The sequence below is a fragment of the Cupressus sempervirens genome, chromosome 4 (assembly GCF_028749045.1).
Source record: "Cupressus sempervirens isolate cs-2001-9-10 chromosome 4, ASM2874904v1, whole genome shotgun sequence".
Lineage (NCBI taxonomy): Eukaryota > Viridiplantae > Streptophyta > Pinopsida > Cupressales > Cupressaceae > Cupressus > Cupressus sempervirens.
The window spans coordinates 735,800,688-735,944,866 of NC_143121.1; the positions used below are offsets into that span (position 1 = coordinate 735,800,688).

Here is a 144,179-nt window from a genome sequence, read left to right on the forward strand (position 1 = left end):
ACACTCTTTTCCTAGTAACTAATTTGAGTCTCATCCAAGGAAGTTCCAGTCCCAACACTACTACTTCTATTATGGTGATGTTCAATTGGAAGCTTGAGCTTATAAAACCTAGAAGCATGATAAAATTGAATTATATCATTACCTTCTTCTAACCAAACACATAGATGTAAACTGATATAAAATAGCAAAATTTTGAATGTTATAATGGTAAATGAAATTGTGTTACAAATCAATGGACTTGAAAAGATAGTAAAGAAGTAAAACCTAGAAGTCAATTTCAAATTCCACCTATCTGGATGGAAGAATGGTAACCTCATTTCAGGGCTGAATTATAATTCCAAAATTTGAATTTCACTTTAACAGTTTAGACACAAATGACAAGTTTGACAAAATAAATTTACTACTATCCTAATTCTAATCCAATTCCATGAAACGAAAATGCCCTAGGAAATTTGGGGAAAATAGGGAAGGAGGTCCTAGTTGGATGATTTTAGGAAATTTGTAGGAGGAGGGAAACTTGTGCGGCTCACAAATTTGCACCAATACACCTTAGGAATATTAATCAAGTAGGAATATATTATTCTCCCTTTTAATTTCCCCATCCCTCTCTCTATCTCTGACATGAAAAGGAAATTAGAAAAGGAATTCCAAATTTGAGTGTGTATGAATAATTTCTTTCTATTTTAGTAAGTTGGTAATGATAAATCATTTTTGTAAGATTTTTCATTTTCTTTTAGAAGGCCATAAGGAATTTGTTTATGTTTTAGGTTAGAGAATGTGATGAATTGGTTTCCTAGGATTATGGGTAACTTTATAGTCCCAATATGGAAATTTAATTCCTCACATTTCTTATATATTTTTAGTGTTCTAAAATAAAAGTGTAGGCATATTACACACATCAATAGGGAGACTATACATATTCATAGATATACACTTCATATACAAAACATTATGTGTTTTCTAGTTGATCTAGCCTATTAACATTTCTTGAACAAAATTGTAGCTTTATGTCATGAAAACCTAGCAATAGAATACACAAGTATAGATTTAGGTCATGAAAGCACATAAAGAGGAATACGAAGTGTAATACTACTTTAAAAATGAGTATTTTTAGAAAGTTGAACACACATGTGACAATATTGAACCAAAGCATAATGATACTAAATGAAAACATAGCAATATGACATAGATGCTCAATAATAATGAACATATGAACAATTATAATGAACAAATCCATGTCATTAGTGTTAACATTATCAAATGTGTGAAATTTGAAGTCCAAATTTGATTTTAGTGTTAGGATAAAACATAAAATGAACATTTAAGTATATTTTTCTTATACTTTAGGTTACATTTTATGTTATACATCATGTACCTTTTGAGATAGGTTTTAGCCTCATAGGATTTAAACTAGATTTTTTCTTTTGTATTTTTAAAGAAATTTCAGCCTTAGTCAGATTTCAAGAATAGAAAATTCAGCATGACATTGTATATATTGTGACTTTGTATTTGGACTACAAGTATTTTACTCTCTTGATGTGCTACTCATTCCATTATTTATTAACAAAGTGTTTGAGATATATTTGTTGCAAGTTATTGCTTATGTAATGATTCAAGATTTAGTGGATAGACATAGGGGTATGGGCCCCTAGAAATATGCCCTAAAATAGTTTTCCTTCATGACTAATTGATTTGGATTTTTTTTTTAAAACTATTTTGGTCACTAGAGGCTTATGGATTTTTTGGCTCATTAGAAAAGAAAGCTTCTCATTTTGTTGTAATTTTATGATACTATTTCATATGAATATGGTTTGATGTATGAGTTAGAATTTGGGACTAGGGGTATGTGACCCTACACTATTGTTCCCTAAACTCTTTATAAATTTTGGTTTCTTTTTGTGAGTAGTGAAGAAACCCTGGGTGAGTGGCTCACCATAGGTGTTGGGCCCCATAAGTGGTTGTTGGGGGGTCTTATGCATGTTGGCTTTTGTGAGTTTTGGAATCAAGAGGATAAATTATTAAAGTCAATTTATTATGGGGGTTTGGGTTTCCACATTTCTAAATAAGATAATAAGGATGTATTATTGGTACTCAAAGAGAGGATATTCTATGTGGAAGAATGGCCATTGGCTTGAGGATTGATCCCAATACTACAAGATAGTACATATCATGTTGGAGTACTTTAGGAGAACACATTGTGTATGGGAGAATTGTATTTGGCTCAGGGGGTTGATCCCAACACTATAGGGATGTATGATGACACTCACCTAGATGTAGTTGAAGCCCTTACTCTTTCTTTCACTTTTGGATGTCCATTTACATTATGAATTTTAGTCTTCCTTATGCTTTCTGTGGCTTGATATTATCTTGTACATTGATTTTAAGATATAATCCTTAGCACCTATGTGTATCATGATCTTATCTCCTATCTTGAGGTAGTGGACCATTTATGGCTCCACACAGTAGGATGGTAAAAGATTTTTGAGGTACTTTTTGAGGTTTATAGATGGCTTTAAACATGGATCCTTGCTAAGCACATGCTGAAGATTATTTCTTAATGTCTATATGTTGTGTTTCCTTGGAATAAATCTCTGTAATGCTTTTCTTATGTATATGTATCTTGAAAGATATGTAAACAGGTAAAGGCTATTCATAGGAGAAATGAAGGGATACATGAACATATTGTATTATTCAAAAGATGAATAAAGTAATAAATATGATGACATTGTATATTCCTTGTATTCAAATGATAGTAATGATAATATATATGATGAATAAAAGAACCATGTGCCCTTCAAAATGTTATCAAATGAATGATCAAAGTAATTATTGAATATAATATGAATAGGTAAAGATGTAGAGTTAATGGTTTAAAATTGTTTAGTGTATCTTTAATGCAAGTTAGGTAAATACACTTGATTTATAAAGCTTAGGACATTAGCTCCTAATTTAGGAATGGTAAAAGTAATAAAATGAGGGTGTATAAATATTGTTTTGGATTTATAAGCAAATTCTTAGGATAAACTATCTAAGTGTTTATTATCATACCCTAACTTCTGTAAGAATGAATGTTAATTAACTCGATTAGAAGTGGTTAAGTCAAACTTGATATCTAAGAATAGAGAGTTACACAATGAAATGGATATTGGGATAAATATGCTATCAAGTAAGAAACCATAAGTAGACATAAACTAATAGATAACTTAAGTAGTGAAATGTTAAAAGGATATTAAATGAGAAACAATTAAGAAATACTTGTTGAGTTGGTTGGATGAGTAAACATAACTCTTGAATTTGGAAACTAAGAAATGTGATTAATAACAATGTTAGGGAAAATTCTAGGACTCTTGCATATAGAGTTAGATAAGAAAATCAAGAAAATTGGTTCAAAATAAAAATAAAAATTATCCACTAAACTTAGTAGCTTTTAGTCTTGTCCTTCCAAGTTCCCTAGCTAGACATTACAAATGTGGTCTCCACCTTTCAACTAGGAGAACCATGAGTAGAGTGAGTAGTAATATCCTTCTCACCTATAGGCCCACGAAAAAAATTCTAATATTTAACATTAGAAACCATAGTGTTATTAAGGCCAGAGATATAAATAACAATTACATGCAAATATAACCAATGTAAAAAATGGAATAAAGCAAATAGAATAGAAAAAAAGGCACAAATATTTAATGTGGTTCACCCAATCCTTGCGCTATGTTAACAAAAACTAAGTATAATATCATTATTATCCAATAATTTCAACCTAATTAGAATATGCAACCCCTTCTAACTCAATAATGCTATAGGACGTACTAAATCATCATCTATTATAAATCCCTAAACCTAAGACATTTTATATAGGATTGTATTGCTTACAAAATTAGGGCTAGAATAGTCAAATCTAATAGAAAAATAAACTCTCAATTTCATTTTACAATAGTAAATTAATTTTTGGCTTTGGGGGCATTGCTCCTTAACCCTGCCTTCTATTGCAAAATGGAGCACACCTAGGGCATGACCACAAGACCATTCCTTGGGCATTTTACTTTAATGTCCCCACTACCACTTTATTAATTAGGGAAAATTATTTAACTAATGTTGTTGTATTGATAATTTCTATATATAAATTATTTCTACTAATTTGTAAATATTGACCATGCCAAGCATTTCACTCAAATGATGATGTCTTGTATTTCTTAGTCCCCCTTAGTAAAGGATTGATTTCTCATGCAATATATATCTTGTTTCACAAAAGGTTGTATCTATTAGAATTATTAATATATTATACTTATTATTTAATAAATTATTCAAATTATTATTGACTTACATTGTGATTATTGTGTTAATTTATGAAAAATCTTATTTTATTCTTGTGATAACATAATCTTGGAATTACAAATGGGAAACGTATACTTCTTTGGGTGGGGGGGGAGGGGGTGGTGACGAGACCCAATTATGTCCTATTCTATATCACCTTTTATACCCTTTCATACACCTTCCTAACCATTTCTACATTCCATTTCCTTTCCATTTCAATATTATTTCATGATTTTTACGTTGCATATGATTCAATATATAAGACATAATTAATATAGTTTTAGGATTAAAATATGGAAAATAATTATTGATTGTCTTTATTAGTAAACATTGTTATTTGATGCCTTGGAGAATATAATTTGCAACAAGTATATCTATCAATTAATTGTTATTGCTATCACATTGAAGTTGAAAGAGCTAATTAAGGAGAGCCTATAATGTATGTGCCAATTGTTTGGAAAAAATCAAAATCAGTTGGAGCCATTTTTAATATGCGTCCACTTTACAACAGTTAGTTTTGCGTTTCAATTTGTGAGCCAATGAGGACGAATCTGGAAAATCGAAGACATGGGTTTTGTTCAGAATGGCCCCAATTAAGTTTCCATGCAGAAAAATATTCAAAAATAGAAGGAAAGGAAAGATAGAAGTGGTTTTCTCTAGGCAGCATTTTTTGGTTTATTGTTGCGGCCAGGATTACATGTACACCAGTATTTTGTTGGTCATAGGCCAAAATAAGTTATTTTGTTTTACACTATTTTAGATATTTGTTGTAGCCATGGTTTATAAATAAGTTTATAATATCAGCCTAGGGAGAGGAGAGCATATTTATAGCATATTTATATATTTTAAAAAAAAAAACTTCTGCACATAGATCTTCCTGTAGCAGAATTCTATGTAAATTCTTTGTTATATATGGATGAATAAAATATCATTTTTTTGATTGAAGAAGCGTAGAGGATCATCTATTTCCATCACTTGGCATACTAAGGAGATAGGATCCACTTCTTAGAATGACTGCTGATTTGTTTTAGATTAGAGTGTGTTTTATTTTATATATGTTTTGATTTGATTTCTTATATAAAATTCTTATATTAGCTTACTTGTTTTAATTCATGTTATTGTAATTGATTATTGATTCATGTATTGTTTAAGATATAACTGTGAATTCAAATTTCTATGGTTTCTTATTTATTTTATGCAATATTAAATTCTAGATTAAATTTTACATGTTATCATGCCTTCTAGTTTTTAGAATTGTTTTATTTTAGATTTAAATGTTTAATTCATGTCGCAGGAAGTGATAGTTCCTATCGCTAGTTATGTTTTGATTTATTGTAGGTTTCAGCTTAGCTCCTATCACTAGTTTTGTTATGATTTGTTGTAGGCTTCCTTCCACATGTTCTTAGTTGCATCCATCCCCACTTGGCATGCTATCTTCATCCCTTGAGCATATAGCTACTATACCTTTCACAAGTTTATGACCGAAGATTGATATTTAAATGTGAGATGAATTGGCTCTTAATCTTATTGTTTATCCTTAATATTTGTATCACAATTTTGCCCAACATTTTGGTGCCTTTTCTGGGGAAAGGTATTAAAGGTGTGAAATCATAGGAAGCCAAGTTAGTAATAGTGCACCTTTGGGAGTGTATGATCAAGTGTCAACCTTGGTTAGTCCGATACCATAGGTTTGCATTATAGTAAATCATTTAGGTGCATTGTTTTTTTTAACGTTGCAAATAGGGTTTAGAAGTTAGATATATTATTTATGTTATAATCTTTTTTTGTGAGTAATTGGTAAAGAAAGGGAAATTTGAAGAAAAATGTTTTAAATGATGCATTTTCAAGGTAGTCCAAACACATCAAATTTGGAAACAAGAATTGGTGAACGAATTACATCAACCAAAGGTGATGCTTTTACACACTCTCTACCTAATGAATGCAAGTTAAATGATCTTGATCTTCCATTGTCACAGGTATGTCCAATTATTATTTCTATGTCTGAACAAGAGGATATAATTGATGAATTTTTAGAACAATACAACTTTGAGAATGGCATATTAACCATTCATTGTTCTATTTGTTACAAGCAAGGTGATAAATGCATATGCACAAACAACAAAGAACACATGGTGAATGAAGTACAAGATCTTTGTGAACCTCACCACTCTAAGGATGTAAGTGAACATGTCTTCCTTGTAACTGGTGAACAATTTCATACACCAAATCAAGAAGATCAAGGTATGGATTACTCTATTACATTAGAAAGAAACAATATTTCTTCAAAACATAATTTTCCACCTGGTGTGAACAATGAATATAATCATGCATTCTCACAACAACCTATTTATGCATCTTATATTCTACCATCTCCATTATTCCCATCCTACTCATTTCCACCTACTATATATCCAATACAACGTTTTCAATTATCCTTATTCCATTCATTTCACCCACCATCTACCCTAGCATATCCACCAATGGAATTCACAAGTCCTAATAAAACATCACATAATAAGGTGGATCAATCTACATACGGTGCTAAGATCTTACTGATATTTTTTCATATGTATGAAATCAATGAAATGGATAAAGAATGTGATTTTAGTTTCAAAGAAGAAGAGGAAAATATTTACCAATTTAAAAATCATCAATTTAGTTCTTCTTATCTACTTCTTAAATCACAAAATTTTGAAATATTTCACACACATAAGGAAACAAACCATTATGATTTCATCATTGGAAATGTATTTATTTGTGTTGGAATCAATCATGCACTACAAGTTGATTTAATAATCATTCCAGAGTTGTGTGTGATGAAAAATGATAACTTACAAGATCTATTCTCTAAAAATGTTTTAATATACAAATACATAGATCTTGGGAGGACTATGATAAAAATGCATATTCCTCACACACTTATTGTTTTAGGTCCAGCTGATTAAACAAAACTTGATGGATTTGAATGCATTAATGACCAAATAACATGTGTTGCAAATGGATGTTCATTATTCTTAATTGTTGATTCTTTATATTATCCTAAGATGACTAAATACACTATGGATGGTTCATTCATTTAACAAGAACCAAGGTATTAATATTTATATATTTCTCATTCTTGGTTGTTGTATCTTAAGATGATCATTCATAAATAATAGGTGATGAATCACTTTCTTGATTCTTTGGATGGTTTGAATGCTCATGAGACATCAAGAAAGAATCCATAGAAATACTAAAACTTAAAGATATTCTTAAATTTTCCTACTTAAAATTTCATTGATGTTCTTATGACCTTTTAGAATGAAGTTAAGTTGGGGGGAATCCCTCCAACTTTGTGATTCTTGGATGATTTTCAATCAAGCTTCATTGATTGTTTTGTTGGTCCTCGACATGTGACATATCAACAACTCAAGGCATGTGTTCTAGTGTTAATTAGAATTTCTATTATATGAACACGGGATTTTATCCATTCTCTCAAGTATCTATTCATGTTAATAACTCTACCTATCATTAGTGAAAATGCATTACTCACTTAATGGTGGGGTTGTTAACTAGATAAAAATTACTTTACTATTCTTGATATGCTTGGTTTTTGAGAATATGATTACAGGTCTCTTGTTGTGGTGACATGATCTTAGTACCATTACTAGTTGATGATGCTTTTCTACACAAGCATTTCATAACACACTTTGTTGGCTTTGTTAACATTGTGTGGACTTGCTCACTATCGGTGCATCTCAGTTTTACTTGTGGTTTACTATTGGAGATCACAAGAAGATTGTGGTATAAGGTGTTCCTCACCTTGAGATAAAATTAATTTTCTTTGATGATTTATCACATGGAGGAAAATGTGCAACTTGGTCTATAAGATTCATGATTCATTTTGAGCTACACATCCAGAAAAACTTTGAAGACATTGTAGATCATCATAGTCCTTCCTCAAGTTGTGTCTCCTCCTCTTTGAATTTTTATGGACACATTGGAGACTATCATTGGTATTTCACTCTGTACTCCTCTCTTTGGTAATGAAGGTGTGTCACTCATAAATTTGCATTTTTCTACAATGGATATTTCACAGACTTCAAAAGCATAGGGTTTCATATCTTCATGTGATGTCATCCTATAATATCATAGAGAAATGTGAGTAGCACCATCACTACGGGTGATTCTCTTACCTCAGTGTGCTCGTGTGTTCCAAAGTTATCGAAGAATATTTTAGATTCATTGTTGTGAGATACATGGATCAAGGTTGATCTATGAAGTGTTTTAGTATTCTCAAGTTTGTGGAGATTATTCATAGTCATCATTCCAAGTTCATTATGCAATCAAGATTCAACAAAGCCTTTTTCCTAGTCATGGACAAAACTTAAGTTTTGGATGGTATCATTTTCCATCATCCATATCCCAATTTCTTGTTCTTTGGTCATTCTATGTAGTTATTAAAAGAGAAAGAAAAAAAAAGCAATAATAGATCCAACAATGAAAACCTTTGGGCGTTGTTGGCCAGTTAATATTTGAAAACCAATTTTTGGTGGATATTAAGTGCAAAATAAATTCTTAGTGGTGAAAACTATTTTTACAATGCCATTAAGCGGTGAGTGATTGAAAACTGGCTTGCCAGCGGTCACTTGTCGTTATCAAAAATTGAAAAAATGAAAATTTTAAATTTAAAAAAGAAAAAGAAAAAGAAAAAAATGAAAAAATAATTTTACAAAAATGACAAAAGAAAATGCAATAATTGGTGTTCTTATTTTTCTACTAATCATTCTTTTTAGGAACACTCATTGGCTTTAGTGGTTCTTTCATTCTTGGCACCTCCTATCACTTACTCTTGTAGCTTAGTGTGATCCTCAAATCTTTGATTGCCTATAGTATGTGTTATACATTCAGTTGAGGTACTATGGACAATAGATTCAACTCCTTTCAGTGTGATCTATAATGTTTCCATTAGATGACAATGGCTACTGGAGTTGCAGTCTCAGTCATAATCGTGGTTCCTCCTAATAGGTTACTCTTTAGTGCCTTCATTCAGATGGTGATCTTTTGTGGTGCTATTTCTCTTGGTAGAGTTCTTGGTTACTTGTTCGCACTTCATAGTTGCTACAATCCTTTACTTTTGGACCTTGGCATCCATGGACGTGCATGTTGGTAATATAATCAATTTTATTTTTTATTGTTTTATCTCTTAACTTTATTAATATTTCTTATTATATTGATCATATGTGCAACATACCTACCTTTCCTCTTCTTGTTTCCTACAGATGATCAACCATTCTAGTTGGGGGGAGGTATACCATGTTTATTACATATATTTTCATTCATTATCCTTTATCCTTGTTTATCCCATCTTGAAACACATCATTTCCTACTTCATATTTTTCACCCATCATGTATGACCCCTATTATTTTCCTTTGCTAATCATTTGCATTGCCTACCATTTCACCAATTCTAGCCAAGCTCAAGTGTCTTAAGAAATTTTTCAAAAGACCTCCTACATCTAGCATTTGAGAAATATAATGCTATGAAAATTGAAAATACAATGTTGGAGACATGAATGTTAAAATCAAAGATGCAAAATGGAAAGTGCAATGAAATAAACATGAGCTATAAAAGTTAAAAGTAAAGAAAGAAAATTCTCTAAATTCAAGGTTCCCTCTAAAAGTTAAAAGATTGCACGGGGACATGAAATATGTTAAGTTGGGGGAAATGATGAGACCCAATTATGTCCTATTCTATATCACCTTTTATACCATTTCTACATTCCATTTCCTTTCCATTTTCATATTATTTCACCATTTTTACATTGCATATGATTCAATATATAAGACATATTTAATATAGTTTTAAGATTAAAATATGGAAAATAAATATTGATTGTCTTTATTAATAAACATTGTTATTTGATGCCTTGGAGAATACAATTTGCAACAAGTATATCTATCAACCAATTGTTATTGTTGTCACATTGAAGTTGAAAGAGCTAATTAAGGAGAGCCTATAATGTATGTGCCAGTTGTTTTGAAAAAATCAAAATCAGTTTGAGCCATTTTTAATATGCATCCACTTTACAATAGTTAGTTTTGCATTTCAATTTGTGAGCCAGTGAAGACGAATCTAGAAAATCCAAGACATGGGTTTTGTCCAAAATGGGCCCAATTACATTTTTGCTTGGCAAAATCTTTAGAAATATAAGGAAAAGAAAGATACAAGCAGTTTTCTCTAGGCAGCATTTTCTAGTTTATTGTTGTGGCCAGGATTACATGTACACCAGTATTTTGTTGGCCATAGGCCAAAATAAGTTTGTAATATTAGCTCAGGGAGAGGAGAGCAGATTTATAGCATATATATATATATATATATATATATATATATATATATATATATATATATATATATATATATATATATATATATATATATATATATATATATATATATATATATATATATAACACTTCTGCACACATATCTTCCTATAGCAGAATTTTATGTAAATTCTTTGTTATATATGGATGAATAAAATATCATTGTTTTGATTGAAGGAGTGTAGAGGATCATTTATTTCAATCACTAGGCGTACTAAGGAGGTAGGATCCACTTCTCAGAATGACTGGTGATTTGTTTTAGATTAGAGTTTATTTTATTTTATATATGTTTTGATTTGATTTCTTATATAAAATTCTTATATTAGCTTACTTGTTTTAATTCATGTTATTGTAATTGATTATTGATTCATGTATTGTTTAAGATATAAGTGTGAATTCAGATTACTATGGTTTCTTATTTATTTTATGCAATGTTAAATTCTAGATTAAATTTTACATGTTATCATGCTTTCTAGTTTTTAGAATTGTTTTATTTTAGATTTAAATATTTAATTCCTATCGCAGGAAGTGATGGTTCCTGTCGCCAGTTATGTTTTGATTTATTGTAGGTTTCAGCTTAGCTCTTATTGCCAATTTTGTTTTGGTTTGTTGTAGGTTTCTTTCCACATGTTCTCAATTGCATCCATCCCCACTTGGCATGCTATCTTCATCCCTTGAGCATATAGCCACTATACCTTTCATGAGTTTACGACCTCGGATTGATATTTAAATGTGAGATGAACTGGCTATTAATCTTATCGTTTATCCTTAATATTTATACCACAGTTTCACCCAACAAGGGGGGTTGGGGGGGTGAATCAAAAGTTCAAACTTTATGATGCAGGAGCATCCAGAGGTATAAGGGCAATCCTGTGTCACCCAAAAAAATGTACTTAGACTTAGTTTCTATTTTATGTCTTTGCATTTTTGGATACCCATTTGGCTCAAATAAAGGTTCCAACTCTCATAGTTCAACTATCAGTGCATTTAAAAATCCCGAAAAAATAGGAGCATGCAATTTGACCATCATTTTGGTGACCTAGAAGGTGTGACTTGGCCAGATGAATGTAATCGAGATTTAGAGCATTCCAGAAAAAGAATCAGGTCAAAAGGCCCCACGGTTTGAAAGTTATTGCAGTTTTTCGGGTTTTGGAGACCCCCTAAGAATGCTTCAGAGTCAGATTTGGGGCATTAAATGACCTCGAAAAGGGTCGAAAAATGGGGGACGAGCAAAGCTTGTCCATAGGGCTATAGAGCGCTTTGAGAGCTTTCCGAAAATGTAAACGGTTCGTCAATCGGAGTTACGGTTCAAAAGTTATGCCTCCCGGAAGTTCGGCTACCGTTTCTGGATTCTTCTAGAATTGCAACGACTTCTAACGCAGCTTCCGGAACCTTCTATTTTGTCGGTGGATGCCTACTAGCACTTTCTAGAATGTACTCCTAGTCCTTAACCCTCCGGGGTCTATTTAAGGAGATTTCTGGCATTGTAAAAGGCAGTTCGGATTGGAGCTTGAGAGGAGGTGCTAAAAGGAGAAATATTCTCCAGATTTATGCTATTGTAAGCCCGCAGGGCATGTTTTGAGTTTATTTTCGCTGCACTGTTTGTACCAGCTTATTTTCTCAGTTAATATAATTTCCCCTTTCTATTGTGTCTATTCTGGTTGTTGGGTTGTGTCCCCATCACTTTAGTACTTAAAACTCTTATACCATTCATTAGATGCATGTAATAAATTGAAATAAAATGTAAATAAAATGCATCAAAACATATAAACATAAACACACTTGACTCCTGATATGATTACTCTGAAACCCTCCAAATGAGAAGGTAAAACTAGGGTGGGGATGACATGCACAATTCTTCATAACTACAACAATAAATTGTCACCTATTAAGGTTACATAGTTTGACCATTTTCATGATCTTTCCTATGAAAGCCCTACCTTATTAAAGGCTTACAAAGGATGATTGGATCTTACCCTATTAAAGGATTTTGAAAACCTTATTAGAAGTGTGCTTTGTTAAATGACTTTCAAAACATTCACTTGGAATGTCACCTTGTTAAAGGATTTTACAATGACTATTAAGTCAACCTTAGTCCAAAGGATTTCACCTTGTTGATATAGTTGTTAGAAAGTAATAGTAGAATGTTTGATCTGATAACTTATAACTTTGCCTTGCTGATTTTAGATCACAATTCTATCCATCTTGATCCTCTTGATCTGTTATAACAATGTTATATTGCTTCTTTGTTCTGCAAACTAATTTTGTAATTCTATCACTCTTCTAAGTCACGTTGAATGCATTCAAATCAATTCACCCATTTTCTTCCTTCTATTCTTCATTCACATCACTTCTTGAATCATGGGGCTTCATCTCTCTTATAAAGACTTTGGTGGCTTAGGGTTAGGTATGAATCTATGACTGAGATTCATTCATTTTTCTACTTAATCCCTTCCAATTTTTTGATTGGTTTCATGTTGATTGTATAGGGAATCCAAATAGATTCTTTCTTATCTTCAAAGCTTAGAGATCTATCCATAAGTGAGCATAAAAATGGTTTACATAGTTGTTTGTGCCATCAAAAACAACTAGGTCCATTCTATATTACTTGACACTTATTGTAATTCTATCTGGCTTGGCACCTAAAATTTCTTGGCATCAACTATATGCTCAACACTTGAATTACTCAGCACATGAGTGACTCAACACTCATTACAACTCAGCATCTATACATATTATACTTGGCATATATTACTATCTTGGCATGAAATTTAGTAAATATCTTAAGTGTGTTGACACTCAATTGTTAAAACCAATCAATAATTAACAATCTCCTCCTTTAACATGAGTGTCAAAAAAACTTGACTATATATAATAGATCTAATCTTCTTGAGTATAATAAATTCACATCTCAATATATACACAAAACTTCAAAAAAAATCAAAATTCTAGAATAGACTTACATACCTCAAAATTTTGTAACTCCCCCTGAGTAAATGTGCCTATTTTGTATACAAAATGTCTTCTCTTCTCTAAGTAGATTTGCTTCTTTTTTATACTCTTTATCTATCTAATATGCTCTGTTTCTACTCTTTTGATGTTTGCTCCCCCTTTTTTTTTCTCTCCCCTTTTAGGTTATCTGCCTCTTTCTCTTTGTCTCCCCCTTTATTCTTTATTATCTTTCCCTTTTTGACACTAATGTCAAAGGGTCTATACACTGATTGTGTATTTGTCCAAAAAGTTCTTGTGGACTTCCATTATAATCTAAAGAGAAATATCCTAGTTGTCTAATGCAACATCTAAGGATTTTATTTGGATAGCTATCTCTACTACAAGGTGAACTAGTCCATCCAAATTTGAAAGATTAGGATCTTTCTTTATAACTATTTCTATAAAAGCTAATTCCTTTTGGAGTATTCCCATATGAGGGGTAAGGGAGGCTTGTATATTAATCAAATTGGCTCTTATGTTATCCTCTTTTGCTATTAACACAGCTAGCTGATTTTGTGTTTGAAGCATTGAATGAAAATGCTTCTCACTTTGAGCTGGGTTCTTAGGTAATTGCATACCTAAGAGTTTCAAATTATTCTCCAAACTTATAATCCTATGGCTCATTTCTTGTGTGAAGAGTGTGGGATCACTCAATTTTGTGTATAATGAGAATATGTTCTCAAGTACTTTCTTCACTCTATCAATTTTGGTAGCCAATTCAACTTGTGATAGTGTTATTTCACTAGATATTCTCTCATTAACTTTCCCTTGAAATTTCCTCTTAGACCATTCCATAAGTTTAGTATTAGTATCATGGTCTTCATTACTCACTTGTTCTACAACTTTTGATAGTTGTTCTAATATGCGATTGGATTCTTTAGGTGTTTGCAAGCTAAAAGCATCCAAAAAGATGTCCTTAATCTCTTATAATGCTTGCCTTTGTTTATACTCTTTTTTGAGTATTTATTGAGTTTTCTTTCTCTCCAAGGCTTCTTGCATTATACTTATCTATTCTAATGGCATGGTTGCATAGTCATATTTAGGTATCACTATCTCTTCATCTAAAATTGCATCACCATAGTGAGATACCTTGGAAACCTTGGATGAGCTAGAGCCTAGTGTTGAAATCTATAGTGGTATTACATCAGTGCTCGACCTTTGAAGGACTTTTGTTGGAGTGCTAGATTTTGGTAGATTTACTAGTGTTTGTATGGCTTCCTACTCCTTCTCCTTTGGTGTGTCCTTGTCTTTATTCTTTCCTTGATCAATTATTAATATCTGACCCACTCTTTGTGTTTTTGTATTAGGTACAGGTACCTTTGTCTATCATGTGTGTTCTTTTGAAGTTTTATCCTCTTGAGTAGTCTATGTTTGTTGTTCAACCATGACATCTTTTATAGTAGTATCAACCTTTGTAGATGTATCATCTGATGTTTACACTAGAGGTTGACCACTAGTAGCTAAAGGGATGATAGAAGGTGGTTCTTGTATATTCACCTTGTCCCTTGTTATACCATATACTGCTTTTTGAAGTTCACCCACACTGACCAACATAGGGTTCTCACATAATCTAGCTTGCAGTGTGGTTTGGTAAAGGATCTTCTTTAGATCCTTTGTAGTTAATGGATTGGTGTTTTGAGGTGAACTATCAGGAACATCCTTTACTTTTATAGTTTCTACAGGTGTGTTTGTGTCATGTGGACGGCTCATGGCTAGCATTTGTGTGTCTTGCACATTCTATTTTGTTTGCTACTCTTTAGCAGTTGCTATTTCATCTAACTTCTTTAGTGTCTCCTCGACAGTGGTTTTTTCCTTTTCTTTATTCTATCTCTTCTTCCTTGTCCTCATCTTCCTCATTATTTCTAACCTCAAAGGGATCTTCTTCTCCTGCTTTAGTTGTAGTTGTAGACACCTAAAAACCTTTAGAAAATAAAGTATTTTTATTCTCTGAAAAATTTCTGATGACATCATCATTTATTAATTAATTAATTATTTAATTTATTTATTTATTTTTATGCCATTAAATCCCTTTATCTTAATTAAAAATATTTAATTAAGGAATCCCTCCCAAAAATGTTTAAATCTTATTTATACATTATTTCCTTATTTATTAATTATTTAATTAATAAATTGACCAAAAAGCCCAAAATAAATAAAAAAATTATTTTTTGCCAAAAACTTGGCCAATTTCCTTAAGGACACTAACCTCTTCCAAAATCTTCTAATCCTTCTTTAATTTTGATTAAAGGCTAATCCCATCATTTCCTACCCCTAATCCCAACTCAAAATATTTAATTAAGATTAAATATTAATCCTAATGTTTATTAAAAAAGTTTTAATAAATATCTCCTCAACCCAAACCCTTGAAATAAATAAAACTTTATTTATTTCCTAAAAATCTAATTTATCCTCATCCTAAGAAGTTCTAGACTCTTCTAGAAAGTCTTCATCCTCATCCTAGGAAATTCTAGACTATTCTAGAAAGTCTTTATCCTCATCCAAAGTCTAGACTCTTTTAGAAGATGTCTTTAAACCTAATCCTAATCCCCTCCTAACCTTGTCATATTCCCTAAAAATGGGTTACGATTTACTAACCCAAGCCAAAGTTAACAAATATCTCCTCCTTCACCCACCCTCATTAAATGCCATCCACTTGCCTATCCCTAAGCTAATCCTAAACCATCCTAATCCATCCTCTAATCATTTGCACAAGCCTAAGCAAGCTGAAAAACTTCCTAATAAAGTCCAAGTCGAAATTGCTCTCATCTCCCTCAAAATATCTCAACCATAAAATTTTATGAAGCCCACTAGGCCATAAATGACTCTTTCAAGCCCTTTTATTTCTCTTACAAGCCATTATGAGGGTCTTTATGAAGATTTTATCCCTTGAGCCTCCTTTGTTGACTTATCCTTCCCCTTTCCTCCATCCTCTCAACATGTGAGATGTGTCACTCCTTGATTGGTTGTAAGGAAGCACAATCCATGTGCTCTCCTCTCATGCAATCTGAGCCCTCCATGAGCTTTTTTCCATCCTTGCATCTTAGCCCTCAATCCCTCAAGCCTCTTGCCTATAAATTGGATCCTTCCCCTTTGAAAAATAACACAATCCATGAAGTAAAGTCATAATGCCATTTTACATCAAAACCATACACTCACACCCAAATTCCAACTCCATTTGAAGCCCTTTTTGAAGCATAAGCTTGAGCATACATCCTACCTATTTAGACAAAGCTACTCAACAAGAGAGCTTCTTATTGAGAGAGTCCATTAATGGCTCATGTTCTCAATTAAGAGCTCATCTTAGTATATCTTGAAGTTTATGAATTTTGTTTAGTTTGTAGAAGCTTTATTTAAATTTGGTTTCTATTAGCATACTAACATTGCTCATATACATTTTGGCATGCCTAGTGGGACCCCGCATGGGTCATCTTCATCAAATTTTTTAGTCAAGTTTTGTATGTCATTTGCTAATTTTGGCTAATTTTTCTTGTTTTTGTGATTGGTAGGATTGTATAAATTGGTTTTCTAGGTCTACATGAGCATGAAGAAGACAAAGGAACTCATAGTCTATCTCATAGTGTTTGCAGATTTTTCAAGCTTATAGGTGGACAAAGCACTTGGAATTCTTCTTCCTCTTCTTGTCTATATTCTTCTTATTCCATATACTTCTTCTTCTTCTTCTTGTGGGAGATCTTGGCCATTTTTTTTTAAGGAAGAAAAATCATACACACTTCTTTTTAGTGCTTAAAATGAACTCCCAAATCATACTTAAATCCATTAAAAAATTAAAAATTTGCAAAAAAGAAAAAATCTTTTAACAAGTGAAACTAAACCAATCCAATCATTTGCATCCTTGCAACATCAAGGTTTTAGATGCATTCATGCAAAGTTAGGAACACTTTATTTTTGGGAATTTAAAAGAACTTCAAGTTTCCATTTCAAAAGGTTCAAAATCAACATTAAGTGCACACTAAAATCTAAATCAAACTCAAAGCATCAATCAAGGATAAAATGAACCTCATTTGCAAATATTTTAAAGTTCTTTTAAAAATCTCATGAAAACTAAGAGTCCTAAATGGTTGCCAAAAATTTTCCTAAAAACTTTGTTATTTGTTCCAAACAAATGTCTTGCTGCAAAATCTTGAATGTTTCTTAGGTTTTTCATGCATCAAAACAATCTAGGAATATCATTTTTGGGCTTAAAATATGCAAACTAGAACACAAAATCTTGAATGAAAACCAAAGTCCAAAGAGTCATTTTCACTTTTGAGTCCAAAAAAATATTGAATGATCTAAGGTTAAAACAAAGCACTTCAAAGTTCTTAAAACAACACACAAAATCTCAATCTTGAATGCTCAAAGGAAAAAACTTGAATGTTTAATCACTTGTCTTTGAATGCATGTTGCTAAAATCACTCTTGAGTGCCATGGATTAAAATCAAAGTTTGTTTTTTTTATGAATGCATGATTAAAACAACAAATCCAATCTTGAATGCCATAGATCAAATAATCATCTTTTGGGGTATAAAAAGAATCCACATTTTTGAAATCTTTAAAGTTATAAAAACTAATAAAGATGCTTTGAGTAAGTTTGTAGTTGGACTCACCCTCTTTAATCACCCATCAATTTAACCATTGGTTGCAATCTTAGCACCATCTATGGGGATGGGTCTACCTAAGAGGGTGTTAAGTGCTCCACAAAGATCAAACTCCACTCACTTGGGTCTTTAGTAGTTTTTCTAAGTTAGAAAATTTCTTGAATGTGCATTAATATTGCTCACACTTCATTTGGGCATAAAAATTGGACAAATCTTGATGTGGAGGGCCTTTGGGCATGCGCTTGGCAATCGAGTTTCACACATCTTTGTTTTGGGCTTAAAACAAACTCACACTCAATCTTGAATGCCTAACAATCAATTAACATTGCATGGTTTGGATGCATTTTCAATGACGCTTGCATTTCTTAGGTTGACGATCTCTCAACTTTCATTATGCTGATGATGCTATCAAATTGGAATGAACATTGTATGTCATAATCACAAGTGTCTTCAATCATACCTTACAAAATCTAAATCATCAATTGGAATAAACGCGTGTCTTTTGAAGCCCAAGATCATGTATGTGGTCTTGTTTTACACTTTTTAGGAGGCCTACTTGGGGATTTCATCACCCCTTGGGATGACCTCAACTCTAGCATTTTGAAAGAGTATAAAAATTGGGAGGTGAATCCAAAGACACCTCTCTTGGAATCAAGATTTTTTCACTCGGGCTAAGCCTCCAGGAACTTTATACCCTTGAGAAGTGAAAGAGGAGAAGTGGGTTACCGCTCCTCTCGGCTGTGTGACATCTTTTTGGTTTCATCTACAAATTTGGGCCTCACTTACCTTGCATATATCGAGGACTCCCTAGCTATAACAAATTTCATCCTTGTAGAAAGCTTCCTAGGATGTTGGTGTGTTTGACGTGCTTGCTCCAAAATTTTGTCTGCTTGTTTGTTCATAGCTTTTGAATGAATGTTTGCCAACTTTGGTCAAAATCCCAAAAAAGCAGAAATCTCCCAGCCCAAGGCATACTTAGCATAGTCATTGCCTCATTAGAAAATCATCCAAGCTCCCCCGCTGCAACCGAATCTATCTAGTTCCTTGCTTTAGAACAATCCCAAATCCAAAGTCTCTCCAAATCATCCCCCCCTAGCTAGCTAGCAACCCAATCCAAAATCACACCCAAGCCTTTAGAGAGTTGTTGTCATTCTGTTAGAATTTTCTATCCAATCAATCCGACCAATCCACCAGCCTCACCAAGGTTATCCCTTTGATAGAGCTTTGTCTAGGGTAATCTAGCTTTGTCACTTGTTATCCCTCATCACCTTGAGCTAAAGGTTGGGATCCACAAGTGGTCAATCTCATGTCATGCCCATAGGATCATTAGTCTATCCTTAAGTTGACACAATCTCCACCAATCCAGTGCATAGGAAAGAAAAACTCTCACTTTTTGACAGCATGCCCTTGAAGTCTTCCATCCACAGGAAAGCCAAAAATCTCCAGCCAATCCTCCTTAGGTCTGTCATACAGCTTTGAATCTCCCTAGGAAATCCTTCATTAGCCAATCCAAAATCTATTCTTAATCCAAATCCAACCATGAGCTTCCGTGTTCATCCATATGCAAGACCCCATCCCCATCCGACTCATCATCAAAACATGAAATCCCAAACCTATCATGATGTGTTTGGTCATATTGTCCTTGCTCCTGCCACCTCCTATTCCAATGATGATGAAAAGCTTGTTGACTATGATAGGTATATTGAAAGCCTTAGAGGCCTTCCACCAACCATCCCCCAAAATCCAAGAGTTATTTCAAACTATCTAGTCATGCCATCTGATATCCCAGCTTCTCCTCCATCACCCAATCAACCCAGTTCCAATATTCCACCCTCATCACACCAGCTATTACTATCAATCCACCACCTCCACCTTTGACACAGGAGTCTCCAAGGAATCTCCTAGAGGAAATACAAGAAAATCTGCCTCCAACAGTCGATAAACCATGTCATCTAATCCAACCATGTGAAGTAGTCAGTGATGAAGCCTCCCCATCTATTATATCACCCCCATCTCCCATAGCTATCATCCCCATACCATCCATCAAATTGCTTAAAATCCTTCCACTTCCGCAAGCATCAAATTCCCACCACCCATCGAATTGCTCCAAATCCCATCCACATCTCCTCCTCCAAGCATTATCCAAATCCCATATAATGAACCTCATGCATCCACTCCCATCCATTCCTGTCAAGATCTTGTCCAAAAGCATGTTGAAATATCCTTTGATAGAATAGCAAATCCCACCATCCCACTTATTCCCCTACATGATCCACTTTTACCATCCCCTCCATATCTAAATCCTACCATCTTACTTACTCCATCTCAAGATCCCTTTCCCTCAGCCCACCCAACTCAAGATCCTATCCTCCCATCTCCTCTGCTTCATGATCATACATCTCCCATAATCCATGATGATAGATCCATCGAAAAAGAACTAATTATCATATCCGAAGCTCCAACTCCTTCAGCTAGTAATGGACTTACATCTTCTGTTCCAAATAATGAACATCATATTGAAAAAAGAAATGAAAATGTATTTCTAGATGTTGGTATCCCCGCTATTCCTGCATGGTCCCAAGACCTTCCATCTCCACCCCAAAGTTCCCATCCATCTTATTTCGCATCTATTTTGGGCCCTCATCCTACTCCTTATCTCCAACCCTCCATTTTGGGTCCATATAACCCTTATCTAAATCCCACACCCTTCCCATCCATTTTGGGTCCTTACATACCTAATATGAATCCTTTATCCCCTCCATCTATTTTGGGACCTACACCTTCCCCCTTTCCATCTATTTTGGGCCCATATCCTTCCTTCCCTACGTCCATTTTGGGAAATTATATCCATCCATATCTTATGTTCCAATCTATCCTTCCATCCCCTCAAATTCACCAGCTAGATCATCAAAGGCACTCACCCTTAAATCCCTTCCAACCTTTAAACCCTATCACTCCATCAATTATCCCTCCATCTCCTCCATGCTCTTGTTCCCATCCCATGGCTAATAGAAGCATATTGGATGCCAAAATACAAAAGCATAAATCCAAAAATCCACAAAAATCCAAGTCTCAACATGTCCCTTCTAAAATACATGTTCAAAACAAGAAACATTTAATCCCAATCAAAGAAAAAGTCAAGAGGCCACAAAAGCCCAAGCTAAAAAAGTCAAAAATCATGTGGATACCCAAGATGCTCATAAAAGAAATGCATCTCAAAGAAAAACCTCAATTGGCATCCATTCATGCTACTCAAAAAGCCTCATCCATCCATCCTTCATCCAAATCCCCATATAAGCACCCTTCATCCCCCCAATCCACTTTTAGTCCATATGCTTCTTATCCTGAATTTCCCATCCTCCATCTTCCAACTCTACTTTTAGTCCTTATCTTTCTCTTCCTCCATTTTCTCCTCAACCTCGCTCAAAACCATCTTTCCCACTACTTTATCACCTTTCAAGGTGTGTGCCAATGATGATCTTTCCATTTTCCTCATCCATTTACCCACAAGCCTTCTGTCTTCGCATCCATTATCTGTCAAACTCCCACCCACCATTCCACTTGTTCAATCCAATCCTTTTTTCATCCATCCTACCAACATCTATGAGCCAAAAATAGCTAAAGAAAGCCAAAATCATTCTAGCTAAGTTGAAAGTCAAAAAGTCAAAAAATAAAAAATAAAAATAAAGTGTCCACTGGTGAAAACTTGGCAATTCAAGCGCCTTGGACAAGTACCATGATGAAAACTTGGCAAACAAGCATCATGCGTAATCCTGCCATCCCCAGCTTAGCCTATCACCCTCATGCTTTTGGTCATCTCTTGACATCCAAATCCATCTTCCAGTCTATCCACCTATCCTCCACCCTCCTTCTCCCATCTCACACCATCCACTTATCTCCTGTAGCTTCAACCAACCATCCCAGCTATCATCCATCTGTCTAGCCCCTTTAGCTTTTTCCATCCTAGCTTCAATCCTATCACATCCATCATAAGACCTCCTTCTGTATGTTATCTTCTGATTGGGGGCACTATATTCCTTGGATATCTTTTCTTGTCCATCCTCCCTTTTCATTGGTATCTAGCTCTAGGCTATCCTCATGCAAACCCAATGTCATCTCTTTATATCCATCATAATCCTAGCTATCTACCATCCTATCCAACCATCTCATCCTACTCCTCTAGCTATCCTTGGTCACAAAATCTCTCATCATCATTGGATGCATCCTACCAAATCCATATCTTTCGCTATCACCCCACCCTTAGCTTTCGCATCTTGCACAACATCGAACCATCCTGCTATCCTATCATCCTAAGCTTTTGCCTGCTTGTAACTATCTTGGTCAGCTTCAGCTTGTAAATATCTTGGTCCGTCAGCTTGTACATCCTCTTTAGCTTAGTATCATTGTATCTATCCAGCTTTCATGTCAGTTCATCCTTGATCAGTATCTTGCACCCATCACACATCTTGGTTAGCTATTCCAATGCATCCTTTAGCTAGATTTCCTATCACCAAAGTGTTGTCTTTCTTAGTTCAAATTTCTAGATGCATCACTCATCCAATTCCACCAGCTTAGGTGCTCTCTGATAGGTCCTTGCAGGATATAGCTTTCCTCATGTTTGATCTTGGTTCGTTAGTACCTCATCCTACCCATCTCATTGGCAAATGGTTCTCTTTTGGATTTTCACTTTCTTTTGATTTGGACTCTTCCATGTTGGGTCTTGAAATATCTTTTCCAAGCAATCTCCTTGGTCCCTCCTCAAGGTTGCCATGATCTTCCATATCATGGTATACTACGAATGGGGCAATCAGAGCATAAGGTCTTGATCATGTCTTTTTCTTGTTTTCTTTTCTGCTTGTGGGTTAGCCAGTGTTGTTTCCACACTGCTTCCTCTGGGATTCATGTGTGATACTGGGGCAATCCTTGCCTGTTTGTTTTGAGTTAGTTCGTCAGTCCTCTGGACAGTTGGTGAAAAGGCCTTGATGTTCTTGGTAACCTTGGCAATTAACCAACAGTCCTATAGCAAATCTAGTGCTCAACTACATGGTGGTACTTCTCTTTGAAGTATCCCCCCACTCAAAAAGCTTCAATGGTTTTCCTTCATCTCCATTATCCCCCATCCATATCCAGCATTTGTCTCTCCTACCCCAGCTTGTGCAACCGTATCTCTCAGAATCAATCATCACTCTTAGCTTTAGGGATCCACAATCCTAGTCTTAGGGATCCACCAATCCAAATCAATCCACCAAGCCTCATCTTTCAAGATCCACAATCCTAGTCCTAGGGATCTTCGAAACCCATCTTCCGCCAATCTGACTCTTTGAAATCCTGTTGCATCAGCTTTTTTAATCCCCTCATCCATCTCCCCATCCTGGATTCCTTTTATAGCACTCCGCTCCTTCATCCTCTGCAATCCCTGAGATCTTAAGCTTGCTTCCTCTTGTGCCTTTGATTCTCCCTTTATCATTCTCCCATAGTGAGAGTTTGAGCTAACTAAACCTCTTCTCTTAAGCCAATCTGAGTCTTCTTGCTCATCTCAAATTCTTGCACTTTTCAAGAAGTCGTCGAGCCTCACTTTCTCTCCCTGTCGCCTTCTTGAGGGGGCATCTTGCAGTCCATTCTCTCCTCTTCTACTCTAGCCTTGGGCATCTTATTTTCTTATCTTTGATGCCATGCCACTTGCAGCATCACATGAAAGAGGGGCAAAATGTAGACACCTAAAAACTTTAGAAAATAAAATATTTTTATTTTCTGAAAAAATTTTGATGACATCATCATTTATTAATTAATTAATTATTTAATTTATTTATTTATTTTTATGCCATTAAATCCCTTTATCTTAATTAAAAATATTTAATTAAGGAATCCCTCCCAAAAATGTTTAAATCTTATTTAAACATTATTTCCTTATTTATTAATTATTTAATTAATAAATTGACCAAAAAACCCAAAAAAAATAATAAAAAAAATTTTTGCCCAAAACTTGGCCAATTTTCTTAAGACCACTAACCTCTTCCAAAATCTTCTAATCCTTCTTTAATTTTGATTAAAGGCTAATCCCATCATTTCCTACCCCTAATCCCAACTCAAAATATTTAATTAAGATTAAATATTAATCCTCATGTTTATTAAAAAAGTTTTAATAAATATCTCCTCAACCCAAACCCTTGAAATAAATAAAACTTTATTTATTTCCTAAAAATCTAATTTATCCTCATCTTAAGAAGTTCTAGACTCTTCTAGAAAGTCTTCATCCTCATCCTAGGAAATTCTAGACTATTCTAGAAAGTCTTTATCCTCATCCAAAGTCTAGACTCTTCTAGAAGATGTCTTTAAACCTAATCCTAATCCCCTCCTAACCTTGTCACATTCCCTAAAAATGGGTTAAGACTTACTAACCCAAGCCAAAGTTAACAAATATCTCCTCCTTCACCCACCCTCATTAAATGCCATCCACTTGCCTATCCCTAAGCTAATCCTAAACCATCCTAATCCATCCTCTAATCATTTTCACAAGCCTAAGCAAGCTTAAAACCTTCCTAATAAAGTCCAAGTCGAAATTGCTCTCATCTTCCTCAAAATATCTCAACCATAAAACTTTATGAAGCCCACTAGGCCATTAATGACTCTTCCAAGCCCTTTTATTGCTCTTACAAGCCATTATGAGGGTCTTAATGAAGATTTTATCCCTTGAGCCTCCTTTGTTGACTCATCCTTCCCCTTTCCTCCATCCTCTCACCATGTGACACATGTCACTCTTTGATTGGTTGTAAGGAAGCACAATCCATGTGCTCTCCTCTCATGCAATCTGAGCCCTCCATGAGCTTTTTCCCATCCTTGCATCTTAGCCCTCAATCCCTCAAGCCTCTTGCATATAAATTGGATCCTTCCCCTTTGCAAAATAACACAATCCATGAAGTAAAGTCATAATGCCATTTTAAGAAGCCATTTTACATCAAAACCATACACTCACACCCAAATTCCAAGTCCATTTGAAGCCCTTTTTAAAGCATAAGCTTGAGCATACATCCTATCTATTTAGACAAAGCTACTCAACAAGAGAGCTTCTTATTGAGAGAGTCCATTAATGGCTCATGTTCTCAATTGAGAGCTCATCTTAGTCTATCTTGAAGTTTATGAATTTTTATTAGTTTGTAGAAGCTTTATTTAAATTTGGTTTCTATTAGCATACTAACATTGCTCATATACAGTAGTCAAGCCATATATCAATTTCCACATTTGTGTGAATTTCTTGACAACATCCTTAATTTTTTTCTACAGAATGTTGAATGCCCTATATTTTGGTGCAAATATGCTACCATATTTCTTATTGGCCTTGGTAATTTGTTCTTTTGTTAGTTTAGGCATCACTTGGGCTAATGTTGTTTCTCTTGTTTGGTTTTCAATATTCAAGCAATGATGCCACTTATTTTCTACAATAGTGTACAATCCCTTTGGTATTGTATTATCTAATCCAAGAGGAGTGTTCTTGAATTTTTCCATCATGGCATATACTAACTCTTCTATCATATTTTGGTCTTCTATACCAATTTTTTCAAAATTAATACCTTTTAATCCTATTAAGTCTGCATTATCTCTAATATTATCACAAATATTTTCAAGATTAGATTTAGATGTATGGCTTACCACTCTAAACTAAGTTGTATCCTCAGACTCTATCTTCTCATCATCTATTTCAAGCTGAGCAATATACTTTCTCCTTTATTTCTTTTGAACTAGGCCCTTCTGTTTAGTTGCTTTTGTTTTCTCCTTTTCTTTCTCTTTGGCCTTTTGTGTAGTGGCCCTTGTACTAGCCCTTGTTTTTGGAGCAATTGGCTTTACTACACTTTGTTTGGTAGCCCTTTTTGCTTTAGGTTTGGTTGTAGGATGTGCCTTAACCTTCCTCTTCTTAGGTTCTAGCTTTGTTCGTGCTTCCTTGGCTTCTTTCTCCTTTACACCTTTTTCTTCTTGGTCTTCACCCATGCCTTGGGTTAAAGCTAAAGGTTCTTGACCTTGCACCTCTTCTTCCTCTTCATCTTCTTCATCATCTTCTTCTTCATCACTTGGACCTTCTCCAAAATTTTCCTTTAGGTTCCTTACCATTTTATCCTTCTTTTTCAAAGTTGAGGTTGTCTTCAATTCCATTTCAACCTTTGACTTCACAACATCATAATTACCAAATATCCTTGTACTTTTGTCAATTTCTTCAGCAAGGAGTGTGGTGACAGTAGTTGAGGCTTCATCAACATTAATTTCATATCCTAGGGGCCTTAGCCATCTAACTCTAGGTATAGCAGCTTGGATGAAAGTATAGTCAATGTCTACAAGGAAAAATATATCATTGTATTGTTCCTCAACTAAGGAAATAGGAATCCTCAACCTCTGTTTCATAGACTTCTTAAAGTCTTCAAAATAACTTTTCATTATTGATTCAAAATTTTCTCTCATTTGTTCAATATACTCATTTATTTGAACAACAACTAACCTATTGGTCTTCCATCCTATTTTTCCAAAAGATGGGAACTCATTTTGTACATAGAAAAATATGCATACTAGTACTGATCCAAATTTACATTGAGCACTTTTTGACTTTCTTATTGCTCCTAAATTTTCCATTATTTGTTGCATTTGGAGTTTTGCAAGATCATAGGTATGATCTTTCCTGACAATCTTATAACCTACATCAACAACTATGTAGGGAACACTATTTAGCCTGCTTGATTGATAGAATTTATGTGATATGACCCTAACAAAAAAATTAAGAAAAAGTTTTGTAATGGTGTTAATAGTCAAGTCATGTTTGTTCCAATTTGCACTTCTATTTTTCTCCATGGCCTCTTTGAAGTCACTTCTCAATGTCTTGGGCTGATCTAGGATTGGGTATCTAGTAACCCTATGTAAATATCTCTTCAAAAATTAAATAGGTCCTCCCTCTAACCATAGATATCCATCATGTATCTTGCTTAAAAATATTTCAATGCATTCTATTTTAAAATCTGTAGGAAAATCTAGGGCATGAGTAAAACCATTTCTCTCTACAATCTTGAATTCCTCCTTCAATACATCATCTTCACATAATTTATCATATGCCTATCTTATTTCCATGTCCCTAATACCTCCTACTTTTCAATTATAGCATTTTCTTACATCTTGTACCATTACAACTTTAGGCAAAATCATAGATAACACGCCTAACATGTCTTGCTTGTAGGCAATATCTGGTATAGCCTTGAAATTGGGTTGTTTAACCTCTTTGCTAACCAATTAGACTTCAAAAATTTCTTACTCCTTTATATTATTTAAACTTGAGGTCATTATGCAAGTTATGGTTTTTACAAATATGAAACTGCATAGCTCAACAGATTAAAAATACTTTTAAAATTGATGAACTAGTGCTTGATCTTCACTATGATTCATGCAAATGTTTTGATCTTGCTTGTGAATCACTTCTTTTCTCTACTCACTCTTGCTCTAAATTTGTAATGATGAGAAATATGTGAAATTTGACCTTATACCTTTCAAAATATAGCATTTATTGCATGGTGCATGTACATCTATAAACTCGACTTCAATACAATTTTTGTTTAACTCGACATCCATTGATTTTACCATCACTCGGTAGCTATTACTGACTCAGCTCCAATTGACTTTGGCTAACAGCTTGGTACATACTAGTATTCTACTTGGCATTTAAAGGGGATTTTTCATAGTCAGTAGTAATGTGAAAACTTGAAAAATTGCCCTTGGAATTTCCTCATTATCTTGCATGTTTCTTCATGCTAATATATATTTTTCACTCCTAACTTCTTTTGAACTGATGTATGAAAGAAAATTTTAAATATTAGTCCCACATACCTCCTTTTAGCTTAATTTGATGAGGTGTGACCACTTGACCTATTAGGTGAAGTGATCTCTTCATTTGATGTGTTGCATCCATATTTCTTCTTCCATGTGTTGTTCATCTCTCCTTTGGTGTGTTCAACATCTACCTTGCCTTTTCCTTTGTTGAACTCTGAATTAGGTGCCTTTGACCTTGTTGGGAAATTCTTTCTGATATGACTAGTCTTCAAATAGCTAAAGCATGTAGTTTGACTCAACCATCTATTGTAGTTACCACTGAACTGTGTTCTTATGCAATTCTTAGGGATGAGTCCATACTTTGTACAATAATGATAGTTATATCTTGTATTGTATTCCTAGTTATATGAGTTTTCATAGTTTCTTACCTTTGTTGGCTTGCTTGATGACCATGTGGACTTGGATATGCATTCAAAGGCTCTTTGTCCAAACTTCTAACAATTGTAGCAGTGTCCTTTACATTTTGGTGCATGCATGGTTTTGGTTCTGCATTCATGTTTCTAATGACCTTGTTTGTTGCACTTGTGACAATGAGTCATGTTCTTTGGCTTAGCATTCTTAATCCAACAAACATTAGTTGTATGTCCTTTCTTACCACAATGATGACAAGTAGGTTTAGAGTTCTTACCTTTATTATTCCTTTCCCCAGTAGCTTTGGATGATTCTCCTTCTTCAGTGCTTATGTTGCCCAATATTTATGTATCTTTACTAGATCTAGGGGATTTTAGTAGTTTCTCAAAGTACTTGATGGCTTCATTTGGCTTGTTGAAACTTTCAAAAAAATTCTTTTCTCTTTTTAGGTCATTCTACAATTGTTCATTCTACAACTTTAGTGTGGTTATTTCAATGTCTTTTCCATTCAACTCATGATGAGCATTCATCATTTGGATTAAGGTGTCCAATTGCATGTTTGAGATCTTGGTTAGCTCTACTAACATTTCCTTCAATCTTCTTGCCAAAATTATTTTGTCTTCTTCAATCATGGCCTTGTCTTCTATAGCTTTCTTCTTTTGTTTAGTCACCTCACACAGTAGTATAGCTTTTGATTCTTGTTCCAACTTGAGATTTTTGATCTCTTCAGCTTGTGCTCTATTCTTTTCCATTAGATTTACAATTGCTACATTGAATTCACTAAAGTTACCATTTGCAAATAACTTTGTGGTGTCAATCTCTTTGTATTGTGTGTCATTTTCTACTATAGAAATCTCTTTCCTTCTCTCCAAGGAACTTTTCAAAGCATCTTTGGCTTCATTCAATTGTTGTAGTATGAGATGTATCTCAATCTCCTAGTTTTAAATGGTCTTTCCCAACTTGTAAACTTTCATTTCAAGATCTTTTCTCCAAGTTGTAAAGTGTCTCCTCCTAAGAACTCAACTCTAATACCAATTGTTGGAATTACAAATGGGAAACATATACTTCTAAGAGGGGGGGCGAATCAAAAGTTCAAACTTCAGCACTTAAAACTCTTATACCATTCATTAGATGCATGTAATAAACTAAAATAAAATGTAAAGAAAATGCATCAAAACATATAAACATACACACACTTGACACTTGATATGTGTATATGAGCAATGTTAGTATGCTAATAGAAACCAAATTTAAATAAAGCTTCTACAAACTAATAAAAATTCATAAACTTCAAGATAGACTAAGATGAACTCTCAATTGAGAATATGAGCCATTAATGGACTCTCTCAATGAGAAGCTCTCTTGTTGAGTGGCTTTGTCTAAATAGATAGGATGTATGCTCAAGCTTATGCTTCAAAAAGGGCTTCAAATGGAGTTGGAATTTGGGTGTGAGTGTATGGTTTTGATGTAAAATGGAATTATGACTTTACTTCATGGATTGTGTTATTTTGAAAAGGGGAAGGATCCAATTTATAGGCAAGAGGCTTGAGGGATTGAGGGCTAAGATGCAAGGATGGGAAAAAGCTCATGGAGGGCTCAGATTGCATGAGAAGAGAGCACATGGATTGTACTTCCTTACAGCCAATCAATGAGTGACACATGTCACGTGGTGAGATGATGGAGGAAAAGGGAAGGATGAGTCAACAAAGGAGGCTCAAGGGATAAAATCTTCATAAAGACCCTCATAATGGCTTGTAAGAGCAATAAAAGGGCTTGGAAGAGTCATTTATGGCCTAGTGGGCTTCATAAGGTTTTATGGTTGAGATATTTTGAGGGAGATGAGAGCAATTTCAACTTGGGCTTGATTAGGAGGGTTGTAAGCTTGCTTAGGATTGTGCAAATAATTAGAGGATGGATTAGGATGGTATAGGATTAGCTTAGGGATAGGCAAGTGGATGGCATTTAATGAGGGTGGATGAAGGAGGAGATATTTGTTAACTTTGGCTTGGGTTAGTAAGTCTTAACCCATGTTTAGAGAATGTGACAAGGTTAGGAGGGGATTAGGATTAGGTTTAAAGACATCTTCTAAAAGAGTCTAGATTTTGGATGAGGATAAAGACTTTCTAGAATAGTCTAGAATTTCCTAGGATTAGGATGAAGACTTTCTAGAAGAGTCTAGAACTTCTAAGGATGAGAATGAAGACTTTCTAGAATAGTCTAGAACTTCTTAGGGTGAGGATGAATTAGATTTTTAGGAAATAAATAAAGTTTTATTTATTTAAAGGGTTTGGGTTGAGGAGATATTTATTAAAACTTTTTTAATAAACATGAGGATTAATATTTAACCTTAATTATATATTTTGAGTTGGGATTAGGGGTAGGAAATGATGGGATTAGCCTTTAATCAAAATTAAAGAAGGATTAGAAGATTTTGGAAGAGGTTAGTGGTCTTAAGGAAATTGGCCAAGTTTTGGGCAAAAAATAATTTTTTTATTTATTTCGGGTTTTTTGGTCAATTTATTAATTAAATAATTAATAAATAAGGAAATAATGTTTAAATAAGATTTAAACATTTTTGGGAGGGATTCCTTAATTAAATATTTTTAATTAAGATAAAGGGATTTAATGGCATAAAAATAAATAAATAAATAAATAATTTAATTAATTAATTAATGATGATGTCATCAGGAATTTTTCAAAAAATAAAAATACTTTATTTTCTAAAAGTTTTTAGGTGTCTACAATATGATTACCCAGAAACCCTCCAAATGAGAAGGTAAAATTGAGGTGGGGATGACACCCATAATTCTTCACTACTACAGCAATAAAGTGTCACCTATTAAGGTTACATAGTTTGACCATTTTCATGATTTTCCCTGTTAAAGGCTTACAAAGGATTGTTGGATCCTATCCTATTAAAGGATTTTGAACACCTTGTTAGAAGTGTACCTAGTTAAAGAACTTGCAAAACATTCACTTGGAATGTCACCCTATTAAAGGATTTTACGATGGCTATTAGGTCAACCTTAGTCCAAAGGATTTCACCCTACTAATATAGTTGTTAGAAAGTAATAGAAAAATGTTTGATCTAATAACTTACAACTTTGCCTTGCTGATTTCATATCACAATTTTGTCCATCTTGATTCTCTTGATCCATTATAACAATGTTGTATCACTGCTCCTCTCTTTAGTAAACTGATTCTACAATTCTATCACTCTTATAAGTCACCTTGAATGCTTTCAAATTAATTCACCCCTTTTCTTCCTTCTATTCTACGTTTGGATCACTTCTTGAATTATGGGGCTTCATCTTCCTTATAAAGACTTTGGTGGGTTATGGTTAGGTATGAATCTATGACTGAGATTCATTCATTTTCTACTTAATCCCTTCCAATTTTCTAATTGGTTGCATGTTGATTGCATAGGGAATCCAAATAGATTTGTCCTTATCTTCAAAGCTTCAAGATCTATCCATAAGTAGGCATAAAAATAGTTTACATAGTTGTTTGTGCCATCTTAAACATTTAGGTCTATTCTATGTTACTCGACACTTGATAATACTGATGCTCAACACTTATTATAATTTTGTTTGGCTCAGCACCTAAACTTGCTTGGCATCAACTGTATGCTCAGCACTTGAATTACTCGACACATCAGTGACTCAACACTCATTGGAACTTGGTATCTATACATATTATACTCAACATATATTACTATCCTAGCATGAGCTTTAGTAAATATCTTAAGTGTGTTGACACTCAATTGTCAAAACCAATTTGATATCAACACATAATTAATTGTTAAATTTCTTTATCTATGATATTTAATATATATATTCTATAACTATATTGATAAGAGATTATATATATGTATTTGTTTGATCATTTTTATATTTTATTATTATTATTATTATTATTTATGATTAGACTATATTTTAGGAAGGGTTATTATAGTCCACCTTTTCCAAAATTGCTTGTCCTCAAGCAATGTGAACCATTGATGCAAATGTGTCTTCAGTTTCCCCTTGAACAATATTGAAATGATAATTCCAACTTGGGATTAGAAGTGTAATATATATAAAAATATAGATTTATGAAACCTAAAAATTATATTAATATTCAATTAATTTTTTAAAGAAAATTTAAAAGTAAAACTTATCTTATTTTTTTGTAGAATAACATTCTCCAATGCTAAGTATTGCCTTGCTCCAAAATTGCCATAATAGAGTTTGACACACCAAAAATGCCTAAACCATATTTTGACACTCACTTAGAATGTTTCTTATTCAAGATCTAACACTCACCAAAAGTTTTCTTAATCAATTCATGATGCTCATAAAGAATCTCTTAACCATGTATAGGTACTCACCAAGAATGCCTATACCATGAGTGAAAATGCTTGCCGAGAACATCCTATGCTAGGAGTGTCAACACTCACCAAGAAAATCATTTTCTAGGAATCAGTGATGCTCACAAAAAATGCCATTTTCCAAGAGTAGCGATGCTCACCAAGTGTTCAAACTATTATTAATCATCTCAAAACTCCAAGGGAAACTATTACAAAGAAAAAATTTGTGGGAATATTCCCAAATCCCTTGCTCTAAAGTTTGATCCAATCCACACTCAAAATTGAAGCAAAACCTACAACCCCTTTTCAATTAAACAGACCTCAAAGGGAGTCTTCTACATTAAGAGGAGATGGTAGAGGATTAGGAAGAGGAAATAACTAAGGAAGAGGAGGGAGTGTTGAGGACCAAAGAAGCATCAAGTACAAATATTTTGAAAGGTATGGACACTATGAATCTGAATGTAGAAAGAAAAAATCTGATTTGAATAAGTCAAGAGCCAACTATACTAAAGAATCTCTTGAAGATGCAAAGCACACCACATACTTCACATGCAATTTTGCGAAAGATGCTAGCATGAATCTTAATGGTATTACTCTAGAGGAGTATCGTAAGAATTTCTAGAGTATGTGGATATTGGTAGCATGATTGATATGCTACATTCATGACTATGTTTGTCATTGATGACAACATAGCATGGTTTTTGTGAAGATTGGAAAAGTAGTAGACATAGATCAAAGTCATAAGGATAGATTTTTGGTGTTTAGGTCAAGCACAGTTAGGGACATGTTCAACATGACGTCCTGATGATGAGGTTAAGTGCACATGAAGTAAGTTAAAGGTGTACAAAAGATATGTTTGATTTACAAAAAGTAGTACAGAGATAGAATAACTGATAAGTAGTTTTTGATGATTAGATTGTATCTCAAAAAATAGATAGAATCAAGATATGCAAAGTTATACAACAATAGAGGATATTTTGGTGGTGATGATAGTGAGTGTGTAGGGTCTAGAGTCAGATGTGTGAGAAGTTGTAAAGACTGTGGGTCGACAATATTGTGTGATAGTGAAATAATTAATGATCTTAATATGGACATATTATAATTAATTGTTAAAGCCTAAAGGCTGACTAAAGGAATTTTTTTGATAAGAAGGTATAAAAGAAGGATATTTTCCTTTTGGTAAAATATATGTTGGATGGGAATTGCAATTAAGGAGTGTGAACAAAAGAAGAATATTTGGTAAATGTGAGTAAGTGATCCAAGGGATTATTAGATGTAAAGTTAGTGATTTTGATATATAGATCAAAAGAAGAAAATAATTCTAGTTGATAGGACAAAGGAAGACAAAGTTCAAGTATAGTTCATTTCTATTATTCTATAAAGAATAATACAAAGATCATTTGGATAGTGGGTTCATTTGTCTTGCCCCTGAAGCTGTTTGGAAAGTGGGTCCATTTGCCTTCTACAACTCCTAATAAGGTTGATATAACTCCTAATAGGGTTGGAATCTCCTAATAAGGATTCAAAGTCTCATAAAAAAGACTGATATGTACTAAATACATTTCATAAAATCTTGATAAGGTCCATCCTCTAACAAGGAATATCTATATGTACATCATTTTTTGGGTATCGTCCCCACTAGGGTTTCCCTAGTTAGCATATCTGGTGTTATTGTATGTGAGTATCTCGTTATAGTTGTTGATTGTATTTCTCATATGGTTAAGGATTAAGAAGGTTGAAAATTTATGTAATAGTTGGATAACTGATTCACCCCCCTCTTGTTTATATTGGTGGACTTTACATTCTAACAATTGGTATTGGAGCTTCAGGTCCTTGAAGAGAAAGATTAGCAACTTTGGGAGATTAATATCAATTCACTTAAGAAAAGAAAGTCCTAAGTTTGATGGAGTTAACTATGATAGCTAGAAGGAAAATATGAAGACTCATCTACTATGCATGGGTCTAGGATATTGGCTTTTGACAAAGAATGATAAAGATGTTGCAAAAGAAGAGAAGCTTGAAAATGTAGCAAAGCATAAAGAGATTTGTTTATGTGTAATATGTAAGGAAGAGAAGCCTTATTGATAGCTCTTCCTAAAAATAAATATATTTAGGTAAAGTAACTAGGAACATCTTATAAGATTAGGAAAGTTTTAGAATCTGCTTTTAAAGGAGACAAGCATACACAAAGAGTAAAATTACAGAATGGGATATGCTTGTTTAAAGATGATAAAATGATGGAAGATGAATCTTTAAGAAGCTATGTTGGTAGCATATATTAGATTCTTGTAGGAATCAAATCATGTAGTGGATGCAAGGAGGAAGATAATATTGTATGGAAGATTTTGAAAGATTTGACACCACCATTCAAGTAAGTAGCATAGATGATCGAACTACTGATACCCTATATCAAGAATTTTACTAGGGAGACTTTTCTTGGAAGATTGGAAGTAATGGAATCAAGTTTGAGATAGTCTAGAGGATTGACAAGAGTGGAAACATCTTTTAGTGCCTTAAGTATTTGTTTATGATTATCCATAAGTGCAAGCACCTATGAAGATTGTGCTAGTAGAAGTAGAACCATATCTAAAGAGGGGGACAAAAAGATTGAAGAAGGGATAGCCTTCCTTGTAGGAAGAGAACTAGATGGTAAGAAAATCTTTAAATGTTGGACTTGTAATGAATTTGGTCATTATGCTTCTAAGTGTCCTAAAAGAGAGAAAAAGTATAAGAGAAATTTCATGCCTAGAAGACCTAGAGATTGTTTGTGTGCTAATTGATGCAAAAGAATCCTAGGTGTAAGAGCAATATTTTCTCTTACACCACCCAAAAATATTTTATTTTCAGTCTTTTCTATTTTAATTAGGACTAGTAGATAGGGTGGTTACTATTTATGGGAACTTGCTATTTTTAGTAATTTTTTCATATGAGCTCAAAATGTTCTCATTTCCTAAATAAAGGTTCATTTTAGAGTTATAAGACTACCATAAAAATCACATTGATCCAGCTTAAGTATTGAAGAAGTTATTGCAGATTTTTAGTGGAAAAATTTGTAGAAAAATATTCAAGCTCATCATTGGAAGCTTTTGAGTGTCTAGATGAGGTCTAAAAACTCAACACAAGGGTGCTATCATGGTTTCAAGTCTATAGATTAGGAGCTGGCATTTTGAAAAAGTGGTTATAATAGCCAATTAGAGAAATGGTTTGAGAGTTATGGCCTTCCAAATCTGGGCTACCTAAAATATCTAAAATAATTTTCAAAGATGTATTTCCCCAACTCGATATGTATTTTTAGGGTTTGTTGGCCCTAGATATTAGGTTTCATTGTCTAGAACCTTCCTGGGTGGCAAAAAATTACCTATTTAAGGAAGGCTCAAACATTTTCTAGGACAACTATGGGTGATAGCTTGCAGCTTGTCTTGTAAATTATTATAATGAAGGCACCCATGTGGGTTAGCATATTGTACTTGTGAATTTTGTAATTTTGCATTTGAGGCAAAAATAAGAAGTCCATATTTTATTCTCACATTTTTTGTTGTTTCTTTGTTTTTGTTATGAGTTTATGGTATTAAGGGGAGCATTCTTCATCAAGTGGTATCAAAGCTAGAGTTCTTGAGTGTGTGGACAAATTGTTGATTGTAAGGTAGTTTGCACCAGGACCATCGTTTGGGTTGAGCGTGTAGATAGATCATTGATTGTGAGGTTTTTTTAATTACGGTTTAAAGGGAAGCACAAAAATGCCTCCATGAAGAGAGTGTGGTGGAAGATTTGACAATGTTACACCTAAGGATTTTAGAATCATCTAGAGGAAAATGCAAGCAATGTAAGAATAGATTTTTAGAGGAATGAATCTTCCGATAGGATATGATGAAAGAGTAGAAGAAGAAAATGTGGACCCAAATGTAGTAGAGGAAGTTCTTAACCCAAAGGAGGTGACATTTTCTAGGGCCATTTCTAGTATTGGAAAAAGACCTGATTTTGATGTTTCCACATTTTTGAGAAACTAGAGGAATTGATTGACTAGATCAATGAATTGGAAGAGTACTTTGAATATGAAGATATTGAAGATCTGGATAGGGTCAAGTTTGTGAAGGCCAAACCGAAGGGTCATGCAAAGTTCTAGTGGTAGGAGATCTAGTTGGATCGAAATAAAAGAGTAAAGGAAATATCACTAGATGGGATCATATGGTAGCTAAAATGAAGGAACACTTCATTCCCATGGATTATAAGCTTGATCCATTGAAGAAAATGCAAGGGTTGAAGCAAGTGAGAGAATCTATTTAGAGTATATTGAAGAGTTATATCGAGTTCTCACTAGAACTAGCCATGTAGAAGCTGATAAGGAGAAAGTCACTTATTATTTTAATGGGTTACAACCAATCATTTAGGATGGTATGAGTCTTGTTCAAGTAACCAATATTGAGGAGGCATATCAATTTTCCCTAAGGGTTGGAGAGAAAATAAGAAAAAAGTTTGATAACAAGAATAGTGGAATAGGTCATGGAGGAAGATTTGGTGGATGATCTTATGGAGGCCATAATGATGATTAGAAGAGCAAGGATGAGGCTGGAAGCAGTAGTCAAAACTAGAGGGGAAATAAGTCCAACCATTTCTATGATTAGAATAATAGAGATCATAAAGGAAAAGGTAGAGGACAAGAATTTGGAATAAATCATTTGAATGTTCTCACTATGGGGAAGAAGGGAATAAGCATTTGGATGTGCCCAGTGCCAAGGAAGGATATCTTAAAGAATAGAAGGCCAAGCTAGAGTTGCACATGTTGATGAAGATTCTAGATCATCACATTCTAAAGATGCTAAAAGGGTAGAAGTCCTATTTAACAGAAGAGTCCTGCTGAGTGGTGAGAATGAACCTAATCAAAGAAGGAACTTGTTTCACACAAGGTGCAAATGTGAAGATAAGTGTTGTGATGTTGTCATTGATGGTGGAAGTCCTAAAAATGTGGTGTTAGAAAATATGGTCATGAATTTGAAGCTAAAGAGATAGAAAACACCCACATACATACTATATTGCTTGGGTGCAAGATGACCACAAGGTCATGGTCAATGAGCAGTGCCCAGTACAGTTCAAGATTAGAAGCTACCAAGAGGAGGTACTATCTAATATCATACCTATGGGCATATGCCATATGTTATTGGGTAGGTCTTGGTAGTTTTACAAGCATGTTGTACATGATGGGCAAGCAAATATCTACACTCTGACCAAGGATGGAGTTAAACATAAGTTGAATTTGTTGAAGGATAAAGACAAAAAGGTATGTAGTGCTACTAGAATATGTTTTTTTGATGGAAAAGAGTTTTTCAAAGGCATGAATCATGAGCATATGTGTCTTGATATAGTTCCAAAAGATAGTAAAGAAGAAGTAGAGGAGATGTTTGTAAAAGTTACAGATATATTGGGAAAGTTTTCTAATATTGTATCAGATAATATACCTAATGAATTATCCCCAATGAGGAAGATCAGTCACTAGATGGATTTGGTTCCAAAAGCTAGTTTACCAAAGAAGGCAATGCACAGAATGACACTAGGAGAAAATGAAGAGTTGAACAGACAAGTTCATGTGTTTTTGTAGAAGGGGTTGATTCGAGAGATTCTGAATCCACATGTTGTACCAATAGTCAGCATCAAAGAAGAATGGAGGATGGAGGATGTATACAGATTCTCACACTATCAACAAGATTACAATCAAGTATATGTTTCCATTTCCAAGGATGGATGATATTATGGACTATTTGAGTGGAGCTAAGTATTTTACAAAGATAGATCTAAAGAGTGGGTATCATCATATTCATACTAGAGAAGGTGATGAGTGGAATACTTCTTTTTAGACAGAAGAAGGACTATATGAGTGGTTGGTCATGCCTTCTAGGCTAACTAATTCACCAAGCACTTTCATGAGGCTAATGAATGAGGTACTAAAGGATTTTTTGGGTAAATTTGTCATTTTTTACCTAGATGATATTTTAATCTTTAGTAAGACATTGGAGGAGCATTTGATCCATATTTGCAAGGTGTTTGATAAGTTGAGGGAAGAAAAGTTGTTGATAAACCTAAAGAAGTGAAGTTTTGTAAAGAAGGAGTTGGTGTACCTAGGATTTGTAGTCTCAATAGAAGGTTAGAAAATGGACCCAGAGAACGTGAAGGCTATCCTTGAATGGCCTACTCCAAGGAGTGTGATAGAGGTAAGATCTTTTCATCAACTAGCTAATTTTTATAGAAAGTTCATAAGAGGTTTTAGTAGTATTTGTGGACCCTTGACTGAAATAATGAGAGGGGATAGCAAAGACTTTAAGTGCACTATAGGAGTAGATAAGAGTTTTAATCTGTTGAAACAAAGGGTTACTAAATAGCCTTTTTTAGCACTTCCTAATTTTAACAAGGTGTTTCAAGTAGACTATGATACTAGTGGTACTATAATAGGAGCTATTTTGAGCCAAAAAGGTAGACCTATTTCTTATTTTAGTGAGAAAATGAATGATGCAAAAAGAAAATATTTTTTTATGATCAAGAATTCTATGCTATAGTTCAAGAATTGAAGAAGTAGAGACACTATCTTCTTCCTAAGGAGTTTGTTTTTTATACTAATCATCAAGCTTTGCAATATTTGAATAGTCAAAGAAAATTGAACCAAAGGTATTTGAAGTGGGTTGATTTTTTGAAGAGTTATACATTTTTTTTGAAACATAGGAGTGGGAAGTCTAACAGAGTTGAAGATGCTCTTAGTAGAAGAAAACTTTTGCTAACAAAAATACAGATATGGTTGGTTGGGTTCAAGGAACTCATTACTTTGTATCTAGATAATCTTGATTTTGGTGAAGTGTGGAAGGCTTGTACAAAACTTGTTATACTTGATAGGAAAAAGTGGTTGGATTTCATGATCTAGGATAGTATGTTGTTTAAAGGAAGCCATTTGTGCATTCCAAGAAGTTCAATGAGGTATAATATCATCAAGGAGTAGCATAGTGGAGGATTAGCTAGACACTTGGACAGAGATAAAACCATAGCTTTGGTTGCTGAGATTATTACTGGTCATAGTTGCAGCAAGATGTGAAGAAATTTGTTTAGAGTTGTAGATTATGTTAGGTGGTGAAAGAAGTGAAGTAGAATATAGGGTTGGATCAGCCATTATCTGTACTAGAGAAGCCATGGGAGGATGTCAGCATGGATTTTGTTCTTGGATTATCAAGGACATAATGAGGGCATGATTCTATTTTTGTGGTGGTTGATATTTTTTCAAAGATGGCACATTTTATTCCTTGCAAGAAGACTAGTGATGTTATTCATGTGGCAAAGTTGTTTTTAAGAGAAGTGGTGGGACTACATGGTCTACGAAAGTGTATAGTTTCAGATCGAGATACCAAATTTGTTAGGTATTTTTGGCATACATTATGGAAGAAATTAAATATGAAGTTGAAGTTTAGTTCATCACATCATCCATAGATTGATGGATGGACAAAAGTTGTGAATTTTAGTTTGGGAAATTTACTAAGATGTTTGGTTGGTGACAAGCCAAAAGGATGGGATATGATTTTTCAATAGGTGGAATTTGCATATAATAATTCTATCAACAAGAGTCTTTGTAAATTATCATTCTAGATTTCATATGGAAGTAGTCCTAGAAATGCTTTTGAATTAAGGCAGTTGGGCAAAGGAGAGATAAGCAGTGTTGTAGTAGAATAATTTGTTGAACATTTGAAGAACATCCATAAGGAGCTGAGGAAAAAATCTTAAATATGAATACATAATACAAGGCTAAGGTAGATGTGAAAAGGAGGTATAAGGAATTTTAGGTTGGAGATGAAGTCATGGTTCATTTGAGAAAAGAGCATTTTCAAGTGAGTACATATAATAAGTTCAAGATGAAGAAGTTTGGACCATGCAAGATCATGAAAAGGAATGATTTTGGAAATACTTATGAAGTGGAGTTTCCCATTGAATTGAATATTTCACTAATATTTAATATTTTAGATTTGATGATGTATTATGAAGGAGGTGATGGAGATGAAGTGGCAGAAGCATGTGGAGTATTCCAGCAACAAGTTTAGCTACAAAGAAGATTGAGAAGATAGTAGAAAATCATGTTTGCAAAAGTACATGAAACATAACTTATGAGGAATACCTGGTCAAATAGAAATGGAGGCTAGTAGAGGATTCATCATGGCTAGAAAGGGAGGAGGTTAACCATCTTGGTTTTTCTCTAAACACCTGAGACATGATGCTGTCACTTCTCAAATTACCTTAGGTCTCTTATGCAAGAGCATCTTGGATCTAAGAGTAATCTTGCATCACCCAAAAATATTTTCTTTTCAGTCTTTTCTATTTTAATAAGGACTAGTAGATAGGGTCGTTATTATTTATGGAAACCTGATATTTCTAGTAAGTTTTTTATATGAACTTAAAATATTCTCATTTTCTATATGAAGGTTCATTTTAGAGTTATAAGCCTACCATAAAAATCTCATTGCTCTAGCTTAAGTATCAGAGAAGTTATTGTGGGTTTTTGGTGGAAATATTTGCATAAAAATGTTCAAGCTCACCATTAGAGGCCTTAGAGTGTTTGGATGAGGTCTAAAAACTTGGCAAAAGGGTGCTAGCAAGGTTATGAGCCTATAGATCAGAAGCTAGTGGTTTCGAAAAGTGGTTATAATAGCCAATTGGAGCAAGGAAAGAGATCAAAATGAGAATGAATATGAATTAGGATTTTAGGCTATAAAAGAAGAAAGTTTTAATATTAAAATTAGAGAAGAAAAGGCTCTAGTTTTCCAAGTAGAAAATAAATCTAACTAGATTATAGACATTGGTTGTTCACATCATATGACTGGTGATGTGAAAAAGTTTGTTAAATTCAAAAATCATGATGGAGGTATTGTTAGAGTTGGTGACAATGTTCCCTATCACATTATGGGGATAGGATCTATTACTCTTGATTGAATGACTAACACTAATAATTTTTACTTTGTTTATGGTTTAAGCATAACTTGTTAAGTGTTGGATAACTAGTATATAAAGATTATTAGTTGCAGTTTAGAGAGAAGACTTGTAATTATAAAAGATAAGGGTGGTAAGTTGATTAGAACACCTACAAGATCTAGAGGTAACGTATTTCAATTGAATCCTACTAAGATGACAAGTTTGGTTGCAAAGGTGGATAATAATTAGTTATGGCATAAAGGTTCTATCATATAAACATTGATAACATAGTGAAGGTTAGCATCACACTTGCAGTTAGAGATTTTCCTAAGATCATGAAGCCTACTAATATTGTTTGCAAAGAATGTATTATGGCTAAATAGAAAAAGGTATCATCTCCTAGAAAGAAGTTCACGACCACAGATAAGCTTTATATGAAATGATTTAAAACCAAAACTATATTTTAAAAAAAAATTATGATTGTCTTATATTTTTGTTAGAATAATTGGATATTTTCTAATTAACTCTATTTTTCTTGAGCTAAACTTTAGGCATATAATAATTAATTCTTCTATTAATTATTATCATAGAACCTAGGTTAGTTACCTTTTAGGGTTTTGATCTCCACTTATAAGGATTGATCTCTCTTTGTAGCATTCTATTGGCTTTTGATTTGATAGATTTTAACAACCTTTTAAAATCAGAGAATACCTAGGAATTAGTTAGAAACCATAAAGGACATACTGAGAAACAAATTAAAAGGACCAAGTGACAAGACTCTATAATTTCTTCTCCACTTTGAACCCTGTAAAATATAGGTGGGTTTACCTAGGAATTCACTTTCTCTCTCCAATCTTCAAATCTCACTATGAATTCCAATATAATAGATAAGTTGGCTTTAATTATTCTAATTTTAGGACTGCAAGAGAGATGATAAATAACTAATCCATCAAACCCTAAAAATCCATGAATCAAGTACAAGCTCACTTTTCAAGTCTTCAACAATAAAACATTTAAAGGTTGATTGATAAAAGGATTATACCATATTAACTATTGGATATAATTTCAATTGTGTGTTATCTTTGATGTTACACAAATGTTATATCAATTATCAGTTAGTGTCTACCGAGCTTAGTTGGTCAACAAGGCAAAAGATAGAGTCTACTAAGCTCAGAAGGTTAACAAAGTGAATTACAAAGTCTACCAAGTGTTTCTAGAGGTAAGACTATGAAAATAGTTTCTACTAAGCTCACTCGGACACTAAAGGCTTCTGTGGTAGAAATTAGTTTCTACCAAGCTAGCAAGGTCAGTGAAGGGAAATCAATTTCTACTGAGCTCACAAGGTCAGTGAAGAAAGTTAGTTTTTACCGAGTTCACTCAGTCTCCAAAGGATTTTATAGAGTTTGCAGTGTTTACTGAGCTTCACTTGGTTAAGACTGGAAATCATTTTCTAGAGTAGTGTTTACCGAGTAGGGTTTTCTAATGAAGGATTTCATTATTTTGGGAACTAAAGTTTATTTGTTTAATGTAATGTTTGTAGCCAACTGATGTATGGTTTATTGGTAAATGTAACTTGTAAATGAGCCAACTCAACAATTTGTAATGTATAAATAAAAGGTCAAGTTGTGGTTTCTAATTGTAATGAGTGAGTATGCAAATGAGTTGATTATGTGAAGAGGAAGTGTGAGTGAATTTTGAAAAGGGATTAGATATCCTTGAGAAGCACCAAAATTGTATTTGATTAGTGAGGATCTATTGAAGTAGAGTAGATATTTGTATCAACAAAATTCAGTTGCATCTCATTCAAGTCACTTATTGTTAATTTCTCATCATTGTAACAGTAATTCCTAAATCTCTTAACAGAGTTAGTCTAACAGCCATTTTGTAAATCCTCTAACAACGTGGATAGTTCTACTGAATTGTTCTAAATTCCTCTAGCAAGGCTGCTCCTAGTAGGTTGATTACATCCTCTAACAAGGTCACACCTAATAGTGTGTTTTGTAACCTTTAACAAGGTTGGCTCCTAATAGGGCTTACTTTAGAAGAGTGAAAATTTGTAGCTAGTTACTTGGTATTTTTTCCCATATTAGGTTTCCACATTAAATTTTGTGTCTCTTGTGTTCATGTTATTTTCTTTTGCATGCATGTTAATAATTGTGAAAGCTTAAAGATCAATTACAAGTTAATCTACCAAGTTACAACACTTTTTTCTATGTGGCTACCGAGTGATAGCAGTAATTAAATTTTAAGACATCTAAGGGATCTGTGGATTTTTTTTTGTGGTAATTGATTCACCCCCCCTCTTAGTTACTCCATCTATATTTCCAACAATTGGTATCATAGCTTTTGGTGCTTGCAGGAAGGATTTCAAGGATATAAGCTTAAGATCAGGATGTCTTATGAGAGGGAAATTCTAAGGCTTAACAGGGATAACTTTTTAGCATGGCAAGGTCTCATGTGACTCCATCTAGCTTCCATTGGAGAAATAGGACTGAAATATCTAGATAAAGCATATGTAACTCCTACTAGCACATTATCTACAAATGACATTGCTAAGAAGAAGACTCACAACACCATGATGATAGATATTGCATCTGCCCTAAGCTATGAAGAATTTGATGATGTCAAGGACTGCAAAATTGCCTTTGAAATGTGGAACAAGATGAAAAATATCTATGGAGGTGATGATAATGTAAGAAGAGCCAAAGCAGAAAGTCTAAGAGGACAATTTGATCAGATGAGGATGAGAGAGAATGAAAACATTGCAAAATATGTTGAAAGAGTCAAAGCAAGTGTTAGTGCAATCAAAGCTTCTAGAGATGTTAAGGAGGAAACAATTATAAGTAAAGCTCTTAGAACATTACTTCCCATTTATGCAATTAGAGTTTTTGAAATTCAAGAAAGAAGATGTGAAGCAAATTATAAGATAAATTTAGAGGCCATAGTTGGAAGATTGACTGCATTTGAGCTAGACAACTATGATTACTCTATTCTAGCTACCAAGAACATTGAATCAACATTTTAAGCCAAGCTATCACTCAAGGAGAAAGGCAAGAAGATAAAGGATTCATAGTTAGAAAGTGAAGAAGAATCAAAATAGAGTTTTGACAGTGATCTTGAGGTGGTTGAAGTTCTACTAGCAAGGAAATATTCAAGAGGCAAAGGGAAATACAAAGGTAAGGTTCCTCTAATCTATTTTTCATGTGAAGAAATTGGACATATTGCTACTAGGTGTGTAAATAAGTAGAAAAGGATGAGAAGAAAGGTCACAAGTGCAATGGCAATAAAGACTTCAAATCATTCAAGGACAAAGGTAAGAAAACATGTTTTATGGCTAAGGATTCTTATGATTCTGATGATGAAGAAGAAAATGAAATTGTTTATATTTTTGTGAAAGATGAGTCTGATAATGATGAGGAAATGACACTTATTTCTCATGTGAGCAAAAATGATACATGGATCATAGATAGTGGTTGCTCTCATCATATGACTTGTGATAAAACTAAGTGTGAATATTTTGAAGACTATGATGGTGGTAGTGTGAAGTTTGGTAATAATGAACCTTGTTGTATAAAAGGGAGAGGGAGAATCTCACTAACCAAAGAGCTTGTATGTGATAATGCATATTGGGTAGAAGGACTAAAACATAATTTGTTGAGTGTGGCACAACTACTCAACAATGGATTCAAAGTGGAATTCATGCATGGAAAAGAAAGACTACTAGATGACAAAGGAAAGCTGATTGGATTAGGCACTCCAACAAAAGGTAACTTGTTCTATCTTGAACTTGGTGAATGTTCATGCTTTATTGCTCAAGCTGAGAAAATTTGGTTATTTCATAGGAGGTTGTGTCCTATAAACTTTGATAACTTGGTGAAAACAAGTAAATTTAGAAAAGTAAGAGGCATTCCTAATATAAAGAAACCTGAGGTTGGTGTATGCAAAAATTGTCAAATTGGCAAGATGGGAAAGACTAGCTTTAAAAGTAAGAACTATCAGTCTGAAGAAGTTTTAGAAATTGTGCATATTGATTTGTGTGGACCTATTGGAATTGAAAACTATATTGGTGAAAAATTCTTCATTCTTTTTGTTGATGATTATTAAGGAATGATGACTATCATGTACTTGAGAGAGAAATTAGAAGCATTTGAGAAGTTCAAGTGGTATTTGGCCAAAGTTGAAAAGGAAACAGGCAAAAGACTAAAATGCTTGAGTTTAGACAGAGGTGGTGAATTCATCTCCCATGAATTCAATAACTTTTTCATTGAAAGGGGAATCAAAAGACAAGTATTAGCTCCTAGAACTCCTGAGTAAAATGGAATAGTTGAAAGGAGAAACAAATCTATCATGGTTTGTGCAAGAACCCTAATGATTGAAAAGAGCATTGCTATCAAATACTGGAAGGAAGCTATCAACACTATAGTTCATACCTTGAACTGAGTATAGGTAAAGAAGGACTCATTCAAAAATCCATATGAGCTATGGTATGGCTATAAACCCAATGTAAGTTACCTAAAAGTATTTGGAAGCAAATGTTACATTTTGAAAGAATCCAAAAAAGGTAAATTTTATGTGAAGGGTGATGAAGAAATGTTTTTGGGGTTTTCATGCAAAAGTAAAGCATATAGATGTTTGAACTTGTCTACTCACAAAGTCATAGAAAGTTCACATGTGAAAGTTGATGAGTTTGCATAAAGAACTAAAGGAGAAAGCACAAGGGAACCAGAAAACTACAAAAGATTTGTTTTCATTGAACCTGATACAATGCCAAATACACATGTCAATCAGGAATCTTCTACTCCTGAATCTTTAGTAACCGAGTTGTAGGAAGTTCGAACCAAGCTAAAGGAAACCAAGTCACATTTTGATGCTACCGAGCCAATGCCTACCAAGTCTGAAGGACCCAAGTAGTAGATAGAATAGCTAGAACCTAAAGATAAAGTGTAAGAGGATGAAAATGCAAAGTGTTCAAAAGGAAAGGAACCTATATTTGCTAATTATGTTAGGAGACATAATACACTAGGTCAAATCATTGGAGACAAATTTGAAGAAACTATGGCAAGAAGTAAGTTGAAAGGTACTTGTTTACTTGCTAATTTTGAACCTAGAAGTGTCAAAGATGCATTAGAAAATGAAAGTTGGGTTGAGGCTATGAATGAAGAGATAGAGCAGATAGAGAAAAACAAAACATGGACTATTGTACCTAGGCCTAAAGACAAAAATGTGATTGGAACTAAATGGGTATTCAGAAATAAGTTGAATGAAGATGGTAAGGTGTCAAGGAACAAAGCTAGACTGGTATGTAAAGGATATTCTCAAGAAGAAGGAATAGACTATGGTGAGAAATTTGCTATTGTTACAATATTGGAAGGTGTTAGGACCTTACTTGCATATGCTGCATATAAAGGATTTAAGCTTTATTAGATGGATGTCAAGTCAGCATTTCTTAATGGTATACTAGATGAGGAGGTGTACATTGAGCAACCTGAAGGTTTTGTTGATCCAGACAAGAAGGACATGCTCTGCAAATTACATAAAGCATTGTATGGTCTAAAACAAGCCCCTAGAGCATGGTATGAAAGATTGCATAACTATCTTATTTAGATTGGTTTTCAAAGAACTAATGATAACATAGCTTGCATATCAAGGAAGGACTAGATAATAAGATTTTTTTGGCAAAAATATTTCTGGATGATACTTTGTTCACAGGAAATGGTGATCTTTGCAAAGAATTTTTAGAGAAAATCAACAGGGAATTTGAAATGTCAATGTTTAGTGAGATCAAATTCTTTGTTGGTCTTTGAATTCAAAAAAGTAAGAATGGCATCTACATCACTTAATCTAAATACATCAAGACTCAATCTAAATACATCAAGGAGATATTGAAAAAGTTTGGCATGAAAGACTATAAACTAGTTGGGACTCCTATGTGTATTGGATTGAAACTTACCAAAGATGATGAATCAAAGGAGTTAGATTAGACATTGTATGTAGTATGTAGTGCATACAAGGCTAGATATTGCCTTTGCAGTTGGTATTGTAGCAAGATTTTCAGCAAAACCAAGAGAAAATCACATGATGGCAATCAAAAGGATTATGAGATACTTGAAAGGTACTGAAGATTATGGATTATAGTATAAATTTGGAGGTAATTTGGATTTGAAAGCATTTATTGATGTAGATTGGGCAGGAAACATTGATGACAAAAAGAGTACAAGTGGAGGAGCTTTCTTTCTTGGAAAGAGGTTGCTTTCTTGGACAAGTAAAAAGAAAAATTGTACATCCCAATCCATAGCAGAAGCAGAGTATGTTGCAGTAGTAGTAAACGGTTCTAATATTGTTTGGTTCAAACAATTATTGGAAGGCATGAAGGAGGAAATCAAAGAACCTGTTGTTATATTTTGTGATAATACAAGTGCAATTAACATATCCAAAAATTCAGTGATGTATTATAAAACCAAGCACATTGCAATAAAGTATCACTTTGTTAGAGAATTGGTATAGGATAATGATGGGGACACAACCCAAGAACAGAATGGACACAACAGAAAAGGGAAATTGTATTAACTGGGAAAATAAGCTAGTACAAACAGTACAAAGAAAATAAACTTCAAGACATGCCCTAAGGGTTTACAATAGCATAAATCTGGAGATAATTTCTCCTTTCAGTACCTCCTCTCAAACTCCACTCCGAACTACCTTTTACAATGCCAGAAATCTCCTTAAATAGACCCCGGAGGGTTAAGGACTAGGAGTACATTCTAGAAAGTGCTAGTAGGCATCCACCGACCAAATAGAAGGTTCTAGAAGCTACATTGGAAGTTGGTGCAAATCTAGAAGAATCCAGAAATTGTAACTAAACTTTCAAAAGGCATAACTTTTGAACCGTAGCTCCGATTGAAAAACCGTTTACATTTTCGAAAAGCTCTCAAAGCACTCTATAGCCCTACAAACAAGTTGTGCTTGTCCCCCATTTTTTGACCCTTTTCAAGGTCATTTAATGCCCCTAACCTAACTTTGAAGCATTCTTAGGAGGTCTCCAAAACCCAAAAAACTGCAATAACTTTCAAACCGTGGGGCCTTTTGACCTGATTCTTTTTCTGGAATGCTCTAAATCACAATTACATTCATCTGGCCAATTCACACCTTCTAGGTCACCAAAATGATGGCCAAATTACATGCTCCTATTTTTTCAAGATTTTCTAGCACACTGATAGTTCAACTGTGAGAGTTGGAACCTTTATTTGACCCAAATGGGTGTCCAAAAATGAAAACACATGAAACAAAAACTAAGTCTAAGTACATTTTTTTGGGTGACACAGGATTGCCCTTATACCTCTGGATGCTCCTGCATCAAATAAAGAGATCAAATTGGAATATGTCCATACAAAAGAACAAATTGTTGACATATTCACAAAGCCTTTACCTAAGAATACTTTTTTGTATCTAAGAGGTAAATTACGGGTCATTCTCCTATCTAAAGCTCACTACAATGAATTTTTAGTGATGAATCAACAGGTATCAAGTTGAAGATCTTTCAGTTGATGTAGAATAATCATGGAAATATTGCATATGAATTAGTACATAAGGTACATTTCTATTCATTTGGTTTGTGTTTTCAAAGAGGGAGAGTATACTATCATACCTTTCTGAAATTTGAATTTGTTTATGAAGAAGTTTGATGTTTGTAAAGACTATGTAATTCCTTCATGGAGGGAGATTACTATAATAGAGAAGTTTGTGGAATGAAATGTAAGAGGGAGAAACATTCTGTCAGAAAAATACTTGTTTTCAAATTTCATTCTGCTATTACATGTTGTGTTGCCATCAATGCCAAAGAGGGAGATTGTTGGATACAATTATTCAATTGTGTGTTGTCTTTGATGTTACACAAATGTCATATCAGTTATCAGTGAATTACAAAAGGTTAGCAAAGTGAATTATAGAGTCTACCAAGCATTTCTGGAGGTAACACTATTTAAATAGTTTCTACCTAGCTCACTCAAGTGCTAAAGGCTTCTATGGCATAAATTAGTTTCTATCAAGCTAGCAAGGTCAACAAAGGGAAATTAGTTTCTACCAAGCTCACAAGGTCAGTGAAGGAAAGTTAGTTTTCACCAAGTTCACTCGGTCTCCAAAGGATTTTATAGAGTTTGTAATGTTTACCAAGCTTCACTTGGTTAACATTGAAAATCATTTTCTGGAGCAATGTTTACTGAGTAGGGTCGGTCAATGAAGGGTTTCATTATTTTGGGAAATAAAGTTTATTTGTTTAATTTAATATTTGTATCCAACTGATATATGGTTTATTAGTAAATGTAACTTGGAAATGAGCTGACTCAACAATTTGTAATGTATAAATAAAAGGTCAAGTTGTGGTTTCTAATTGTAATGAGTGAGTATGCAAATGAGTTGATTATGTCAAGAGGAAATGTATTTGATCAAATATCCTTAAGGAGTAGCAGAGTTGTATTTGATTAGTGGGGATCTATTAATGCAAAGAAGAGATTTGTATCAACAAAATTTAGTTGCATCTCATTCAGGTCACTTTTTTTTTTTCTCATCATTGTAACAGTAATTCCTAGATCTCTTAATAGAGTTGGTCTAACAACCATTTTGTAAATCCTCTAACAAGGTGGATAGTTCTACTAAATTGTTCTAAATTCCTCTAGCAAGGCCACTCCTAGTAGGGTGATTAAATCCTCTAACAAGGTCACACCTAATAGTGTGTTTTGTAACCTTTAACAAGGTTGGCTCCTAATAGGGCTCACTTCAGAAGAGTGAAAATTGGTAGCTAGTTACTTGGTGATTTTTCCCATATTGGGCTTCCATGTTAAATCTGGTGTTCTTGTGTTCATGTTATTTACTTTTGCATGCATGTTAATAATTGTGAATGCTTAAAGATCAATTACAAGTTAATCTACTGAGTTACAACAATTTTTTCTATGTGGCTACTGTGTGGCAATAGTAATTAAATTTTAGGACATCTAAGGTATTTGTGGATTTGTTTTTGTGGTAACTGATTCACCCCTCCCTCTTAGTTACTCCATCTATATTTCCAACAATTAACATTCCAAATTACATCAATGTTAATGGATCACCAGTTCTTTATCTATTGGGAAATTATCTCATAGGGACTTGACATTTACTATCAAATCTTATCTTAACACTTTGTGAAAACAATATCAATATTTAGTTCTAGATCTTATTCTTATCAAAATCTACATTAAAGACCAATGAATTCTTGCAATTTACATTGAGCATTTATAAGTTTCTTAACTTTGACATTGCTATGACTAAACATATTAACAAGATTTGGTATTGTAATCTCAGTTCTACTAAGTGGCAAAAATCCTTTGACATTTTATGGAAATCCCCTATTCCCCTTAAAGTTAAATGTTTTAAATGGTAGCTCCTTCTTGACAAGCTTCCTGTTAGAAATCATCTTATTGGATTCGATAGTTGTTCCATTTGCAGAGTCCCTAAAACTATGAGGTATTTTTTTTTTATTGTAATTTTTCTAAAGAAATATGGTTAATGTTCAGCATTTATATTACTAAACATGTTTATACTTTTGAGATTGTTACTGGTTTAATACAAGGATTAAGAAAAGATGCTAACCTTTTCTGGCACATTCTTTCATCTTTCATTCTTTGGTACATTTGAAAATTTAGAAATGAAGCCAAATTTCAAGGCATTGACAGAAGTCTTACTGGGTTTTGTAGAAAACTCACCCATTTTAAGATTGCTTCGCAAATTTGCTACATTATGAACCTGGAACATGAAAAGCTCTTGAGGTTTCTTAAGGATGGATAGGTTTCTATGTTTGTATATGATATGAACCACAAATATGAATGGGCCAGTATCACAGAAGACAAATGTGTGTTTGAGAAAGCTCTTGATAACCTAATTAAAGAAATTAAAAACAATGGCACTCCTCCATACGAGAAACTTGATATGTTTTCTCAAATTCTAGAAAGGAAGAAGGTTATCTGGATGGAAGGTCCACAAGGCTGGATGACCTGGTTAGAAAATTGAGATGATATTCTCACTTAGTTGTTTTGGGAGCCTCCTCTCTTTTTGTACTTTTGTACTTTATATTATGTGATTTTTTATACTCTAGTTTGACCTCTTGGGCTTGCTAGTTGCCCTTGGGTCTTTGTTGTTTTATGTTACTCTTTGAACTCTTGATGATTAATATAAAAACATGTAAACTAAAATATAATTCAAAATGAATTAAAACTGAGGCTTTGTAAAACTTTTCTATCAAACTTAGAGAATTAATTGGTAACAAATGAAGAGACAAGATCTAAAATGTATAGTCAACTTTATGCATCTTTGTATTACTTTCTTTGAAAAAATATGCAATTCAATGTCAACTCTTGTCAAAGAAAAATAAATTTGATCAACAACTATTAATTCTTATTTCTTTCATTATTATCTTTTGGAAAAATATATAAAGTATACATGGACCAACTCAAAAATGAACAAAAATCAATTCAAAAAAATGATTATCAAACTATTCTCTAGCCTTGGGAATTCATTTATATAGCATGAGTTGCAACAAGCTTCAGAGATAGAGAGAAAAGGATAGTTGTCCTTTTGAAAAAAAGCTACATTAAAGACAAGATTTTTCCATCTTCATAGAATGAGAAAAATGAAAACATTCATGGCACTTTTTCCTTGTAGTATAGTAGTTACTTTCTAAATTCTTTGTGGTGGGACATGCACACCTTCTATTTTGTCTTTTTCTTGCTCCTCAACAATTCTTGATAAATTTTCTTCAATTTTTTTATTTCCTTTAGAAAGTGGGGCCACCTTTTCTTCTTTTATTCTTCTCCGATATGATTCTCTAGTTTCTTTAGTTGATGATTCAATGTCCTTTTCCTCAAGCATTTTTGACACTTTTCCTTCAACTTCAAATGTCAGTTATGAATCCAACCCATCTATTTCAGCCATGGTTACCTAAATAGCCTTGTTAACCAATTATTTCTCCTCTGTAGCCATGGATCCATTCATTGATTCATTCTTAGACATCACTTGTAAAATTGATAAAGGATATTTTTTCCATCAATTTATTGAAAATGATGTCCTTTAGCCAACTAAAATCAAGAATTTCTTTTTCTATGCTAAGAACATCCTTTTCCATTTTATTTATTTCATTAGAATCTTGGTGGAAAGAATCAAATAATATTTGGACATTTACCAATTCCTCCATAGTTCCTATAAACTAGATATGTTTTTCTTTGTTAATGACATCTTTCATCATGATACTCATTATTTCCTTTAACTTATTTCCCCATTCCTCTTTACTTTGAATGTTATCAAGGCCCTTTAGAACATGAGGAAAGAGGTCAAAATTCCTTCAAAGATATTTAGAGAAATAATTTCTGATCTTTCTTTACAAGATATCTCTTTCTAAATAAAAATCTAGTAGGTCACTTGGTTGGTCATATGTTTTCTCAATTTTTGTTAATAATAGTAAAATATAGAGTAGTGATATCATCTTCTCTTTTGATCCATTTACTCAAAATCTATCTCAAAGTAATGTCATTATTTTCCAATCCTTTCCAAATGTCTACCAATTTTGTCATTTCAAAATGGAACAGAGGCCAATTTATTCAATCAACTAAGAACACGATTCTATCTCTAAACCTATCAAATAAATGTTGAAAGCTCATTTGTTGCACTTTTTAAATATCATGCATTTTGAAGTCATGATAATGTGATGATCATTGATCATGTTTTTCGTCAATAGTTGAAGATTGTGCATACTTTTCCATCCTCCTAGGACCCATAAGAACACATGGTAGCTCCTTGCATTTTCACATTTTATAAAGAAGACTATTAGTTGCAGTTTACAAAGAAGACCTTATTATAAAAGTTAAGGATGATAAGTTGATTGGAATAGGTATAAGATCTAGAGATAATGTATTTCAATTGAATCCTACTAAGATGACATGTTTGGTTGCAAAGGTGGATAGTAGTTGGTTATGGCATAGAGGTTCTATCATATAAACTTTGATAACACAATGAAGGTTAGCATCACATTTGCAATTAGAGAATTTCCTAAGATCATGATTCCTACTAATGTTGTTTACAAATAATGTATTATGGCTAAACAAAAGAAGGTATCATCTCCTAGCAAGAAGTTCACTACCACAGAGTGTTGAATACAATTTCGTAATTGTGTGTTATCTTTGATGTTACACAAAATGTCATATATTTACTAGAAAGTGTATGCCGAGCTCACTCGAGTGATGAAGATAGTTTCTTATGCCTACTGAGCAATCTAGTGTTTTCCAAGTTTAGAAAGTAATGACTACCAAGTTCACTTAGGCATCAAAGAGAAGTTTTTTGAAATTGAGTGTTAACTAAGCTCACTAACGTAACAAAGGAGAAGTTGGATGGAACCAATGCTAACCAAACTCACTTGGTTTCCAAATGAGCTTTGTGAAGATGTAATGTTAACCAAGTTCACTTGGTTAATATAGGAAAATTATTTATAAGTTAGTGTCTATTGAGTAGGGTCAGCTAACAAAGGATTTTCTTGTTTTGGCATATTAATTTTAATGGAATTTTTTGTTGGTTCTAGCTGACTAAGGAGATGAATATTAATTATTCTAAGATGTATTCAAGCCAACTTGAAAATGTGTATGATATAAATATAAGGTCAACTAGAGAATTGAATGTGTGTAAGTGTATGGAAGAAAAGAAGATGCTTAGAGGAAGAAAATTTGAAGGATAAGTAGAATATCCTTGAGGAGCTGCAAAGATACATTCGATTAGGAAGGATCAAGTATTCAAGCTAGAATTGAGATCTATAATCAACAATTCAGTTGTTTTAGAAATTAGGTCATCTTATTGTTGTTCTATAACCATTGTAGTAGTGATCAAAGTCTCTCAACAGAGTTGGCTTACAAATATTTATAAATCCTCTAACAAGGTGGCATTTCTAGATCAAAGTTTTTAAAGACCTCTAACAAGGCCACTCCTAACAGGGTGACTAAATCCTCTGACAAGGTCACACCTAACAGTGTGTTTTGTAACCTTTAACAAGGTTGGCTACTAACAGGTCTCACCTTAGAAGGGAAAAAATTAGTAACTAGTTGCAATTGTGGGTTTTCCCAAATTGGGTTTTCACGTTAAATCTTGGTATCACTTGTGTACATGTTATTTCTTTCATGTGTATGCAACTAAGTTAATTAAGGTTAATAATACATAACATCTTAAGATTTTCATGCTAAACATTTACTAAGTTAAATTTTTTATTTCAATGGTTATCGAGTTGCAACATATTAGTAGTATTAACTAAGTCCCTATGTGTTTACTGAGCAACAATCTTTTAAAGTGAAGTTTATGTTTTGTGCTAACATATAAGGGATCTAGGATTTATTTTAGTGGTAACTAATTCACCCCTCCCCTCTTAGTTACTCATCTTATATTTCCAATATTGAGAAGCTAGAGATTGTTGTTACAGATACGAGTGGCCCTACTATAACAAGAGGATTCTATGGAGAAAATTACTGTATGATTTTTTTTGATGATTTTACTGAAATGATGTGGGCAACATTTCTTAAATAAAAATATAAAGCATTTTTGAAGTTCAAGATATTCAAGAATAGAGGTAAAAATAAATCTAGTGCAAAGATTAAATGTTTGAGATCACATAGAGGTGGAGAGTTTATTTCTAGAGAGTTTAACATGTTTTTGTGAAGAAAATGGAATTAAGAGACAATTATCATCACCTAAGACCCTTGAATAGAATGGGATAGAAGAGATAAGAAATGGAATAGTATCAGAAGCAACAAGACAAATGATATTTTAGAATAATGTATCCAAGACATTTTGGAGAGAAGTAGTCAATATAGTAGTGTACACTATGAATAGAGTACAGATTAGAAAAGGTACAAATAAGAATCTTTATGAATTATGGTTTGGTCATGCACCCTCAATAAATAACTTCAAAATATTTGGAATTAAGTGTCACATAAAGAGATATGATGATGTTGGTAGGTTTGATCCAAGAAGCAATGAAGGTATGTTCCTTGATTATTCATTAAAAAGAAAAGCTTACATATGTTTTAATCATAGAACCAAGTCAATTGTTGAGTGTACAAATATGAAAGTTGATGATAGGTTTGGAGTTAAAGAGAGGATGTTGGATTATAAGTCTAACGAGGAAGAATAAAATCCTATAATTGTTAGATAGAATGCAAAAATTTCTTTGAGACTAACAATGACTTATAGAATGATGTAACAAAAAATGAGCAAAGAGGAGAACATATATATGAACCAAGAGAAGAAATAAGAGTTGAGATAGAAACTATCACACCTAATAGGAACTTAGCAAAGAGTCCCCCTGTAGAGAGGATCATTGGAAGAAAAGACAAAGGAGTGATGACAAGAAATAGAGTAAATGAGGAATTATGTCTAATTTCTCAAGTAGAACCTAAAAGTGCAAATGAGGCATGCTAGGATGATTATTGAATTCAAGAAATGAAGAAAGAATTAAATTATATTGTGAAGAATGAAACATGGGAATTGGTTCCTAGACCTAAAGACAAGAATGTTATAGGAACTAAATGGGTATTCAGAAACAAGATGAATGAACAAAGAGAAGTTGTAAGAAACAAATCTAGACTAGTATGCAAATATTATTCATAGCAAGAAGGAATAGATTATGGGGAAACATATGCCCATGTAGCTAGAATGGAAGTAGTGAGAATGCTTTTGGCTTATGTATCAAGTAAAAAGTTCACATCAACCTTTCTAAATGGAGAACTTGAAGAAGAAGTTTACATTGAACAACCTAAAGGATTTCCTTTGATAGGATACAATGATATGGTATGTAGATTAAAGAAAGCACTATATGGCCTAAAGAAAGAAGATAAAACCTACTATTTGAGATTGGATAAGTATTTGGCAAAACTTAGATTTACTAAAGGTACAAAAAATAGTAATCTATATTTGAAATAAATTGAGAATGGTTTGTTGATCATTGTGATATATGTTGATGACATAATATTTTGAGGTAATAATGAAGCGAGTGATAAATTTGCTAAAGAGATGAAGATTTTTCTAGGATTACAAATTGTTCAAAGCAATGATGGTATTTTCATTTCACGAGCTAATTATCTAAAAGACTTGTTGAAAAAAATTGGTTTGGAAACTTGTAAGCATGTTGGTACACCAATGATAATTGGTCACTTTATCTAGAAAATATGAGATGCCTATAGTTGAGCAGAAGAAGTACAAATCAATGATTGGAGGCTTTTCATATCTGACTCATAGTAGATGAGATATAGAAAATGTAGTTGGTATTGTAGCTAGATTTCAAGCTAATCCTATGGAGTATCATTATGCAACACTGAAAAGGATATTTAGATATTTGAAGGGTATACCTGATTATGGTTTATGGTATGTCAAATCAAGTGATTTCTCTTTATGTGCTTATACTAATGTGGATTGGGAAGGCAGTATGGATGAAATAAAAGGAACTAGTGGTGGAGAATTTTTTCCTTAGAGGGATATTAGTTTCTTAGTTGAGAAAGAAATAATATTGTATTTCACAAAGTATAGTTGAAGCAGAGTATCTAGCAACAAAAAAAAATTCTAATCAAATTATATAGATGAAGCAGATGTTGAAGGATATCAGGATAGAATTTTTAGATTCTATTATCATGCATTGTGATAACACAAGTATAGGAATTATGTCTAAGAATCCCGGGAGTATTGCATTCTAAGACTAAGCATATATCTATTAAGTATCATGTTTTAAGAGAAAAGGTTATAGAGAAAGAAATTAGATTAGAGTATGTTTATACAAAATATCATATTGTAGATATCTTTACACAACCTTTCCCTAAAGATACATTTGAGTACGTGAGAGGTATGCTTGGGGTTATGTCCCTGTCTACTTTTGAGTAGATGATGCATAAATTGCATCAATCTAGTGGTATGGAGAACTATTGTTTGATTGGATTGAATGTTGATGTGTCCTATATGGGGGAGTATCTAAGATGAGAAGAGTCATATACAACTCTTGGTAATTGTTCTTGAATAGTATCTTTGGATACTTGAGCTAGTTGAGGACTTGGAGCAAATGATTGACATAATGAAACCTTTGTCATTGATGTCAATAGGGGAAAAAGTATGCATGAAAAGATCTCCTTGGTACTATGGGGGAGAGATTGCATTGAGAAGTACCATGTATATGGGAGAAGATCCTCTAATGACAGAAATATTGATATATGGGAGAGAGATTGATATCTCTTAGGAATAAGAGAAACTATTATTGATGTCAATGGGAATAACATTGAATGGGAGAGAAGCTAAGAGTTGTTTACTATGTGAACAACTAATGTGAGTAGAAAAAAAAGTTTTAGAATAGAGAAGTGTTTAAAAGGATTTTAGATTTGATGGATGAAGAGGATTTGAAAAGAAAAAAAGAGAACAATAAAATTTATAGTAGAGTGTTGTTTTAGTATTCTTAGAACTAAGATATTTTTTAATCTATGTGTCCATCAATGCCAAAGGGGGAGATTGTTAGCATGAATGCTGATGGTATTACTTTAGGTCAGGAGTATCCTAAGCATTACCAGAGAATGTGGAGATTGGTAACATGATTGCTATGTTGAATTCATGATTGTGTTTATCACTCATGACAACATAGAATAGTTCTGCTGAAGGCTAGAAGAGTAACATACAAAGGTCAAATTCATACAAATAGATGTTTGGTGTTTAGGTCAAGCGTGGTTAAGGAAATGTTCTATATTGTGTCCTAATGATGAGGTTAAGTGTACATGAAGTAAGTCAAAGGTATACAGAAGACATGTTTGATTTATAGAAAGTAGTACAGAGACAAGATACCTAATAAGTAGTTTCTAATGATTGTTGTAGGTTTTATCTCCTAATAGAGATAGAATTGGGATACGAAAAGTTATATAGTGATAAAGGATAGTTTGATGGTGACAAAAATGGGTGTGCAAGGTCTAAAGTCATATGTGTGAGAAGTTGTAAGGATCATGAGCTGATAGTATTGTTTGATTGAAAAATAATTAATTATCTTAATATGGTCCTATTTTAATTAATTGGGAAAGCCTCAAGGACAACTAAATTTTTTTTTGAGTACAAGGTATATTGGAATGATATTTTCCTTTTGGTAAAATATGTGTTGTGTGAAAATTGTGATTAAGGAGTGCAAACAAGAAAATGGTATTTTGTAAGTGCGAGTAAGTGATCCAAGGGATTATTGGATGCAAAGTTAGTGATCTAGTATTGAGATCAAAAGAAGAAGAGCAGTCTAGTTGACATGACAAAGGAAGAGGAAGTTTAGGTACAACTCATTTCTATTATTATACAAGGAATAATATAGAGATCATTTTGTATAGTGGGTTCATTAGTCTTGCCCCTAAAGTTGTTTGGACAATGGTTCCATCCTCTAACAAGTTATATATGTGTGTGTGTGTGTGTGTGTGTGTGTGTGTGTGTGTCTGCATGCATGCATGCATGTATGTATATATGTATGTATGTATGTATGTATGTGATGAAGGAGCATCCAGAGGTATAAGGGCAATCCTATATCACCCAAAAAAATTGTAGTTAGACTTAGTTTTTGTTTCATAAGTTTGCATTTTTGGATACCCATTTGGGTCAAATAAAGGTTCCAACTCTCACAATTCCACTATCAGTGTTCTAGGTTAGAGTTTTTAATCACCTTGGGATACGAGTAAATGCCAAAAAAATAGGAGTATGTAATTGAGCCATCATTTTGGTGAACTAGAAGGTTTAAATTGGTCAGATGATTTTCATTGTAATTTAGAGCATTCTAAAAAAAGAATCAGGCCAAAAGGCCCCACGGTTTGAAAGTTATTGCAATTTTTCAGTTTCTAGAGACATCTTAAGAATGCTTCAAAGTCAAATTAGGGGAATTAAATGACCTTGAATAGGGAAAAAAATGGGGGATGAGAAAATTTGGTCCATAGGGCTATAGAGCACTTTGAGAGCTTTTCAGAAATGTAAACAGTTCGTCAATTGGAACTACGGTTCAAAAGTTATGCCTCTCGAAAGTTCGGTTACCATTTTTGGATTCTTCTAATTTTGTGCCGACTTCTAATGTGACTTCTAGAGCCTTCTATTTGGTTGATGGATGCCTACTAGCACTTTCTAGAATGTATTCCTAATCCTTAACCCTCTGAGGTCTATTTAAGAACATTTCTGGCATTGTAAAAGGCAGTTCAGAGCGGAGTTTGAGAGAAGGTACTGGGAGAAGATTTTATCTCCAGATTTATGCTATTGTAAGCCCATAGGGCATGTTTTGAAGTCTATTTTATTTGTACCAAATGTACTAGCATATTTTCATAGTTAATAAAATTTTCCCTTTCCTGTTGTGTCCATTCTATGCTTGGGTTGTGTCCCCATCAATATGTATGTATACATATATATCTATATACATATATGTATACACACACACACACAGATATATATTAGTACATCATTTTGTGGGTACCATCACCATTCAGGTTTTCTGTCTAATCAAGGGTTTCCCTAGTTAACATAACTAGTGTTATTGTGTATGAGTATCTTATTATGGTTGTTGATTATATAATAAGGTTGACAATTGTTGTAATAGTTGGATAACTGATTCACCCCGCCAGACACCCCCCCCCCCCCCCCCAATTATATTGGAAAACTTTACATTCTAACAAAAGAATCTCAGAAGGATGTGTGGTTTCTTGATAAAGAGGTTGATATCATGGGATAAGTTACCCTTGTAGTGAAAACTAAGCAAGGATAAACCACTTATTTTAATGACACCTCACATGTGTCCAATTTAGAACATAATCTCTTAAGTATTGGTGAGCTTGTAGAAAAAAACTTATAAGGTTGTTTTCAAGGATAATTGCTTCAAAGTTTTTGATAAATCAGCTAACCATTATCTTCTGGAAAAGGATTGTATGATAGAGAATAGATTATTTCCTCTCACATTAATCCCTACTAATATGCATTGTCTTAAGTAAATCATAGACGATTCATGGTTATGGCATCAAAGGTATGGTCATTTGCATTTTTAGGGCTTAAGTTTGCTTCATAAAAAAGACATGGTGAGAGGACTTCCTGCTATATAGAAAAAAGAAGAAGTTTGTTTTGGGTGTGTCCTTGGTAAGAAGCATTGAGAAATCTTTCTAGTGATTAAATTATGGACGGAAAAATATCCTCTAGAGCTTGTGCATGCTAAAATTTTTGGTGCTATGCAAGATGAATCCTTAGGTAATAACATCTATGTTTTGACATTTATTGATGATTTCTCATGCCACACATGAATTTATTTTCTTAAGAAGAAATATGAAGAACTTTGATGTTTCAAGCATTTTACAGCCATGATAGAAAAGAAAAGCAGGTATTCCATTAAAATACTCATAACAAATAGAGGGGGAGAATTTGTCACCAAAGAGTTTGTTGATTTTTGTAATGCACATGGCATTCAAAGATAACTTATGGCAGCCTTTACTTCCTAAAAGAATGGTATTGTAGAAACAAATATCCATACTATAATGGAGATGGCATGAAGTATGTAAATTTGGAAAAATCTTCCATATAGTTTTTGGGGAGTTGCAGTAGCAACCATAGTTTACATTTTTAATCAAAGCCCAACAAAAGTGATTTAGAATATCACTCCAAAGTAAGCCCAGAGTTGAAAAAAGTGCTCAGTAGCTCACTTTTATGTATTTGGTTTCCTTCATATGTTCATGTTCCCATTTGGAAGAGAAAGAAGTTGTATGCCGAATCTAAATTTTATATCTTTGTGGGCTATTCATATTCCACCAAAGGATATAAATTGTATGAAGATGACACAAAAAAATGTATTATTAGTTGAGATGTGGTCTTTGATGAAGGGGGGCCATGGCATTGGAAAAAAGAAGTTCAAAAATATACACCATTCATCATGGTTAATGAAGATGTTTGAGTCCCTCATCTCCCCACAAGCTCAAGTGGAAGCTCAATCCCAAGTCCACCGAGTTCACCAAGTTCCTCTTCAATTGAATGTTCAAATTCACTATCCAATCCAGGTTCTTCATGGAAGGTACATATTTTAAATGAAATGTATCAAAGGAGGTCTAATATGGATCCATTTGTTAATTTTGCATTGTTAAGTTCCATTCAAATTAAACCTTTTGTGTATGAAGAAGATATGATAGAACCATTATGGATTGATGCAATGAATGAAAAGATACATGCTATTGAGAAAAATAATGCATGGGAATTAGTCTCACTTCCAAAAGACAAACAAGAGATTGACATCGAATGGATTTACAAGGTGAAATATCATGCTGACAGTTCTATTAAAAGACACAATGGTATACTAGTTGCTAAGGGATTCGACAAACACTAGGAGTAGATTATTCAGAGACTTTTGCTATAGTTGTTGTGTTTGATATAGTTAAAATTATATTTTCTATTGTTGTTCAACATATGTGGCCAGTCTATTAAATTAATTTAAAGTTAACTTTTCTAAATGGTTATGTTGATGAAGAGGTTTATGTGAATCATCCTATTGGCTATGAAATTTTAGGAAAAGAACAATTGGTCTACAAGTTCAAAAAAGAAGTGTATGGATTGAAGCAAGCACCTCATGCCAGGTATCTACGAATTGATAGTTATTTATTGAAGAAAGGATTCATTAGAAGTCCTTTAGAGTCAACTCTATATATCCAACATGTTGGTAATGATATTCTAATTATTTTTCTTCATGTTGATAATCTTATTTTTATAGGTAATAGCCCATATCTCATAGAAAAATTCAAAGTAGAAATGAAATAAGAATTTGAGATGTTAGATTTGGGACTTATGCATTATTTTCTTGGAATATAGGTGCAAAAAAAACCTAAAGGTATATCCATTTATCAAACAAAGTATGTTGCTGATTTATTTAATCCATCTAGAATGATGTCATGTACCATAGTTGCTAGCCTTGTAGCTCTAGGTGAAAATTTATCTAAGGATGATCGAAGTCCCCATGTTAATGCTATATTACACAAGTTTGGTTGGGAGCCTTATGTACCTTACTACAATGACACATAATATTATGTATGTTGTGAGCCTTATCTCTCAGTTCATGCAAGATTGACACGATTTTTATTAGTGAGTTGCCAAAAAAATCTTAAGTTATGTGAGTGGTACACAAAATTATTGCATTTTTTTATTCTCCCAATGATAAGTTTTAGATGGTTGGTTACACAATTTTTGATTGGGATAGTTCAACAGATGATAGAAAATCAACAAATGGTTATGTTTTCTCACTTGGTTCTAGAGTTATTTCATGGAGTAGTAAGAAGCAAGTGACTATGGCTCTCTTTTCAAAAGAAGTAGATTATATTGAAGGAGCAATAGCTAGTTGTCAAGAAATATGGATTAGAAGGATTCTTAAAGATTTGCATTTGGTTAAAGAATATCCTACAACCATTTTTTGTGATAATAGTAGTGTCATTGCAATAACTAGGAATCTAATGTTTGATGCTAGATCAAAGGAAAGTGAAATTGGTCATCACTTCATTCAAGATTCAATTCAAAATGGTATAATGGAGTTATAGTTTTTACAAACCTCTAAGAAAGTTTCTGATATCTTTACCAAATCTCTGACTAAAACCATTCTTACTACCTTAACAAATCAACTTGGTCTCATTCCCATCGTTCATGCAAGGGGAGATTGAAGACATGCGTTCAATGCATTCCCAATGGAGTTTCAGTTCCACTGAATAATGCTCAACTCTATTGCAACATAGTTTTTAGGTTGTTTATTTATTTTATATACAATAAAGATGCATACATGTAGTAAGTTATGTAGGCATAGATTTTGTTTCTTATTCAAATATTTATGAATAATAAACTTATAGCTATTATCATGAACTTTTGTAGGTTAATGCTCATATTTTTAGTTTTAAGTGTAGTCAAAACTCAAGATTCTTTGATTGACATACAAGGGTAGAGAATGATAGTTTTTTAAAAATTTAAATGTACACTATTCTTCAATTATGAAAGACAATTAATAAAATAGAGCATTAAATTACATCTTTGTAGTTCATTATTATTTAACATATTATTGTTTTGGATTTCTAATTTCATCAGTTTAGTATAAGTGTTGTTATTTATATCTTCATGAAATTCTAGAGCTCTCTTTCCTACTTGTCTTCATTTTAAGGGTTTAATCATCATCGATGTGCAAATAGTCAACAACACCATGGTGTTGAATGATGTGGACATCTTTTTGGCTGACAATACCTTTCTATTACTTTGATCACTCATAGGATCAACTTTGGTTTGATTCCCTTCCTTTCTTTTCTTGTAATGTGTCACATTTTTCCCCCTCTCCCAAATGCCAAGTCGACATCGAAAGAGCACCTCAATAATGAAAAAATTTTGGGGTTGTGGCATGGGTTACAACTCACCTTGCATGAAAATAAATGCTTGTCCTTTCACATTGCCATGAGTTTATAGGTAAGCAATATTTAAGATCTTTGCAAATTTATTCTCCATGTTTCACTTTAGAAAATTAATTTAGTTTCTTTATACTCTTTTTTGATATTTTAAAATATTATTTCATCTTTTCTTTTAAATTTCAAGTTTAGAAACAACTTCTTTGATTTTTGTTTACTTTGTGAAAAATTAGAAACGTTGATTAAATTATTTTCTAACTTCATTTCCCTATCTTACAAGATGAAGGAATTGTACATTTCTTTAAATTAATTCTGAGAGTATAATATCATTTCTCTCAAAATCATTTTTGAGAGATTTTTCATTTTGTACAAACCCATTTTACCATCTTCAACCAAAGAGAATCTTAATACTTTATTTACACTTATGAAGAATTGAAATATTATGTAAATTTTTCTTTAAAAAACAAGTTAAGGAAAATTTACTCAATCTATGTTTGGTCAGTGAAAATTTGGACAAGCTTAGTAAAAGATTTTATAAATTTCTTTTATGTGTCAAATTTAAAGGGATATGTTCACTAGAAAACTATTTCACCTAGTAGGTTTAAGAATATATTTCTTTAAAAAATATTGCCAAAAATTTCTTCAACTGAATTTATTCCAATTATTTATGAATTTACAATTATTTATAAATTTTATTCTAATTATTCCTAAAATTTTGTCAAACTAATATGGGACTCAGTATTCATAAAGCACTGGACTGTAATTAAGAAATGATCATAAATTTTTTTTCTCTGCTCTTGATAGGTCATTCACATTTTTAAAACAATCAACTTTCATAATTTTTCTTATATAAAATGATTTAAAACCAATACTATATTTTTAAAAAAAAATTATGACCATGTCTTATGTTTTCTATTAGATTAGTTGGATATTTTCTAATTAACTCTATTTTTCTTAGGCTAAACCTTAGGCATATAATAACTAATTCTTTTATTAATTATTATCTTGCAACCTAGGTTAGTTACCTTTAAGGGTTTTGATATCCTTTTATAAAGATTGATCTCTCTTAGTAACATAATGTTAGCTTCTAATTTGATAGATTTTAACAACCTTTTGAAATCAGAGAATACCTAGGAGTTGGCTAGAAACCATAATGGGTATTCTAAGAAACAAATTAAAAGGGCCAACTAACAAGACTTTGTAATTTCTTCTCCACTTTGAACTCTACAAAATTTAGGTGGGTTTACCTATGAATTCACTTTCTCTCTCCAATTTCCAAATCTCACTATGAATTCCAATATAATAGATAAATTGGCCTTAATTCTCTAATTCTAGGACTATAAAAGAGATAATAAATAACTAATCCATCAGACCCTAAAACTCCATAAGTCAAGTATAGGCCCACTTTTCAAGTCTTCAACAATAAAATATTTGAAAAGGATTATACCATATCGACATCCCAAATTACATCAACTTTAATGGATGGCCAATTCTTTATCTGTTGCACTATTATCTCATAGGTACTCGACATTTACTATTAGATCTTATCTTAACACTTTGTGAGAAGAATATCAATATTCAATTCTAGATCTTATTCTTCTCAAAATCTTCGTTGAAGACCAAGGAATTCTTCTAGCTTACATTGAGCATTTACATAACCCATTAGATTATTAGCAAAATGCAAACTAAAATATAATTCAAAATGAATTACAATTGAGACTCTATAAACTTTGCTGTCAAATCTCAGAGAATTAATTGGTAACAAATGAAGAGACAAGATCTAAAATATATAGCCAACATTCTACATCTTTGTATTACTTTCTTTGAAAAAAATACACAATTCAATGTTAGCTCCTATCAGAGAAAAATAAATTTGATCAACAACTATTAACTCTTATTTCTTTCATTTTCTCTTTTAAAAAAATGTATAGAGTATACATGGATTGACTCAAAAATGAAAAAAACTCAATTCAACAAAATGATTCTTAGACCATTCTCCAACCTTTGGAACTCATTTATATAGCATGAGTTGCAACAAGCTTCAAACCTAGAGAGAAAAGGATAGCTATCCTTTTGACAAAAAGGTTATTAAAGACAATATGTTGCCATCTTCATACGATGAGGAAACTAAAACTATTTGTGACACTCTTTCCTAGTAGTAAAGTATTTTTTTTTAATTTTTGGGTATGTGCAAGATCATGGTGTGCCAAAAAGTGGTGATCTAAAAAATATGTAGTTCTGAAATGCCTCAAAGCATTTCAAAATCTATTCCAAATTTTTTCCTAACCATACTGATAATAAATGAAAATAATTAATACCTTTATATGGCCTACTATATCTTTTGATACCAACCCTATATGGTCAACTTTAAAAACATCTTGAAAATGTGTTTTTGGCCTATTCTTGTGTATTTTTTTACTTCAAACATGTAGCCAATGACTTTTTTTTTCACCAAAATGTTATGAAATAAAAAGGGTTTCTTAACAATGTTCTTACCTTTCCATAAATGTAAGGTTTGTCAAATTATGAGCTCAATAAGTAATTATTACTTATTTTCTAATGGAGTTATGTATAAAGTGTTGACTGACACACTACTTGAAAAATAAATATAACTTTCAAATGGTACAATATTTTTGAAATCCAAAAGATGCATCACATTATATGTTTCTTGTACTATAAGAAAAATTAAAGAAATATTAAATTTTGTAGATTTTTGAATTAGCTAAGGTGGTTAGACGTGAGTTTTTTATTCTAAAAATACCAAAGTAGAAAATTAATAATTAATTAATTATTTAGAATAAAAATAAACAAAAATATGTGTCATGTCTAGGCATGTGTCTACTTCTTACATCTAGAATATTATTCAAAAAATTATCATTTGATTTTGATTAAAGTGGTTAGAAATATGTCTACTTTTTATTTTTGTATTGAAATTTTGGTACTATTGTATTAAATTCAAAATTTTGACTAATCAATTTTTATTTAATTTTAGATAAGACCTAGTATTTTAGAAACTAAATTCAATTTCCTAAAGATTTTTTTCTCTCAAATTTTTGATATAAATTTTATAACAAGTAGAAAATTGTAGGTCAAATTGATCTAACCTTGATTTGTTGATTTTTTATTACCACTTAAGAGCATGGCTTGGTTGGCCATGATCCTACACATACCTTTCTTTGTGGTGGGATAGGGGCCTCCTCTATTTTTTCTTTTTCTTGCTCCATAATTCTTGATAAATTGTCTTCAATCTTTTGATTTCTTTTAGAAAGGGGGGCCAACTTTTCTTCTTTTATTGTTTTCTAATCTAATTCTCTTGTTTTTTCACTTAATGATTTGATATCCTTTTCCTCAACCGTTTCTAATAGTTTCCCTTCAACTTCAAATGTTAGTTGTGAATCCACCCCATCTATTTCAGCTATAGTTACCTTAATAGCCTTGTCACCCAATTCTTTCTCCTTTGTAGCCATGGATTCATCCATTGATTCCATCTCATATCTCACCTGTAAAATTGTTGAAGAATATTTTTCCATTCATTTATTGAAAACAATGTCATCTAGCCAACTAAAATCAAGAATTTATTTTTCTATGCTAAGAACATCCTTTGTCATTTTCTTTATTGCATAAAATCTCGGTGGAAAGAATCAATGAATATCTAGAAATTACCAATTCCTCCATAGTTCTTGCAAACCAGATATAATTTACTTTGTTAAGAATATCAATCATCCTGACACTCATTATTACCTTTAACTCATTTCCCCATTCCTCTTTACTTTGAATGTTATCAAGGCCCTTTATAACATGAGGAAAGAGATAAAAATTCCTACTAAGATGTTTAGAGAAACATGTTCTTAGTTTTCTTTACAGCATATGTCTTTTTAAATAAAAATCTAGTAGCTCACTTTCTTGGTCATATGTTTTCTCAATTTGATCATCAATTTTGTCAATAATAGTAAAGCATAGAGTAGCGATATCATCTTCTCTAATAATCCATTTGCTCAAAATCTACCTCAAAGTAACATCATTATTTTCCAATCCTTTCCAAATGTCTACCAATTTTTTCATTTCAAAATGGAACAGAGGTCAATTTATTCAATCAACTAAGAACAAGATTGTATCTCTAACCATATCCCCATATTGCACTTGTACCCATACTTGAGCTGCCCTGAGTTTAGCCTTTTCTTCATTTAATTCATTTGCAATATAAAACTCTTGATGATGAAGTGTATCTAGGATATTAATAATGGGCCTAGTGAGAGGAGGTGGAGCAAGGGAAGTTGAAATCATGAGTTGGCTGGGTTTTTCCCCCATTTTTCTCTTCCCCTATTAATTTTGTGAATTCAAAATGATCTTCTTCCATTTCATTTATTTTTCTCCCTCTCTCATCATAAGATTCTAAAACATTTTCAAATCTAGTGGTGAGCTCACAAAACTTATTTTTAGCCTTTCTAGATACCACCACACCAAAGTTAGCCACCTATTTATTCATGATGATAGTTTTCTCACTATCTAAATTTTCTACTCTATATACAACTAGACTTCCTATATGTTTTGCATTTGAACCCTCTCAGAGTCTAGACTTATACTTCTTCTAAATTGACCACATAACTAGGGCCTTATGATCATCACTATAATTTACCCCTTTATGGGCTTCCTTGACCTCCTCTTCAATATTGAATTCAGTGCCCTTTTCTTTCTTGATGGTATCAAAAACCATTGTATTAGAAATGTCCTATTCAAGTAGTATAAGAAAAGCTAAATCTTTAGCAATTATCTAGCCCCCTTAGGGTTTATTTGACTAAGATTTTACATCAGCTCAACCTTAATCTCTTCTTCAATTTTAGAGACCTATCTATTAGGTTTCTTTGACTTTATCTTTTTGCATTTTGCCTCAAAATTGTAAATGTTGGCTCTCCAAAAAAAATTGAATGAATTCCCTAGATTTTACAAAATTACTATTAGTCACAAATTTTCTAGTAACCTTCTCTACAATAGGATCCATCTCCCTCGCCTTGTAATCCTTAATAGTGAGGTCTAAGAATGGCATTGGGGGTTCTTGAGGAATTCCCTCCTCTACCTTTGATGGTGTTATTAAAACATCATCTTGGCCTCCCATTTGTTTTAATTTCTCCCTCAAGAAGGCTTCATTATCAAAACGTATGGGAGTTTGAGAGGGAGAGTAATCTTCTATCCTTGATGAAGATCCCTCTTCTAACCTTTGCTTCTTGGTTCCTGGTGTTGATGGTGGGCTCTTTGAATGTTGCCTTTGATAAATTGGCATAGGATTTCCCCACATTTCTAGCAACTACATATCCAACCTTTCTCTAGAGAGTGTATTTCCCTAGGCTAATGACAACTTTACTCACCATCTTTCTCTCCACTTCCTTGGCTTAATCTAGATATGCCTTTATTAATGCCTCCTTTTTTTTCATTCAAGGTTTGCATAATCCTGGAAAAATGTGTCATCAATTTATTTACTTTATCTCCCCTACATTTCATGTTAGCCAAAGGATCAATTTACTATCAAAATCATTAAAAAATTCTAGAACTCTGATAAAAATTTTCCATTTTTCTTTCTTTACTCCCTATTCTTGTGATGAAAACTCATTTCTGATTATATTCTCATGATAGTAAAACATATTATTATAGGATTTTTCCTTAGTTATTTCTTTAAACATTACATAAAATCCTTTTGGACTATAAATATAAGATGATATTGGGTCATCTGATACTTATCTAGGAACTTACCCAAGTGTCTCCATCATCCCTTAGTTATCACAAAATTGTGAACAACTATAAAATTTGGAAAAATTGTCCCCTTGATCTCCCCACCAACTCCCTCTCTTCAAGTCCTCCAATTTTCCATAAAAACTCAGCAATTGCTACCTTTAAGGGTACTTGGTATCATAGGGTGTGGGGCTTCCCTTAGAAAATATCTACTCTTAAAATAGTAGAGACTACATATGGGATGATTGTATGCACCCTAAAATGGTCACCTAGACTATGGGTCCCCATTAATTGATTTATCAAATTTCCTAAGCCAATGGATTGCAATTTTTTATTAAATCAATTCAAATAAATTTCTTTGATCAAAAAGTTTTATCATTTTATCCTAAGTCTTGTTTAATTAAAAGAAAACCTCTCTTTTAATTAAATGATTAATCCATGTTTAATTAATTAAGAGAAATCCCCTCTTTTAATTGAATTAAATATTTCTTGTTTAATTAAAAGAACTTACTCCATTTTAGTTAAATAAAATCCCACTTGAAAAAAGGAAATAAATTAAATATAAATAAATAAATAATTTTCTTTTTCCTCTACACTTAAATGCAATATCTCTAAGTGGGATTCCTCTTTTTCCTCTTTCCACTTTCTTTTCAAACACTACTCTTTTCTTGTTGGTGGAATTTTGTCTCACATGGATCAAACTCTATTATCCCATATTGGTTCTGAGAAGCCTCTCACCTCGACATTTTCGTTTATAAGAGCCCTCTCCTTCTCATTTTTATATAGAGCAATAGAGAGATATATAGAGAAATATAGAGAGATAGAGCAATATATATATATATATATATATATATATATATATATATATATATATAGAGAGAGAGAGAGAGAGAGAGAGAGAGAGAGAGAGAGAGAGAGAGAGAGAGAGAATAGCTCATTGTTATAGTATTGTTATGCTACAAGTTTAGAGAGCTATTTTAGAGGAGTTTGAGCCTTAGGGTTTGGACATTGGAGCTTCATTACAACTTCTCTCTTCTTGTCTTATTCTCTCTTGCATCCATGGCTTCCATCATGAGGTTTCATCCTTGCATTTTCATATTATCTTAGTCATATTTATTTTTATAGATTAATAATTGCATTGTTATTTCTTTTCATAGATTAAATTTCCTTTATTGCATTGCTTTGCATTGTTATCATTTAGATTAGTTTGCATCTTCATTTGCATTCATATTTTGATCTTTGAATCTCTATTTTTATGGTGTACTTGCATGGGCACAAACTAGGTCAAATTGAGGGCCTCCATGAGAAACCTTTGCATTCCATGAATAGAGAGCTATGAGTTTTCATTCAAGACATCATTCTTAAGTAATCTTGGATATAATGACTCATAAAAGTGTACTCACATTTTAGGCATACATTTTTGGCACCCACAATAGGGCAACCCACCTTTACTTGTTGGTTTTAGATATTTTTGGAGTTAACCCCCTTGTGTAGATTTGTTTGGAGACAAAAAACTCTAGATCTGAAAGATTTGATCATATCTCCCAAATGGCTTTGTGTTTTAGTCTGAATTTTGTTTTGCTGGGTACCAAAATATCAAAAAAACTTTAGTCCATTTTTCAAAATTTTCCAAGTTATTTTTTATTTTTTATTATTTTTTTATTTTTCATGAAAAATCATTTTAGGGAACAAAGTAATGAATTTTTTGGAAAAGTATGAATATTTGGAAAACTCTCTAAATTCTAAATAGAGTTGGTTATTTGTACTTTGATTTTAGAGATCATTTTAGGGCTTAATAATTTGATTTGCAAAAAATGGTTTGTTTTGACAAAATGCTCTAGGGCACAAAGGAAAATATATTTTTAAAATTATAACATTTTTGGAAAGCTCCCTGATTTTTAATAAGGTTCCCTTTCTTGCATTTAGGGTTTTGGATCCGAATTCATATCATATAAGTCCAATCTTGTTGACTATGTCAAAAATCAATATTCAAAAAAGAGCATTTAATGAATAGCTTGCATTTAATTTTCATATGGACCAATGCATGATGTGAGCTTTAATTTGGGTTATTTACTAGTTATTATCACCCTTAAAAATTAGATTTTTAGATCTGACCCTAGTTTTGCATAAGTTGGATATATATTGCATATGTTGTGTTTGCTTGTTTTTCTTGTTGCCTTGTTTTTTGTGAGTGAGCATTCAAGTGGAAACAAAAGGTACAACAGAGAAAAGATGTGTTTCAAGGATTACTAGGTATTTTTTGGATCTCTATAACATTTGGATTTGGAAGTAAAATGAACCCTCTCACGTGTTTGGCTTGAGTGCTTTTATATGCTTTCATAGATTCACACTTCATTTGGTGCTCTAAAATTGGATCTAGATTTACTTTCACACGTATGTGTTTCACATAGTAATTAGGCCCTATGAACACTATTTGTGGATTTCTTAAGGGAATGTGCTTCATTTTCTTGCCTTACATGTGAAGCTCTTTTTGATGATAGATCCCCTTGTAGGTAGGGAAGGATATTTGTTATTATCTCACTATTCCACTTGGATTTGTCCTCATCATCCATTAGTACTTTCTCTTTTGAGATTCCTGGTATTTGTTTTTAAATTTTTCAAAAATTTGGTGAGGTGATTTTGAATTAGCATGTCAAAGAATCTTGTTTTCTATGTTTGGATAAGGCTAAGAGGCTAAAGGAGTATGCTATGTTCCCTTTTGGGCACATCAAAAACTCGGAGCCCTTAAATCCAAACCAAGTCCCCATGTGGTACAACTTTGTGAGTCTTCCTTAATTAGAGAGGTTTAACCATAGTGGACATTCCCTTTATTGGGTCAACCATGTGGATGGAACCTCAAGCAGTAATAGCCATTTTTGATGTAGTAATTGCTATATAAATGTCCTTGTGGAGGAAATCCTCATGGGTGTACTCTTTTATTGGGTTGTCAGATCTCCTCAGTATCTCTGATTGATTAAATTCTCAGAATATGTCAAAACCCTATGCACTGGGATTGGATTTCACCTACTCTAGATTGCAAAAGTTCCAGAGTTGAACATTACTAAGAACCATAGTGCTACCAAATTTTCTTTTCTAGGACTATGTGCATGATTGGAAATTTTTTTGAGAATATACACAATGGTGATTTGAGGGATTAGACTGATACTATGACACTATTATTGTTTATGTGCAAAGTTTCTTTTCCCCTTGCTCATTCTTTGAAGATGTTTTCTTGAAATCCCTAATTGTTGTCTTGTATGTCTGGTTTATGATTCAAAATTTATCACATCTACTTGGATATTTAAAACAAATAAAATTTGAGTTCCTAAATTGAGACTTTATGATCAAACTACTTTGCTATCCTATTATTTCCAGTCTCCCTAGGTTGATCCGGTTGAGATTAGGCTACTTACCCCATTGTTAGAAACTTTTTTGCACCTTGGGTTATTGTGGTTAGAACCCTTGAATTAGTAATCTTTTATTTCACAAGTGACCTTCTTTGGAGTCGATGAGTTAGAGAATGTCCTTGTTGAGAAAGATATACCTTTGGATTTTTTGATATTATGCTTGGAGAGTCTTAGTAATTTCTTGTCCATCCACTTTCATAAAAATTCAATTTTAATTATTTATAATTTGGGAAAATCATCCTTCTATTCCAAATGTGCTAGGGTATTCATCCAAAGTTGTGGGCAACTCTGTGGCAGTGTTGGTTTATGCCTATTGCAAAATTTTATATCATCACATCTCTTTTGGACAAGTGAGTTCTTTTACTATCCTAGTTTGGTACCAAAATTTCTTAGGCTTATCCTATCACCTGGTACCTTTTCCTTCATGCCAATTACAATAAGATGTCAAGTAGATCAAGGAAAGTGACCTCAAGTCATCTTTAAACAATTGCCTTCAGTTCAAACTTGTCAAAGATGTAAGGGAAAAGAACTTGTGTTTTTTTAATCACCTAAGAATATTCCAAAAGCTTTGTTTGACCCTAGCAGTGACCTTAATGAGTTGAGTACACCCTTAGCATCACCTCACTTGGATATGGATATGAATTTTACAATGGATCCACAAAAGAAAAATTGAAGTGGTGAATACTATGTTGACCTCTTGATTGGTGGTCCCACTCATGAAAGTAGGCCAACCTCACTCCATATTGAGGATAGATATTTGGATGCATACCAAAAAGCTAAGAAAGGTAAGCATTATGCATATCAAGAAGAGAAATCCCAATATGATGATCAAATTAGTGAGCCTTCTAGCACTTGTGTGAATGCAACATTTACTAGTAACCAATTTAGATAGTCAAGACCATGTACACCATTCATGACACCTTTAGGTTATGCGAGTGGTAGACTCAAAGTACTTGAGTGTGAGAGAAAATCCCTTCTCAAAGAACAAGCTAAGAAGGAAGAACAATTTAGACACTTAGAGGAAGAAAGACAAGTTATTATTGAGATGGAAAGGAAATCCCATCAAGAAGCACAAGACCTTCTCATGGCTTCATAACTTGATAACCAATTCAACAATGTGCACATTGTGTAAGGAAACTTGGCAACAAAGAATATAACCGTTTCCACATAACCCATAATAAATCTGAAATAAACACAGAATTAAAATCCACATGCAAGAGAATAGAAAACATACCCACAAAATTGTGACACAAGATATACCCTGGGAAAACCCAGCCTCCACAAGCATCCATCACCCTGTATTATTCAGCAAAAATACCATTGCCATACAACCATGGAAGCCTTCATGGCCATAGCCACAACCGAGCAAACTATGTGAACAAGCATGAATCCACACATCCCATGCCATGCTTTCAACCTTCACAAATGCTCCCTTGGCTAACCTGTCAAGCCTTGTCCTACTCAACTCTTGCTTTTTGTCTTCTCCTTGTCACTCTCTCTCTCTCTATACAACAACTACCCTTGTGGCTGCTTATATAGTAGTAGGCCCCACAAAACCACCAAGTGGTATTACATAAACCATGTGCTAAAACCATTTGCTACCTAACCCACTGACCCCACATTTAATATTGGGCATTTAATTCTTTTCTCCAATATTAAATAATTACATAAAATATTTTTACAATGTTACAATACAACTCATCAAGAATATTCCATGGGAATATTTATATGTTGCACGTCCATCTAGGTACAACATTACATAATAAAAATAAAATAATAAAATAACAATATTATGCAATGTGTGCAACACCCATTATCTCAACAATCTCCCACTTGTTGTATACATTGCATAGGGTCAATCCGTAGCCACATAAATGAACAAGGGAACAATCCCTCCCAGCACATCCACCATCATGGATCAAAATACACCAAGTGCTCCATCCTGGTACCCACAACAAAATCAAAGTATCCAGCATCTCAAACATGAATGATCTCACCTCCTATGATGCCACTGCCATTGGACATACATAGAAGCCATCCAAAGAGAAAGCCACCCAACCTGTCACATTAGAAGATCATAAAATCCTATACCAACTAAAATTCCAAGCACAAAAACCTGATCCAAAGGTAATCACATGTATCCGTAGTTTTCAAAATATCCATAGCTGAAATAGCACCCATAGCAAAGTGCCAAACCCATCCAGCTATCCATACCTCAAAGGTATAACAAGTGAATCTCATATCACTGACATATCCAATCTACAACCTGCAATCACAAGCCTCAAGAGAAATACCTGCCACATATATACCAAAAAGCTCCCACTGCAAAAGATAATGTCAAATCTATAACCAATCCACTCAACACATCTCAAAGAAGTGAATCGATGTAGTATCAAGGACATCCACAATACATAAACCAATATCCTGGAAGAAAAAAACTCTCATAACAAGTCTCCAATAGTCTCCCAAATTCTCCACAACTAACAGAGGAAAGAGATAAAGGAATAACCATGTCATCTCTCACATGACATACATGAGCACAAACCAGTGATCAAAATCTCTAACCAATCTCAAATCCAATGTAGGCAAAACTGAACATCCAGGAAGATATCCAAGATTAGAGAAATCATGAAAATCATAACCTGTATCATGTCCTTTTACACACACCTCTAGATGTAAACTGTGCAAGTATGATCTCCTCCATAAAACCCCAACAAGAAGCCTCAACAACACCCAAACTATACCATATAACTAATCATGGATATAAGCCTCTCACAAGAAGATCAAACTCAATAAACCATTCCTAAACCAAGGAATAACCATTTGTAATCCAAAGAATATGCCCAATATAAAACCATCTCCCAAACTCAACCAACATAACAACATATGCACATGGAGATAACCAATGCTAAGCCATATCTCAAATGAACCCTCCTGAACTAACTCATGTACCATAGCTCAAGATCCATATCCATGAAAGACAAGCATAAATATAATGCAACTGAGAGAAAATAATGGGCTATACCTCTCAAGTAGCAAACCGCCGAGTAGACCAAGAGTGGGGAATGAGAATGCTCATCAAGATACCCAAGACTCCAACCAAGACTCTTCTAAGAACAATCTCCTCTCAAGTCCATATCAGGTGACTACCCCTCGGACTTCCTGCTAAAACCATCAACCGTCCCAACAAATACGTCTCTAATCCAGGAGAAATCAGCGTCACCACTGTCTCTAAGTATCCATGAGCACCTATAACCAATCAATCCATGCCAACTCCAAATGCAACATAGCAATATCATGAAGTATCCAGCTTATGATCAGTGTACTCAATACCAAGAAACTAAACCAAGATCAATGTCAAAGTTCCAACCATGGCCTCAAGAACATAAACATGAAAACATGATCTTACCATCTCAACTAAAGAGATAACATGCTCCATATGAACACACCATAACATGTCACAACTCTAAACACGTATCAAGAGTATACCATGACATAATAGTGAAACCATCCTCATACCAAGGATAATATGCCAAATAAAAATATAAACCACACCTTTGCCAAGAACCCTGTGAGTCCTCAAGATGCAACCATCTCCACACACCATGAAGAAAACCATCTCCACATACCAGGAAGAACCATCTCCACATACTATAAAGATAACCAAGAACTCCATGAGTCCTCAAGATCTAACCATCTTCATACACCATGAAGATAAAAAGTGCACCATGCAAATGTCAAAGACGCTTCTACAGCAATAGGATCTAAGACAAACCTCCAACATCTGCAAACACTCAATAAATATATCAATGCCAACAACTCCCACTTAACCGTGGTACCAAGTCACCTGTGGCATCATAAAATCCATCCTCTCCAAACCAAGAAGATATAAACCAAACTAGGAACTAATCCTACACTGTCACCCCATCACTGTCACAAGCTCCCACTAAACCATGTATCCAAGCTATCCATGACATAATGATGAAAAACCATCTTCTAACCATGAGAATCAACTAAGGCATCAAACCATCAAAGAACTCAAAGTGCACATCATGAACTCCTCAAAAGAAATTAAATAACCATGATCCTCTACTAAGAAGATATACCACCATAACCAAATCAAAAATCCAAGCTAATAAACATCAAGGATGTACCTGTATATCCAATCATGGCATGCCAAAATCTATGACACCATGATCACATCCATGAACTGAGCATCTGGTTCTCAATATGTTCAACCTGTCAGCATAGTCAACCACAATCCTCCACCATGACTATACCTGATAACAACATCTCATCCCTTCTACATGAAGATAAAATCAGCAAATCATGTGACTTAGGTGATAGAAAACCCAAATACAAGCCACCAATCTGAATATGCATCAATAATGAAAGATCAATGGGCAAAGACAACCCATACCCAAGTTATAAATGCAACCTGTAAGTATAGACCGCTTACAACAGTGCACAACTTGTAGACCCAACAAGTCATCATGCATATCCAAACGAAACACTAATAACCATATCATCATGAGACCAATCTGAATATGAAATGAGTATACAATGACATCAAATCTTAAATCTCCAATGCCATAAACTCACAATGTTACCATAGTCAAAATATACCTATAAACTATTTAGATCAATATATCAACAAATAAATCATGCCAAACCTGCACCAAATCTGAACCAATGTGTAGAGCTCTCCAAGAGCTTTCTGTTGACTACTCGAAGTCCAAAATCCGACTTCGTATGCCCAAGTTATGCCCCAATCCGTGCTCAAAATAAATAACATCTGACTTTAGGGCTCTCAAAACCTGATAAAATATCAAAATCATAGAACCAAACCTACACCATGTTGTAGTGCTTTGAATTAGCTTTCCAATGCCTATAAGAACTCTAAAATCTGATATACTGAGAGAAAGTTATGGCCATTTTACTAAGACATTCTTTTTACCATTTTCAGTACGATTTTTCATTTTTAATTTTTTTTCTCAGTGACAAAAATTTCGACGGGATTAAATTTGATGGCCATCATGGGCTGAAACCAAAAAACTCTTTCATTTCCTCTGAACATGGCCAAACTAGGGCATATTATATATCAAATTTTATGGAAATGTCGACCCGGATCCAATGGTGAGGTCTATTTTTACCCAGGAGGTCATTTTTGCAAGCTACCCCCCAAAACCCTCATTTCAATGAAACATCCAAAAAATCCTTTTGTCCAACAATTTCACATGCCCAAATATTTTAACATCTCATCATAACAACAAATCGAAAACCCTTAGATCTGTAATAAAAACTCATATATCTTTCCCTTTCTTTTATCCTCTCATACATTCCTATGGATTCAATCTAGGGTTACAATAATAAAACCATAGCTCTGATACCACTTGTAAAGAAACTTGGCAACAAAGAATATAACCATTTCCACATAACCCATAATAAATCTGAAATAAAAACAGAATTAAAATCCACATGCAAGAGAATAGAAAACATATCCACAAAATTGTGACACAAGATATACCCTGGGAAACCCTCATTGAGGGAAAAACCTAGCCTCCAAAAGCATCCATCACCCTATATTATTCAACAAAAATACCATTTCCATACAACCATGGAAGCCTTCATGGCCATAGCCACAACCGAGAAAACTATGTGAACAAGCATGAATCCACACATCCCATGCCATGCTTTCAACCTTCACAAATGCTCCCTTGGCTAACCTGTCAAGCCTTGTCCTGCTTGACTCTTGTTTTTTGTCTTCTCCTTGTCACTCTCTCTCTCTCTATACAACAACTACCCTTGTGGCTGCTTATATAGTAGCAGGTCCCACAAAACCACCAAGTGGTATTACATAAACCATGTGCTACCTAACCCACTGACCCCACATTTAATATTGGGCATTTAATTATTTTCTCCAATATTAAATAATTACATAAAATATTTTTACAATGTTACAATACAACTCATCAAGAATATTCCATGGGAATCTTTATATGTTGCACGTCCATCTAGGTACAACATTACATAATAAAAATAAAATAATAAAATAACAATATTATGCAATGTGTGCAACACCCATTATCTCAACACATTGGTGGTGGAAACAACTCTTCTCCATCTACCCCTCCTAAGACTCCATGAAGTGGAAGACGCTCAAGAACATCATCCTGATCTCCTAGCCCTAGAGGAAAGAGAGCTTCAAGACATGATTATTATAGGAGACCAACACCTCTTAGATTTTCAACACAACCTTCACAAAAATCTTATCATGGTTCATGATATGGAGGTGGTGGCTCAAACTTTGAGTGTAATACTTATGATTTCCTAGCTAGCAACTAGACCCACATTTTCAGCAATGTATGGAAGCATATATGGACCAAAACAAAGATACATTCTTTTAACATTTAATCAGCAAGGGTGCTAAGGTCCCTTATTACTCTGATGTAGACAAAAAGATTCAAAAGCATGATCCCTCTATGAAAGAAGAAATTAACCAATTAAAGAAACAACTGAAGCAAATATCAACATCCAAGAGTTTTTTCACTTGATTCAATTTTTCCTAATCCTTTTGATAAGAGTGTTGACATGAAATATTTTCCTAGAAAAATTAAGATCCCCTGATCTGACAAATATGATGGAAATGGAGATCCAAATGATAATGCACATCAATTCTATACTATGAGTTTTGAGCTTCATCATGAGGACTCATATCTTATGAGATTACTTCCAAGGAGTCTTAAGGGCCAAGCAATATAATGGTTTACCAATATAACTCCTCCTATTAAGATGTTCCCTAAGTTAATTTAGAGATTTGTTCAACACTTTGCATACAATCTTTCATAATATGTCTTGCTATTGGACTTATGTCACACAAAGAAAAATCAAGGAGAATCCTTTGTTACTTTCTTGTAAAGATGGAGATGACAGTGCTCTCACTATTCTAGGACTATTCCTAAGAAAGAAAAGATTGAAATCCTCATTAGTAACATGATTCTTGAAATGAAGTACAAAGTTAAGAAGATGGTTTTTGAATCCTTTGATACCATGGTTGAAGTTGGATTTAGAATTGAGGATGTTTTGAGAGAGCAAGGCATTTTGACAAAAAATGGAAACAACAATTGTAATGGTCAAAATAACAACAATAACAAGGATAAAGGAAAGTACACATATTGGAATAAGAAAAAACAAGTGGTTAATTTTGGAGTTGTGGATTCCTCTAAGTGTAAAGACGAAGTTGTTCTCCATTTGGCTAGTGCTAACCAACAAAGTAACAAGCCAATATATCAAGAAAAGCCTAAAGGAGAGAAATGTAACTTTACCCAATTAGGTGAGTCATATGAAGATTTATTCACAAAGCTCCTTGCTCGTAATCTTGTGCACCCTTATGATGCCACAAAGTTTCACATACCTGAAGTTAAGGCATGGTGGTGGGATGAGAAGGCCCATTGCAAGCTCCACAATGGCATTGGACATGATATTGAAAATCGTAGGAGATTTAAGCATATTGTTCAAGATCTTATTGAGAATGGAAAACTTGAAATAGATGGATTAATTGCCAATGCTGATCACACAACATTCAAAGAGCCTTTTCCCAAGTATGGGAAAGGAGAAGCTTTCCAACCTAAGAATGGCAAGGCTGCAATTAATTACACTTATGAAAATGTAGAAAATGTTGTCAATATGCTTGAGGTTGTAGAATAAAGTGTCAACGTGATGGAAGATAAATATCCAAGTGGCTATGATTTAAATTTGAACTCTCTGATCCTTGGTGAAAAACCTATTTTGGTGCTAAGTGGTCCTTACTCTAGAGAATCATCTCAAGGTCCCCTTGTTATTAGAGGACCCAATTCAAACTAGTCAAGTAAAGCTAATCAAGTGTCTTCCCAAAGTCTCAATGTTGTTACGCGAAGTCAAGGGCCCCTTGTCGTCAAAGGATCTAGTTCAAACCAACCAAGTAAGCTAAAACAAGTACAACCCAATTATGGTCCTTCAAGACTAGTGATCAATCCTAGGTTGAATTATAATCTTGTTGATCAATTACAAAGAATCCCCACTCAAATTTTGATCTTTGAGCTTTTAGAGTTGTCTCCAAGACACAAACAAGTCCTTGAGGATGCTTTGTGCATGACAAACATCCCCAAAAAGTTAGATGTCAACCAATTCTAGAACATGGTTAATCATATTGCTAGCTCTCATTACCTTTCCTTTTTAGAGGAAGATGATAGATCTTTGAGCCATCCATACAATCTTTCCCTTCATATTGAGGTCGTGATCCATAGGACCTATGTTAGGTGTGTGTTGATAGATGGGGGTGTTGGGCTTAATATTTGTTCTTTGAGTCTTTTAAAGACATTAGGTTATTCTGAACAAGTTATTGATACTAGAAGGAAGATTATTATCAAAGCCTATGATGAGGCAGAGAGAAGTTCAAAGGGGTTGGTTGTCCTTCCTGTTAGGGTTGGTCCTATTGAAAAATACATCTTATGTCAAATAGTTGATGTTAGACCCCTTGTGTACAATATTTTACTTGATAGATAATGAATATAAAAGTAGTACCATCTACCTATCATTAGTGTGTTAAGTTTCCTTACAATATAACATAGATTTTTATACCTAGGGATAATACTTTGTCTATTAACTCAATTTCAGAAAGTATTTAAGTTTGCCTCAATAGAGAAGTAGATGATTTTGATGCAACTTTAGCTAAATATAAAAACAAGTTCAAATCCATAGACCTTGACATGGGGGGATATCAACTCAACTCCCTTGCAGTATTACCAATTTCACTTAGGTCTTATCGTAAAACTTCACAAGAGATGAAACCTTCCTCTTCAGCTATGACATTATTTGACACATTTGTATAGTTGTTAGTGCCTATTCAAGATGAGAAAGAAGATTTGGTTGTTAGAGATTGGATTTATAGAGAAGAGAAGTATATGCACAATGAGAACTTCACTCCCTCTCCTAAATCTTATGGAAGAGGGTATACTTTTGTAAAGAAGATGGGCTATCCTACAAATGGCCCTCTTAGTAATAGATTGGATGCTAGAACCAAACCCCTTGATCATGGTTTTTTAGATGCAACTCTAAGCAGCTCGTTGGCATAGGATATGAAAATCACAGTAATGTTGCTCTTATCCTTGATAAGTCATTAGTGAAGAAGAATAAGATTACATACCTAATTTGGAAAATCAACAAGATATGTATGAAGATTGGGTCCCTTCTACTAATCTCCTTTGGAGAGATTCAGATAGTTTAGTATCTCATGAGACAGTTTCTAATTTAGAACAAGAGAGTGTGACCCTTGATGATATTGAGGCTTCCATGTCTAAATGTACCAAGCCTTCATGGTGTAAGAATGCTAATCAAGATACAAAAATAGATTCTAATGAGTATGAATGGGAATCCCTCTCAGAGGCTTCTATAGTTGATATGGACATTGACATTGTTCATACATATAGTTCTCAACCTGAGTTAGTCAACGATTCATGTGCAGGATTAGATGATTTGAACTCACATGTTACCTTAGTGGATGATTCTTTGGTTGTTAGGACAAATCCTGAGTTGGGTAGTTTAGGAAGTTACTTGAAAGAATCTAAATCTTTGGTCACTAGAGATATCATTCATATTCATAACCTTGAACCAGTCATTGATTTACCCCTTGTTCATCTTGATTTGATTGATTGGTCCCAGTGCAATCATGAACCTGAGCTTTTAATGTTTCAAAATGATTATGAGATAGTTTTCTATTTGAATGCCATTGAACTCATAGTCTCTTCCACTAGTGAACCAACTACCAACATGACACAGCCAGACATCAAGTACCTTAGTCATGAAATAAAGAAAAAAGAAATTAAAAAGAATAGAATTTTTGATGGAGAAAACCACTATGTGGTGGTGTTAGAACCAAAAAAAGTAAAAATAAAGGATGTATTCGAGGGTGAAAACCTCTCAAAGTTTCCTATGGATGAGGTACTTGATTGTCTCCCTAGTTATTTTCAAGATATATCTTCACTACTTATTGAACCAATACAAGTAATCAATTTGGGTATAGATGAAGCTCCACAAATGGTACATTTGGATCAATCTTTTTCATCACAAGAAAAATAATCCTACACCAAGTTCTTATGAGAAAAGAAGATCAATTTTGCATGGACTTATTCAGATATGCTAGGGTTGGACACTAATCTTATTATGCATCACTTATCCATAGCTCTAGGTGCTAAACCAATTAAGCTAAAATTGAGTAAGATGCATCCTCACATAACTCTCCTAGTCAAGGTAGAATTAGAGAAACTCCTTGGTGCAAAATTAATAAGAGCTCTTGACTATGATGAATGGATATCAAACATTGTACTAGTTTCAAAACATGACAAAACCATTCGAGTTTGCATAAGTTTTAGAGATGTTAATAGATCATGCCCAAAGGATCATTTTCTACTTCCTAATATAGACATGATAGTGGATATGACTGTGGGCTATGCAATTTATTCCTTAATGGATGGTTTTTTTGGATATAATTAGAATAATGTAACTCCTAAAGATCAAGAAAATACTACATTGACTTGTGCATGGAGTACCTATTGTTGGAATGCTATGCCTTTTGGATTAAAAAATTTAGAAGTCACCTATCAATGAGCTCTAAAAACTATTTTTCATGATATGATGCATAAAAACATTGAAGATTATGTGGATGACACCTTGGCCAAGTCTAAGAAAAGAGATACACACTCAAATGATTTAGAAGTCATTCTAGATCAAATGGAACAATTTCAACTAAGGTTAAATCCTAAAAAGTGTGCATTTAGAGTCACCTCTAGAAAATTACTAGGATTCATTATTTCAAAAAAAGGAATAGAGGTGGACCCTAAAAAAGTTCAAGCAATCATGGATATGCCATCTCCTAAAGACATTAGTCAAATGAGGAGTCTTCAAGGGTGTCTCCAATCTATAAAGATGCTTATTTCATAGTTGGTAGATAGAGCTCAACCTTTCAAAAAGAACTTACATAAAGGAGTCAAATGTGTATGGAATGAAGAATGTCAAAAGACCATAGATCAAATCAAGCAATACTTGGAAAATCCTCCTATTTTAATGCCTCCTATCCCAAGGAAACCAATTATTCTATACATTTCAGCTACAAAGTCTTTCTTGGGGACATTATTAGCTCAACTGGATGAACAGGGGAAAGAAAGAATAATATACTACATTAGTCATACTCTTGTTTCATATGAGGTTGATTACACCAATAGTGAGAAAGCTTGCCTCACAATTGTGTTTGCTTCCCAAAAGTTGCAACATTATATGGTTTCACATAATATACACCTCATAGAAAAAATTGATCCACTTAAGTATTTACTAGGTAAGGCTGCCCTCACAAGTAGACTTGCTAAATGGGTTATGATCCTTTCAAAGTTTGACATAGAGTACATTGAGTGTAACACAATCAAAGGGCAAGTCATAGCAGATCAATTGGCTAATTTCCCAGATGAGTGCCTCATGTATATGGCTGAAAGAACATGGAAGATGTTCTTTGATGGATCCTTTATGCAAAATGGTTCTGGATCTAGTGTGTTGTTTATTTCTCCTCATGGGTACACAATTCCTAAATTTTATAAGTTATTGTTTTTATGTACAAATAACATTGATGAGTATGAAGCTTTAACAAATGGACTTAAGATGGCTATACAATGGAGAATTATAGAGTTACACATCTGTGGGGATTCATAGTTGATAATCAACCAAGTCAATGATAATTATTTAGCAAAAAATGAGAAATTAGTATCTTACAAACAAATGGCTAATTCCTTGAGATGCTACTTCACATTTGTCTCATTTTAGAAAATCCCTAGAGTAGAAAATAAAGCAATTGATGATATGGCTACACTTGCTTCACATCTTTAATTAGAGCAACATGAATCAAGATTTGACTTCCTGGTGGAAGAGTTGCATCACCCTATCTATTATTCCCAAGAAAGTCATGTTATTTGTACCCTTGTTGGTTGTGAGTGACCCCATTATGGTTCCATTTATTCATGCCTTCATAATGGAATTATACCTAACACCTTTAACCAATCTGAATGTAGAAACCTTATTTGAAATGCCTCTCACCATTTCGGTATCTCTAGAGATTTGTATAGGAGGGGTCGAGATGGAACACTTCTTAGATGCTTAGAAAAGGAAGAATCTGATTCAGTGTTAGTTGATATCCATGAGGGAATCCATGGATGATATTCCAATGGTATTTCCATGGGTCAATAGTTTCTTAGGGTGGGATACTATTGGACACAAGTTTATTATCACTGCCACTGATTACTTCACTAAATGGGTAGAAGTTGTCCCACTTTCTATTGCCTCAGGAAAGATAGTTTCTTTGTTTATTCTGAATCATACTATCTATGAAATTCAAGATAAAAAAAAATTGGTCCTCCATTTACTTCTCGCAAGGAAATGGTAAAGTAGAAGCATCAAATAAAACCATTCTCAAAATATTAAATAGAATAGTTCATAAGAATGGTAGGGATTGGCACTTACGAATAAATCTAGCTTTGTAGACCTATAGAGTGAGTATTTGTACTCCTATTGAGGCTACTTTTTTTTCCCGTACATATGATGTTGAAGCAGTGTTACCTTTAGAGGTTGAGATTCCTTCACTTAGAGTTTATCTCAAAGGTCTAGTTATAGATGAAGACTACTATGCCATGAGACTTCAAGAGTTAGAACTTCTAGATGAGAAATGTCAACCATCATTTGACCATATGAGGGTCTATCAAAAGCACATGTCAAAAGCATTCAACAAAAAGGTTCACCCTAGAGAATTCTAGCTGGGAGATCTTGTCCTACATGAAAATTGTAAGAATCAATACAATAGAGATCAAAAGGGTAAATTTGAACCTAATTGGCTTGGACTTTACATTATTATAGAATATTTTGGGTCTGGTGCCTATTTACTGTCTATAGTAGAGGGAGAGCAACTCTCTGATCCTATCAATGTATTGCACTTGAAGAAGTTCTATCCATGATGCCCATTCTTTCTAGGGACATCATTCTACATATTTATTGATCCTAAAAAAATGATATATTTCAAAAATCCAAAAAAATTATATACTATCAAAATTCTAAAAATTGGAAAATGTCCTAAAAAATTATCATCTTAGTAATAAGCACTTTGATATATCTCCAAAAAAAAAAATTCTAAATTTTTTTTTTTAAAAAATCCAAGTGGTGAAAACCTAGAAATGAGCACTACTTGAGGCCTCTGCATTGCTATTTCTTAGCACGTGTCCTTGACACTTGGCCTTTCTCCATCATGCCGTGTCCTTGTTGCCTTGGTTTGGAATTGGTCTTTGTCTAGGGGGCATAACTGTGTTACCTTTGGTCTCTTGGCTATGTTATTCTTTAGGACACCTCATAGATGGTGTTTTTCAACATCACCACAACTATATTTTTTAATACAACTCTTAACATCAAGTTTTTTTCAACACTTATCAGTTTGGTCTTACCCAGTTTTGTCATGTGAGCTTACATACCTGCAAGAATTCGATCCTTATCTTTAGAACTTAGTATCAATTAACAAACTTAAATTTTTAAACACAAACACTTAATGCTTGATCTATGTCATGATCTTTTTTTTGTGTCCTGACTATTATTGATTTTTGTTGAGTGTCATTGTCTAATAAGTCTCTCTGGGATGCATAGCTAGAGGACTTGGGGCACAGGGAATGTTTTTATTTGTTTTTCTACTTGTGGGTATGGTCTTGAAACTCTAGAGTGTCTCTTGCTATCCCCTTGAAACACTTAGGAGATTTGATACATCATGCTTGATTGTTTTTGCATAACCATTCCTATGGTCATCCTGGCATCTATGCCTTGATGCAAGCATGGTTTTTCTACATTAAATTGGGTAAGCTAACATCAAAGTCATCTTGACCTTTATGTCTTTCATTCTTATGTTAGAATCTTTGTTCATTCCAATCCGATATAAATCATATTCATATCTTCATAGTTGCACTTGTAATTAGTGATGATTGTGTGATTTTCTGATTTTTTTTAATAATGGACCAATGATGAAAATAAGTTCTTTAGCATTCTCTAAAGAATGATGAACACAAAATCATATGTTATAGTTGCTGTTTTGCAAGTACACCTTTGCATTTTCATGTAGCTTGCATTATTAGACTTCATGTTAGTTTGCATTTTTATGCTGCATTATGAGTTTGAGAGAGTTTTCCCTTCATCTTTCTTGTGGACTTTTAATTAACTATGGTCATGTCTTGATCTTCATTTCCTTATCTTCTTTCGTGATCTCAATCAAAATTTATATCTTAAATAGTTGATTGATTTTGGGGCATTATATTTCTTACGAAAATTTTCTTTCCATATCTTCCAAATTTCTCCATTCCATTTGCTTTCACCCCACTTCTTTTCTTCTAATTCACCTTCAAGGCATAATATTTAATGCTTGATGATCTACCTTAGTTTTATGATTCTTATATCTTTCATCTTACATCAAGAACTTCATCTTTTGTTCAATTTGATCAAATTTATCAATTTTCTATCTCTCCTCTATCTCAATTTGATTTTGATCAAAAGGGGGCAATATTTATCAACTTCAATCCTTGATCGAGTTTTACCAATTTTATCCTCAACTTTTTTAATTTAAAATTTATTTGCATTCTTTGTCTTGATGTGTTCCCAAATTGGCCACACATCTAGGTCATTTTATGATCCCAAATCGATCTCACTCCAATTTCTTTCTTTGACTACATATGTTCCCAAATTGATCACACATTATTCAAAGAGGGGCAAATGTATGCACCCTAAAATGGTCACCTAGACTATGGGCCCCCATTAATCAATTTATCAAATTTCTTGAACCAATGGATTGTAATATTTAATTAAATCAATTTAAATCAATTTCTTTGATCAAATTGTAATTAATTTAATTATTTCAATATTGCTTAAGGTTTTTTCATTTTTTCATAAGTCTTATTTAATTAAAAGAAAACCTTTCTTTTAATTTAATAATTAATCGACATTTAATTAATTAAGAGAAAAATCCCTCTTTTAATTTAATTAAATATTTCTTATTTAATTAAAAGAACTTGCTCCCCTTTAATTAAATAAAATCCCACTTGAAAAAAGGAAATAAATAAAATAAAATAAATAAATAATTCTCTTTTTCCTCTACACTTAATTAAATGCACATATCTCTAAGTGGTATTTCACTTTTTCCTCTTTCCACTTTCTTCTCAAATGCTCCTCTTTTCTCATTGGTGGAATTTTGTTTCACATCAATCAATCTCTATTATCTCATATTGGTTGTGAGAAGCCTCTCACATCTACATTTTCCTTTATAAGGAGCCCTCTCATTCTCATTTTTATATAGAGCAATAGAGAGAAATATATAGAGGAATATAGAGAGATAGAGCAATAGAGAGAGATATAGAGTAAATAGCTCGTTGCTATGGTATTTTTTTGCAATAGGTTTAGAGAGAAATTTTGGAGAAGGATTTTAAGCCTTAGGGTTTGGACATTTGAGCTTCATTGCAACTTCTCTCTTCTTGTCTTATTCTCTCTTGCATGCATGGCTTCCATCATGAGGTTTCATCCTTGCATTTTCATATTATCTTAGAGTCATATTTGTTTTCATAGATTAATATTGCATTTTTATTTCCTTTCATAGATTAGATTTCATTTATTGCATTGATTTGCATTGTTATCATTTAGATTATTTTGCATCTTCATTTGCATTCATATTTTGATCTTTGGATCTCTTATTTTATGATGTACTTGCATGGGCACAAACTAGGTCAAACTGAGGGCCTCCATCACAACCCTTTGCACTCCATGAATAGAGAGCTATAGTTTTCCATTCAAGACCTCATTCTTGAGCAATCTTGGATATAATGACTGATAGAAGTCTGCTCACATTTTTGGCATACAATGATATCTCCCCAATTTTGGCTAACCTTTAAACCCTTAGTGTGATCTTTAGGCTTGATCAACTTGAGTGAGGGTTTAAGAATTTAAGGGTTGTCTTGGACCAAAAATTTCCTCATCTTAAACAAAAAAATCTATCAAATTAGACAAAATTAGCAACAGTGACCTCCCAAGTCATATCTACACTCAATAGTTAGACTATTATCTTTTGACCATCCCTTGTCATTCTAATTTCATGTATTTTGCAAAGATAGAAACACCTTTAAATAAACACATGTAAATGAGAAGAGAATACCAACCTTAAGGTTTATCTACCTTACCCTTTCTTATGCCAATCAACTCATTATGTATTTCTTCAATTAAATGAGAAGAAAAATCAAATATAGAGCTCATTTCATATTGTAAAATTTGTGTCATCATAAAAACTAGGGGTGTTGGGACATGTTCTTGTTCATCCATGCCAAAAATATTACAGAGGGAAATATATAGAGCTTATGCCCTACAGTTGAAATATTTCTTCAATTGGGGCTCTGTGGTAGATGGTGTTACCAATGTTAGATGGCCTACCTTAAAAAAGTGTTCTTGCAGTGGTCCAACTCAAAGATATACTCTTTGTTCATCATATCTATCTTGCAAATCATTGAAGTCAATCCTCTCATGCAAATAAATGTTGGGGTTTAACATAAAGAATTCTTTGATCACTTCAACTATCACCTTGAACAAATTTCCCCAACATGGTTCTTCACAACCCACAATACAAGGTCATATCTCTTTTCCACCATTGTTAGCAAATCATCATCCATGAAAATGTAATTCCCTACCCGAAGATCCTTGGAAACAAGGATGAAAAACAAATCAGAACAATTTTTTTTTTTTTTTTTTTTTTTAACAAGTGTAAGTGCACATGATACAACCTACACAAACCAAAAGATCGCAATGGAAGACTGAAAGACAACCAAGCACCAACGGATCTCCAAATGCCACTACCAACTAGAACACAATCATGAAAACCACAAAAGCCTACCAAGCTAAAGGACATAAGCTGACTCTTGGAAACTGGCTAAGTCTAAAATCTTGAAGCCCTGAAATTTGGCTAAGTCTAAATTTTTGAAGCCTTGATTTTTTCTAGAATCTACACCTTAGCTCGTAGAGGTCTGAAACCCATCTCAAATGAATCGTCGCATATATTAAAATATATCTTAAGTATAAGTTGACGTATATTTAATTCTATAATTTGATGTATATTTAATTGATATATTTTAAACCTCGAAGGACTACAATAGAAACCCAAAAATTGAATTTCAAAAGAAACCTCCTCAATTCAAAAAGCAACAACATAGGCTTGAAGAATGCCCAAAAGGGTATCCAGATCAACTCTCGAAAAGATTAGAACACTACAAAAAGTGCCCGCTGTTGGCACACATAGGTTTTTGCCAAAAGGCGTGCGACACTTTTCACTAAGGGGGGGCGACACTTCTCCCTTACTGCGTGTGACACTTCTCAAGAAGGCGTGCGATACTGGAAAAGTATCACGTGACATTTCTCATAAAGCCGTGCAACACTCTTCCAGTGTCGTATGACACTTCTTCAGTAATGTGTGCGACACTTTTTAGTTTCGTGCGACATTATTTCTATGGGCGTGCGATACTTTATCAGTGTCGCACAATGCTGAACAAATGTCGCCCATAGAAAATAAAAACATTATAGAAACTCAAAAAAAAAAAAAAAAAATTTGTTCTGACTTGTTTTTCATCCTTGTTTCCAAGGATCTCCAGGTGGGGCATTAGAGAAAACACCTGGCACAACAAGCCTTCCAATGTCAAATTCCCAAACATTGTTGAGTGGTGTATCATGATTCCTTTATGAAAACCATTTTTTGAATAACTCTAGGCCACAATTAATGTTTCTACATCCCTCAACCAAATTCCTTTATCATAGAAACACTCATCAATCTTTAGCCTAGGGATTTTTGGGACCACTTATTTTCCCTTTTTAGCTTCATTTGTTGAGGTAACCAACTCCTCCAAAAAATCATCATGAACATTCCTATGTTGGTAGATAATTTTTCCAGAAAAAACCCTTTGTAGAGGCATCTTGTCTTTTTAGGAATCCTTTTAACAAAAAATCCTTCCACAAAATTTTTAAATACCTACCAGTGCTCCTTGCACAATTTTGATTCTAACAAAAATTGGTTTAGCTATAGCACTTGTGATCTAAACTTCAAAAATTCAAGCTCTATATTTTTGGTATTATGTTTGCCAAATTAAGTATACATTTTATGATGAACTCATTCGCACAAGGGTGTCTTGATTCATCATTAATGTCTCCAATAGTATATAATTGTGCATGCAACACCATAGAACTTGAAATCTAGTCATTGATCTAGAAGGAATATGATGGTTGTGATTCAAACTTGATTTTGCATCATCTTTTTACTGGTTAGGACACATGTCATTTCCTCACATTTTCACTTTCATTAGACATTGTGCACCTCAAACTTGCAACATAGTGACAACCCTTGATCATCTTTGCATCAAATAATCAAACATAATTGTGGCTTCTTAGTATTTCTTTTAGAAGGCTAGCCCACTAAGGACACATGGTAACTACTCACTTTGTCAATTTTGTTAAAACTTGAGCATCTTTTCATAGTAACAAAGAGACAACTGTCAATCCCTCTTTGATCAGACTGTCTAGAAGTTTCTAGTTCCATTAATTATGTGTTTCCCTCAAGGACACATGTCATTATATTAGATAATTTCTTTGGTTAACAACCTTATTATTTCCTAAATCGAAAATGAGGGTTGTTGATCTCAATTTCAATCAATAGCTAGGAACAAAACCTCATTATTGCACAAAATGAACCAAGCGACATTCACAACATGCCACTTATGTTTTGTGATGACATCATTTCCTTCCAATCTTGTAATGCACTTGGTCCCATCATGTCCATGTTTCATCATGGTGCATAGTCACTTTCATTAAATACCTTTTAATTTCCTTTAGCAGCTTAGAAATTACCCTAGATTCCTCTTTGATATGGTAGATGGTGTTCTATATCAATGTTATTGCACTTTAGTGGTCCCATTAGACATGTGTTGAAAGCTCATTTTGTCACACATTTTAAATATCATGCAATTTGAAGTCATGAGAATGTGATGATCATTGATCTTATTTCTGATTGACGGTTGAAGATTTTGCATACATTTCCATTCTCCTGGGACCCACATGGATGCATGGAAGCTCCTCGCATTTTCACATTTGTTAAAACTTGAGAACTTCCCAATAGAAATAACGTGATAGCATTTGATTTTCAATTTGATCAATGATCAAGAAGTTACTAGGAAAAATTCTTGGCCTGAGTTAAGAGCTAATCATAGAATGACACTTGGCATATGCTGACGAGACATTCTGAGAGTCTTAAATGGGCCCACTTGTCCACACATTAATATGTCACTATGTCACATTTCTTAAAGTATGCATAACTTTTTCAACAAAAAAGTGACAAGCATTGATCTTCACCACATCTGAGGAATGAGATTATTCATGAGGATTATTGCATTCCTTTGATCCAACCACACAAGTGTGAGAATCTTGGATTGCCACATAAAATAAAAAGATATCATGTTTACAAAATGATAAAGTGAGAGTTGTAGATCTAAGGTAGATCGACGATTGTTGAGAATAGCTCATAACTTGGGTTAGCCAAAAACATTTAACTAGAGAATGAACTAACTAGGGTGCAACCATAGGTAGAAAATTAAAAGAATTACCCCTATTCTTCATAAATAAACCTAGCAAGGAAATAACCATATCAAAGATTTAAAAATAATATGAGGGTTTTTTTGAAACATTCATATTTGTATTTAGGGTTTATTTAAAACTTCCCACCCTATTTCAAAGGATATTTCCATTAAAATTTTATAAAGAAAATTCCAAAACACTTTGAAACAATGGGGAATAAAATACGGGCTAACACATTCTTTCATTTAATACAATTGTAATTTCTTTTTTACACATCAAGAATGTATCATCTTTTGTGTCTCTATAAATTCCAACCTCCTTAGTTTTTCCTTCTCTCTTTTTGTGATAGGTGTTTGCATGCAAGTGATTCTTGGGAGTTGTGGGGTTGATCTTTCATCAAATTCAACATGGTATCAAAGATTTAGAATTGTATGCCCTTGTGCTCTTCATGAGAGGTTTGGATTTAGTTTTTAGATCCTTTTGTATTGGATTTTAGAGGTCACTTTTTCTTGGTACACTTTGAGCCCGAATAGATCTCACCGTTGGATATATAGCACCCAAAATCCCTATTTCTATATGAAATTCATCCAATTTGGACATAGTTTTAAAAAATACTTTAAAAAATAAAATCATGTGATGTCTACATCATCAAAATATGCCTATGCCTGCTAGGTATTGATGTATGTCTCTGTACGTACGCTACATCTACAAGGCATGACACCATAATTGTTAGTGTAGATAATTATTATTTATACTTAACTTTAGTTAGGATAAATGCATTATTTTATTATTTCTTAGGTTAGACACCTAGGAGTTTGAGTACTCATTTGAGTTGTCATGTTGACAACACTGGAGCAAGAAACTCTAATTTAACACATGGTGTCTACAACACTAGAGTTTGCATAAACAACTAAGTCATCATGTAGAAAACATAGTTGTTCACACTATTATTTTAGCACATGGTGTCTACAATATAATTGTATGTGCTACACCTCTGTAGGCTTATCCTCTCATCATTGCACTAACTCCTATGCTTAATGGAGGATAACCCATTCCTAGTGGACACGTGCTTAGTTGTGAGGCTTATCATATTGCTAACTCCTAGACATTCTAGATGCATCTTAGAGGCTTTTATATATAGGCACCTCTAGTGTACTTGAATATCAATTACAATTGAATTAAATATCATATTGTTATTCTGATCATACTTTGTTGGTCTTTTGTGATAGTTATTGTGCTTCTTGGTCTTGGGTGAATTTTTCCCTAAGGAAACTTCTTACATGGTATTAGAGCCATAAAGGCATCATTTCATAGCCATTGGGGACCAATCTTGCTTCACCTCTTTGAGGACAGCTTGACACAAATCTAGAGTATTTGTAGATATTGAGAGCATCTAGAGCCAAAGTGAACCTCACCATTGCATCCAGAGGATTGATTCCATGAATTTTGACTATAAATCTTCCTATATTGGCTATAGTCAAAATTGTAGCAAAAAAATTCAAACCGAAACCTAAAGGCCTGATTTGCGAATTTGGTATGATCATTTTATATCTCTAAATTTAATTTTCAGATCTACATATTTTATTATTTCACTCTTTGCAATTTCTCTACATTATTTTTTAGATTTTCATACTTTATTCAATTTTTTTTGTTCATCAAGCCTGTAGAGGAGACATTTTTTGTAGGACAAGATTGGAGCTTGCTGGTGCAAATTAGATATTGGCATCATATTTAAAAGGTCAAAAAACCCACAAATTGACTTTTGTTTCATCAAAATTAGACATCTAAGAAGAAATTTAGAGTCAATTGATTTTTGGAGGTGTGACGGTGGCAATTTAGGAAAAATAATGCAGAGGTGATTTTCAAACAGCGATATCTCCCTCATACAGACTCCTTTTTGCAAGCAATTTTTTTTTGTTTTGGGGTAGAATTTTGTGATCTACACATTGGTGTAGGATGTTTGAGCTCTCTATTCCTAATTTTTTCTACAAATCACAAATCTTAATTTTTGCAACCTCAAATGCTTAGTATGGGCTCATCTAGACTCCAAATCAAGGTCTATATTTTTTAAAGTGCGTAATTTTTTTGTCTACTTTCCAAATCTAAAATTAGATTATAGGCTTGTGCAAACAAAAATATCACTTTTAGAAATAGTTCCTTTCTTTTCTTTTTATTGATTCAACATTATTGTATTTCTAAGCTACATTGTAAAGTTCCAAATTTGAACTTTAAAAGGAGGTTGTAAATAGAAAAATCAGAAGTTCACTAAGTCAAAATTGACAAAGAGGCTCATTGTAAACATACTACCTATAAAGTGCCAAACCATGCATTGGGGAGTGGGGGGCATTGATTTTTTATTTTTAAATTTTTGGGGGATGCATATATTCATTGATCTAATGGAGGTTTGCTTTATATGTCAGGGTGGTCTTAAGCCAAAGTTGACAAAGAGGAACCATCAACAATGAAGTGCCTCAATCATTGATCATCTAAGACGATAGCATAACAAAGTATTTCCTTATTTATGTTTCAAAAAACTAATCTCTTCCTTTCAACAACCACCTATTGCAAGACTTTTGGACATCATTTATTTCAATGTCACTCATTCTTGCTTTAAAGTCATTGACAAGTACAATATCCTTATGATATTTGGCTAGGTCTTTGGGAAGCATATGGAGATCCAACTATTCCTCTCTTTCCAAAAGACATTATATCTGTTGGATTATTCAAATATGGAAAGAGTACTTATGAGAGGGGGGGAGGGGGTGGGGGGTGAATTAGAAGTATCCCACTTTAACCAATAAAACTTTTGGGTGAAAGTAAATTGCATGCATGTAAATACATCTAGTAAACATGAAACTAAGACATGCATCAACAACTCATAACATTGGGATTTGGTAACCTAGAAACCCTCTAGGAATAAGAAGGTAAAATTGGGGTGGGGATGATACCCACAAAAATTACTGCAACAATATTGTTCAACCACTTCTGATGGTATGCCCCGTTAAAGGCTTTACACTGTATTAATAGTGACCTGGTTAGAGGCTTTACAAACACTTTACATGAAGTGTCACCTTGTTAAAGGATTTAATCACCTAATTAAAGGATCTACAAAATAGTTGTTAAGCTAACTTATCACCATAGGATTTTCATTCTAATACAATTTCTAGAAAGTATTAGGTATAATGAACCTGATAGATTACAATCTTTGATTGCTGAATGCAGGCACCTGTTTCGCTTTCTTTGATCTTGATCCTTTTGTGATCTGATAACCCTCACTTCTGAAAATAGATTTCCTTGTGCACCCTTGTATGTCCACTCATATGTTTTACAATGAAATTCCATCTTCCTTATAAAGACATTTGAGGATTTAGGGTTAGGTATGGATCTACGATCCATATTCAATCTCTATTTTCCGCTTATTATTTGCATTTCTTCTATTGGTTGCATGACTTTATCATTTTTCTTATTGGCTACATGTAGATTGCATAGGAAAGATAAAATATTTGATCTCATCATTAAATCCTTTGAGATTTACCTTATGTCAGCTACAAAAATTGTTTGCATCATAGTTTGTACAATTACAAACTCTTATGCTGATACTCGGCATATGTTGTTTCTTGGATAGCTCGGCACCTAAATAGAACTATATCACTCAGCACCTTATGTTACTCGAAACTTGTTAACACTACCTTATGTTTCTTGGCACTTGTTAACACTCGGCACGACACTTGTTAACACTCAGCACCTTATGTTGCTCGGCACTTGTTAACACTCAAAACCTTATGTTACTCAGCACTTACACTTCACTTGATATCTAATCTTCACTTGACATCTGAAAGCTACTCGACACATGAAGATCACTCAGCACCTGAAGTCTTTCCTAACTCAACATTTGTTGTGGCTCGGCATGCATGGTGTACTTGGCTTCAATATAGAGTAGGTAAGTGTTATTGGCACTCAAGTGTCAAAAACCATTATGAGGTTAACAATCTCCCCCTTTGAAATGAGTGAAAAAAACACTTAACTAACCTTATGAGTACATTTAATAATCTGATTGGTATATACAGAGTTTAAAGAAAACTTGATCAAAATTTGTAACTTACAATATATACTTCAAAAATTTTGTAACTCCCCCTGAGTTGATTGTGACTTATCTGTATATCAAGCTCCTCCTTTGTATCTTTTCTCCTCCATTAATTCATCTCATAATATCTATATCTCCCCCTATTATGTCTCTTTTCTCCCCCTTTTTTGACACTTATGTCAAAAAATGTTTTAAGGGTTAAGACCATATTTAGCCAAAAATGTGTTGTTTACTTCCATAATCATCCTGAGAGTTGCATCCCAATTGTTCAAAGCAATTTTCAATGACTTGTGCTGGATGGCAATCTCGGCAGCAAGATTAATAAGTCCTTCTGAAGTAGAAAGATTTGGATCTTTCTTGAGAACAGTTTCAGCATATACTTGCTCTTTATGGAGTATTTCTAAATGTCGGGTAATGGAGGAATGGAGCTGTATTAATTTTGCCTTGATATTAGCCTAATCTGTTGTTAATATGGCTATTTCTTTGTGAGTGTGAAGTGATTGAGAAAAATGCTTCTCACTTTGAGCTGGATCATTTGGTAGTTGCATGCTTGAAATGTTTAAATTTCTTTCTAGGCTCAGTATCTTTTGGCTTGTTTCTTGTGTGAAGCATGAAAAATCACACAGCTTTTTGTAGAATGAGAATATATTATCAAGTACCTTTTTCACTTTGTCAATGAGCTTTGCTAATTCAACTTGTGAAAGTGCAATTTGACTTGATATTTGTTCATTTACTTTTCCTTGGAATTTTCTCTCTGACCATTCCATAAGTTTTGCATTTGTTTCTAAGTCTTCATTTGTCACCTGGTCAATAATATCTGATAATTGCTCTGTGATATTCTTTGACTCATCTAGTGATTGCAAACTGAAGGCATCCATAAAGATTTCCTTAATTTCATATAGTGTTTGCTTTTGTTTATACTCCTTCCTCAGTATCTCCTATCTTTTCCTCCTATTCAGTGCTTCTTGCACCTCATTGATTTGATCAATGGTTATAGTTTTTGAGTCATAGCCTAGTATGACTATCTCCTCATCTAATTCAGGGTCTCCATAGTGAAGTATCCTTGCAACTCTAGTAGTACTAGATGTTGGTATAGATATTTGCAATGGCTAGTGTGAAGGAGTTCTCAAGGTAGGAAAATCTATTGATGTTTGTATTGCCTCTTGTTCTTTAGGGGTTTTCACTATTTCCTCCTTCTATCTACCATGATCAATTATTGTAATTTGTGGAAGTGCACCTTGTATTTGTGCTATAAGATTAGATGTAATAGTCTGTCCTATTTGTTCTGTTCCTTTTTCTACAACTACACTTGGCTTCTATTTTGCAGCATCAACTATGCTTGTTGGCATTTGAAATTGACTACTAGTAGTTGTAGAGATGATAAAAGGTGGTTCTTGTGGATTCACCTTATCTCTGACTATACTATCTACTAGTTTTTACAATTCATCCATACTGACCAATACTAGATCTACACATTATATTGCTTGTTGGGTAGATTGGTCAAGAATTCTTTTAAGATCTTCTGGAGTTAATGGATTGATATTCTGACCAAAATTATCAAGAACATCAATAATAGTTATAGTGTCTGTAGGTGAGATGGATTCTTGAGGGTGGCTAGCGGGTGGCAATTGTGTGTCTTGCACACTCTAATATGGTTGCTGCTCTTGCTCAGCTATTCCCGTTATATCCTATTTTTGTGTCTCTTCCTCCTCTCCATCTTTCTTTTCTTCTTCCTTCTTCTCTTCTTCTCTTTTCTTTTGTTCTTCTTCTTTCCTTTCTTCTTCTCTTTTCTTTTCTTCATCTTCTTTCCTTTTTCTCCTCTCCTCTATTGGTATAGCAGCTTCTTCCTTGTATTCTTCTTCAAGAAAATTTTCAATCTTTTTGTACAAGTTCTTCCATGATTTCATTGTTCTTTGAAAAATTTCTTTGATCCTATTTTGGAGTATGAAAATGCCCTATATTTAGGTGTAAACCTATTATTGTGCCTTTTGACTACATTCTTTACTTGTTCCTTAGTCAAATCTAGTAATACACTTGCTAGAGTTGATTCCCTTATCTCCTTCTCCATTTTCAAATAGAAATGCCATCTATCTTCTACAAGTTTTGACAGTTCTTTTGGAAATTGTCCATCTAGTTCAAGTGGAGTGTACTTGAACTATGCCATCATTCCATAAACTATTTCTTCTATCTTATTCTGTTCTACTTTAGTAAATTTATTGAAATCAACTTTATTTAAATTACTTAAGTAACCATTTCCAATCTTTTTACATAAGGTATCAACTGAAGAGTGGCTTACCTTTTCAGATTGGTCTTCTTCATCAGTATCAGGTTGAGCCACATATCTTCTTCTTTTCCTTGGCTCTTCTTGTGTTTCCTTGATTTGTTCCTTCTTTTTAACTTCCTCTTTGGCCTTTTGAGAGGCCCTTGTTGATGCTTGTGTTGTTGGCTTTTGAGGTGATGGTGTGGAAGCTTTCTTTGATTTGGGCTTATCTAGAGGTTGTTCTGTTGCCTTTCTCTTCTTTGGCTCAGCTTCAGTTGGTGCTTCCTTGGCTTCTTCTTCCTCTGCACCTTCCTCCTTGTCTTCTCCAAGACCTTGAGTTAATTCCATTGGCCCTTGTTCTTGCTCATCTTCATCATCACTATCATCTTTTTCTCCTTTTGCTTCAGCCTCAATTTCTATACCAAATTTCTTCTTAATCTGCTTTAATAATTTTTATTTCTTCTTCAATGTGGAAGTAGTTTTTAATTCCATGTTTATCTTTGATCTTACCACATCATAAGTGCCAAAATGTGGAGCACTTTTATCTGTTTCTTCTGCCAATAATGCAGTTATTGTTGCAGATGCCTCATCAATATTAATTTCATATCCAAATGGCCTTAGCCATCTTACCATTGGTATCACTACTTGAATATAGGTAAAATCAATATCAACTAAGAAACATATATCATTAGTATGTTTTTCCACTAAGAAAACTGGTATCCTTGATCTTTGTTGCATGGATTTCTTGAAATCCTCAAAATAGCTTGTCATCAAGGTATCAAAATTTTCTCCCATTTGTTCTATGTATTCATTGATTTGGGCAATGATGGTTCTGTCATTCCTCCATGCCACTTTACCAAAAGAAGGAAACTCATTCTGAACATAAAAGAATATGCAAACTAGGATTGCTCCAAATTTGCATTGAGTGCCCTTTGTTCTTCTTATGGCAGCTAGGTTTTCATTGATTGAGATCATAAGTATGATCCTTTTTCACCAATTTGTAGCCTACATCTGCTACAATACATGGTACACTGTTGAGTCTACTGGATTGGTAGAATTTATGGGCGATGACTCTAATAGAAAACTCAACTAGAGGATCCTGTATGGTGTGAATTGTCATTCCTCTTTTGTTCCACTGGGCACCAGTGTTCTTTTGAATAACCTCCTTTGATTCACTTCTCAAAGTTTTGAATCGATCTAGGGTTGGGTACCCTGTTACTCTATGTATATTTTTTTTGTCAATTTGATGGGAGTATCTTCTAACCACAAATTCACACCATGAATTCTGCTTAGCACAAGTCTAACCCATTCTATTTTGAATACAGTGGGAAAGCTCAAAACTCGGGTTAAACCCTTTCTTTCAATGATTTTGAATTCATCTTTCAAGACTCCATCTACACACAATTTTTCATAAGCTTGTCTTATTTTCATGTCTCCTAGGGCACCTATCTTATAGTTGTAACATTTTCTCACATCTTGGACCATTACAACTTTTGGAAGAATTTGGGAGAGAGCTCCGCCTAGGTCATTTTTGTAGGCAACTTTAGGAATGGGTCAAAAATTAGGTTGCTTGATCTCATTTGAAACTAATTAAACTTCAAATGTGTCTTTATCCTCAATTTTCTTTGAACTTGACACCATTTATGCAAACTAGGGTTTTCACAATAAAAAGATACGAAACCACGTAGCTCGGTACAAATGAAAATACCTTAAGATTGATTAAAAATGTGTTGAATGAGGTTGTAATCTACTTGAAATGCTAGATTCTTGCTATGAAGTCACTCAGCTCTCTTTCTTCTTCTTTGCTCTTTGATCGAGATGAGTAAAATTGATTGAAATTGTGATAATATACCCTATTTCCATCACATTAAATGCTCAACTGCCAACTTGACTTCTAAAGAAATCTTGACCTAACTCGGCTTGTACTATATTTTCACTTTGCTCGGCTTCCATTCAAGTTAACCAAATTGGCATTAGTTATGAGCTTAGTCGCTATTAGGAGCTCGGCATGTGTTGGAGTTTAAATTGGCATCCAAAGATAGCTCCGCAACAACATTTAGTTTTTGTCTTGACATCTTGTTTCATGCAGATTTATACTTAGCATGGCTTCTTTGTCTTGGGACTGATGTGAGATATAGTTTTGTATATCAGTCTTGTATACTCCTCGTGCTTAGTTTGATGAAGTGTGATCACTTGACCCATTGGATGAAGTGATCCCTCCACTTGATGTGTTGCACTCATCTTTCTTTTTCCAAGTCTTATTCATTTTCCTTCTTATCTTTTCGACATCAATTTTTCCTTTTCCCTTGTTTTCTTCAGTCTTCAATGCCTTTGATCTTGTAGGATAGTTTATGCTGATATGACCAATTTTCAAACAACTAAAACATGTAGTTTGATTCAACCATCTTTTTTAGTTCCCTCAGAAATGTGTTCTTATGCAGTTCTGTGGTGTATGTCCATATTCTTAACAATAATGACAACTATATCTGGTATTGTAATCCTAATGATAATGACTTTCATTCCCTTCTATTTTTGCTGGTTGATTTGATGTCCACATAGGTTTTGATCTGCACTCAAATGCCCTATGTCCATACTTTTTGCAATTATAAAAATGTCCATCAAATCTTTGAGTCCTTGTGACATTGGATCTGCAATTTTGTGTCATATGTCCTTGCATGTTGCACTTGTGACAGAAACTCTTGTTTTTGGGTGTGTTTGATTGATTGAATCTTCTACTCCTATACACATTAGTTGTATGCCCCTTCTTATTACAATAATGACAAGTGGGTTTTGAATTCTTACCTTTGTCACTTCTTTGTTCAGCATTCTTTGATGATTCCCCAACTTCAATGCTATTGTATCGTAGTCCTGATGTATCATGGGCAAATTTTGGAGATTTCAGCAACTGTTCAAAATACTTGATGGCTTCACTTGACTTGTTGAGATTCTTTGCTACCTCTTTTTCTCTGTTCAATTCATTCTACATTTTTTCATTTTGAATCTTTAAAGTAGAGATCTCAATATCTTTCACATTGAGTTCAAGCTGAAGGTTCATCATTTGGGCAAGTGTATCCATCTGCATGTTTGAGATCCTTGTCAATTCAGTACATTTTTCTTCAAGTCTGTTTGCAAGATTTCTTTTGTCATTTTCCATCATAACTTTATCTTCAACTTCTCTTTTCTTGTGTTCAGTGATTTCACATATCATTATGGCCTGTGACTCATGTTCCATCTTAAGAGATCTTATCTCATCTGCTTGAACTTTATTTTTCTCCATCAGTTCTGCTATTGCTGCATCAAACTCTTTAGTATCTCTGTTGGAAAATATGTTGGTGGTATCAATATCCTTGTAGTGTATATCATTTTCAGCTATGGCTAGATCCTTCCTTTTTTTTAATGAGTTTCTCAACTTGTTTCTAAATTTCTCCAAGCTATGCAAAGCAAGTTGCACATCTATCACCTGATTTTCAATGATCTTTCCAAGTTTGAAAGCTTCCATCTTTAGATCTTTTCCTCCAAGCTGTTAGGCTTTTCCTTGTGAGAATTTGGATGCTCTGATACCAATTGTTGGAATATTCAAATATGGAGAGAGTACTTATGAGAGAGGGGGGAGGGGGGGTGAATCAGAAGTATCCCACTTTAACCAATAAAACTTTTGGGTGAAAGTAAATTACATGCATGTAAATACATCTAGTAAACATGAAACTAAGACATGCATCAACAACTCATAACACTGGGATTTGGTAACCTAAAAACTCTCTAGGAATAAGAAGGTAAAACTGGGGTGGGGATGATACCCACAAAAATTATTGCAGCAATATTGTTCAACCAATTCTGATGGTCTGCCCTATTAAAGGCTTTACACTGTATTAATAGTGACCTGGTTAGAGGCTTTACAAACACTTTACATGAAGTGTCACCCTATTAAAGGATTTAATCACCTAATTAAAGGATCTACGAAATAGTTGTTAAGCTAACCTATCACCATAGGATTTTCATTCTAATACAATTGCTAGAAAGTATTAGGTATAATGAACCTGATAGATTACAATCCTTGATTGTTGAATGCAGGCACCTCTTCTGCTTTCTCTGATCTTGATCCTTTTGTGATTTTATAACCCTCGCTTCTAAAAATAGATTTCCTTGTGCACCCTTGTATGTCCACTCATATGTTTTACAATGAAATTTCATCTTCCTTATAAAGACATTTGAGGATTTAGGGTTAGGTATGGATCTACGATCCATATTCAATCTCCATTTTTTGCTTATTATTTGCATTTCTTCTATTGGTTGCATGCCTTTATCATTTTTCTTATTGGTTGCATGTAGATTGCATAGGAAAGATAAAAGATTCAATCTCATCATTAAATCCTTTGAGATTTACCTTATGTCGGCTACAAAAATTGTTTGCATCATAGTTTGTGCAATTACAAACTCTTATGCTAATATTTTGAGTTACTCAGCTCCTGAAGTATTGCTGATACTCGACACATGTTGTTTCCTAGATAGCTCGGCACCTAAACAAAACTATATCACTCGGCACCTTATGTTACTTGGCACTTGTTAACACTCGGCATCTTATGTTGCTTGGCACTTGTTAACACTCAACACCTTATGTTACTCGGCACTTACACTTCACTTGGTATCTGATCTTCACTCGACATCTAAAAACTACTCGGCACATGAAGATCACTCAGCACCTGAAGTCTTTCCTAACTCAGCATTTGTTGTGGCTCAGCATGCATGGTGTACTCGGCTCCAATATAGAGTAAGTAAGTGTTATTGGCACTCAAGTGTCAAAAACCATTATGAGGTTAACAATATCTTTAGTCACTTCAATTATGGTACCTCCAACTCCAGATGAGATCACAAATCATGATACTCTTGTTGATACTACTATTCCAGTTCAAGCCACAAATGGTCATGATTCAATGTAGAAGGAAGTACCATGTCTTCCAACTTTAGCTTCATGGGATGACTTCCTTCTAGACATTGTAGGGTTGTTCATGGAATCTCACATAGAAGATGTGGGAAACATCATCAATGACATAAATCTTCTCTTTGTTGAGGAGACTTCTTCACTCATTGCAAAGGCACACTCTAACTCTCAACGACTTGATTGTTTTGACATGCTTGTGGCTTCTTTACAGTAGTTGGAGGAGGACTCTTTCATTTATGAGTAGACATATCAATCTATGGATATTGTATTCCAATTTCCTTAGACATCATATTTTTTGAGGATTCTTCCTATCAGTTGAGGAGCATTCTCTACTACACCTTTGGAACCATTTCTCCCTATAGGGAGGACCATCATTCAATTTGCATGGTGCAACTTCTTCAGTCATCAAGAAGCTTCTATCATGGGTGTACACACATTATTTAAGAGGGGTGACATTTTTTTTCTTCCCCTATCTTCTTGCAAGGATGCTACATCAGCTTTGGAGGTTGATTCAACTTTATACATGGATATTCTTCCTTGTTTGCCACCTTCTTGTGGGCATTCACTAGATTGGTTTATGGAATCTTTATTCATAAAAAAATAATTGGTGGTCTTTGGTCATATCTTGGGGATATAGAGGTATTTTTTGAGAAATCTTATATCATCAAGAAGCTCTTTCTAGCGATATAAGATTTGTCAAAAAATACCTTTGTATGCCCAAGATAAGACCAAGGAACCTCAATTGAATAGAACATGACTAGGTGAAGAATACTAAGTTTGAAGAGATGATCAATCAAAGATGAAAGATATATTCATGGCCTAGAAAACATGAATTAAAGAGTGTCTATATGGTGAATGATCCATCTCACCAAAATGCATAGGTATCCAACCACTCCAATTGCCTAGTACATAGGATCAAATACTGAATACATAGGTCACTCCATTGAACCAAGAAAGAAAAAGAAGCAACTTCTTCTTTTTTATGTATATTCATAAATCTTATATCATCATAAATATATTTCTGATCCCATCATGATGGTGCAAGTTATTTTATTTTTTGGTGCAATTTGGTTGCCCATTTGGGTAACTGCACCAAGTTGTGGTGCCAAAAGGGGGGTATAAGTGGACACCTTTTTTCTAAAATCAGAAATTTCTAAACTTCAACAAGAATTTGAAGATAGTTACGCTCAAAATTTTAAGATATGACAAAAACAAAAGTAGTAGTCCTTTGAATCTAGTTTCTAAACTACTATTTTTTTTTTCAAAATGGTTTAGTTTTAGGTCCTCAAAAAAGGGGGCCATAGAAAGTGGTATTGTTTATTCGAGAAAATCATAACACAGTACAAAGTGTGCCCCCTCTAAAATTTTAACCTTTTTTTTGAAATTCTTTAATTGCTCTGGTCAAAAGTTACCTAACACTATGTAATTTATTTTAAATTTTTTGGGTAATTTTATAATGTGTATTTTTTTAATTAGACACATCCCAAAAATATGAAATATCTATGTACCCCCCTAGAAATGATTGACAACTAATCTAAAATTAAAACTTGACTTTTTTAAAGTGTGTAGAATGGAGTCTAGTTTCTAAAAAACTAAGTTGTTGGAAAATTCGATGAACAAGCTAAAATCTATAGCCCAATTAGTACATGTTAGTTTTTGACCCAAAAAATGGACATACATTCAAAAGAAATTATAGTTGAAATACTTGAAATAGTTCAGATAAAAAATAAATTATATGGTTATATAGCTAATGCAGAGAACTACAATGTCATGTATCTTGATGTTATCAATGCTCAACTAGGAAGAAACATGAAGGAGAGCACACAACAAAAATCAATCACTTTTTGTATGTTTGCATTAAAACACATCTTAGACCAATTTATAAACTCCAAACCTTTGGTTTGGGTCCCCAAGGAAAAACCAAGCCTTAGGCTTGGTAGAATGCAAAGCTTTAAATAGCATGTGTTCCCTATAGCATGCAAGCGCTATTCAAATTTTTTTAAAATTTGGGTCTTAATAGTGTGTGCATGCTTTAGTGCATCCACACTTTAGTGTAAATGCACTATTAAGACCTAAATAGTGCATAGAGAGGGAAGGAGAGAGGCAGAGTGAGAGTGAGAGAAACAAAGAGAGAGAGAGAGAGAGAGAGAGAGAGAGAGAGAGAGAGAGAGAGAGAGTAGGGGATGGGAGAGAAGAGAGAGAGGAAGTGAGAGAGAGAGTAGGGGTGGAAGAGAGAGTATAGGATGGGGGAGAGAGATTGAGAGTAGGGGATGGGAGAGAGTAGGGGTGATAGAGAGAGTACACAATGGGAGAGGGAGAGTGAGAGAGAGAGGAGGAGGATGGGAGTGTGTGAGAGAGAGAGAGTAGATCATGGGAGAGAGTGTGAGAATGTGAGAGAGTAGGGGTTGCAGAGAGAGAAAGTAGGGGATGGGAGAGGGGAGAGAGAGGAAGTGTGTGAGAAAGAGAGTAGGGATGGAAGAGAGAGTACATGATGGGAGAGAGAGATTGAGAGTAGGGGATGGGGGAGAGAGAGAGAGAGAGAGAGATAGTAGGTGATGGGAGAGGGAGTGAGAGAGAGAGGAGGATAGGAGTGTGTATGAGAGAGAGAGTATGGAATGGGAGAGGAGAGAGAGGGGGGGATGAGTGTGTGTGTGTGTGTCTATGTGTGTGCGTGTGTGAAAGAGAGAGTAGCTAGAGAGAGAGTAGGAAATGGGAGAGGGAGTGGGAGAGGGAGAGAGAGAGGGGGTATGGGAGTGTGTGTAAGAGAGGGAGAGAGTAGGGCATGAGAGAGAATGTGAGAGAGAGTAGGGTTGGCAGAGAGTGAGAGATAGTGTAGGTGGTGAGAAAGGGAGTGGGAGAGGGAGAGAGGGAGATGGGAGTGTGTGTGAGAGATCTAGAGAGTAGAGGATGGGAGAGGAGAGAGAGGGGGGATGGGAGTATGTTTGTCTATGTGAAAGAGAGAGAGTAAGGGATGGGAGAGAGAGAGAGAGAGAGAGAGAGAGAGAGAGAGAGAGAGAGAGAGAGAGAGATAAGGGGATGGGAGAGAGAGTGAGAGACAAAGAGTAGGTGGTGGGAGAGGGAGAGAGAGAGGGGGGATAGGAGTGTGTGTAAGAGAGAGGGTAGGAGATAAGAGAGAGAGTAGGGGTTGGTAGAGAGAGTACAGATTGGGGGAGAGAGAGAGAGAGAGAGAAAGTAGGGGATGGGAGAGAGTGTGAGAGTGAGAGAGAGAGAGAGAGAGTAGGGGGTGGCACAGAGAGAGTAGTGGATGGGGGAGAGAGAGTGAGAGTAGGGGGTGGGAGAGAGAAAGTAGGTGGTGGGAGAGGGAGTGGGAGAGGGAGTGGGAGAGGGAGGAGGATGAGAGTGTGTGAGTAAGAGAGAGTAGGGAATGGGAGAGGAGAGAGAGTAGGGGATGGGAAAGGAGAGAGAGATGGGGATGGGAGTGTGTGTTTGAAAGAGAGAGAGTAGGGGGAGAGAGAGAGAGTAGCTTGAGAGAGAGTAGGGGTGGGAGAGAGTAGGTGGTGGGAGAGGGAGAGAGAGAGGGGGGGTGGGAATGTGTTTAAGAGAGAGAGAGAGAGAGTAGGGGATGGGAGAGAGTGTGAGATTATGAGAGAGAGTAGGGGGTGGTAGAGAGAGTAAAGAGGGGGAGAGAGAGAGATTAAGAGAGAGAGAGAGAGAAGGTAGTGGGAGAGGGAGAGCAAGTGTGTGAGAGAGAGAGTAGGGGATGGGAGAGGAGGAGAGAGAGAGAGAGAAAGAGAAGGGGGATGGGTGTGTGTGTGAAAGAGAGAGAGAGTAGGGGATGGGAGAGATAGAGTACGGGTTGGGAGAGAGAGTAGGCAATGTGAGAGGGTGTGGAAGAGGGGGAGAGAGAGGGGGGATGGGAGTGTGTGTAAGAGAGAGAGTAGGGGATGGGAGAGAGTGTGAGAGTGTGAGAGAGAGTAGGGGATGGGAGAGAGAGAGAGAGAGAGTAGGGGATGGGAGAGAGAGAGTAGAGAGGGAGAGGGAGAGAGAGAGAGAGAGAGAGAGAGAGAGAGAGAGAGAGAGAGAGAGAGAGATAGTAGGCATTGGGAGAGGGAGTGGGAGAGGGAGAGAGGGGGGGATGGGAGTGTGTGTGAGAGATCTAGAGAGTAGAGGATGGGAGAGGAGAGGGGGGGGGATGGGAGTGTGTCTGTATGTGAAAGAGATAGAGTAGGCGATCGAAGAGGGGAGAGAGAGAGTAGCCTAAGAGAAAGAGTAGTGGATGGGAGAGAGAGTGTGAGAGAGAGAATAGTTGGTGTGAGAGGGAGTGGGAGAGGCAGAGAGAGGGAGAGGAGGATGGGATTATGTATAAGAGATAGAGTAGGGGATAGTAGAAAGTGAGAGAGAGAGAGTAGGGGTGGTAGAGAGAGAGAACAGCATGGGAGAGAGAGAGTAGCCTAAGAGAGATAGAGTAGGGGATGGGAGAGAGAGTAGGCGATGGGAGAGGGAGAGAGAGGGGGGATGGGAGTGTGTGTAAGAGAGAGAGAGTAGGGGATGGGAGAGGAGAGAGGGTGAGAGAGAGTAGGGGATGGGAGAGAGAGTAGGTGGTGGAAGAGGAAGTAGGAAGGGAGAGTGAGAGAGAGAGAGAGTAGGGGATGGGAGAGGAGAGAGAGAAAGAGAGAGAGTAGGAGATGGGAGAGGAGAGAGTTAGAGAGTAGGGGATGAGAGAGGAGAGAGAGTGAGAGAGAGTAGGGGATGGGAGAGAGAGAGTGAGAGGAAGTAGGCGGTGGGAGGAGTAGGAGAGGGAGAGCGAGAGAGAGAGAGTAGGGGATGGGAGAGGAGAGATAACAAGAGAGAGTAGGGGATGGGAGAGGAGAGAGAAAGAGAAAGAGAAAGTAGGGGATGGTAGAGGAGAGAGAGTAGGGAGAGAGAGTAGGGGATGGGAGAGGGGAGAGAGAGTAGAGGATGGGAGAGAGAGTAGGCAGTGGGAGAGGGAGAGGGAGAGGGGGGATGGGAGTGTGAGAGAGAGTAGATGATAGGAGAGGAGAGAGTGTGAGAGAGAGTAGGGGATGGGAGAGAGAGTAGGTGGTGGGAGAGGGAGAGAAAGAGAGAGAGTAGGGGATGAGAGAGGAGAGAGAGTAGGAAATGGGAGAGGGGAGAGAGAGAGTAGGGGATGGGAGAAAGAGAGTAGACGGTGGGATAGGGAGAGAGAGATGGGGGGATTAGAGTGTGTGAGAGAGAGTAGGGGATGGGAGGGGAGAGAGAGTGAAAGAGAACAACTATAGGAGAGGAGAGAGAGTGAGAGAGAGTAGGGGATGGAGAGAGAGTGAGAGACAGTAGGTGGTGGCAGAGGGAGTAGGAGAGGGAGAGTGAGAGAGAGAGAGAGTAGGGAATGGGAGAGGAGAGAGAGAGTGAGAGAGAGTAGGAGATGGGAGAGGAGAGAGAGTGAGAGAGAGTAGGGGATGGGAGAGGAAAGAGTAGGGAGAGAGAGAAAGTAGGGGATGGGGGATGGTGGGATAGGGAGAGATTATTTTTCACATAGTGTGTATGCACTTTATAGGGTGTATGCGCTATGATGCATACACACTATATGAAAACACTAGAAAATGGTCATAACACAAGTTTGGGTCCTTGCTGATGCATATTCTACTTTTTGTCTATTGTGTATTCTATTGTTCTGACAGAAAACATGGCTTTCAACCTATTGGAAGTTAGCAAACACTATTTGAAGGCTTTTTGAAGATTCTTTCATTCCATTTGAAGCTAGCAAACACCAAATTCACTCATTGGATACATTATTTGAAGGCTTTTTGAATATTCTTTCTATAGAAAAGTTTAGTGTAGTCCTTTTAAATATTCTTTGTTGTTATATATAGACAAATTTGATTATAATTTGACATGTTTAATATTTATTAAATTCATTGAAATTTGTATGTTTGAATGAATTTTTTTTTGGACATGGTTAGAAATTTGGCAAGTTGTTTAATATATATTGTGTATTCATTGAAATAATTGTAATTTTTATGTGTATTTGAATGATTTGTAATTTACAAATTGTAAGTAATTTAGATGTTTGAATAATTTGACATATAGAAATCATCATCATGCCAAGGAAGAAACCAAAAACTCAAGCAAGTGAAGAGAGGGAGAGAGATATAGCAATTAAAAAAGATAAAATGAAACTACAACGTGAACAAAGAAAATTGCAAAGCAATAATGAAGATTTGACATTCGAAGAGGAACAAGAACTACCGATACAAAGAAACAAAGAGGAATAATTGGAAAGACAAAGAAAACAAATGAGACTGTTACACTAAAGAAGACAATTGAATTGTGAAGCTACACGATCTTCCAATGTTGGAGTCATATCATCCTCTCATGTTGAAGAGACACTAATCTTTAGATCTGACGATGTACACACTCCATCATGTCATGTTGAAGGCACAACATCAACATATCAAGTAGGTTATATTCCATCTTTTGCATCTTATTGACAAGGCACATCATCTTTGGTTCAAGGTATGAAAAACACTCAATCTTATGTTGATGTTCATAATGTTGAGGGAATGGAAGAGATTATAACACCTTCTAGAATTCATTTTAGAAGAGCAAATATTTGATTGATATTGATACTAACATTTTGAAATCAATGCCTAGCAAGATTAGCAAGCATACTTGTCAAAGAAAAGTTAATTGAATGTGGAGATTATTCTTTGAAGAATTAAATATTAGATGTCAATGCCAATTATTTTTTGAAATGATGAGGAATTTGAAATTTAGGCCTATCATGAAGATTCTTGGGCTAAGAATGATGAACGATTCAAATAGAAAAAGCATTGTAAAGAATCTAATGAGTGCTTATGACAAAGTGGGTTCTAATCATGCAAAAAAGATAGTAATATCACATGATGAGTACGTACATCAACAATAGCAAGTACCTTAATGAAAAAAGATCGACTCATGAGAAAGACAAGCAAAGCATAGAAAGACAAGAAAAACATTGAAAGTTGGTAGAGGTACTCTAAGGAGAGCCATGCTAAGGCGTGAGAGATTGGAAGATCCAACAAAAAATGAGTTATGGACATTTAGTAGTAGACTACCACAAAAGGATAAAGAAATTACTGAAGCTTTGAAATCATTGATCAAAGATTCTTGAAAAAATAACACACGTGTTTCCCCTAATCAAAGAGATGTTTTAAGAAGGAGGATTGGTAACCAAAATTGTGACCCACATGTGAAACATTTTTTAGACTTAGCTCAGACACAATTTTTTGCAAAATTCATTTGTATGTATCCTCAATTTGAATAAATTAAATAATTTTTGAGATGGGTAAACCTTTTTATGTGAAGATAAATCAAACACAAACAACTTCTTGTTGTAGGATACATATTGAATTTCCTAACCATTTTGATGTTTTTAGGCATACATGTGTGTTTTTGCATTCTAACTTTTTTTTTCAGGATTATGACATGAATGAGCCACCAAGATCTTCAAGGGAATTCATATCCAACATTTTATGTGAAATAGGGGATGGTCAACAATTTTACAATACATCATGCTTGGATGGTACATGCTTATTTTGTGGTTCTTTGCAACTTTTATCAACTTGTGAACATATGGATAGTACATATGCAATTGGAAATGAAATAGTAGATTATGAAAAAATATAAGATAGTGACATATGCTCTAAAAAATGGGAAACAAGGTAAAAGATGTGATTTAGTCATTGAAAAGATTCTAGTGTATGAGTTCATGAAAATTTGTCATGAAAAGATTATTTATGAGTATGCAAGGCATACACATAGAGCTCGATGGCTAGATTTGTAATTCAAGTTGCATAGGGATACATTTCAAGTAGATACCGTTGTTTTGGCTATAGACTTCATAGAGAACTGCACACTACAACCACAAAATGAGGTGCAAGAAAAGTATTATACTTCTCAATAGGTTTTGATATTTGTTCACATAACATTCATGCATTCACCTACAAGTACAAAGGATGAGAGGAAGATTTTGAGGGAGTACCATTTTTACATCAGTGATGATCGATCACATTCTACAGAGTTTGTACATAGTTGTTTTCAACTAGTTTATGGAGATTTGGCTAACACGGGCATATCATATCGCCAGCAGATTATTTGGTCAAACAATTGCACATCTCAATTCAAGAATGCACGGATGTTCTAATTGTTGAGTAGGATGCATAGGTTGTGTAGAATTTAATATATGTGGAATTTCATAAAGGCTGGTCATGGAAAGGGAGAGCACGATGGTGTAGGTGCATGCATCAAAAGAGCTTCATCTCATGAAGAACTATAGTACAAAGATGGAGCAAATTTGATAGATGCAAAATCCATCATCTAGTGGTGTAACACTACAATGGGTCCTGGTGAGGAAGGTGAGTCTATGGTTTGTAGATTTTTTTGGTTGATAGATAATACTAAAATTGCACCATATGAGGATTGTTGCACACTAATAGGATCAAGTGAGTTGTGCTCTTTTAGAAACTTTGATGTAGGTTCATGGAGTATTCACACACAAAAAATGGCATGTTATTTTCCATCATGTGCAGAGGAAAATTGGGATGACTATGAATCAACAGAATGGGTGGACAAATGGGATATACGAGTTTTGGACCCAATTAACACCTATCATCCCCCATAAGTACTAGAAATGGTAGAGATGGATTTTTCTATTGACTTTGACTGTTTGTCTGATCTAGTACAACCTAGTAATATATATATTTATATATCTTTGTAATTTCAATATGTAACTTTATAACTTTTACCTATGTATTTTTTGAATTAATGACCTCATCTTGCACATTTATCACTGCAAGCCATGTTTTTTCTATTATTGCACCTGAAGATAATGAAGAAGGGATAGATTATTATTTGGGTTAGTTTTTCCAAGCCAAACAAAAATTGGATCACTTAGTTATAGATGGTGAAGGTTTAGAGTACCATATCAGTGTGGTGGTTGTAACTAGCACATGGCTTAGATGATATTCTATGAAGAACCCTAACTTGTGGTTATTCAAGGATTGGAAAATAGAGAGGAAGATTCTTCATTATTCGAACCTTGATGTCCACTTGATAAAATATGGTGGAAAACCACATAATAAGACTCTTTGGAAAGTTCACAAGTCAGACCACGGGGCAATACTTGCAACATTAAAATGTAGAGCAAATCTAGTTAATTCATTAGATTGAATAGGGAGAGAGAGAGAGAGAGTGGTGAAGGGTGTAATAAGACCAAAATGTAAGGTCAATTGGGCTCTAGGTGCCATTATAAGCTAGAGTGCCAAATTGTTCCAATGGGTCAAAAATGAGCAATTTTGGTGATTTTTAAATGCAAAAAAGATTTTTTTGAATTCAAGGGTTTTTCCAAACATGTGCCTCTATCTTGCAAACCCACAATTGGAATTTAATGCCTCTTTGGGGGATGCAAGTTAGGGGAGTGTTCTTTGATATGGCATAGTTTCAGACCTAGAGGAATTGGGTTGATATATTTACCAATCAGCCCTAGGCTCAACATCCCTATGTTTAGTCAGGAATTGAAGAAGTGGCATTTAGGCTTCCAAACTAATTTTTTGAACCTAGGTCAAGGGTGAAATGGAGTTTTAGGAAGGAGAGGAAGAGTTCCATGGAGTTGAGTTGATTCTATGAACCCATCTTCAAGCACTAAAGTGGATTTTGGGTGTGTTGGAATGGAGTCAACCCTTAATCCTTTGAGCTCTCCAAGAACTAGGTAAAAGGTATTTGAAAAGGTGATAAGTTGGCCTTGTACTTTAGAAAGTTTGAAATTTTTCCAAGGAAAACTAAATTTTGGCCTATTAGGATTTCTAGGCCTAAGTTAGGGATATTGAATCTTTGAAGGTGTTGGGGCCTTGAAAGTGCATGAATCCTAGTGGTTTAGTCCTAGAAATGCTAAATCAAGTCTAAGTTTGAAGTCTTGAAACCATTTTACTTGTTTTTCCTTAATTGTCCTAGTTCAGAGCAAGTGTCCCTAAAGCCATATTTTGATCCAAATTTTCCAAGAGTCCTAGGAAAAGGGAAGGATCTTATGAGAGTAAAGTCCAATTGGATAAGTAAAGGTCATCATTTGGAAAAGGCTAGTAATGAAGATATAATCCTAAAGTGGGTTTGGGTACCCTTAGAGGTTTAAGAACCAAGTGGCAAAATTAGGTTGTGTGCTCTACATCAATAAGGGTCATTAGACCTAGGTGTGATAGCCAGGGTGTAGGAAGTCGCAATGTTTTTAGAAGAGTCACTAATTGGCCAAAAAGTCAAGCTAAACCTTACCATAAGACAATTAAAAACTTAAGGGATAAGTCTCTACCTTAGGGAAGGGTCCCTAGCATGGAATTGCTAAGGGATAGCCCATTTAACAAGTTGGAAGTGTTAGAAAGAGCAAGAAAGAAAAAATTGCAAAAGTTTCTATATTTTAATTTTTGCAAGAAATGATGTATTTTTCCTTTTAAAACTTGAAGAAGGCTGAGAAAAGTCCTAATATGGAAGGGAAACACCTAAGAAGGCATATAAATACCTTACTAACCCTATAGGCATAAGGAATTGTCATTTGTATGGACAAGTGATGTAGCATGACATTTTGAAGGAAAAATTACCGATTTTCTAAGTTTTAAGACATTTTTGACATTTTCCTTGGTTGTTTTACCTAATGGAATCATAGATAGGGTTAATTAGAACATTTTTTATTTAGGAAGTTTACTTTGAAAGTTGTTTGTTTCATAGTTATAAAAATATTTTTGTTTTAGATAGTTTGTTGTCTTGTTTTCAGCAACTTGTAGAAATAATGGTGTAACTCACTATCCCATTGTTGGAATTGTATAGCCACTTGGGGGTAGTGAGTGCATTCAATGTACTATATTTTGGAAAAAGTAGGGTCCTTCAAAATGCTGGCAAGCATTTTTAAGCTCTTTCCCTAGGCAAGCTAAAGCATGCTTGACTAGGGAATAATGTTGTTGCAGAGCTTGTTTCTTCCAAGATTGTGGAGATTTTTTGTAGAATGCTTTTGGAGGTTGAAAGAGGAGTGAGAGGAGGTTCCTTGAGTGGAAGAAAAAGCTTCCATCAATCCATTTAGCCATCAAACAAGACCAAACAACATTTTTTTCCATACAAACCCTCTAAATTAGCAAGGGTGTTATACGACCATTCTAGGGTCTAAAACCTAGAAATTCTTAAAGCTATCACAAATTTAATAGAGTTACATGAAGGCCATTTGGACTAGTTAGTTGAAGACAAAGGAGAAAGTCCCTATTTTGTAGGTGAAATAGGGATAATTGGGGCCCTTCCTTGTAGCCCTATTACGGAGAAAAAGGGTAAAATTAGGTAGAAACTTAACCATAGAAAGATATTTTTAGATGCCAAAGAAGTACATTTCAAGGTGTTGAGAATCCTTCAATGATCCTACAAATGGTTGAGAAGAAGGGTAAAAAAGACCTAGTTTTGTTGAAGTCTTTGAATGCTCCTCATTCTAGAATGGTAGCCTAATAGATAGAAAGAAGTGAAAAATTATTGAGATAGTGGACTAGGGTTTTAGATTGGGGGATCTTATCTTAGAAAAGGTCTTATAAATCCATGTGGTGATCTTGAAAGACACCCTAAGTCTCAGAGGAAAGCAAGAAGCATGAATTAGTGATTGGCTCATCCCTATTTCTCCCTATCACCAAACCAATTGCACATGTTGAGGAATGTTCTGAATAGCACAAATCCCAAGTTTGAGGCTTTAGAAATTAGTTTTAAGGTCTCAAGTGTTGACTGTAGAAAAATAGTGAGTTGGTGCATATATCCTACATGCACCTAGGGCATCATCTTTCTCCCTTGTACCTGTATTTCTACAAGTAAAACCACAAAAATAGATAAAGTATTTATGGTCAAACCAAATTTTCAACTATGGTTAAATGAGTCTATTGAACAAATATATAAAGTAGTTATGAAGAATAATTCATGTGGTTTCAATCTTTTAACAGCTTTTATGATACCAAACATAATGGGAGACTAGAAAGTATTTTGTATGTAGTAGAAGTTTGAATTATATAGGTAGGGATAGAAAAGAGTAAAGAAAATATGAAGTAAGTGAATTGAACAATGCACATATTGTTTCATCTTAAATAATGAAGTATATTGAGATGTGACTTTCTTTAAAAGGGTTCAAAGGTAGATTGAAGGTCATCATCAACATTATTTTTGTTTAACATAAACTTTCAATATGTTGCTCTTGATTTTTGCTTGGTAAGAATTAAGTATAAATCTACACAAAGATCCATTTGCATTTTGGCTCATGTCTCTTAGGCCCCTTTTTTATGTCTTTGAATGCCCTTGCATTATCCTTATAGTTACTAGTGTATAGGTCGATATTTGAATCTCAAAATGTGAATAGTTTGTCTTAGTTCTCATATGTAGTCAAGGTCCTTGACATCAATTACAAGTCATAAACATGCATTAACAAAAATACAATTGGGTCTCACAAACTTGATTGCAAGTTTTCTCATGCCTAAGTGGTTGGCAAGCCTTAAGACCCAACCAATAAGTCATCATTCTATGTTGATAGGCATGTATTGTAATAATGTCTCTAGGAATTGATTGCAAGCTCTTTAAGCATCTTCATTTATCATTGGGTTAAGTCTTGCATCCCTACAATCTAGTCTTGAAGACCTAATTGTATATCACCCTCTTAACACAATCATAGTTAAGTATTTGAGACTTGACTACATATCAACATGTATTGAACTTACAACTTGTAATGTAGCTCTATGACCCAATTACATATTATATCTCTTGTAGACTTGCAATCAAGTCTTTAGGGTATGATTACATATCTTCTTTATATAGACTTGTAGGCAAAGTCTTGAAGACTAGACTATATATTATCTATAATTCATTCTTGTAATTGAGTTAGTGAGACCCAATTAATACTAACATTGCATATCCACTTGCAATTGGGTCTTTGAGACCTGATTACATGCCAAGTCTTTGCATATTCACTAACATGATTACAAAAAAAATTCCTTAGTTATGCAAAAAGTTGCAAAGTTGCATAGCAACTTTTGCAACTTTTATTGCATTTTTGTGCCTAAAAGGAATTTTAACTATGTAAACGAGTCCTAATTGACTCAATACAACTATTGGACCCTGCCATTTTGTATGCTTAAGGTACTTTATGCAATTTATAAACTAAAGTTGCTCATTAGGAAAATTCAAGATTTTTAATGTTTTTGGTCAAGAAATCCTAGGAATGAGTTGTTTTAAGTTGGTTTTAGGTATGTTGGAACCTTTTACAAGTCCTAGAAGTGGAATCAAGTGAAAAATGTAAAAATTACACTTTTTGTGCAAAGTTGCATTGTTGAAAGTTGTATAAGTTGCTCAAATTTGAAACTTAGTGGGAAAAAGGTTATAACTATTAAAATATTGGTTCTAACCATTAAAATATACATAGGACTTATATATATATATATATATATATATATATATATATATATATATATATATATATATATATATATATATATATATATATATATATATATATATATATATATATATATACACCTTCTGGAGGGCATTAATATACAGATTGGAAGAAGTTGCAAAGAAAGAAATCTAGTTTTTGAGTCATTTTTACTGTTGCTTGCATGTTCCACAAAATGTACGAATTTTTAGACTAGCTGTGATGGATTTTTGAGATATATTTTTGTGTCATCTTTCTTTTTCTTCTAGTCTCATTGTTCTACATTTTTTATAATTCAGGTTATTGCATTTTTAGTGAAACTAGGTTTTTAAGATAACATTTTGGTGCACACAACAAAAATGGGCCTCTAACTGCAATTTCCTTGGTTGAAATTTGATATCCACTTGGAAAATGCTATTTGAAGGGCTAAGAATTTGGAAATAAGTTATTTTAGTGTTTCCAAACCTTCCTAAGCATTGAGTTCATTTCCATGACTTTGTTTCCTACTAGTTGCTTTGTAAACTAGTCATCTACTTGACTAGGACATGTTTGGGAACTAACAATCTCCATTTAAATTGAAGTCTCCATTTAAAGGTGGAAATGAGATTTGTGTTGTTCTATTAAGATAATTAATATGTTTTGATGAGAACTTTGAGGGATCATGCCTAACTTGAGTACCCTAGCTTCCAAAGTCTTGTAAATGCAAAGTTGCAATGTTTCTCAAAAAGTTGCTCAAGCAACTTTTGCAATTTTTGCAAAAAAGTTGCAAATGGAAGTTTGGCAAGATGTAACTATCCATGCTCAAGTATATGAGCATGGGAAACATTTTTTTTGAAGGTTAGAAGGCTTCCAGTCAAATTTGCATTTTTAAGCAACTTTTACAACTTTTACAATTTTGTACAAAAAGTGCAACTAATGCAAAGTTCACTAGATTTCACTTCTAGGACTCAAAAAAGGTTCCAAACTATTATAAACTAATTAAAAACACCTAATCCTAGGATACCTTGACCAAAAACTAAAAAAGACCCAATTTGGCCTAACTAGCAACTTTTTCTCGTATCTTGCACAAAATGGCCTAGCCATACATATCTTGCTCATATCTCTCTCACCATTCATCGTGGGATTGAAGTATTTTTTCTGTTAGCTTTGAGTGGTTGAGTAAACCCTAGCCCCAAGCTTGTCCCATCCTATTGAGTGCCCAAACATTCTCCAGAAAGTCAAACTGAAATGTCCCTAAGGGTCACTAAATGCCATAAGGCAACAATATTTGATGGGGCATATCTCGAAGCTCGTGCAAGGTATGGATACATTTCTAGTTGCTATAGGACCATGTTTTCAGAGACTTGCAATAGCCTCTCTCACTTTTTGGAGATCTTAATCCATTTTGATTTTGCGACACCATCTCGGGTGATGTTGAAACTCATAGTATTGGCCAATACAAAGTTGCCACTTGCCAAATCTCCCTCACCGTTCGTCATGGGATCGAACTACCCATTCTATTAGCTCTAAGTGGCCAAGTAAACCCTATCCCCAAGTTCATCCCATCCCATTGAGTTCTCAAACATTCTCGAGCATGCTGAACCGAAACATCACTAAGGTTCACTAAATGCCATAGGGTAGTGATCTTTGACAGGGCATATCTTAGAGCTCGTGTGAGATATGGATGTGATTCAAGGTGCTATAAGATCATGTTATAGAGATATACAATAGCCTCTCTCACTTTTTGGAGATCTTACTCCATTTTGATTTTGTGATGCATCTCGGGGGATGTTGAAACTCGTAGTGTTGGCCAGTACAAAGTTGCCAATTGCCAAATCTCCCTCACCATTTGTCATGAGATTGAACTGTCTATTACATTAGCTCTAAGTGGTTAGGTAAACCCTAACCCCAAGCTTATCCTATCCTATTAAGTACTTGAATATTCTTGGGCATGCCAAACCAAAACATCCTTAAGAGTCACTAAATGTCATAGGACAATGATCTTTGATGGGGCATATCTTGGAGCTCGTGTGAGATATGGATGTGATTCTAGATACTATAGAACCATGTTTCAGACACTTACAATAACCTCTCTCAGTTTTTAGAGATCTTACTCTATTTTGATTTTGTAATGCCATCTTGGGTGATGTTGAAACTCATAGTGTTAACTAGTACAAAGTTACTAACTACCAAATCTCGCTCACTATTTTTCATACACTAATAGATTTGGCATCAATTTGCAATGGCCATGTGTCGCAATTGTGACAACAATGTGTCGCCACTATGATAGACATAGAAGTCATAGTTATTTAATTGCAATTTACGACGTCTACCCCTTGCCATCGCATTTGTGACACCTATCCGTCGCTTTGTAGCCACCTTGGTGCCAAACCAAAATCCGTGTTTTTCATCACAATTGCGACGCCTATCCGTCGCTATGTAGCCACCTTATTGTGAAATCAAAATCCTGGTTTGCCTTCACAATTGCGATGAGGTTTCCATCGCATCTATAGAAACCCCGTCGCAATTTTTGGGATTACCGTCACCAATTGCAACAGGGTTGCTATAGATGCGACATCAAGCCCGTCGCAATTTTTGTCACAATTGTGACGGTGAAAGAAGTAAAACAAAAAAAAAAATCGTGCACCATTAAGCTTCCCTAAATATGACACCATTAGAGACCTACAAATTATTGTTCTCAATTATTATATGTCTCATATGCGTTAATGTATGTTACCCGAAGCCTGAACCAGTTTTAGGCCTTTCATATGGATTTTATAAAAGCTCTTGTCCAAAAGTAGAAGAGATCATTAGAGAAGAAATGGGTAGCTTCTTGGAGGACAATATTACCTCAGTTGGAGGATTTCTTCACATTCCTTACCATGATTTCTTTGTTTAGGTTAATAACAAATGGGTCAAAGCGAGAGCAAGAAAACTGGGTCTTCCATTAATTACCTTTTGAACTGAATTATCACCAACAGATCACCGTCAGGAATGAACTAAACTGACAGTTGGAATTTTAATTTCTAAGAATACTAATTTATATCTAATTAAATTTAAATAACACTCTAACTTTGTGTAACCATTTACTCAGAACTAAATCCTTGGCTACTAATATGGCCTGTGGCAAGTGCTTCTCTCTGGGAAAAATTAAATGACCATCATAGTTCCTAGTTTGTTACATACCTCACAAATATTTCCTAGATTAGACATTTCACAATATTCCTCTGTTTTACTCAGTTTGTGAGTAGCATCAATAGTTTGACAGATACTACAAAAGCACGCCGATAAAAGATATTATTAATATATTACATGGAAGCACATACAAAGTGATAAATGATTGTTTTTCTTAGCAACAAAACATAGAACCTATTGTTGCATTCAGTCACAAAGCTATGAGCATTTGATCATGATGCTTCAAATGTAGCTGATTATGACTTTCTTCTTAATTATTTTTCTCTCTACCATCGGCTTTCACAATGAGATGTTTATATCTTGAAATTAAAAAAAACTAAAACAAAGACTTCAACGAAGCATTCAGTCATGAAACTATGAGTATTTGCTCATGATTCTTCAAATGAAGCCATTTATGACTTATTTCTTAATTAATTTCATCTCTATCATCAGCTTTTACAAGGAGATGTATGCATCCTATATTTATAATAAAAAAATACAAACAGACACTTCAAAATGTCAAATATTATTGTATTAGTCCAAAAAAAATAAAAGATATTCTTCCACGCCTTATAAATATCCTAAATAATCTTTTTTCATTTTCCATGTCTCAACAGTTCCTACATAGGCAGCTTCTAGCTTCTCTAAAAATTCAAGTAGTCTTGGATTTTCATCTAGTTTTGCCCTGCCGTAAAAGCAGTAAAAGCAATTAAACACAGAGAAGATACTGGAAGTGAATCTAGATCATTCTTAGGATGAATGCTTGTCAGATCTGAAAGAAGTTAGTGGATACACTTTCATGTAGATGTTGGTCAAAGCCACAAAGCTATTGCCTAGCCTGACCACTTTTATTGTACAGGAGTATAGTAAAACCTGTGTCAAAATGACTAGAGATTTTGATGTTACATTGAGTTATTGGAACTAGGTACAAAAGAAAACATTTAGAAAGTCTAGGCAGTGACATATTTGGAATTCACAACATCTAATTCCTTAGTAAAAAATATATCAGTGTCATATTCTTCATACCTAGCTTCAGTAGTTGTTGCATCTTTATAAGTTTTTGTGTCTCACAATTTGTATGTGTGTAATTATATATATATCAAAGTCACTATTTATATTTGTGCACGAAACTCAACAGCAACACAAATTGTAAATCCTACAAAAATAAATGGTTACTCTTGCCCATTGTGTGTATGTGTAGTAAAACAAAATTAATATTTGTTAAAATCTAGTTCTGGATTATACATAGCTAATGCTATTCCTACATAGCTAATGCTATTCCTCCATCTCCTTTACAGTATTGTTAATACCTCATCTATATTTTTTAAAATTAATACCTCATTAGTATTGTACATAGCTAATGTTATTCCTCCATCTCCTTTACAGTCATATACCTCCAACTCTGTAGTTTCACCTCCCTTCTCTGGAACTGCATCAATTGACAGAAATCACTATTGCATGCTACAAAGAATACTAATGAAACAAAAAATAGATTTTTTTGATCTCTGACAGTGAAACCACAATGATATTCACTAAGCCAAAAGACAACAAGGATTCATAGTGTCTAGTTCCTGCCGATTGAGAATTTGAATGGAGAGTTGTGTACTTAAAGTTCTAGTAGCATATAGATCCAAAGTCTAGGGAACTAGCCAGAAAGTTTTTCCATTTTAAATTTGTTGTTAGTTGAACATTACCAACAAAAAGTATACTATATACTAGTAGATCTATGGCAACCTCCCTCAGGACAGGTAAGAATGGGTTTACAAAAATAGCCATGATACTAAAGATTTATATTAATAAGGTAGGGTTTACAATATACTTCCTGTTCTCAATCTGGCCTTTATTGCCTTGTTTGCTAGAGTCTGGTTGTATACAAGAGGAATTAGGCCACAACCCTGATGTAGGCGCAAGAAGAAAGCCTAGTACCCAACCTGAGATGATCCCCATGACACCTTGTAATTGACTCACAACTTTGCATCAACACAACATTAGCTATAAAGTAAACAAAATCCAGCCCAGTTACTTGATCTTTATTTACATCTGCTGAACATAGATTTAGCAATTGGGCTTGAAGTAATTATGAACCCTAAATTAAAAGAGAAATCCATGAGTAGTCCATAATGGGTAACAATCTGTTACTTCAGATGACAAGATTCATTCTTGAAACAAAGCACCATAAGCATCATACCCATGTTAAGAAGTTTATCAATAGCTATGACCAATCACGAAACACTCTAAACAAATCAAATCTGGAAATTTTACCTACTTATCAGCCACCTGGAAGGGTTTCAAGGTTGCACATGAGCGCTCCTTCTAACGAGGTAGTGCAAGACGTATGGGCATCAAACTAGCTATATATTTACATCTAACATGAAAACAATAAGGTCTGTCTGGTTCTGATGTTTACTTACAAGTCCATGATCAAATTAGGAATGAAAAGATACAAACTTTGGTCTTCACAGAAATTTAATACACACAAAATTGAAATACCAGCAATATCTATTGTGGGGCTAGATGGATTTATACCTATTTGGGCCTCATTGCATCTTCAAATATGGGATGCTTAGAAGATTGAAACTGGGTTGAGGACACATTTTGCATAGGAGGACTACTCATTTTCTCATAGCAATGGATAGAGAAAAGAGAAAGAGAAAGATGAATCTCATCCTTACCCCAAGATTGAGTCTTTGCACTGTGCTTTTTATTCAGACCAGGCTTTGATAAGAAGGGAGACAAGGCTTGAGAAGGCAATGGACATGGCAAAGAAGAAGAAGAAGCAGATGGATTAAGCATAGGCCAAAGGGAAAGAGAATATAGTTTCCAAAATCCACCAAGAGCTAAAACAACAAATCTCAGTTGATGGCTTCCACGACCAGTGTTAGCCCAATGCTTGAGACATATGTTTTCCCACAGCTTGTCATCTTGTGTAGCTTTATACCATATCCTATTAACACATGAGGCTATTGCCAATGTTCTTGCATCCATGTATTTCATCACTTCAGATAACAAATCCCCATCTAAAAGAAACTGCTCCATTTGATCCCTCGATAAGTTCTCACACTGATCCTGAGATTGCATCTTCTCAGATGTTTTGTGAAACAATGGCGCCTCCAAGTATCTGTTGGGCTTATAACTATGATGATGATAATTGATTTTACACTTACTGGGTCTTCTTATTTCCAATCCCATTGCCCTTCCAGACAGAATAGGACAAATGAATGTGTATCTACAAATAAATAGACTTTGTACCTTAAAAAAAAAGTTGGATAGTTTCATAAATAAGCATCGGATAGGGATCTGGGTCTCTAAATTTAGGTAGAAACACAGAGATAGACATGAAGACTAGAGAGCACAGCTTCAGAAAAAGGTAAAATTATGAAATGGAGCAAAGCACTACCAGAAGGAAAAATTCTAATAAAAAAGGAGAAAACGATGAAGAAGATGGGTTCCTAATTTAAATCAGATCCTGAAAGTGATTGATAATCATTTAGAGACTTTACCTTCATAAATATAGCATCTGCCTTTGGAACACTGACAAACATGTCACCCGCAATGTGTTGCACACCTATACCACAAACAGATCATAAACAACCAGTGAGGATTTTTTTACCCAAAATCTATGAAGAGATAGAAAATAAGTTCAAACATTGTGTTTAAAGAAAGTACCGACGTAACTAGAAGCCTCCAAGATGACTTCAGGGAGATCAAAATTAAAGCATTTGATATTGGGGAAGGAGCGGGAAATAACAGATCTTGCACTTTGAGTGCATTTTACATCATTTAGGGGCTTTAATAGCCTATTACATCATGTAAACACTACCATCCACCCATAACTCTTCCTAGGACACCCTAGGACTTCAAATGACCCCTTACATCATATTGATTCCCTATTTGTGCCAAGTTGAGCTTCACTTACATCTTATTGAGCTTCACTTTGTTTTGAGAATAGTTTAATATTCTCTACTAAACAGGGCCAACCACGTGAAGGTGGAAGCTCATTTGGCCCCACCCCCCTCCCCCTAACATCACTCTACATTCCCCGTTAACATCTAACATTAATTCATTCTTTCAACCATTAATAAAATGTAACATTTAATCAATATCACATGATAACATTCATTAACACATTAGATTCATAAACATGCAACATTCATCAATATTTTGCATTAACACATAATTCATGAACATTCATTAGCACATAATTAAATTCATTGAGACATGAAATTCAGTCATTATCAATTAAGGTATGTAGATGAAAATCATTTCTTTTTTTTCTTTCTATTAAGAGGAGCATCAGTGTCATCATCAATTCCCCCCTCATCAGTTCTTTTCTCTATTCTTGATGACCTCAAATTCCTATGCTGTTGCAAAGGGGGGTCCTCTGCAATAAAAAATAAAAGAGTTAAATTAAAAATAATTTATTATAATTGTTACAATTATTTAATTATTTTAAATAACATAACTGTGGCACTCTTTACCTGATTTGACCACATCATTTTGTTTGGACTCAACGTCAACATGCTCATGAACATCGACGCCTCGATCCTCTACAATTGCTATACAAAATGTTACGTTAATCCAAACACCAATTGCAATTACATATAAAAAAATTAATAGCAAATGTATAGCTCCACCACTGGGATGCACATTATATGAACCTTCAGCATTCACAGATTATGTAGAAGGATTATCAGGCTGCATTCCAACATCCTACACATTGTTATCATTGCTTGCTTAAAACAGATATACTCACTTTATATTGGAACTTAACATCAAATAGACTAATTGGTAAAGTATTCAATTTGAAATAAATTTCATTTATCTTATTTACCTATGGCTCAAATGCATCCTTATTAGAACCTTCCACACTGAATTCAGCTCGTAGCCGTTAAACCACAGCTCTATAGCCTTGTTCAAAGCCAATTCTCTTATCCTCTTCTGTGAGGCATCTCTTGAACTCTGAGCCCTGCATTTTTGTGTGGTGTGGTGAAGTTTACTTGCATTGTTTCATCAACCAATGGAGGGTAGTTAAAATATCAAAAGGAAATACAAAAGTTGCAAAAGTTGAGGATCAAGAATACTTACAACTCGTGCTTGAAGTTTCAAAAAACCACCAGAGTCGAGCTTGTGTGTCCCGTGCTTTTCTAGTCTTTCCTTTTTTGCCTTTGATGTGTCAGGCAATCTATGAAAAGTTTGAAATATGTTAGATAATATAAATATAGAGGTTAATTAGTACATAATTACATTCTCAATAGTATCACATACTTTGGCGGTGTACTCTCTACTGGTGTAATTTTATTTTTCTTGTCAGCTTTATACTTTCCATCCAAAATCAGAGCCTGCCACTCAGCCTCAGGAACATAGGGTAGACGTTCATACCTAGGGTTATCCAGTAAATTTTTTCTGTACTAGTCCCTAATATACTTCAAACATAAACCAGCTTTTTCAAGGAGCTTGTTTCTCTCAAATACACGAGGTCCAAAGAGTTGGGTCATGCTCTCTATAAGATCATCCTTCAGCTTTTTGTCTTGGAGATTCCACCTTTTAAGTTAAAAAAACATGTTAGACTCATAACTGAAGTGAAGCTATCTTTAATATAGTTCAAGAAATGGATGAAAAAGAAAACTATTCTAGCAATGATATGAAATCAAAATAGTGGTTTGGGGTTTTAGTTAGGATATGATGTTCTACCAGGTACGCATGGTGGGCTCGAATATTCGAAAACACTCATCACCAAGTTTTTTCCAAAAAACATCATTCCCTACAAAACAATCATGGGATCATTAGTTGATGAAGAGTGATCAAAAACTAAATTACTATTATATCACTATAGAATAATAACTTTAAAGTACCTGGAACTTTGGTTACTTTTAATGGAATGCCTTCATCGTCGTTGACGATCAATATGACATCCTTCATCGTTCCCATGCTAGGAACATAGGAACATCCAGGGAATGATGCTGCAGCTCCTATTGCAAAAAGTTTCATAAGTTTACAAGTTTACAAGGTTACAAGGTTACATGAATAAGTCTACAAGGTTACATCAATAATTCAGAAATGGTTGACTTTCTTTCTCGCTGTTTCTCAAGATGTGATATGCAAATTCTTCAGATAATTCATATTAAGCTAGCTAGCTAGCTATTGGTGCTCAAGATCTGCCACCCCTTAACCACATAAGTATTCTATTGCTATTTCGTCACTAGGGTAAGGATGAGGACATCATACATTAATGAATTTGACTTAAAAAATTACACAGCTAAATCCTGATAACAATATCACAAATTGACTTGCTATGGAAATATGTCCTTCTTATGTATTGAAATTGTTATGTTGTGTAAACATCAGTGAAACAAAATCAACAATTAATGTATTTTTTAGTCTTATTTTCTACTATGTCTTGCTAATAGTAATTTATCAAGTAGCAGCTTCAAAATTTCAATAAAACTTATGATCTTTCTTGTTCAATGATTCCCATTCTTAGATTTGGGGGATGATTGTGTGCAGAGAATATACAAGGAATTAAGAAAGTAGGCAGCATAAGGGTATGAGAGAAGCCTACATCTGATTGATAATATTCACAGGTTTATGTGGAGAAGTTTGTATTCTTTATGCCATTAATTGTCAAATTGTATGGAAGGAGACTCTACATATTCATATTTTTGTTAAAGTTGTGCAAGGTTGAATTGCATATCTTAGTCAAGTGAATTGTGAAGGAGATTATTATCAGATATATTCTGTTTATTGATTTTTTTAAATTTCTTGTTGCTGTAAATATATTGTTTCTATGTATCTGTATTGTATTCTGACATTTGAAGTGATTATGGAATGTTCTTTGTGTGGGAAATTTATTTACTACATTACTTTAGTTTTTGTCACAGAAGATGTGCTTTATGAAAATGAATTTATTTTGTTTTAGTTCTCTTGCCATGAAGACAAGGTTGGATTTTGTTGGTGATTGTGGATTTCATTGCCATCAAATGGTATTTTAGAGCCTATGTTCCTGAGTGTACAGCCATCTTTGTCAAAGGTAGGCAATTTGCACCAGGATCTGCATGTCAAGAAGGGTGAATAGTAAAGAAGTTGTGCAAAATAATTTGTCTATCCTCTAGCAGAGATGAAGCTAGGTAAGATGTGTGCAGATTTTTTCCACTAAATGGAAGTGAGTGGAAGAGATCTTGGAGAGGTACCTCTTCTAGAATTCTATTGGTTATAGAGGATACAAGTGAGAATAGTTGGAAAAGAAGGTAAAAAGGTGAGAGTTGGAAAGACTTGAAGTGATTGATGGTGAAAAGAAAGAAAAAGAAGAGAGGATTTATTATTAGATGGATTTTGACAATCCTGTGTTGGAGAAAGATTGAAAGAAGAGATAGATGAGGCTAAGGAAGTGGTAGAGGAAGATTTGTGGGCATAGTTTTTCGCAATAGAGCATGAGTGGATGGATAAACTTGGAAGGTGTAAGACAGATGGGATAGTGAAGATGAGGAAGATGTGATTGCAGTAGTGAAATACAGAGAGCTCATGGATGATGGAGCAGCATAAGAACATGGTGCAAATTTTGATGAATTTTGTTATAAAGAATTTGGTTTACCTTTGTTGAAGGTAGGGAAAGATGTTGGCAGATTTTCTTGTGGGATTCAATTGATTACATATAGAGAAAGTTGAGAATGTTATAGGGCATCCATGGAGGTGGTCATTTTGCAGTGAATATGACTCCACAAAGAAGGGGAGGAGAGGAGAGATTATGTGGAGGAAAAGAAGAGAAAATTCTTTGGAAGAGGAGGTTGGACTATGGTGAGCACAAGTCCACAAGAGTGAAGAAAAGAAGAGAACAAACTATGTAGGTGGATGGTGAGAATCCCGGCCAAGTGCTGGAATAGGAAGAACTACCTCTATCTATGTCAACGATAGAGTTTTCTATAGGTTGACACAATCTAAAGGAGTAGTCCTACTACGTAACTCCATTTGTGAGCCATTCTCACCAACCTTTACCTAGTTGGGGAGTTTGATGTACGAGCATCTAATGCGAATCAACAACCAACCTCAAGGAAGTCGATCATCCCTTTATGTTTGAGGAACTTTTATTGTTGGGCATCTCATGTTCATTTTGTAGCTATGTTTGTTGTATGTGGACAACATTTTGCAAGTCCAAAGGTTGTCCTAAGCACCTAATGCCTCATTTTATTAGTTTCTTTTGCTTTTCCTTAAGGTTTTTTTTGGAAAACTTTCATCTTCTAAAAGCATTACAGATGTCCCTATTACTCACTTGAGGGCTCATTCTTTAGTGTGATGAAAACATTCTAGTAATTAAGAATATGTTTTGGAACAAGGATTAGGATCATCATGTCAATATAATATTGCTTTAACCATACATATTTAATGAGCCTATAAGTTGATATATTATGTACTCAAAGATGACATCGTAAACACATAACACTTAAACACATAACAAAAGAGAGAAAAAGAGGGATTTGTGTACCAGTAGATGGATGCCTGTAAGCTGCGTGTTGGCGACTCAATAGTCGGAAAGAGATTTGTGGTTGTCCTAGATGGAGGTGACATCATCATAGGATCTGAAGCTGAAGAATAAAATTGTTAGAGCATGCATAAATATAGAATGCGTGCATAAATTCAGTCTTAATTGCATGTATTCTCAATGATTATGATAATTCCTATATATATTCAATGGAAAACACAAGTGGGGAATGGAACATGCGATCTACCTGAACCACCTGTAGCACCCTCATCATGGGAATGGGGCTAAAAATCATGCAAAAAACCCTATAAAGACAATGCATCCATATTTTAATTAATGTCATAAAATAGCATAACATAAAAATGATTATTGAACTCTTGTTATAATTTAAAATTTCATTAATACTTACTTTTAAGGTTTCAGAGGTGTGCAACAATTCAGATGCCCTATTTTTTATTTCCTGAGTAGTAGGCATAATGGTTGCCAAACGTATAATTTCTCTGCTAATTTTCTTTAGCAACTTTTTAATCAAACCAATCAGGTCATCAGTCTCTGCTAAATCAATATAAAATGGGTCCTCCTTAGGGGTAGACTGTTGAGGGAGTGCAAGTTCCTTTCCCTCCCTCCGACCACTGGCCCTCTGTGACAACAATAGTATTAGTATTATCAAAATTACTCCAAAAAAATGAAGAAAACAACATTAAAAAAAAAACATTTTGCTTCTATCTAGTTTGCACAATTACAATGAGTTTTACCTGCTCATGTGTAGATGAGTCGAGAACATCGCCAGCATCCCCTCCCGACGGTTGCTCCATATTGTGCCCCTATGTCAAAGATCAAGTATAAAAATGTTAGCCAAAAATTTATTGACTAAATGGTATGTTGGAATCATTGATTACAAGTTGGTTTAATAGTATGTACCACCCCCATGATAGTAGCCTCGTTTGTATCTATGCAATTCAAATTGTAATCAATAAGAAGCTCTTCCCCTGCACGTATTAATTTCATCACACAGATGAATACACGATTTCCCTCACGCGCCTCAAATATGCAATTGGGTTGCTTTATGGTTGACCCAGGTTGTGTACTATTTATAAAACCCACAATATTCCTTGTTGTTTTTGGCCTTCCATCAATGTATATAGCCACACTTTTACTTTGATTATTGTCTTGCTGTTGTATATAATTTGCCGAGAGGGCATAACTACGCATACTTTTTTTATATTGAACAATATGCATCCAACTTTTGTAATCGTAACATGGTCCAACATACTCCATCAATTCAGAAACTTTGTTGTAAGACACCTTTATGTCGTCCATAGAAAATAGGCCCAAACCATGTAATGATGATGGTGCTATGTGATATATCCTCTCGTTAACACAAAAATCAGTGTTTATTGGAGGAAGTTCCTTGGGTACCCAATGTTTCTGTAGATGTTGGTACCTCAAGGGCACCTCAATGTCACCTTTCATCTCATCATCATAAGAACATGACCCCCCTTGAGCAAGGAAAAATTTCATGCGTTTATTGAATTTCCTTCTAGTCCTTTGACCTCTAGTTAATCTCCCTATTCTAGATAAACTGCATGTCTCACTTTCCTCTTCTATTCCTATATTTCCCTCACTTGAGGAAGACACTTCTAACAAATACCTATTTTCTGGTACCTACAAATGGGAGAGATCTTAGAAGACATCAATCTTACTATTGATAAGTGTATTAAATAGATTGTCTATAAGGAGTATTGACTTATACTTGTCGATCCATGAGACTATGTGGGATGCTCTTGAAAGGGGTTCAGTTTCCTACAAATGTAATTCAATTATCATGAACATAATCAAATCATAATCATAATCACATCCATCATAAGCATCACATAAAAATTAAAAACATTAAAAGGTACATCACATAAAAATTAAAAACATTAAATTAGTGAAGGGCTAAGCACTTATATTATGTTTTCCCTATGAATTTTATTCTAGGTACAACTCCCTTTTATAGATATTTAATGAATTCCCTTTTCTAAACTAAACACTTACAAATGCTTTTGACCTGAAAGAAAATAAGGCTCAATACATTCACACATCAATATGTGTTTTAAATAGTTTTATTTAATTAATTTAGATTAATAGTTCATTTAGATTAGCATTATTCTATTTCTAATTGAAACTTGTAGCTTTTAAATAGATAATGAATAAACTATGTAACCATATAAGACAAATATATTTCTATCAAGAAATTAATATTAAATAGATTAAGGATTGATGGCATACCTCTAAATTTCATCATCATCATTCTTGTCGTCATCATCATCATCATCATCATCCTCGTCATCATCATCATCCTCGTCGTCATCATCATCATCATCAACATCCTCCTCGTCATCGTCATCATCATCATCATCATCATCATCCTCACCATCATCATTGTCACCATCATTTTTTGTCATCATCAACATCATCATCATCAACATCAACATCATCTTCATCATCATCATCAGAAGCAGCATCTACATCATCTTCTACTTCTTTGGTATCTTCTTCTTCCATCACATTATACTTTATTGGCCTTCCTCTCAGTTCATGTCTAAAAACAAATGACCAACCCGATTTATGTAGAACCTCTGAGTAAAATACCTACTCACATTGGCTTGGAAGAACATAGGGCTCATCCCCAACTAGTTCAAACAACCTTGTATTAACCATTGTAAATCCATTATCATGTTCAATAATAGTTCTATCAAGATCATTTGGATTAAGTGGTAGCCTGTACCATTTGACAACGAAGAGTACTAATTTGAAGGAACTAAAGTCACACTCTAGTATATCATCCAAAATGCCATAGTATCGATTTTCAGACTCTCAAGGATGTAAGTCATTTCTAGATGAAATATTAGTCACTTGAAAGACTGCAATTATTCCTGAATCACAATTTTTCTTTGTGTCATCCAACACTTTGATGTGAAATTTTTGACCATTACAGAACATAGCCTTGTGGTGTTTAACCTACAATAATATGTGAAATATGTCAAAATTATTGTATCATGAGTTGATAAACATACAGGTGATTAATAAATTCATACATACCTGGAAATCTCTTAAACCACGTGCTAAATCTATTTCCCTTTGCATAACATTGGAATCTCCATTATGATGAGCTTCTTTAACCAATGAAGATACATCTTCCCATGTTAATGTCCAACCAGAATGTTGACATCGTTCAATCCATACTGTCATTCAATCAAGATTGTTTGCAATATACAAATGTAGTGCATCCCACTCTCGAGCACCTGTACAAAAAAAAATAAGACAAATTACAACCAATTTATTTTGAAAATTAAGAAATAATTTATTACAATAACATCTTATAATTTATTACCTCTCACTTTCCTCAATGTACCTTTCCCCATCAAGTACTCCCCTTCTAATTTTTTAAAAGGCTCAAGATCCAAAATGCGATCTACACAGATATTTGATGCAAACTTAGGAAGATATTCAGTAATATACACCATAGTCTGGTATACCATATATCCCTCTACCATAGAACCCTCAGGATGTGCTCTTTGTCAAACCAAAGCCCTCAAAGATTTCAAGTGCCTCTCAACCATCCACATTGACCTAGTGTGTACAAGTCCACACAATTCAATCTCCTCATCTAGGTGTATGAGGTAGTGTTCCTGTTGGAGGTAGACACTTTTGCATTTCACACGGTAAATGGGGAATTCTTCTCTTCCAATAGTTTATATCTTCTTTATGGATTTCTTTAGATGACAACCACCTACATTAAGAGATTCAAGTCACAAAAAATATATAGATACGAGACTTTACAAAATAATATACAATAGATTACATAGCAAGAAAAATAAATCACAAATATAATAAATATATACAACAAATTGAACAGATATTACTGCTTACCTCATGTATTTTCCAAGATCGTATATCACTTGTTTGATGTTATTGTTGAAGGGCTCTGGGAGAGATAGAGGAAGCACGTATTGCGGTAATTATAAACCAATCATTTCATTATTTTCTAACATAACATAACAAATAGTACATGTAATTTATGAATATATTGTAAATATAGAAGAACATAACTTACCTTGATGAAAGTATGCCAATCATGCGTTTTGAGCCCTGGCCCAAATTCACTTTTTTTTTTATATGAGATTGTTTATGTTCGCAGAAAATCCTATGGGAAATTGAATTTTTCGTATGACTTCTTTTATGGCATCACTTTGCTGCTCTGTTAATAACCAAGGAAGGGCACTTATATTAATCTGATCTCTGTTGCTATTTGAGTGAATGAAATTCTTCAATGCATGATTGAATTCATGAATGTCATTACAAATTTTGACAATTTTTTCTTTGTCACGCCTTCCATCCAATATTTTCCACAATGTCTCTGTGATATTCTTTCCAATATGCATAGAATCAAACAAATGAACAATTTGTAAGTGCTCATAGTAGGGCAACCTGCTAAATTGTCTGGGATAGCTTTTTAGTCCCTTTGGAAGGTTGTCAGTACTTCCTTGACGACCTTCACGATCATCAATTACACAATTAGTAAACAAAATCCACAATAGAAATATATAAATTACAAACATAAACCATTAGGTGGAACAACATTACCTCGATGATTAATTCTATTATATTCCAACTTCCATAGGTGAGGTGTCATTCTTTGTGGCTTTGATGTAGTCTCTTCTTTCCCATTGAAAAGATGTTTTTCCATAATTTGATACTTATGATTCCTGTGGAGGAATTGTCTACACTCATCAAACACCTACTTTCCTAAAAATTTTGAATGACGAGATTTCATTTTAGGACCACAAACTGGACATGCAAATTTTCCCTTTGTTTGAAGACCTACAAGATAATGATATAATTGGATTATTAAATATGTTTATTTTTATAATTAGAATTATCGTGCGCAACTTGAATTCACTATAACATACCACAAAAATGTGTTAGCCCTGGGGCATCATGTATTGTCCATGCAAGTATTGCATGGAATTGAAATTGTCTTTGTCCTATTAGTCTAGACACATCATACATAGTGACACCATTCCATAACTCCACCAACTCATCAATAAGAGGCTCAATATATACATTCATATCTTTAACTTGATATTTACCTACTTGAATGAACAGTAACATTACATAATTATTGTGACCGTTTTACTGCAAGATTTGTAAGTACATGTAAATTAATAACTATCAAATGATAAGATACCTAGAACAATCATTTCCAACATAATGTGCTCCCTCTTTATTGACATCCACGAAGGAATGTTATTGTTGATAACAAAAATAGGCCACACCGAGTAAACAAATCTCATCTCTCCAAATGGATTGACACCATCCGCTGCCAATGAAAGACTGAGATTACGAGGTTCTTCTTTGAAGTGTTGCTACTTTTTCTCTATGCACATAAATGCCAAACCATCCACAGGGATTTGAATAATGTCATCTCGACTTCTATTGCGTGCATGATAATCCATAAATTGAGCCAAGCTACTACACCTGAATAATTGTCGCATCCGTGGAATAATGGGGATGTAACGAAGAACCTTTTGAGGCACTTTTTTTGTTAGTTGATCTATTTGATATCTACTTGTATGAAATATAGGGCATTGTGTTGCAAATTCATGTTCTTTATAATATATAATATGATCATTGGGACAAGCATGTATTGCTTGATACTCCATTCCAATATCTTTCATAATAGCAGATAATTCTTGATATGAGCGAGGTAGAATATTTGATGATGGTAACAGAAACTCGCCTATCAATCTACAGGAAAAAATATAAGTTTTTAATATAAACAATATTATTGGTACATTATTCACCCTTTGTTAACTATAAAGACATATATGACATGCCTTAACATATGTGACATTGTTATGTTGGATAAACCACTCATAACCTTCAAGTTCAACAACAACAATACATCAGAGAGAAGAGTTGTTTGGGAGTCTTTATATAGGGGCTCGTATGCCTTCTCAAGTAGAGGTACATTGAGGCTATCATCATCATCATGATTAGATACGCTTGGACTAAATGTGTCATGGATCAATGTATTTATACCATCATCTTCAATTTTGTTTTCTGGGACATGATCGTCATCTTCCATGGGATCATTATCTTCACCTTGGATATTTGCACCTCCATGTTCCTCCACTTCAAAAACTATATTCTTTGGATTGTTGTGGTTCATATCATGTACTTCCCTGGGGAGATCAACCTATATAAAATTGATTAACATAAATAAACCATGATCATCAACTCATTGTCAAGTGATTTCATATGTATATAGCTTGTTAAAATGATATAATGAATAAATTACCAGTGGATGATAGTCATGCCCCCCTTTAATGTGACCATTCTCCCTACAATGTCTCTTAGCTATTTTGATTAGCAGTCTTCTACGATTTAAGCCCTTACAAATTTTGCAAAGGACAATAACATTTTCCATCACCTTTTCTTTTCAAGTTAGACCACAATCTAGCGATTGTCTCCCTATTTTGTTCTTCACTTATATTATCTGACATGATCGTTCTTTGCAGAAGCAAAAAATAGGCTATGAAAAATTTGGTCTACAACTTTCAAAAACTAAGCAAAACTATCAAAAGTACACAAATCTTCTTAGACCTAGCTAAATACTTTAATATTTTAAAAATACTTTCTTTGACTTTATTCCTAAGACATTTAATCCAATCACCTTTTATAACATTTAGTCAATTGCTCTAGGCAAATTTCTAGATAAGAATATTTGTAAAACTTTGACCAACTGCCTAAAGGTCTTATTTCAAGAGACCTTACAACATTAAGCCACTAAAAAATATGCAATTTTCATACCCAATTGTGCGGCTATATAACTCATGTAATGGCCTTCTTGCTTAGCTATAGAAGCTCTCCAGCAATCAAATCATACAAGCTACAAGACCTAACAGCAATTTCAAAACATATAAGCTAAAAGTCTAGTTAAAATATACATTAGATTAAAAAATATGCAATTTTCATACCTGAGCGTGTGACTATATAACTCGTGCAACGGCCTTCTTGTTTAGCTGTAGAAGCTCTCCAGCAATCAAATCATACAAGCTACAATTCCTAACAGAAATTTCAAAACATATAAGCTAAAAGTCTAGTTAAAATATACATTAGATTAAAAAATATGCAATTTTCATACCTGAGCGCGCAGCTATATAACTTGTGCAATGGCCTTCTTGCTTAGCTGTAGAAGCTTTGCAACAATCAAATCATACAAGCTACAAGGCCTAACAACAATTTCAAAACATATACATTAAAAGTCTAGTTAAAATATAAATTAGATTAAAAAATATGCAATTTTCATACCTGAGTGTGCGGCTATATAACTCGTGCAACGGCCTTCTTGCTTAGCTGCAGAAGCTCTCCAGCAATCAAATCATACAAGCTACAAGGCCTAATAGCAATTTCAAAACATATAAGCTACAAGTCTAATTAAAATATACATTAGATTAAAAAATATGCAATTTTCATACCCAAGCGCATGGCTATATAACTCGTGAAATGGCCTTCTTGCTTAGCTGTAGAAGCTCTCCAGCAATCAAATCATACAAGCTACAAGGCCTAACAGCAATTTCAAAACATATAAGCTACAAGGAAAGACATATTATATGACATGGCAAAAGGAACAAAATTTACAAGTTTTAGCAAGACATATTAAACGAGATCATAATGCTAGAGAGATCACAATTATATGAGTCAAACATAGTCATCAAAAAGCACATAAATTATCTAGTTATTGATTTGTTGACATATTGTTGTTGATAATTCTTTGTTATTATTTGGTTTGGAGATTTGATATATACTCATTGTTTTTGTTTAAATGCTATTGAGACCCACCCTCTTGGCATGTTGGCCAATGGAGTCATGTTATTATATTGTGTGATCATCTTGGGACCTGCACTCTTGGTGAAGACCAATCAAGTCTTTTGAGTTTATATTGTTACCTTCTCTGAAAAGGTTAAGCCATGGGTGACTTCTGAAAAGTTTATATTGTTACCTTCTCTAAAAAGTTTATGTGGATTGTATAATAATTGTTTTCACAAGATTCTATACGTGAATATAGCTTTGGTGGATAAGAAACAAAAATTCTAAAAAAATCTTTAAAATAAAATCTATAATCTTAATGACCTATGAGTAATTTGAAAAGCCTTGTTTTTTATTAATCTATAACTGGACATCACTTTGGTGTCTAGATTTTGATTGTAGTCTTTCAAAATTGTGTATGGACTATGGTAGTATACGCATTACATAAAGACCATTTTTATGATAGATTATAACATTTTCATTTCTGTTTTATGCATGTGAAGAGGAGGATATTGCAAATTGGAAAAAACATTGTTGTAAAATTGACCATTTGTAATTCTACCTAAATAGGTGGAATTGGAATATGTGTTCCTATTTCAATTTTATATTTTTTAGAAACTATAAATTTTTGGGTCTGTGAATTCCCCATCAAATTTTGACTCAACCAAACAAGAATAGAAATATGTATTCTTATTTTCTATTCTGGAATATGCATTCCTATTCCCACATTCTTTTTCCTACAGCCAAATAGATCTTAAGAGAAAATGATACACACATTTCCCTTAGTGACCATGGAAGAAAATTTGAAGGCACAATGGGGGAGTACAATCTTGGTGGCACATCTATTGTGCCAGTAGGAATAAGGTGTTCACTACCACATTCTATCTCCATCCAAATTTGGGTATTCAGGATTGTCATCATTCACTTTTACTACTTAAGCACAAATTAGAAGTAATATGAATAGCTATTATCTACTCATCCTCTAACACCTCTATAAAGAATATGATTATGTAATGAACTTAATTTATGCTACAATACCAAACAGTATGTATGTATCTTCCCTTGATTATTTATTATTGTGTCTGGCATGACTTTTTGTAAAAAAAGATTGTGCAATATCTTTGCCTCTATGTGCTCAAGTTTGCACAATCTCCCAGGGAATTCAACATCCCCTTCTCTTGAGATGTATGTGACTTAGATTTTTGTCCTCCTATGGGTTAAAGTCAACATGCATGATTTTCTAAAATCCTCTACACTAACATTTTGCAAGCTCATTGACAGACTCTATGATAAATTTTCTTAATCATTGATAATGATTAGGTTGTCACTAAGTGTGTTGAAGAGATTGTGGTGATGTTAATGAAGGTGATGGAGAATAAAATCCTCGACTCTCCAAGTTCAAAGAGGCTAACCTCAAGCATAGGTTTTTGCTTTCTTTATATTGTAAGGCATTTAAATATATGATTTTTGGCTTGAATTTCATAATGTTTTAAATTTTTCATTGCTTCAATTGATTTGAGATGTGTCAATGTTGAGTAAGGGTTTCAATATATAGTTTTTCATCTCAAATCAATGTGGATTTTTTTTCTTAATTTTTTAAAGCTGATTTGAGTTTAAGGAATTCTCACCCCTAGCCATACATAAAACCCCTTTTACATCCACATTGTTCTCTCAAAGTTGTTAAATCTTTAATTTTGAATTCACAACATTTAGAAATAGATTTGAGTGAAGGAGTGTTCAAATTGCTGAAATTTATGGCATGTGGGGAATGTGTGTGGATCAATAATTGAAGGAAAATATTTTTCTTTTAAATGAGGTAGTGGAAGACCAAATCTACCTTGGAGGAATAAATGCCCCCAATCGTAAAGATGAAGATAGATAAAGCCCATTATAGATGGGATGATATTTGGTGTATCAAGCTCACATTACAACCATTGAATCAATTTCCAATAGTCAATGAAAACATCAAGTGATATTTAATGGTTTTTATATTTCATCCAACTTTAAAGAGCACTAAAATTTAGACCTCCACGTCTTTAAATACCCTCTTCTTGATAGCTTATTTTCAATCAACAAAAACTCATATTATCACATTTCTCCCTCTGAAATCTTTTTCTACAAAAGAGAAGTATTTTTTATTGTCTTGGAACTCTTTCGAAGGTTTTAGAGCTTGGTTTCCATTGTAAGCAACAGTGTGAAGCTACATTTTAATAATGAAGCCCTTCTTTACTTTTATTATTCTAATGTTTTTCCAGTTTCTCATATTAGATCTTGGTTTAGCTTCTCGGTCCATGTCTGATGTGAAGCTGTTGAGTTACAAACCCACTTCTCAAAAAGGAGTTGTGGTCAAAAATGAGGTAAAAGCATTTACATCTGCTATTTCAAATGTTTTGGAGAGCCATATCGAGAACTCTATCGAGAACATTTTGGAAAGCTTGAAGAAAATAGTAGTATAGATGAGACATTGTATAAAACTAGTTATGCTCTATTTCCACAAGTATATAGCTAGATAAACAAGAGAGAATGTTATGCACCCCACATCCGGTATCAAGAGTAGTTCGAACAATACCATCTTTCATTCCTGGAATCGATCGTGGGCAGATAAGTTGTGCTCGGAGTCTGGCCCTAAGGGTTTTTTTTGCTCTAGGAGATCTGATTCATTGGGCGCTCTCTTAAACATCGTGAGTAATGCGCCATTTTTTTTGTCTTATAACCCGATGACATCGCAATTGCCACATTGTCGGGTTATAAGAAAAAAAAATTCCAAATACACATTGACGTCACAAATTAATGTCACAAAACACTGCCAAATGTATTAGTGATGGGATCAAACTATCTATTCTATTAGCTTTGGGTGGCTAGGTAAACCTTAGCCCCAAGCTCATCCCATCTCATTGAGTGCTCAAATATTCTTAGGCAAGTTGAACCAAAACATCCCTAAGAGTCACTAAATGCCATAGTGTAGCAATCTTTGATGGGGCATATCTCAGAGCTCTTGTGAGGTATGAATGTGATTCTAGGTGCTATAGGACCATGTTATAGAGACCTACAATAACCTCTCTCACTTTTTTAGAGATCTTACTCTATTTTGATTTTGTGATGCCATCTTAGGTGATGTTGAAACTCATAGTGTTGGCCAATACAAAGTTGTCAACTACCAAATCTCCCTCACCATTCATTGTGGGATTGAATTGTTTATTTTGTTAGCTTCAAGTGGCCAAGTGATCCCTAGCTCCAAGATCATCTCATCATGCTAAGCACTAAAACATTCTTGGGCATGCTGAACCAAAATGTCCCTAAGAGTCACTAAATACCATAGGGCAATGATCTTTGACGGGGCATATCTCAGAGCTCATGTGAGGTATTGATGCAATTCTAGGTGTTATAGGACCATGTTGTGGAGACCTATAATAATCTTTCTCTCTTTTTGGAGATTTTACTCTATTTTAATTTTGTGATGCCATCTCGGGTGATGTTGAAACTTGTAGTGTTGACCAATACAAAGTTGCCAACTGCCAAATCTCTCTCACCTTTTGCTGTCGGACTGAACTATCTATTCCATTAGCTCCAGGGGGCTAGGTAAACACTACCCCCAAGCTCATCATATCTTGTTGATTTATTGAACATTCTCGGGCATGCCAAACCAAATCATCCCTAAGGTTCACTAAATGCCATAGGGAAACAATCTTTGATTGTGGCAATTGGATATGTCATCTCATCCAATGATGGAGACTCATGATAGAAGGTAAAGGGGTGATCATACACATCATTTTGAACATGCTATTTTTTTATGGTAATATGGTAATCCTTGTTTGTAAGGTTAAGGAACTTGAGGTCACTTATAAACCCAAATTTCCTTAGTCCTAACAATTTTCCTTTGTTTTTTGTTTTTGTTAATAAGTTGACTCAATAAGTATTTTGAGAATCATTACACCTTATATAGCTACATGTTATCACTGAATGGAGTTAGCTAAAGATGTTAATGATCTTCTTGGTTGTCTTAATAGTTATTTCATGGGCTTGAAACATAACCACTTCCCTTTGTGAAATGTTTTCTGAAAATCAGCAAATTACATGTTGCAAAGAAAATACAGTAAGAATCTCTTGGAAGGATGGAATAGATGAAAGACTAAAGTTTGTGAGATAGTTATTAGGTGTTCCTTGAAGTGGCTAAGATGTTAATTTGAAGCAAGAAGTTGATTATGATCCATTTCTCAAATTTGCTCATTGTTCCCTTATTGCTTCCCAAGTCTTGAATAGGGAAAGTGATCAAGTAGTTTTGTGATGGTGGGTAGAAGTTTGTTCAAAATTGTAACCAAATTCAAAAGAGTCTTTGAAGACACTTACAAAGGTGGGAAAGGTAGTTTACCTCAAAAGTGTTCTTGTTGAAAATCCACTAGCTTTTGGTGTGAGCACTTTGCATCATTTTGGATGCAATTTACGTTAAAACGAAATACATGAAATTTACTTAAAATGTAAAAAATAAAAAAAATATATATATTATGATAACCAATAATGTCATACATGAAAAAACATATAATATACAAGGTTGCATGGGGACAGGGGTACTTGGGGTACTTAGGGTATGGGTACAACTATTTTTTATAATGGGGGACAGGGATACTTGGTTTTGTCAAACTTTATTTTTAATTATTCTTTTATATTTATAAAAAACCTGAATTTATGAGTCATGACAATGATTTTTCATATCAAGAATAGTGATAAAGTTTGCAAATGTAATGTATTGTTTTTAGTTTTAGATTTGTTATATGTTTTAAATAATAATTTATGATAAATTTTTAGATGCATAACATAGAAGGAAAACTTTAAACATGAACAAGAAGATCGTAAATCATATGACAATGACATATTGCAAATGATAAATTTTTGGCTATAACAGTGATAAAGTTTATTGTTGATCAATATTGTATCAAAGTTTCAAACTGATTAGGTATTGAATTAAGCTTGATAAACAAATAATAGAGAAGGAAAACTTTAAACATGAACAAGATCATAAATCATATGACTATGACATATTGGAAATGATAAACTTATGCTTGAATAGTGATAAAGTTTTTTAAAAAAAAAAAAAAAAAAACATATTCTATCAAAGTTTTGAACTAATTAGATATTGAATTAAGCTTGATAGACAACGAGCTAAAACACAAGCAAAAAACTGAAAAAAATAATAATCAAAAATCTCAATCTAGGTCCTTAGTTATGATGCTCTCCATCTAGTACTAAGTACTTGGGATACATGTACTCGGTACTTGGGTATGTGGGTACAAGTACTAAGGGTGTGGGTACAAGTACCCATGCAAACTTGATAATATATTATAATGACCAATTGTCATACATGAATGAACATATAATATATTATGATAACCAATAAGTTATACATGAACGAACATATAATATATTATGACAACCAATAATGTCATACATAAATGAACATATAATATATTATGATAACCAGTAATGTCATACATGAACAAACATATCATATAAAATGATAACCAATAATGCCATACATGAACAAACATATCATATATTAACCAATAATGTCATAAGTCTAATAATGTCATGCATCAAATATATGTCATACATCAAATATAAAATGTCATTTATACATCAAATATATATCGAATATGTCCACTGACATAAAATCCGACATATATGTCCACTGATGCCTATACATGTGTGTCTATTAACTATATCTTCTCCTTCCCATGAGGGGAAGGAAACAAATCCTTAGAGGTCTTCATTCGTCATGTGGAGGGAGATAATAGGGATGATGGGGTCTTCCTCACATGCTTTCTTTTCCTCTTGTTTAGGCTCTTCTCTAACTCAAGCTAATACAAACAAAGTAGATATGAATCAATAATATACATTGAAATCAAATATATGTACACAAAAAATTAATTATTTTCTTACCACCATCAAATAGTCACTCTGTACATCCACCTCAAAGGCTCGTAGAAAATCAGGTGTAACAAGGCCCTACAAAAATTCAATCAATATAATCACTTATAAATAAAATTAGAAATTTTGATACTAACTATTATAAACAACAACTAAAACAAAGAAAATTCTTTCATACCTCAATCAATGGCTTTGAACTAGCCATCATTGCAGTAACTCCACGATTGATGGACTATCAAAGATGAGGAGGAGTCTTAGATGTCAAGAGTTGCATGTCATACAATAGAAGTTATATGTAACATGAAATATGAAACAAATATAATCAAATGAATTAAATTAACATGAAAAAAATGTATCTTTATGAAGTTCGTATCATGCCTAGGTTTAGAGTTCCTAGTGAATGTTGATGGTCTAGTAGAGAACTGATGCACATGCATAAAGTTTTTTGTCAATCCTTCATATGATTACTTAATAAATATATGCATTAATTAAAATTATTAATTTGATACATACCTTTGGACTCATCGATGGGACAAAAAATGGGGCTAGGGGATCTCTACTAGGGCCACCAACACTCTAACCCTGAATTTTGAACAATGTCAATACATGCTAATTAATTAGTCATTCACTATACTTATGAAATGTGATCAAATTAGTTTATTATAATTGTAATTTACCTATGTATCAATGAAAAATGTCTCATTTAGGAACTGATCAGTGGCTAGCCCATCATCCATACTATCTTCAACATGACTGCCAAACGTGCATAAGGATCCGCATGATGTGCACATGTGACAGCGACTCCGTAGAAGGCTCCTCCTCAACTGATGGACTTGTGCAATGAATGAGGGTCTATGTCAAAGCATTAATAGTCCCTAAAGTTCTAGCCTCTACATGTTCCTTCACAACTGAAGGAATAATCACATGCTCACCTTGTAGCTTGACAATAGGTGCCCTAACTACATTAGGGTCATAACATGTCCCCAATCTATCAAATGATGACCCCCCACCTCAAATATGAGATTCTAATATATCAAAATAATTGGAGATATCCC

General features: G+C 34.1%; 1 protein-coding gene across 1 annotated transcript; it reads right to left on the bottom strand.

The window, feature by feature from the left end:
* Positions 1-123,398: 123,398 nt before the first annotated feature.
* LOC149563441 (F-box protein GID2-like) lies at positions 123,399-124,061 on the bottom strand. The gene has a single exon (XM_089824012.1). It carries the CDS (start codon positions 124,059-124,061, stop codon positions 123,399-123,401), a length of 663 nt encoding a protein of 220 aa, XP_089680138.1.
* Between the last annotated feature and the right edge of the window lie 20,118 nt (positions 124,062-144,179).

Bases quoted from the DNA above. Each gene is read 5' to 3' on its own strand.
- LOC149563441 (XM_089824012.1), bottom strand. From the start codon at position 124,061: ATGGGATTGGAAATAAGAAGACCCAGTAAGTGTAAAATCAATTATCAT.